This window comes from Drosophila elegans, unplaced genomic scaffold (genome assembly GCF_018152505.1).
Source record: "Drosophila elegans isolate 14027-0461.03 unplaced genomic scaffold, ASM1815250v1 contig_814, whole genome shotgun sequence".
Classification (NCBI taxonomy): Eukaryota; Metazoa; Arthropoda; class Insecta; order Diptera; family Drosophilidae; genus Drosophila; species Drosophila elegans.
Window position 1 is genome coordinate 10990106 of NW_024546167.1, and position 143477 is coordinate 11133582.

At 38.5% G+C, this 143477-nt stretch overlaps 14 protein-coding genes across 20 annotated transcripts; 10 read left to right on the forward strand and 4 right to left on the reverse strand.

Moving 5' to 3' along the window:
• Positions 1 to 3888: 3888 nt before the first annotated feature.
• Positions 3889 to 10408, reverse strand: LOC108138607. The gene is made up of 5 exons (XM_041710582.1): positions 8241 to 10408; positions 8040 to 8185; positions 7768 to 7981; positions 6016 to 7337; positions 3889 to 5664 (listed from the first exon to the last, which is right to left on the reverse strand). The coding sequence occupies exons 1-5, from the start codon at positions 9466 to 9468 to the stop codon at positions 3889 to 3891; spliced, it is 4686 nt and encodes a 1561-aa protein (XP_041566516.1). The 5' UTR covers positions 9469 to 10408.
• Positions 10409 to 15759: 5351 nt separating this feature from the next.
• On the forward strand, positions 15760 to 17120 carry LOC108138689 (E3 ubiquitin-protein ligase KCMF1). The gene has a single exon (XM_017261036.2). It carries the CDS (start codon positions 15893 to 15895, stop codon positions 16943 to 16945), a length of 1053 nt encoding a protein of 350 aa, XP_017116525.1. The 5' UTR covers positions 15760 to 15892; the 3' UTR covers positions 16946 to 17120.
• Positions 17121 to 17533: 413 nt separating this feature from the next.
• Positions 17534 to 18311, forward strand: LOC121467854. The gene is made up of 2 exons (XM_041710347.1): positions 17534 to 17550; positions 17621 to 18311. The coding sequence occupies exons 1-2, from the start codon at positions 17539 to 17541 to the stop codon at positions 18218 to 18220; spliced, it is 612 nt and encodes a 203-aa protein (XP_041566281.1). The 5' UTR covers positions 17534 to 17538; the 3' UTR covers positions 18221 to 18311.
• Positions 18312 to 19078: 767 nt separating this feature from the next.
• On the forward strand, positions 19079 to 19875 carry LOC121467849. Its single transcript, XM_041710318.1, has 2 exons — positions 19079 to 19176; positions 19240 to 19875. Exons 1-2 carry the CDS (start codon positions 19165 to 19167, stop codon positions 19798 to 19800), a joined length of 573 nt encoding a protein of 190 aa, XP_041566252.1. The 5' UTR covers positions 19079 to 19164; the 3' UTR covers positions 19801 to 19875.
• Positions 19876 to 38125: 18250 nt separating this feature from the next.
• On the forward strand, positions 38126 to 39364 carry LOC108138688. The gene has a single exon (XM_017261035.2). It carries the CDS (start codon positions 38327 to 38329, stop codon positions 39116 to 39118), a length of 792 nt encoding a protein of 263 aa, XP_017116524.1. The 5' UTR covers positions 38126 to 38326; the 3' UTR covers positions 39119 to 39364.
• A 1174-nt stretch (positions 39365 to 40538) lies between these two features.
• On the forward strand, positions 40539 to 41893 carry LOC108138647 (COP9 signalosome complex subunit 1b). The gene has a single exon (XM_017260987.2). It carries the CDS (start codon positions 40641 to 40643, stop codon positions 41790 to 41792), a length of 1152 nt encoding a protein of 383 aa, XP_017116476.1. The 5' UTR covers positions 40539 to 40640; the 3' UTR covers positions 41793 to 41893.
• A 1725-nt stretch (positions 41894 to 43618) lies between these two features.
• LOC108138649 (outer mitochondrial transmembrane helix translocase) lies at positions 43619 to 45091 on the forward strand. Its single transcript, XM_017260988.2, has one exon. The coding sequence runs from the start codon at positions 43760 to 43762 to the stop codon at positions 44900 to 44902; it is 1143 nt and encodes a 380-aa protein (XP_017116477.1). The 5' UTR covers positions 43619 to 43759; the 3' UTR covers positions 44903 to 45091.
• A 1690-nt stretch (positions 45092 to 46781) lies between these two features.
• LOC108138608 (transmembrane protease serine 12-like) lies at positions 46782 to 48070 on the forward strand. Its single transcript, XM_017260897.2, has 5 exons — positions 46782 to 46800; positions 46880 to 47077; positions 47139 to 47184; positions 47244 to 47404; positions 47529 to 48070. Exons 1-5 carry the CDS (start codon positions 46782 to 46784, stop codon positions 47963 to 47965), a joined length of 861 nt encoding a protein of 286 aa, XP_017116386.1. The 3' UTR covers positions 47966 to 48070.
• A 6097-nt stretch (positions 48071 to 54167) lies between these two features.
• On the reverse strand, positions 54168 to 55662 carry LOC108138715 (chymotrypsin-like protease CTRL-1). The gene is given in 5 exon segments (XM_017261068.2): positions 54168 to 54713; positions 54715 to 54829; positions 55094 to 55254; positions 55312 to 55357; positions 55476 to 55662. Coding segments are annotated over 5 exon segments (879 nt in total). The 3' UTR covers positions 54168 to 54343.
• An 8233-nt stretch (positions 55663 to 63895) lies between these two features.
• LOC108138666 (chymotrypsin-like protease CTRL-1) lies at positions 63896 to 65385 on the reverse strand. 2 transcript variants are annotated; one of them, XM_017261008.2, is made up of 4 exons: positions 65158 to 65385; positions 64986 to 65031; positions 64767 to 64921; positions 63896 to 64664 (listed from the first exon to the last, which is right to left on the reverse strand). In XM_017261008.2, the coding sequence occupies exons 1-4, from the start codon at positions 65375 to 65377 to the stop codon at positions 63991 to 63993; spliced, it is 1095 nt and encodes a 364-aa protein (XP_017116497.1). In that variant the 5' UTR covers positions 65378 to 65385; the 3' UTR covers positions 63896 to 63990. The 2 variants fall into 2 exon arrangements, with proteins under 2 accessions (XP_017116497.1, XP_017116496.1); XM_017261007.2 differs by having other exon boundaries at positions 63897 to 64664; positions 65155 to 65385.
• Positions 65386 to 82897: 17512 nt separating this feature from the next.
• Positions 82898 to 83768, forward strand: LOC108138704. Of its 2 annotated transcripts, none has more exons than XM_017261051.2 (2): positions 82898 to 83556; positions 83618 to 83768. In XM_017261051.2, exons 1-2 carry the CDS (start codon positions 83008 to 83010, stop codon positions 83651 to 83653), a joined length of 585 nt encoding a protein of 194 aa, XP_017116540.1. In that variant the 5' UTR covers positions 82898 to 83007; the 3' UTR covers positions 83654 to 83768. The 2 variants fall into 2 exon arrangements, with proteins under 2 accessions (XP_017116540.1, XP_017116541.1); XM_017261052.2 differs by having other exon boundaries at positions 83609 to 83724.
• Positions 83769 to 86505: 2737 nt separating this feature from the next.
• Positions 86506 to 88224, forward strand: LOC108138609. Its single transcript, XM_017260899.2, has 2 exons — positions 86506 to 86580; positions 86637 to 88224. The coding sequence occupies exons 1-2, from the start codon at positions 86575 to 86577 to the stop codon at positions 88194 to 88196; spliced, it is 1566 nt and encodes a 521-aa protein (XP_017116388.2). The 5' UTR covers positions 86506 to 86574; the 3' UTR covers positions 88197 to 88224.
• Positions 88225 to 106409: 18185 nt separating this feature from the next.
• On the forward strand, positions 106410 to 108438 carry LOC108138705 (platelet-derived growth factor receptor alpha-like). 4 transcript variants are annotated; one of them, XM_017261054.2, is made up of 5 exons: positions 106410 to 106479; positions 106571 to 106704; positions 107147 to 107673; positions 107773 to 107932; positions 108099 to 108438. In XM_017261054.2, the coding sequence occupies exons 2-5, from the start codon at positions 106641 to 106643 to the stop codon at positions 108422 to 108424; spliced, it is 1077 nt and encodes a 358-aa protein (XP_017116543.1). In that variant the 5' UTR covers positions 106410 to 106479; positions 106571 to 106640; the 3' UTR covers positions 108425 to 108438. The 4 variants fall into 4 exon arrangements, with proteins under 4 accessions (XP_017116543.1, XP_041566291.1, XP_017116544.1 ...); XM_041710357.1 differs by having other exon boundaries at positions 107150 to 107673; XM_017261055.2 differs by lacking the exon at positions 108099 to 108438 and having other exon boundaries at positions 107768 to 107932.
• Positions 108439 to 129638: 21200 nt separating this feature from the next.
• On the reverse strand, positions 129639 to 136693 carry LOC108138955 (sodium-dependent nutrient amino acid transporter 1). 2 transcript variants are annotated; one of them, XM_017261534.1, is made up of 7 exons: positions 136228 to 136693; positions 133976 to 134078; positions 133599 to 133902; positions 131524 to 131791; positions 130428 to 131169; positions 130070 to 130346; positions 129639 to 130014 (listed from the first exon to the last, which is right to left on the reverse strand). In XM_017261534.1, exons 2-7 carry the CDS (start codon positions 134057 to 134059, stop codon positions 129770 to 129772), a joined length of 1920 nt encoding a protein of 639 aa, XP_017117023.1. In that variant the 5' UTR covers positions 134060 to 134078; positions 136228 to 136693; the 3' UTR covers positions 129639 to 129769. The 2 variants fall into 2 exon arrangements, with proteins under 2 accessions (XP_017117023.1, XP_017117024.1); XM_017261535.1 differs by lacking the exon at positions 131524 to 131791 and adding an exon at positions 132738 to 132987.
• Positions 136694 to 143477: the final 6784 nt, after the last annotated feature.

The following is a 143477-nucleotide window of genomic DNA, read 5'->3' on the forward strand; positions in this document are numbered from 1 at the left end:
TACTATGAAAACATTTAATTATAATTTTAAAAGAAGCCAAAGGCCTTTGGGGTTACATTTTTTTTATTATGAATGCAAACAAGTACTTTTTTGAATGTATTAAATACAAATAAAATATATGAGAAACAGGTATATTCTTTGAAAAGAGCTAACTTTTTGGCAGCTGTCATATACAAAGCTTCTGCATGGTCCTTCGTGGCGGATTCTCTGGCCACTCAGAATGATCTGCAAGCAAGCACAGATACATAAAAGCACGAAACATCCATCGTAACACATACTCGCACATGATTGTGAGCGTAGTCAGATAATATCAAAAAGTTTTCCCTTCTTCGGATTTATTTTTATGCCTTCTGCCTTAGCATATGCTTGTTTATGGCCGCTGCTGCTATTGCTTCTGCTTCTGCTTCTGCCACAGAGTTTCCTCGCTCCTTCTGCTCGTGTTGCTGCTTTTCTTGAGCGTGTAAAGTTTATTTTTGTTACTTATTATTATTATTCTGGCGCTATTCCTTGTTGGTCCTTCTCCTTATTATGCGTCAGTCTCCGTCCGCGATGTGTGTGTGTGTGTGAGTTTTTGTGTGTTTTTGTGTATCTGTGTACTTATTTTTCGTAATTAATTTCGTGCTTCGAAACATCTGCAGCTGGATTTTTACTGCATCCGAAATTACGCATACGCCTCATGTAATGCAGACTTGATGGTTTGCTTTCAGCTACAGCCACAATTTCGCGAAAATGTAGCTGCAAACGACTTCTCGTGTTTGGCTTAAAGCGTTCCTCTCCGCCACAAATAAAAATGCCAATTTGTTGAGCAAAATTTAAGGCTGTAAAGAATTATTTGCCAACTAGACATGCCAGCCGGCACAGACAGGCGGCAAAAGGGCGGGGAAGAGATTGCACACAATTGACACAACGAATTCTTGCAAATTTTATAGGCAAAATACCGTGAACGAAACTCAACTGCACCACACGGCGTATGTGCAATGCGCCGTAGCGGCGACAGTAGATTGGGAATAGGAAGTTGGCAAACTGGGAATACCACAGACGTTGGCTCCAACGACGTTCCACATGAGCAGTTGAATTTGAGTTGGGCAATATGTACGACTTCAATTCTCTTCCTTTGTGACAGTATTGAAAGGAAGCTTCTTAAACTACCTTTTAGTTACATATTTAATACCAAACATTTTTTTTACATATTAATGTATTATTCTTTGTAATGTGGATTAAGTTTATCAACTTTGTATATGTAAAGTTTATTTAAAATAAATTTAATTGTGAATTTTAAATCTAAATCGAATATTATCTTCAGAAAAAACCTAAAAAAAATGTAAATTAAATAGTAAGGTTTATTTTTTTGTAAATAGAAAAACAAAAATGTAAATTTATACATTAAACACTGAAAAATAAGGTCTTTGCCTTAATAATTTTACTTATCAATTCTTTCCTAATTTACACCTTCAAAATGTGGTCTCGCAATTTAAAATTTAATTGTTTTATTCCTAAAAAATACTTTTAAGTTAATTTAACATTAATTCAAAGAGTACTTAAAGGACTTCCCATCTTGGTTGGTAATCCCGCTCTTCAAAAGCTCATCTGACAGTCACTCAATCTGAACATTTACCTCCGTCGACTTAAGTTTCATCTGCAACTGCATTTGCCTATGTGCCACCGCAGTGTCGCGTCGCTGCAGTGTAAACAAGCCACTGGGAAATGGGGGGAAAAAGCGAGCTTAAGGCTGAAGGAGAACTGCCACCGATACATGTACGTATATTTACAGGTAGCTATCCTCTGGAGATAACCAGAGCTGCTTATGCTCCACAGCAAACTTCTCCTTGAATTTCATTCATTTTTGGTGTTTGCCCCGAGGGCAAATCTTTTTTTTTGTTGAGCCTGACTCCCAAACTGTAAGCATAAGCTGACGGTGTCGGGCAAAAAAGCGAGTGAGTGTCGCAAATCAGAAGGAAATTTGCCAAACGGCAACAATTCTCAGGATAACTAATCCACTCACACACTTCACACTTCAATTTCCGCCTGGTTTTCTTACCTGTCTCATGTCCGGGTGAAAATTCGAAGTTGTTTGTTATTGCAGCTCGTTATTGTTGCCATGTTCCATGTCGTTTTCCATTTCGATTGTGTCACTAACATGTTGCGCTCCCACAGCCTTTGGATTCGATGGTGGGCGGGGCAGCGGCCAATGATTTGAGGAGTGCGCCCAGGCAATTTCACAACGGGCACGTATGCAAACAGTGGCCAAAAAGTGGGCGTTGTTATGCCAGGGCCTCGAAATGGGAATGTGCCAAACTGTCGACTGCAATTTTGTCGACTGGTGGCTCCAGAAAAACGCATAAACAAAAAATAAAACACGTAAGAATTTTGACAGATTTCCCCGACTCTTAGATACTCACTATTTATTTACACTTTTCATTTAATAATATATCTTGTTGTTTAATTCAAAGTGACTTAAATACGGAAACCATCATACATATGTTCCTTTTTCGATGTTTGTACTAAGTTGACTTTTTCCGAAGAAATCAATGTATCTCAATTTCCAATAGCCGATATGCCCCGTTTTGAATAGCGGATACGCAGGCAGACGATGTTGCCCAAAGAACTACAATATGACAAATTCAGCTGCGTATGTCGCCTCCTTGGGCTTCTGGCAGAGTGAGGGGAATAATGGCCGTGCCCTCAGTACAATTTCCGTTGCATCCTCTGTGCGACATTCGAACAAAAATCACTCCGGGGGATGGGATGGCAAATCTGCAAATCTATGCCTAACTACAAAGTAACCGAAAATCGGAACTGGTTGCAGATTGAGCTGTTGCCCGAATTTTCATGGATCCACGACTGCGTCACAGCCTCAAGGATGAATACTGAAGTGGTTTGATGAAACGGCATCGAAATGCTGACTAACAGCTGTTTTCAATCTGATTGTATGTCCCTTTTATTTCATTGTCATCATCACTTTGATTGCTTATTATTGATAATAAATTAACGAGTTCTTTTCTTATAATTTAAACATTTAAACTCAAGATCAAAACTTTTGCCTTGGTCACTACTCGACCATTTTGAAAATACTCCTAAAACGCAACCCATTTACAACCCCAACTTAACACATTTATAATGGCTAGTAACGTTATGAAAATGCATTTTTCGACTGTCCCCCCGACAATGAGAAACGAGAACAACAGCGGCGAAGAAAAAAAGAGCCCGACTTCTGGCATAAAATATCACACGTTGAAAACGTTTTTCGCAGCATTTGTGTGGCATTTAATTAAATGCATTTTTATTTTTTTCAAATTTCACCCAGCGTCACATAAAATATGCGAACAAAAAAAAGTGGCAGGGACCACAAGAAACAGGTGTGAAGGAGAGACAGTGCAAAAAGGTGTTAATGGTGACTATGAAATTCCATTTGCATACACACTCAAGTAACAAAAAATAATATACCAAAAGCATAGTTTCTAGAAAAAAAAAGCGATAATTTTTAATGCAATTTTACCTTTTTTTCCGTTGGTGTCTGTGTTTTTTTCGCCCCCTTTCGGCTAAGTAATGGTAATTAGGCGTGGAAAAATCCATTAGCCCAGGCCCGGTCGGATATAGTCGCCAGTATGGAAGTATGGAAGGCAAAGCCCTTCGCATGCCATTCCGCACTATTTAAATTTTAAAAAATTCTTATTGAAATTTCTTTCTATATTGAACATATTTCTGACCCTGTTAATTATGCATTAGGGCAGCTATCACCAATGGTTACGAGATATATCGTATACTATCAGTTAATTCTTAAATGACAAGTTTTCTGAAAAACTTAATAGCAATTTATAGTTAGAAATATATTTTATTTTTGTATTTTTTGGAAATAAGCCAACATTTTATTATTAGTTATTTTATTTGTTACGGAAAAAGCCAACGTAAAATAAGCCCTTCAAATAGGAAATGTATAAACAATCCGATGACAAAAGCGTAAAACGCCAGGGCAGCCACTGCGCTTATTCTAATGTGATCTTGAATGTTTAGCCTTTTATCCTCCTGAATGGTCTCCACGGTGCTCTTTCCGAAATACACACAGATAACCGTCACGGTTATGGCCAACTTGCAGATCCACACGGAGGTGCGTTGGAATCGATTCAAGGTGAAACCGCCCACACTACTTTGCCAGGGTCCTGTGATTGGGTTGATAATGAACCAGCTGACAAATAGCTGCTCGGCACGGTTCCTCAAACGCTTGCACCAACTGTACTTGGGCGTCTTACGGTAGGAGCCCTTCGTAAAGTATTTGGACCGCATGAATGGCGTGTGACCCCGCTCAATCCAACTCTTCACGAGGAACAGCTGCTGGAAATTGGAATCGAGATCCACCACTGTGACGGAGCGACAGTACCACGATGGATAGCGACCATTCCGCTCGATTCCCAAGGCCAGCCGGGTGGGTATATAGATGGTGCCCCTGGGAACCATCAGCATATTAGTGCTGTTCCTCAACAACTTCGGATGTCCCGGATCCTGAGCGATCTGGTACGTCATCTGCTGGCGTTGCGGCGACTTGAAGTAGAACTTTATGTTCGACGTGGTGCCCGCAAACTCCTGACCACCGGTTATAATCACCAGAAGTATCTCCGATCCATGGGTGATCCATTGATCTACTTTCTCCACTTTTTTGGCCGATTGGCACTGCAAAATGCTCTGCTCCCTCCGATAAGCCGTGACAAAGCCTATGTTGAAGAGCATCATGATGATGAGCAACAGAAATAGGAGAACAAATAGAATCAGCACGAGTGCATTAAATAACAGTATGGGCACGGGTATGTGCTCCACAAACAGTTCCGCTGAGATGGGTAAAATACGAGAGGACAGGGTGCCCAAAGTGTGGCAAGTGCACTGAACGGACGTGCCATAACTGTGCTCGAAGGTGGTGGTGCAATAATCCTCGCTCCAGCCGGGATCCAAACTTCGGTTCTTCCAGAAGTTGCACGCGAATATCTCCAGCAGTATCGAGTAGTTCATTTGTTTTGCCCTAATTGATGGCTCCCTATGCCTGGCATTTCTCAAGTACTTATTTTTCTTCCTCTTTTTTTTAGATGGCCTGTGAATGGACACAAATGCCCGGCTGCGACCACACGAGTTGGCCATCCAAATGCGCTTTCCCTTCATCTCGGGGTGTATATGACAGCAGCCGTGTCTGAGATCCCTAAACGTGGGCCACCTGTGCATCTGCATCTTGATGTGCATCGGCTCCGAACAGCCCACAATTCGCACCGCCAGCATGGCCTTGTTGTCCAGCATCATGCTGTATATGTGAATTTCCGTGACATTTTCAATGCTGCCATTGACCATCCTTTGGGTGAAGGATAGCTCCTCGTTAAACTGGGTGATGTTCGTCTTGTAGACCAGCGGATTCGACAGCTCGGACTCCTCTGCGGTTCTGAAATACTTGACGGGACTGTAGGCGTGGACGATTAGTACACTGGTCTTCGTGGGCAGTGGATCCGGATACCACCAGAAGATATTGTGGTGGTTCTGCTGCGAGATGGTCTGGAACAGAATGGAGCTGTGCTTCAGGCTGCTTTTCAGCTCGTGGAGAAGCTTTGCCGAGAATTCGATGACGTGGATTTTGTCGATTGTGGCCAGGGTGAAGCCTTTGGCGTGATTCGTAACCTCAGTTACATTCACCTAAAATGAGAAAAATTAGGAGAGAAAACTACATTTCGAGGTGGTACAGAATTCTCGGCAAATCAAATTCCAAATGAATGTGTATGGAAAATAGAAATATCGAATTTAAAAGAATAGGATGTTTGTGTGCTGTCCATAAGCAAAATGTTTGGCGATATATAAAATTGCATATCAAAATCACACCAATGTCGCTAAGCAAATTTTGATTTATCATAAAAATGTATCCAAAAATATACATTTGAGATAGATTCAGAAAACCAAATGTGTGAGCGATATTTTATCGAAATAAAAACATTTAACGATAACTTAAATTTCAATATCACAAGGAAATAGATTTCAATATATTCCTACCTGATAGGCAATGCCGCCTTGGTGGACTGTCAAGGCGTCGTCATAAGGATAGTGTCTATGGGTGGCCAGGACGCCCAGGAAAAAGACGCACTTGTACAGGAACCAGGTGTTCGCCATCCAGCTATTGATGCGTAGGAGAATCAGGGGATCAAACACGATCGTAAAGTGCTTCTCCAGATCGAATTTTTTCACATTTAAGCACTCCGAAATATGGGGCTTGCACATGGCAACCGAATGTTGCTCCGATTTTTTGCCCAGTATGGACATGAAAAACATATGCATGGCCGTCAACGAGAAGTAAGCATCCCGATGCAGCCATTCGTTCTCGTTAATGATGTCCTCAAAGATTTCGCAAAGCTTGTTGAAAATTACCCCCATTAGCGTGGCTCCATGGTAATCGACTGGCGTCAGGCGGGTCAAAATGCGCGTGGCCAGGTTGGTGATCTGCTCCAGCTGGGATCCCGTTCTTGCCTTTTCATTCTGGAAATACGAGTACACCTGCTGGCCATTTTTGGTCGTCCGGATCCATCGGGTGGCCACGAGACCCTTGACATAGGCCCTATGCCAATGGCCACGCAGCAGCATATTCGGTACTTCCCCCAATATCGTGTCAATCAAACTTGTAGAGTGTGTGCCAAAGTCGTTCCTAGTCGCCAGAACCTTCACTTTCAGCACGCGGTCCACACACATATCGATGTTATCGCAAATCGAAACCATGATTTTGTTGGTGGCGGGCAAAGTAAGTTTAAATCTCGTATACGGCACATTCGAGGCGAGCACGCCCAATTTAACCTTGTAGCGAAAGGTCACCGGAGAGTAGGGCGACTCAAAGCCCAGGCAAGCGATCTCAAAAATGCTTTTTGCTTCGACGCCAAAAGATGGAGAGATGTGGCAAGTGCCTTTGTCAGGACCGTAGTTTCGGCGCAGAGTGTAAAAAGCATCGGCCGTCAATCTTTTATCCATCACCACCCTCAGCCGGATGGAAACGATGGGCTCCACAATGCGTAGGATCAGATATTTATACCGCGATTCCAGATAGGGCATTTCTCCTTCCACCAACACCCACCACTCGTATCGCCTTATCTTCGACGGGCAATCTTCGCATACTGGCACCAGGTGAACACTTTCCAACGGAGCATATACCCCGAGATCACAGTTTCGCCGGCATTCGATTTGAAGCGTGACTGTTTGTTCGGAGATGCCCCTCACCCTTTGAGTGACTGTCTTCCGGTTCCGAAAGTCAATTTTCGAAATGACGGTCAAACTGAAGTTGTATTCGCCACCTGCCTTCAGGGCATTGGCTGGCAGTTTCACGACGGGGTCTGCGTAAAAATAACAAATTTATCTCGATTATCCTGAAATATTTGCTAACTTATATATTTATTTTATTTTTTGTGTCATTCCGTAGTAAAGAAATATATGCAGATATAGTTGAACATTAACATTTAAATAAAAGTATACATTCCAGTTAAAATTCCATAACATGCAAGACTGCGGTCAGAGAAAAAAAAAACACAGAAAAAGTAATATGACGTGAAGACTAACTGTACTTTGCAGACGATGTATTAGAAAACATAGTTTTCTTTAGTGACTTTAACTAAAGGCAATAAAAATATTTGGGGAAAAGCAAAATGTCGATATATTTGATATCGTACAGAAAAATATATTTTTATCGATACTTCTCTTAATCACAACTTATACTAAACACAATGCTACGCACATTAATTACTACGACTAGTAAATAGTACTCACTCTCGGACATATCTCGATAACAATATTTGTTGTCAGGATCGTTCCGACTGCGACAACTCCAAAAAAAATGCTTTGTGGCAAGAGATTCCTTATTTTTAATTCGGTCCTTGGAGAGGGACCCATCGATAATAACTGGCTTGCGAACGTCGACCTTGCGCTGCTCATTGCCTCTGATTTGGGGCTCAACTTGGGGTGTTTTGTATATCGCATAGCACTGGAATCAAGATGAAAGACTGTGGGGTTATACATTTCTCATGACTTTGTCAACTCACACGAGCTACAGTAAGGACATCGTTTAATTTGACTTTCCCTTGTAATAGAAACACTTTTGTTGTATCCGGTTCGTAAAGAAATTCAACCTTGTAAGGCAGTAATTTTACGACTAGATCTGTGGTTCCTTGTATTCTAGCTATAAGGTCTGTGGAAATAAATCAAATGTAATGATTATACAAAATTTTAATTTATATGCTTACTTTTCTCAGTAATATCATAGAAATTCCAGCTAATAAATTTATATTCTACTGTGGGACAGCTCTCGCTAATAGTTGCGAAAAATTCCCGATGACCCCAGGGCGAAATCTCAACTGGCTCGTCGGGATTTTTGCAGAATTCTAACTTCAAAGCGGGTAGACAAGCCACTTTCGGTGGCCTGTGCACTTTTATTTTTCTACGCACCGCTCTTGAAAGTTGCTTTTTGCTGTCCTCCATTGAACTTATTTTGGCGATAACGTATCTGTGATTAATATTGAAAAAACTAGCTGTACTGCGGTAATAATAGCAACGATTATAGAGAAGATGTTTGATTACTATGCCGTTTTTTTTCAATAAACCGCGCAAATTTGTTGTTTTATTCCATCCCGAAAATGCAATATCAACTGCAGTATCCACTTCGTCGATTAAGTAATCTTTCGTATCCACTGTAATTTTAAGCACAAAATTTTCCTTGCCCAAGCTGGGTATAGTCGTGAATATTGAATATATTTGTCCGTAATTTAATTTCGGAATGATGTATATTCTTGCTTTCAGTGGGTATCTTCGTCTTCGGCTTCTCTCCGCTAACGATTCGTTTTTCACAGAATTTCCTTCTTCTAAAGTATTAGCACTTGGTGTTATGCAAGGTAATGACATATTAGATGTGGAATCATCGCAGTTAAAGCTTTTTTTTTTTGCATCTACCATTTTAATTTTGTCGTTCTCGCTTTCATTATCATCATTTCCTACGATCGAAGAGACGTAGGTTTCATTTAAAGCGGGATTCCACAGGTTTTGTATCCTCTGTTCTTCTTCGTCTTCAATTTTTTGTATATTTTCCTGATCTTTTCGGGTAAACTTTTTACTTATTCTAATAGAAGTGTTTTCATGACCCTCAAATCTAGAAAAGTCGTAGCTTTGATTGAGAACGGGGTCCCATAGACTCTCAATTCTTTTACGTTCTTCTCTGTCGGCGATTTCTCTATTAACCTTATTGTCATTTTTTTGGCTTAACATTTTACTCAATCTATTTGGTATTATAGTTGAGGTACTTCGTACCTTTGCATTTCCCAATGGATAAGAACTCAGCCTGCCTTCAGGGCTTTCTGTCGAATAATTGTGGCTCTCCAGGAAAGTGCCATCCAATAATGACATTAATGGCGTACCGTCGTTTTCCACGATTAACACTAATGATATCGATGTGGTCATGAGATACAGGAACAATTGCATAGTTCACAGAAATAGTTCAAAAAATAGTTAAATATTTGCTTAATTCTCTCCATTTTGGAATTAAGTTTGACTCAAGAAGCAAGGTGTAAGCGTTGTCTGATGTGGTCGGTAATTTAAGCAGACCTGTTCTTTCATTTTTATAATTGCATAGTACTCGAACTGGAAATGTGTGGTTGACAGGCGACATGACATTTCACCGCAGAAAAATTTCGTGTTTCTTGTCGAAGGTCTTTTTTTTTGTTTTGGTCTGCCCTCTTGTTTGCCTTTTTCCTGTTCCTGTTGTTGTTGTTGTTGTGATGTTGTGTCGTTGCCTACATAATTGTTTTAATTAATTGCGAATTGCGCATGCAAAAAGCATAAAGTGCACTTCAAATGTGTGAAAAGGAACAAAAGCGTGAAAGGCTTTTCTGCACAGCTGGTAATTTATTGACCACAATAGCATCCAGAATCAGCGTCATCAACAAGAGCGATTACAGAACATGGCTTAACCCCAACTTCAAAGCCAAGCTCATCATCCCCATCCCGATTTCCACTCCCACTTACACTCCCACTTCCATTTCCATTTGCACAATCCATATAAATCAAATGAAATTAACTGAGAGGGAGCAAGCGAACGACGAGCGGCAAATAGAGTGTTGAATTTTTATAAACCACAAAAACAACGGGCTTTGACAATAGACAATCATACTTTATTTACTATAAACTTCACACATGCATAGTGTTTCTTATGCGCAATGGCCAGGGTGCTGAGACAGGACAGGGCGACAATTTCTTAAATTGTTCGAACAAATGAGAATGGAATAGGAGTAAAGGAAGCCAAGGAGAAACCCATTTACAGGCGGGCGCACGTCGCATAAAAAATAAGGCAACCAAAAGAAGTAGAAACTGATTTTTGGTCCTTTAACACGCTTAGGATACACTCTTACCTATATGAGGGCCTCGAAAATATTATAAATATAAAATATCGATTTATTTGTAGTCTCTTTAAAGGTTTTAAAAACACTTCGGTTGCAATTCAATTGCAGCTAAAAACAAACATTGATCTCCAGCCAGTAAAACTAACATTTTAATTTCAATTTTTGGTTTAATTTAAAAAATAAGAAAATGTTTAATTAAATTATACAATTTTCTGTATGAAATATCTGAAACCATTATAAAATACATAGGTTTTTTACTGCCTTACCGCATCTTGCATACCCCACAGATAGAGTATAAAAACTTTAACAGTAAAGAAAAAACTTGGGTGGGTGGGGTAAAAAAACGAAAGAATGGAACATTTTACGATTTAGCATGTGTGGACCAACTGTGAGTCGGGTGGTTTGGGGCCTGATGAACCGGCGGACGGACAGACGGAGCTCCAGTGGAGGACCGCCAAGTTCAGCACTTTGGCGCGTCAAGTGCTTTTCATTTTCCGAGCACGTCGCCGCGTCATAAAACAAAAACGCATGAAGCGCAACGGGAGTGGGAACGGGAAAGGCAAGAGCAACGGCAACGGCAATGGCAAAGACGAGGAGGGGCACTCGGGCACGTTTAGCATATATATTTTCACACTTGCAATCATACTTTAAGCAGAAAAGTACACTCTCACATACGCAAAAGTTTTCACGGTAGAGATGGAAAAGCTCAAAAAATCAGAGGTCTTAAAAATCATATGCATGAATTGAATTTGAGTTTGAGTAGCTATGCTTGTGAAAAAGGGCAAATTCATCAAAAAATCTCAGTCAAATCATTGGAAAAGAAGAGTAGAAGGCGTTGTTCTATTCTTAAAAACACCGATTTAATGTCACGGTGATTTTATTCTCCACAGATTTCATTTTATTTAACGAAACTTTAATAAACTTTTTTCAGTGATACTATCTAGCAATAGCAGTCTTAAGCATTAACTTTAATATAAATTTTGCAATATTTTTATAGTTTTCTCCATACCATCTCTAAGTCGCTCCCACTTATGAGACTGATACCAAGTTTTGGGGTTGGGTCGGGACTTTCTCGTATCTTCATTTTCACTCGCAGCCAAAAGCCGTGCCATAAAAGTGCGTCGGGATTGTCGCCAAACTTTTGCTTTCTTTACTTGCTCTTTTTTACCCATGTTTGCCTTTGTGTGGGTGTGATGATAATAATTTCAAGAGGCATTCGACTGGGGCGTTTATCCTCCTTTTTTTTGTGCTCTTCTTGGCTCTCGGTTTGGCTTTAATTAAAATGTCATAGACACCGTGAGCGCAGCTTAATGGCCGAAAATGATAAAATTTCATAAATAATGTATTTTAACGTATTCTGCACTGATAAATTAATATTAATGTGACCGGTCCCTGGCAGACAGGCAGGCTGAAAAGTGTCTAGCAGTAGTCTAATAGATGTCATCCCCTGTTGTCTGCTCATTTGACGTTGTGACATTATTAACTGAATCGACTTATCACTTGTCGCCGCGAAGGGTTTGGGTTCGGCAAGATGAAGGGACATTAAAAGGATTTCACTGGATGTGCTATAATTTTTGACATTAATGACAGATAATGTTTTCCAAATTTCGTACATTAAATATTCCCAATGCGAAATAGTTGCGACGCATGTCATTATAGTCCCCAGTCCAAAGTTCAAGCGCTCTACTGCTCGCTATCATCATCGTTGGATTGGCATTGAATGCTTAATGGATCTGAAAGTGGCGTGAAACCAGTCTGCAATCCTTTTTATACCCATTATGCCATGGCAAACCCACCCACTCCATCCACATCCATCCATCACTTGGGGCTGAAAACTCTTTATGCTCACAAACTTTCAGCTGACGCTTTTCGGTTGGCCCGAGGGGATGGATGGGTTTGGTGGCTTGGCTTTAGCTTCAGCTTCAGCTCGGTTTGTTTGGGCCCAGACTGTTTCTGGTTCCGGCGGTGACGTCTGTTTCGGCCACGTTGGCAACTTTGCGTGCGGTTTGTCTCCGGTCCAAAGTTCTCGACCCCTGCGCCCTTTAATGATCCATGCCGCAAATGAATTGCAGTCCAGTTGCAATTGCTGCACTTGATTTGCGGTGCGACTTAATGGTTAACAATTATCTGGTGGCTTTCTGGGCAAAAGCAGGAGGTCCCCACTGTTCCTGAAGTTAACACTAAGTGGGCGACAGGTGGCACATTGACCAGATTCAAGAATCTATGCTGAAAATACACCAAATTTCAATAAACTTGGGTCAAAAGCAAAGGTGAAAATTCTTTAATTCCGGATTAATGCGTTGGGAGTATTATAAATGGAGTCTAGCAGAACCGTTTATATACAAACACGAAAGTTGCTTATTGGCTGCAAAATTATTTTGCGGTCACTCAGAAAAGTAAATTAAATTATGCTGTGAAAAATATAACATCGTTTCATTTTAATTTATGCACTTATTATTTGTTTCATACTTTAAGACACTTTTATAAATTACTTAAAAATTCATTTTGTTTATTATGGCTACCCCAATATTTTTTTGTGATTATTATATATCGAAAATTCTTTTATTTATTTTTGTTTGGTTACATGATTTCCTGATCCCAAGAATAGTAACATTTTATTCTGGAAATTATATATAGATTTTATATTTAGAGCCCACATTCCGTGTGGACTTAACCAGTGATTGACGGCCATTCCCCTGAGATTTATCAGTGACTGCCATCCGGAACTAAACCACGAAAATGTGTCAGCGACAATTACAAGAATCCGTGACTGGCGCACACCGGCACTTGGCCACGCCCACTACATCCGCCGCCCCACATATCGGGTAAGCCCGTCCTCAGTCTGCACAATATCAATTATCGGGCTTCAAGTGTCGCTCAAGTGTCACGTCAAACACCAACACAAAATACGAGCAAAGAGCATCGAGCATCGAGCTTCGAGTGTCGAGTATCGAGCATCTAGCATCGAGAGACTCGCGAGCACACATGACAATCCAGTTTCCGCCCCGGGCATCCTGGCTGCACTTTCCAGCCCGTCACCGCCCCCCAACCCATCAGGATATGCTCCTTTACCGCCCACCAATACGTGTGTGTAAGTTACATTTTGCGCTTTTGACTTTGATTGATTACAAAAGCAATTGAGCATATCGTCACGGTGGCAAAAAAAAAAAAAAAATTAAGGGCAAACGAATTAACATAAATAAAAGAGGCCAAAGAAAGAATTTTCATTGACAGCTTCTGACAAAAGGAAAAAAAGCGTAGCGCAATTAGAAGAATCCAGTCGCCATATCCGCACCTACCAATTTGAATGGGCAACGCCTTCTCAGTTTCATCAAGGCCTGATTTTCCAAATCGCTTATGGCTGTGAGATTTCTCCGACAGGCTTGCCATTAATTAGCCCAATTGAGGCGGGTCCAACGACACCCTTTGAAAGGCTAATGAAAATAAAATTTCAATTACATTTAATTGATAAACTAATCAACAAAGGTCGACAGGCGTTGATTGATGGGTTTTCTCTCGTTTTTAAATTGCCAAATATTTCGGCCGATCTAATTAAGCTTTCAAACGTTTTGCGGCTGTTAGAAAGTTTAAAAATTTTGTAAGAAAGAAGCCATTGGTATTTTAGTTAATTAAGATACAAAATTTACTTTTACAAATTCTAAGGTTGGTTGAGTGTATGTTTAATTAAATAAATAAAATTAAAATACAAATAAAATATTTTATAAGCTATTTGTGAAAGTATGTAAAACGAATCATCATACGGAACTATACAATTTTTTTTAAATTTGATAAGATTAAATGAGGTTCCTTTAGTTGAACACTCCATAACAAGTACCCGACCTAAAAAGAACACCTTTAAAAGCAGCATTTTCGCATTAAAAGCAATGTGGTGCACTTAGACGACTGCTTTGTCATTAGAAAGCGTACGGACATACATGCAGAGCGGTAACTTGATGTGCGGCAGTTGCTGCAGTTTGCCTTTTGCTTTACTTTTAATTACCAACTCGAATTACACGCGCAGACAGACAAAGGCGGAACAGCTGTTTGGCTTGTTCTTGGCAACGGATGGCCATGGCCGCAGGGAAGTTGGTGGAGAGCCGACGGGATCGCAATCGCAATCGCAATCGCAGAACTTGGCGTTGGGAGTCCGAAGGCAACCGCAGAACTCGACTTGCTACAGACCGTCTGCAGACCATCGTTTGCTGCACATTTCATTACAATGCCATTGTATTCAAATCCTATTATAAAGCGTAAAACACTGGGAGAGTGGGCGGAAAAAGAGGGGGTGGCGGCAGGACTTCATGTTTGCAGCACGTTTCCACTTTCGCACTTGGTAAACATAAGTTGCCCACGCACACACCCATACACCCACACAAACACCAGCGAAGAGATTGCGTCCCGTTCGCCACACTCTATAAAATAATTACCAGCACCAGCGCAGAAACAGGAGCTGTGGTCATACACTCAAAAAAACCATGTTTCACTTAACCGATCATTTTGTATTAAATAACAAAGTTATCCCATAAACTCTATGGAAACTACTATTCTCAAAAATAGAAATACTTTGGAAAATAATCTTTGCAGCACAGGTAGGCTAAGGTTATCAACCAGCCAAAATAATATTTTTGAAGTAGACAGTTTAACAAGGCACAGTTAAAAATTAACATTATTTAAGAATCTTTTATATATTTAAATACCTAAATTTAAAACTTCCTCAGCCATATTTATTTTTATTTAAAACTAATAAAACTTTTATAGATAAGAAACTCTTACTTCAAAAATGTTATTTGTATGAAAACATAAAAATACATTTGTTATTTTCCCAATTGTAATTCCATTACAAATAGAATATTATTGAATTCTTAATTTTTAGAGTGTACTCTGAAGGCCCCCAAAAAGAGGGAGGTACAAGGACGGAGGTGCATGAAGCCGGCTTCACCAGCACCAGGCTTGGAAATTTGAAAAGAACAGAGCGAGACAAAGAGTGCGAGTAAAAGAGAGAGAGAGAGAAAGAGAGAGAGAGAGAGAGAGACATAGCCACGAAAGGAACAACAGCTACAGTTAGAACCATAGTGTTTAACCCATTACTGACTGGGTATCCAATTAAATAAGTATAAGCGGGATTTTTGGAAATGTGTTCCATGGGGATTAAATTTGATTTCATCTTACAGTGGCAGACAAATTAATATCACAAAACAATATGTAATATAAAATATAATTATTACCTTATTATTTCTTTGCTTTTGGAAAAATCGTGTTTAAAGTTTAGTCAATATAAATACTCAGCCAACAAAAAAAATAAATTTATATTTAAATACGACATAATAAATACTCTAAAGAGAAATGGCAAGTCGAAAGTAGAATCACTTTTCTGAGGCATTGCCTTTGCCTGCCGTCGATATGTGTCATTATTTCGATTCGAATTGTAGAAATTCAAAACCTAATTGATCAGCTTTTCGACCAGTATTTCAGTGCATGCGCTCGGAGGATCGAGGATAACCGGAGCGATGGCTGGACGCCACATTTGCTGCGATGGCTGTCAGAGGCAGGACTTCCGGGGTCGCCGCTTCCGCTGCATGCGCTGCGTGAACTATGACCTTTGCGGCGACTGCTACGACCAGCGGATCGAGACGCAGCAACACCGCTGCGACCATCCCATGCAGCTGATCCTTGAGTCGCAGGACGGTCGACCGCTGCTGGGCGGCGATGTGCCGGATCTGGTGCACCTGTCCAATTGCTATAGCTGTCCGTACTGCAACCAATTGGGGCACTCGGCCAAGCGGCTCATAGAGCATGTTTGTGGACAGCACCGACTCGCCGATACCTATGTGGTCTGTCCCATGTGCGCCGGCCTTCCCGCCATCCACCTGGTGGCCATTCGCAACCTGGCGCGCCACCTCCTGCTCAACCACATCGAGCACGCCAATCTCCTGGAGCCGGACACACCGCCTCTGCGCCGCATTTTGGTCCGGAGTCGCATCCGCCGGCGCCGTCAGTTGCAACAGCAGCAGGGGTATCCACAGCCCCAGACAAGGGGCTTCGATATGATCCTGCAGCTGGGCCGAGTTCCGGGTCACTCCGATCTCCAGATGCCCACCATCGACCTCACTGGAGAGACCAACAAGCAGGAGGTTCGCCAAGTTCGCAGCCCGGCCATTGTGGCACCACCAAAACGGCAATCTGAGCGGCATCTGCTGCTGCAGTGGATCGCCCAGCAGGAGCTGAGGTGCCAGGAAACGGAAGCAACCGGAAGTCTGAGGCGGAGGCACGGCCTTTTCGTGGATCACTTGCTGGCTTCCATGCTGTGCTGCGAGGAGCTTCAGCTGCCGGAGAAGGATGCGATCACCGGAAGTGGGCGGGATAGGGATCAGCACGGCCTGTCCAAGGTCATGTCGCTGATGTCCTTGCCCTGGACCAGAGCCTGGCAGGCCACCCAGCAGGGCGGTTCGCAGGGGGAGGGCAAGTCCCAGGACGCCAGCAGGGATCAGACCGATTTGGGCGACGGGAGGGAGCCTCAAACGGAGCAGGAAAAGGCCGACACGGAGGAGGCTATTGACTAGCTGCATCCTCACAATTTTGTCTTTGTTTTATTCTCACATTTTTTGAACCCGGTGTTTGGTTGTGTTTATAATTCAATGCAAAGACATCAAAATTGTTGTGTAATCCATCCGAATCCACCACTTTGTTGCTGTTGTCAAATATCAAATATCAAATGCCACGAGTGCCGCAGAAAAAGATTTTTTTTTGCTCCCCAATGTTCTTTGGTTTATTGCTTATCCCAACTATATGAGTTTTTTTTTAATCATTAGACAGGAAAATCTGCAAGCTCGGTAGCGTTTCCTAATTAAAACATTTATTAAGCATGAAGGTGTAAAAAATAAGCTATGCCGTTAAATAGGTTTTTAAATGTTGTAAAAAAAATGACAGTATGTAAAAAATATTTTCTGAGCCTAAAAGAGTACTAGTGCAAATAAAATAAGCACTTGGAAAAGATTTCGCCAATTAATATGCTATAGAAAATAATATTTATATTTAGACTTTGTTTTTTTTTATTGTCATTAACCTTAATATATTTTTATGACTCGTAATTTTCAGACAGCTCTTATCAAATTTCTTCGTATGAATGCCTTGTTTTTCAAGTCAAAGCTTTAGAATGAGATTGCCGGTGAGTACTCTGCACTCTCTAAGATTGTACAGATATACAAGTAAAATTTAATTGGTATTCCGAAATGCAGATCTTTATAGTTATTATTTTAACGTTCGCTGCTGGGATCAAAGGCCAATTGATCAGACACAGAGGTGGAGCGGCAAGTGGATTTTTCTCTCGAGCAGCGGCTTATTCTCTACCAACTTCCATCCCCGTAAAAGGCCAACAACTGCCCATTTCCTCAATCGGAAAAGCTCTACCCATTGTTTACTCAGGAAAGGTTTTACCCAATCCCACCCCAGAAGAAAATCAACAACTTTCTGTCAGCAAAAAAATATTGACTCTTTCTGACACTGGTACAGTCTTGCCAATTACCTTCTCCGAGAAGGTTCTTAGCTCCGAGAACATCGTACCAATTTCCGCTTCCAAAAGGGAATGTGCCGAGCTGATTTCTGTCCCCGGAGGCACCATACTGATTCCCGGACTCGGAGGCGTACTACCAATTCCCGGCAGTAAAGGTGCCCATATGATTCCCGGCTGTATAAATATGGCACATCTTCCTGGACAGGACGGACTCTTGGAAACTGCAGGACATGTTGCCTTAGATAGCAGCCAATCCAGTAATGGGCTCTCTGGTGGCCGAACGCCCGGCGAAAGTAAATACGAAATCATTGACTTGAGGAGTTGAAGTGGTCATGCTTTAATCAATCGTGAACCGTTGAAATTATAAGAGAACAAATGTTTTCATAAAATCTCGTAGAATATAGAAGATCAATTAATCTTGCTGACTTTTAATTGGATCCAAGCTAGATAAAATGTATCCATAATATTATATTTTCGCTTATACATATATAAGAAATCTTTTTTGATATTATGAACGCTTTTACAGCTGGTGCAGAAAGCTAATGCTGATTTTGTCTTTGTATTGAGTAGAGAACTTAAATTATACAATACCATTGACAGATATATAAATTTAATGTACACTGATTACAAAAGGGAGTAGTAAAAATAAATATCTATATATTTAATTAAAAATTTTTTATTTATTATTTAAAGTAAATATTCAATCACGTAATCAATGTAAGTTTTTTTATTTTAAAATAATTAAAAACCGCAATGGATGAAAATTAAATGGGAAAATATTTAGATTGAGTACAATATATTTGAATTTACTACGTTTTTTAGCCAGTGTACTTATAATTATGTTTGTATTTATTTTCAAATGAGGTTTAAAAAAAGTCTTAAGCTCATCGAGCAATATATATTTTAAGGAATGATTGAATAAAAACTTTACATTTCAAAGTTATCAAAGTGGAACTGAGAAGCCCCTTATCACAAAATTAATAAAGTAATAAGTCATTTCCAAGTACATCAGCCGATAAGAAAATTTATACCCTCTTTAGGAAAGTATTAAGATTTGAACAAGAAGTCAATTAAGATATTCATATGAAGACAATATATAAACTAAATATTGTTAATATTATTATTATTTCATCAAATTGTAAGTTAACAAATTTTTGTTTATGGCCATTATAATATCTTTTGTAAGGGTATTTGCAGTAAGCTGCGAAATCGCACCAATGCATTCTTATATAAAGCAATTTGCGAAAGCAATTTCATATTATTAACATAATGAAATTACTGGTGAGTACACAACAAAAGATGTAAGTTGTACAAATAAAGTGTTAAAAACTTCTTCTTAAGCAGATTGTTTTAATCACCTTGTTGATTATTGATTTTGGTGTGGCCCAATGGCATTACCAATGGCAATGGATGGGCCAAGCAAAATCTTCCCGTACCTCGTGTGATTGGAATACAGGAAGATACAAATGCAGCAAGGAAAGTTGCACACATTCATTCGACGGCAAAAAAGAATGTAGTATAACAGAAGTTCCAGCAGCTGGATTCCCTGCAGCAAATAATGGATATATCCCAAACTCAGGGATCGGAGGTGCCATTTATGAAAGCCATGGCTCAACCAATTACGAATACGGAAACACAGGAAATCGTGGTCATTCATCTCGGAGACATTGCAGAACGCACAACGGAATACAAACTTGCATCTATCAACGATGCACTTTTATCAACGGGAAGCAAGAGTGTTTCTCAAGCGAAAGCAACCCAAGTGCCGGATCGACAGGAAGAAACGAACAAGTCCCCAGTGAATATAATGTGTATTACCAAAATTTTGGAAACAGCGGCCCAAATGGTACACCTTCAAAAAAAAGTGAAATTTCACATGCAGAATTTCCTGGAAGATTTAACTGATTATATTACTTGCAAGTTGTTGAATTAAATTGAGATGTACAATTTAGCAATAAAAAGCAATTGTCTTAAGCCTCATTTTGCTGGTATCATTTTTCAAAAGTAAAAACAGTGACAAAAGTAGATTTGCAATTAAATAAAATGTCATTAACTTGAAGCAATTAAAGATTATTAAGATAATAAATTAGTTACTTTTCGGGAAAAGCCGTATTCCGACTTTACAACATGTCGGTTTAAAAATCTCATTTATATAAGCTCAATAATTACATTTTAAATTCCGGGGTGACATCAGTAAATTCTCTTTGAAATAATATTTCTAGGAAAATGACAATAAACTGCTTCCAAGAAGAATTTATGGACAGCAATTGCGAATACTCGTAAATCGAACGAGCATTATCTTTTTGACAATCGACTCAGAAACATTAAATTTGAGTAATTTATTAGTTTAAAAAATCAAAGTTATTAAATTTATTTATATAAAGTTATTAAAATTATAATATTATTTAAACGAAAAATATGGTTAAAACTGTCTTTTAATATTTTTTGGGCGAGTAACAAAATTTTGAAAAGTTTTGTAACAAGCGGAATAAGAGGATGAATCAGTTTAGGTAACCAGGCGGCGGACGAGGCTGTCCGGCGCACCACGGCGTGCAGGGCGTTAGCGTAGTGGGCGTGGCTGGTTCTTGATGGGCCGCAACGCCGGCAAACAGAAGCGATAGGAAAATCAGCTGTATTATTAATCACAAGTAGGGTCAGTCTTGGGCCACGACTATCAAATCAGCTTAATATAGGTCTGAGCGAACTTACACAGCTCTTGAAATCCATTCTTAGCAAGTCAGATGTTGTACTGAAGCTGCAGGGTGACTTCTCTGGCTTATATAGCGATTCGCCGGCTAACCAAAAGATTTACCAATTGCGAAACATGAAATAATAGCAGGTGTATCAAATTTAAAAATATCAATATGCACAGTCAGCATTTTTCCAAACTATTTCATTTCAGTATAAATCAAATTGAGTGTAGATCAAAATTGATTAAAAATTGTATGTACAGTTCGTAAGAAGCGATTTTCTTGAAAGACTTCTAAATAAAAATGTGTAAAAACAAACCGGAAATTTATTTGAGTGGGGCGAATGTTGGGTGCAGAGTGCAAGGGAGCTGGAAATGCTTAAGTGGCATTTTCAGGTGTCTTCGAATTTTGCTCCTGCAGGAGGTTAAAGATGCAGTCAAGTGCAAAAGACCAACCGGCCAGGTCTATTTCGGCCACCCAAGGCCCACTGGGTCAGCAGTTGTTGTATCTGGAAACTTCCGGTTCGTCTCTCCTATTTAACACTGTGGTTGGGGGAAAGACGTAGAAACAATGTGCAGTCATTGAGCGCAAATGTGCCAAATAATGACTTGCAGGCGAGCGAGTGCAATTTATATGATAAGCAACAAAAATAAATGGCAAGCAATTCATTTTACTTAAATGCAGTGCAGTGCAACAACAACTGGCGAGTTGGCAGCTTTACTCTACCCCTTTTTCAGGTGAATGTGGATGCGTATGTGGAAGAAAAATACTTGGCAGTTGTGCATACAAAGTACATATAAATCATTTTAATTTTGCAACGTTTGCAGCCTGACTTGATATACTTGGGTGCCGACTAATGAAGCCAGCAGCCGGCACTAGTAAATGGCAATCTGCAGCAAAAACATCGAATATTTAGGTTTATAAAATTCTAAGCCCATTGCATACTTTCGGAGAGTTATTTAAACTCAAAACGGTTTTCTTTTAACTCTGTACATCGTAGAAACACATGTCTATGTAGATTACGTGTAGGTACTTTAAGTTGGCACTGTTTTAAAAATGTTCTTTTAACATTAATTGAAATAAATTTGTTAATGATAAACTTTAAATAACCATTATATTAGGACTAATTAAATAAAATGTATACTTTTCTATTGCACTTTTTCATAAAGTTATAGTATTAAATCTATAAGAACTTACAAAATTAATTAATTTTAATGGCTTACTTTCTTAATTCACAGATCTATAGATATATATTATTATATATATATTTATAATATTTTCTATCAATATTCATTAATAAATTAAACCTACTTAAAAACTATTTATTTATTCTACATCGGCATGGAAATGGTAGCTAAAAGAAAACATTTTGTTTTTTCACTTGTTTCCTGGGATTCAGGTACAACAGCTGCCAAATTTTCTCAAACCGCTTTCACTCTCGTGTTGCTAATGAGCCGAGTGCGACAGCTAATTGGCCGAGGCTAAGGCTTCAAATGAAATTGATGGCAAACCTGAGCTTTGCCCCCAATCGGCACCATTTCAGCAGCTTAAAGAGCTTGTAACACTTCTGAGCTGTCACAAAAGCGGGGGTGTGATGGGCTTAGATATATTTTTTATAATTTATTGCTTGTAATAAACATGACGCGAGTGCGTAGTAAAGTAGCTACATGAATGGCAATGCTGGGAAAGCAGCGGCAATGGGCCATTCTGACAGCAAGGACACATCCAGTGGTCCATGGTGCTCGTATTCATATGCAAAATTAATACTGGCTAGGGACTCCAGATGGGGACTTTGGCTATGGAAAGTTCAAGCCTTGGCCAGGCCAGGTGCGATGTCATTCAGCGACGTTGCAGCGGACACACAAAGGACACCAAGAAGTGCAGGATGTTGGTTCAAATCGAGGGGGGAAGGACATGCAATTCATACACAAATGAAATACCCTAGCAATAAGATTCAATGATTTAGTAATATGTTATACAATTTGTATTATTTTCTTAACAGTCCCAGAAATGTTGTAAAAATATATATCAAAGTTTTTAGGGACAAAAAAATTGTAACTTGTTAACAGTTTTCATAAGTACGTTTATTTAAATATGACAATCGCAATGAATATTTAAATCAGGATCATTAAACAAGATTTTTCCAAATTTCCAGAAAGTTTTGTTCAGTTACTAGGTTAATGTTGAAATTTAAAACATAATTATAATTATTATAACAAAAAACGAATTTAAAAACTCTTTATTGTTTTATTTAAAGCACAAGCACCAAATTTGTATTTTGTGTTATGAACAGTGTTGATCATATAGAACTAGTGTTAATGAGATAAAAGAGCGGATGGACTTACGCTTTTGGAAATGTATGGCCTGCAACAGCGAAGTGCAGCATATCCGTTGACCCGACAGCTATAGCTGAGGTAACCTGTTCCGTCATCACTCTACTCCTCGCTGCCCCATCTTTCACTTCGGTGCATGCCCCCCATTTTCGTTCGGTGTATGTATGTGCTGCGTCCTTCATTGTTGAAAGCTGAACCTTGGGAGCAATCAGTGGATTATACGCTGCTTTACAAAAGCGGGTGACGCGTCGCCATCCCAGGAGACCTATGACCCGACCCAGCATTCAACACTTTTTTCCAGACCCCCACCACCCCCAGCCAACTCATTGTTCGTTAAGAGTTGCGCCTGTGCGGGCTGAAACATAAATTTAACTGCGAGCTCATGGAGCCGTGTGACAAGGCCGCAGGAATTCAAAACAAAAGTTGCAACAAATACCGAGCACGCCATAAAGACAACAACAACGGCAAATACATAGACATAAATTGCAGGCTTGGCCACTACCCCTCCCTTTCCCTCCTACCCATCCCATTGCCACGCCCACACCCGCTCCGACGCCCAGTTATGCTGGCCCTTTCTGTCAGTGGCAAGCAAAAAGCAAAAAGAATGACAGGAAACCGGATGTGAGTGCATGCCTTTTGTGCATGCAACGAATTATTCAGTTGACACACAGGATGTGTGCTTTGCTGTTCATGTTGTTGCCACTGCCACAGTTGCTGGTTGTTGGGTTGTTGGCTGCTGGTTTGTTTGCCCGCTTTCCTCAGAGGATCTGCTCCCGGATCCTAGCCCAGTTTTCTCTGCATTTTTGGTTAATTTCGTAACCATGACAATTGGTGAAAAATTAACACACCCACTCCACGCCCAGCGGTTGTTTTTGAGTCAAAAGCACGGATTGGACGAAAGGGGTTTAAATACATGTACATAGTGTTTTCGGTACCTGAAAGAAATTGGGCGACTATTTCTTAAACTGGTCTAAATACTTATTTGTCCCACCCCAGAAACTCCGATCTCAGCAGTAGAAAAAAAATATATAATATAATTGTGTTATATTATTTTTAAAATAATTTTAAAATGTGATATTTAAAGTAGCGTAGCTTGGCCTTTTCGTTTGATTTAAATATAGGAATGTACGCTATGTTATGTGCCATGTTTTTATATAACCATCGGAAGACGCTTTTCGATCGCATTACATTATACCCATATAAGAATTATTCTTGTAAAGTGCATGTCTCCGTACTCAAACACCGCAAAAATGCGGAAGCATTTAATTTTGCCAGACTCATGATATATGTATATGAGCTCAGCTTTTTAAGCAATTTTTCCATTTTATGTGGACAAAACTCATAAATAATAAAAAAAGAAACCCAAAGCAATGAGAAGGTCGATGCCGGAAAAAGTGGGATGGCTGAATGCGATGAAAAAGATGAGTAATCAAAAAGTGCGTGCTAACTAAATTGTTATTGCTTTCAAATGTCACGTATCATTATCATAATTTTTTCGCTTGACATTTTTAAGTAGCTGCCATAAATGTTTATAACTTCTGCACACAGAAAGTGTTTCTATTAACTTGGCCCAAGGAACCACCCCCTGCGGGTCGTAGGACTCTTAACTTTATTGGACCCGAGGGACGAGTGGGCCCGACAGGAACGGAAAGAACGAAGTCTTCGGGCCACACACGTACATAGGCACCTTGACATTCATAATTCATAATTTATGACTGCATCTAAGCGAGGGCCCTTTTCCTATATATATTATAATTCAACTGCTGAAAGGTGGCAGATGGAAGGCAAAAGATTTTCATGTACTGGAAGCGAATGATTACAACATTTTCAATTACAACCAGCTGAGAGCTAAATATTTTCCATTCCAGAAAACAATTTTCTTTTCGCCATTCGATTTTAAACATTTTCAGCTTACCAAATCAAATAAAAGTTTACAGGCACAAAACTAATCAAGAAATTAGCATGCAGTGTATTGAATTATATTTCTTTGTGTTTCAATAACATTAAATTAGAAGGCCCACATTAATTTTGGTAGTATTTTAAAACGCCAAAAAAATTTGCATAATTTTATTCATTCAATTTAAAATGGGCAACCAACAATGTGTCTAGACAAATGTTTCAATTTATGAAATTGTTATTTTATGCAATATGCTTATGATTAGTTCGCATATGGATGAATAGGCAGTATTTACGCACACAGATAGATGCAAATACAAAAAGAACCAGCCGCAAATCGAATCAACTTTGAATTACAGAAAATACCAAAGCGATGATGATGAAAAACGTGCCCTACAAACATTAAAAACTAATCAAACTTTTAAATACACTTCAACCGCAGCAGACTTAAGATTGAGATATTGCAGCAGAGAAAGGCGCCCTGACGTCTAGAACTATTCGACAGGCGTCTTAAGGGGCATCGGCATTTCCATCGGCATCGGCATCGGCATCGACTTTGATTTGTTGCCTCGGTCGCGTCTCATCTCATCTTCCTTGCCCCGCGGACCATCTCTCTTTTTTGGCCCTAACTTTGGCCGGACTTTTGCCTTGTTGTCAACGTCAACAGAAATTGATTGCTCACCAAGAACACCAGCAGAAATCTCCAGTCTAAGAGCCACCAGCTCCCCGGCTTTTTATACCCTGTTGGACTGCCTCTGTGGCATTTTCATTTCATTCAGAGTTGAGTTTACTTTGCGCTAAAACTTTTACCCAGAGAGCTTCCGAGTCCCCGTCCCTCATTCACCAGTGAATTATCCTGAGCCAGCGGACCAAGGAAGCCTACTCCCCGGCCAAAACTTTGACACAGTTTAGGAGCCAAAAGTTTAATGGAATTTGTCTATGGCATCGTCTTGCCCCCAGCCTTCCGTTCCATTCCGCCCCAGTCCCCACGCACTCCATTCGCCGTGCCCCGCCAAAATAAATAAAACAGCATTCAACTTGTTTTTAAAGCAATTAAAAATTCTTTAAGACTGTGGAACACTTCTACCACTTCGTCCTGAACCCCTACAACACTGTTGCCCGCCAAGGAAAACGCGATCGCGCCGCGGGTTAAAAGGACGCCGGAGTGGGGAAAGTGCTGGAAAGTGTAAACAAATTCCGAATAACTGAAGTTTTTAATTATTAATTATTTATTTAAATATTTTTAATTTATTTTGAGGTCTGAATTCCAATAGTTTTAACGTTCAACGTTCCTATCTTGCCATTACAAATGGAGGCTAACCGGTTAGAAAGGATTTACAAATTAACGGCTTACCGTCACAATTCCTAAGAGTTTTTAAAGATAAAGATACAGAAATTTACTAATATTTTAAGTAAATAGAACGTCACGTTCAAAAAAAAAAATATATAAATAAACCTGTTAACAATGTTCTGTTACGTAATGCTTTTTACTCTCGCAAATCAATCAATGTTGTTTTAAAAGCTTAGTGGGAACTGTACTAATAGTTTTATCCTTTTCTTAAGAACTGCTTAAACATAATATTTAGGCAGCAATTAAATAGACTTCCAAAACAATTTGCAAACCTAATTTAATTAACCAGAGTTTGCTCGCATTTCCTTGTTGGTTTTCCATTTTTTTATTGCAAGGCTCCACGCGGCGTATGAACAATGCGGCTGGTTTATTGCTTACGCTCCCACAGAGAAAGCATAAAACACACACGGACACAAAAATACCCGGCATCATTATCAACACTAACGCGCAGCCTCACAGCCACACACACACACGCAGAATTGAAGAGGGAGAAAGAAGGTTCGGAGAAAACTGGTCTTAACTACTTTCTGCACGTCTGCAGATAAAATCGATAAATTCCTTTTCGTAAAACGAATTAGGAAACTAATTGACTTGGATTTCGCTTAAAGAATCTCACATAAATCGTTAGCTTAAGCGTGATTCTGGCAGTTCCATGGTCGGGGTTTTGCGGGGCGTTCTTGCGGAGCCTTTAATTTTTGCAATAGTCCAATGCCAAACTGAAATTGGAACAGCAATTTCTCGCATTTTATTTTGTTTTTCTATGGCGATGTTATCCCTCCATAATTACACTTGCTTACAAAACAATATAATTAAAGCCTTTGATATCCAAAATAAACTTTTATTAAAGTTAAATTCACATAGCTTTGGTATTTGTTTTAAAGTGAGGTTTTTAAATACAGCTTTCTAGTACTTTCCAAATTCTAGAGATAACTTTAAAAAATAGATACCATATTTTTTAACTAGTTTAAGCAATTTACATGGATTTGATATATATGTTTCTAAGTTAAGATTTTAATGTCATTTTTTAAGCTTGTGTTATTTACCATTTTAATTATGTGCTGTAGTTGTCGGCCGTTAAATGTCATTAAATGTGAAACATTTTCGCCCATCGCCCCCATCCATTCGACTCCTTCGGGTAACCACTTAACGTCATCCCCCCAGTCATCATCATCATTCAGCTCCAGCGAAGCGTTGACAAACTAACAAGGCGCAAATATTATGCTCACATTTCCTGGCTCCATGCATTTGCCTTTCAATTTAATTTAACCCACGGACTCGAACACTTGCACCTGCCAGGTTAACATGAGTCCCCCATCCAGAGTTCCTATCTGTGCAGGCATTTTATGCTCGGCTTATTTGTGCAGACATCTATGCCTCTTGAAGGCGTGCACAAAAATTCAAGGGGCAGGCATTTTTGCACAGTGTTACGGGAAGCTCCCACTTAGCTCATTTGAATGGCGGAGAATTCGGGATCACCTCCTGCTTAACAGCCTAAAAGCTGATAAAATAAAAATAAAAATAACAAGTAATTAAAAACCTTTTTTAGTTTGACTAAAGCGTCATTTTATTTCGCTTTTATAATGAATTAATTAATAAATTCATTAAATTATAATCCTGTATATATTTGTGTGGAAATCATAATGTTTGTTAAAATTAAAAATTTAATTTTTAAACACGGACGGACAACATTGAAAAAATGTCCATAACATTTTTAATTCATTCCAACAATTTTAAACTTTAGTTTTTTAATTTTTTTTGTTTACTTTTCATTTAAGGACTCAAGAAAATGAACAAGTCAAGAAAAACTTATTTGAAAGTTAACAGAAATGGCTTTTCATATTTATAAATTCATATGCAACTGCCACTTCTTTTGCATTCGTGCCTGCGCTGAAATTGCAACGAGCATGCAAATATATAATTTTAATAATGTCCTGGAAAACAGGACTCTGTTAGACATTCCGTGTGCCACAGCCCAAGCACAGCTCATCAAAAATACCATCCGAATAGGGGAACCTGCCGTGGCAAGTCATTTGACAAGGTAAAAGTTGTCGTTGCTTTTACTTGTATTCTTGTTGTTGATTTTTGTTGTTCATTTGCTGACAGGTGTAGCCAAAGCTGGGGGCGTGGCAGCCCTTGATATGCTCCGGAGTGTAGAAGAAAAGTGCGAAATTCGAAATTTATGTTTTCACAAAATATTTTTATGTAGATTTCCTATTTTTTGCCACACCGTTCCCCACCCACAAATAAATGAGCGCAATTTGTATGCAATTTATTTACGAAAAGCACAAATTCCAGCAAAGGGAACCCTATTTTACTAATTGTGTCATCATTTTCAGAAACGGGAACAGTGCAAGCTTATGGAATTGTGCAACGTAAATTATTTTGTGCCATTATTAGAAAATCGCAAGAACAGCACATTGCTGTCTAAAAACGAGAAAGCTTATTATTTCTGATTAAAATGATTTTATTTACAAACTCAGTGTGCAAAAACCATTTATTTGCTTGATAATATTGGAAAATTCCATAAGTACAAAATATGGTATCAATTTAAAGATTTGATAATAATAATAATATTAAGTATTGTATAAGGCTTAACATTTCAAGACAAACTTCATTAAATTACCTTTTTCGATAAAAAACTGCGCGGAATTTCATTATTAATTTCTCGACTTAATAAATTTAGAAACTTCGAACACCCATTATAGAGTGCAAACTTAGTTCTTCTCTTTGTACCTTATGCTTGGACACTTTTATCCATTTTATACGTTTTATTGGGCTGGGGTCAAAGCTCTCGACCGGGTTAGACATACAAGTATACCCTTCTCAAGTTCAAAAATTTATTGTTTCAATAGAGCCCAGCGACACATGCAGTTCGACGAGAACAAAATAAAATAAAACCGATATAACTGAAATTGAATTTCTATAAAAGTTTCGACAGCATGCAAAAGACAAACTTTGTCCACTGCCCCGAGGATGAAGTTCGGTTGATGGGGGGGCAAAGTTGAGGGGCACTGGTTGGATCACATACGCTGCCACGCCCACTATTCAGTAGCATCTGAGTCAGGAGTTGGCAAAGGAGTTAAGTAGCCAATCACCATGTCCTCCTTTGTCCTTCACTCGGCCATCCTTCCATCCTTCCATCCTTCGTTCTCTTTCCAGCAGTTCCGTGTGCAGTTCCTTCGGCGGTCCGCAGAGAACGCTGTCAACACTTGGACTTCCGGTGGCCGCTGCTACTACCACTGCTGCTACTGCTGCTGCTGCTGCTGCTGTCAGCAAAATGTCACCAGCATGCACATGGAATCGCTTTTTCCACTCTCCTGTATTTGATTGGGTCTGGGTTGGCTATTGGCCTCCACAACGCCTCCATCCTTGGGATCCCTCCATTTTGGCATCCTGGCTGAATGCCTGGTCAGGAGCATTATTTGCTTTTATTTTTGCAAGTCAATAGTTTTGGCTTTTAAATTTATCGACTGACGTTTGATGCGCTTCATTTAACTTGGAAACATTTTTCAACTCAGATTCCTCAGGCCATGTCGTTTGCCCTTCTATTTTAGTTTTTAGGAAAAACGTTAGTGCTGTCAGTTTGTCCATATTCCAGACATAAATTTATTTGGAGATTTTTTATAGATCTTGGCATTAATATGAACTCGTTGTTTTGGTTTTATTAATCTACATAATGGGAAACAAGTTCGCAGAAAATTTCAATTGGTTTTGTAAATTTAACTAAGACTGTAATAAAATTTTAATAGTATTGAGCTTAAGGGTAAATTTTCTTTTTTCAAATTTTCATTTTCACAGTATGATGATTTAAAATGTATAACAATAGACACAAAAACCCAAAAATAATACACTTACTTTAGAGCCGAATAAAACCTTAGTGTTATTTAAAAAAATATCTTTTAATAAACGAGAAGCTAATAAAAAAAGGTTCTTAGGAGCTGTTTGGTTTTGTCTTATGAAATATATTTTAAATTCACTTCGTCTTTTCCTTTAAATTTTTTGTACGACAGCACTGAACAAAATGGTAAGTTTTTCCTTTTTCTCATTACATAAGTTTTGTTGGCTGCATGGCAGATGTTAAGTGTCATTAAATACCATCGCACAATGGATGCAGCTGCATGTACGTACAGTGGTGCCTTGAAAAGTTTTATTAAATTAAAAATATACAACACACGCAATACAAAAACAAAAAAATTGGGTTGGAAGGCAGTTTGTAAATCATTTATTAGGAAGGTGTTTTAATTAACTGGCCTGAAAGATACACATATGTTAGTCGTCAAGTCAGATTTAAAAAGTTGGTTCTAAAAGTATGTACTGTTAAAATACTCGTTTTAAGAATTTTCTGTTTAACGGCTGATTAAGTATTAATGCAGTCAGATTAGACAGGATCCGGAAACGGCTAATGCCTCTGTTTAAACAAGGTCCAGTCCGAGTGGCCAAACTCTGGTAAAGGCAGCTCATATATAAATCGATTTCCACCGGCAGCAAACAAATTCCATTTCCGAGGGCCAACTAATACTGGAGTCTAGCCTGTCTTAGCCATAAAGCAGCAAACATTTTCTGAAAAACAAAAAAATAAATAGGAAAGTTGATAGTGGACGAGAAAGAGGAGATCAGAACAGGAATTCTCCTAACTGGGTTCAGCTGCTGGCATCCAATCCATTTGGTTATCTGGCAATGCACTTCACAAAAAATAGTGGGTTAAGCTTTGAAAGGGGCAGCCATGGCTGCTACAATAAGCGGAATGCAGTGAACTGCAAAACATACAACTTCATGGTTATTTTGCTCTTTAGTTAGCTGCCATATTTTTCTATTTTCCCTTTCCTCTGAACCCCTCTTGTCCTGGTCTTCCGAATACCGAACTAGGGGCGGTTCCGACGCCCACCTAACAAATATCAACTAAAATAGCTCTATATATTGTTGAGATAATAAAAAACCAGCAAGGTTCGCTTGAAGAGCCCAGACAACAGTTGTAAGCGCTGGAACCTGGGGTCCTGCGGAAGCTAAACAGCTTATATCCTGCATTGTGTTCAAGTCTCCACACTTTGCTAGTTCCAGTTTAATGAACTCCAAATTTAGTTTAAATAAACAGATTGTTAGGGGGAAATAACAATACTTAAGAATATATTTAAGAGTGTGCGACAATATGTTTTGTATTCCGAAATTCCGTGGAAATCATTCCCAAACTCGATGTTTTTTTCATTGCATACTTTTGGGAACAATTTTAAGTATTTTTACTTGTTAATTGGCTGTCGAGAAATCAATGAACTGACTAGTCGCTCAACGAGCTTATGCGAAAATAATATGAAAGCTTAGAAAATCAAAATGTAAATAAGCTTGCAAAATTCCTGTACAAAATGGCGTTTATTAAAGACTTTGGTCGACACTGGACTTTCAGTCTGCACTTAATTTCAACTACCAATGAAGCAGATTCGATTGTTTAATGACCCTTGATTGCAATAAGCCAATTTGCAATAGGAAGGTGAAGCTAAAATGCTCTGCATTTAAATTCAAAATGCGGAATAAGTTCATTAGCATTAAAGTGAAAGAGCGGTGGAGTTGGGTGACTGCAATTTTCCGCATTGAGCTGCAAATACTGGACTGAACCTTTTTTACTCTAATTGGAGTTAATGTAACATTTATGCTTATGCAACCATATTTTAATTTCCTTTGCAATAGGCTTTGTCACGTTCAGCATGGCTATTTCCAATCGAGTTTGTACTAAAATCACCGTGATTATTAAGACGATTTTTGTTGGTACAAGTAGTCATTTTGAGCAACTGCCCTTTATTGAATAACCCTTGCATAATTGACTTCAACGACGTAGATAGCAAGTCTGGTTGTTTTAGCCCCGAACGGAAAGTAGATCAAAGTGACTTGATTAGGCCGTGGACACAAAAGCCGTTGACAAGAGATAAACCTTTGACTTGGCCCTGGATTTCAGCCCCGTTTTCCAGCTACAATGCAGTCTGCAGCTAAGTGGGCGTGCCCGGCTTGTAATAACTCACGCCTTTTGACACAGATTAAACCGGCATAAAGACAATGCCGGGATAAGGAAACTGCAACGATGACGAGGACAGAAACAAACTTGGCCAAAGGATTGGCACTGCTATAGCCGGACCCCTCTCGCATGTGCCCATGTGCGTATGTGCGTGTGTGGGTGGGTGGCTTGTATAAATGTTAGCCCTTATTGTTTGCCGGGCTGGCCATGCAGGCAGCACATATCACGAGGCGACCAGACAATCAGCCACCCTCCTTTGCGTATGTGTGTGCTCCATAGCCAGCTCATTCAAGCCAGTCTGCTGCTCATCTTCATTGTAGATGACAGCTCCCATTGTCCTGGGCCGACTCCTGCAGCGTCAGCAGCTGCACTTTTAGCCGCCCGAGAAGAGAGCGCTCAGATCAGGCAGTACAGTACCCATTTTCCACTGCGCCGGGCGAGTAATCCTTACATATTTCCCCATTAACTTGTTCTTTTTGTTTTTTAAGCCCTTGCCTTTGTCCCTCGCATGACTTATACATTTGCAAATATTCATAATCTATTACGAAAAGAAACAAAAATTTTCAATGAATAATTAAGAAATTTAATAAATATACAGATAGCTTGGCAGAGTACGGTATTAAAATATTGGGTTTCAAAATTCCAATTAGCTTGGGGCAGATATTCTCGAACTGTTGAAAAATCACTTGGAAGTGAATTTTCCTGCTGTTTGTGCTTGTTGTTTTATTGCAGTTGGTTTTGTTCAGACAGCGCTATGCATAATATACATTTTACTCAAAACGCATCGACTGAAGGGAAAATTCTATGCATTTTATATCGTGCCAGAGGGCATTCGTACGATGAGTGTAAGTACAGTACAAGCAGCATACAAATTATATGTATGCAGATGGAAGTTTCATTTTGCCATACACACGCGAAAAGTCAGCTCTTGTGTGGACCCATCGTCACTCACCTTGGTTCCTCAATTGGTGCGTGGCAAAGAATTCATCATGTAAATAGGGTTAGCGAATGAAGTCACTCCGACAAGACTTCCCTAATGCATAATATATTCGATGTCTGCTTTGGAAAAGACAAATTTTATGCATCAATTGCAAATTCTGGGCGCGGCACGAATCTATCGAGAAAAAAAATTTTAGGTATTCTTAAATAAACATCAAAGTATTCTTGTAAGTCTGCACTGATAAAAAATAGGGACACGGTCTTTGAAATGAAGTTTAAGAAATTCCTTTTTATAATTATTAATTATAGATAAATAATAATAATTCATAAATTGGGTATTTACACTGAAAGTGGGAAGTCTTAACACAAACTTTTTATGCTTAACTATAGACCACTAGTGAATAATTTAAATTTTTAACTAGAACATAATTTCCAAGAAAGAGCCCCGATAACATTGAAATCCTTTTTCTTCTATAATTTAGTAGGTATTTTTAAGTTCAATTCTATTTGAAGCCCTATTAGCAGAGCTCAATTAAATTTGACTATTAAAAGGGTGTAGGATTTCTGCTTCTTTACTTACAAAGATTATTGTACGTATTTTTTAATTTAATATCACAGCGTTTGGATAAATGAAATATGAGCCTTAGTAGGTTGTTGATTTCGGTTTTCATAATTTACCCCTCATCCAACCGAGGGGACATTGAAAATATTCAGAACCACATGCAGCTTTCGGAGGAGGACGGCCGAGTTGCTGTTGCAATTTCTGTTTTGAAATTGGCTTATTTAGGTATTTTTTATGCGCTCGACATTCAACGTCGACCGTGCTCCGCTGCAGGCGCTTGTAGTCCCTGGCCTTTGTTTTGTAATTGTTTCGAAAGTGGGCGGTAACGAGGGAGCGGCGGGATACAGTAGGCGGCGAAAGTTAACGTCATTGTCGTTTCCGAACTCGGCGACGTTGGGTCGTTGTCGTTGGGCCAAAAGAAGAAGGACGACATTAGCGGCAACTGTTTTGAGTGCTGCTTCCTGCCGGTCTGTTCTTTATCGTTCCTATATAGCTCTATGGCCAACCATCCACAGCCACTCACTACCACCCACTGGCCGCTTTCAAGTGGCATTCGAGTGGCAGCCATTGTGCAGCATTATGATGAAAGTTTGTGTCGCAAAATGCAAATATTTGAAAGGTAATTGAATTTGAACTTTGCTGCTCATCGTCCTCGCCTCCCAGTTAGCTACTCGGGCTGCCTGTTTTGGTGTATGTCAGGTGTACAGTGCCAAAATAAATTCGGTCTTTAACATTAGTTTATTTAATATTTTCTATTCATTTCAAAATTATTTATTTTTTTACTCAAACTTTATTAACTTTTATCCCTATCATGCATTAATATTCCCTTTTAAATTGACTTTATCTTAATATCAGCAGATGATCCTGTTGTTTTAAAAAATGCATAATTTTAAAATTGATTAATTAATTAATAATACTTTTTTATTAATTTATGATACAATACATTTTTTATAATAAATGTTTATTTTTTCACCTTATGTATTTCAAATTTGTAAATTAATTCTAATGATTATTTTATTAACTTTCAATAAATCGAAGAAAGCAAGGGGACACTCTAATTTTATTTTAAGTGAAGAAAAGGAGGCTTTAAGTGTCTGAAATCGCGCATGCAATGGCATTAAAGCTCCGATGGTAAATATTTGACAAACAGCTTACATGTTTTATTTACTCAAGCTGAATGGTCAACACAGCACAAAGCCTAAAGAGCACTCTCTCTATCGCACCTTCTCGGTACTGGTTGGCTGTCTCTGTCTGGCACTCATTTGTTTGTTGTACAAATTATATATAAAATTTGCACACTCATGAGGGCATTCAATTTCCATGTTTTCGAGTGCAAATGAAACTCTATACCAGGCTGGGAAGTACATCTGACCCCTTGCTCTTCCCTTGCCTATGTGCCCACTTTTGGGGCATGCCGCAGGTGCAGTGAACGATAAATTTTGTTGAAAATAAACAATTATTTGGACATGATTGGCTTGTTGCCGGCCATTTTTTGAGTTGTCTGTTCAACTTGTATCTGAATTTAGCCTTTGTTTATAACTAATTGCCTTGATTGGACCAACAAATATAGGTATTAACAAGAAAAGAAGCAAACTTTGGCAAGTCGAAGTTCATATACATTTGCAGATATTGCCATGGGAGCTTTAATGTTATAGTCGACCGTTTTTGATGAAATTATATACTTATACCTATTTTTTCATTTATTTTTCCGATTGTTCCTATGCTATAGTCGACCGATCTGGCTCGTTCCGACTTATGTACTACCTGCAATAGAAAGACAACTTTTGGGAAAGTTTCATGCAGATATATTTAAAGCTGAAAGACAAGCTTGCGTAGAAACGGACGGACGGACAGAAAGACGGTCTTTGCAGAAAAGTGGCCTAAAACCTTCAGTTCTAAATCCATAACTTTTATTTCACGCATCCGATTTCAAAGTTGTATATCTTCATAGTCTTGCGGCTTAATCCTCTAAAAATTTGCATTTAAATTTTGGTTTGAAAGTTTGGGATGATATTTTTACGACATAGCTCCTTAATTAAATTCCGAAAAAAATAATTTTAAAAAAGGTACCAAAACCTTCAGTTTTAATTCCATAACTTTTCTAACAATCATCCGATTTCAAAATGGCATATCTTTAAAGTATTGGGGCTTCAGTCTCTAAAACTCTGCGTTTAAAATTTGGTTTGTAATTTCGGGTCGTTTTTTTTGTCATTTTTATGATGTAACCCCTTTCTAAATATCCGAAAAAATGGTCTTTGCAGAAAAGTGATCAAAAACCTTCAGTTCTAAATCCATAACTTTTATTTTACGCATCCGATTTTAAAGTGATATATCTTGAAAGTCTTGTGGCTTAATCCTCTAAGAATTTGCATTTAAATTTTGGTCTGAAAGTTTGGGTTGATATTTTTACGACATAACTCCTAAGTTAAATTCCGAAAAAAAATTTAATTCCATAACTTTTCTTGCAAACATCCGATTTTAAAATGGCATATCTTTAACGTATTGGGGCTTCAGTCTCTAAAACTCTGCGTTAAAAAATTGGTTTGTAATTTCGGATCGATTTTTTGTCATTTTTATGATGTAACCCCTTTCTAAATATCCGAAAAAAAATCCATAACTTTTATTTCACGCTTTTTCTTTCAAACGGACGGACAGACGGACGGACTGACAGACATGGCTAGATCGACTCTCCTCCTCTCAAGAAATGTCTCCTTCACTGCGTTGCTTACCTGTGACTGAAATTATATACCATCTGCAAGGGTATAAAAACCTTTTTACAACATTTAATTGAAAACATATATCATTTGTATGAAATGTGTATACTAGCACAAGCACTGGGATCTTAAAATCCTTAACCTTTTATTTTTACATTTTTTTTATTTGAAGAATCAAATTGTTTTCTGTAGTTATTGTTATTAAAGGCAGACCCAAACTTAATTAGCCCAACAAGAAATCTCTTTCTTTCCCACTCATTCTCTATGTTGTGGTCTACTCCTCTGAAGATGATTCTGGAGGCGTGGCAGCCACTGTCTGGTTGGTTTCTTGAACCGCGTCAAAGACAATAAATTGGAGTGCAAAAAGTGGAAGCTTTCTTTTACTCTTCGCTCCGCTCCTGAGTCATCTTTTGTTTGTGTTAATTTCCTGTGGTGGGAAAAAACGGAACAAGAAAGAAATTGAAATATAATTAAATTTTCTCACAACGACAGGCTTTTAACTAAAATAGATGCACTTCTTAAGAGAATAATAAAGGCAGTGGTCTCACTTGGGGAAATATAAATATCTATAGTCTTTTAGCAAAACTTTTAAAGTTATAAAATTTTTTTATTTGAATTTTTAGCTATCGCGACCTGTCCGTTGCACAATGACTTTTGATTAAAAGTGGCCCGGATTGATGGCTGAAAGACGCGAAATTCGTTGCCTCCAGTCTATGACAATCAAAGTCGAGCATGCCTCACAATTGACAAGAAATCGAGAGGACGCCGGCCAGTGGACTGGAGTGGAGTGTGTGCCCCAGAAAACGCTGGCATCGTTTTCAGTTTTTGTCGGCGCGTACAAATTTCTAATTTCATTAAAATTTGTTCAAAGGGCTGATGGCGAAAGGCGGGTGTTGGATGGTTGGATGGTTGGATGTTGCAGCCCAGACGTTGACAGACACAAATCGACACAATAGACGTCAAACGCAGGCGTGTGGAGGTGGGTGTGGCGGTGGGCGGGCGTTTGTGGGTGGGGCAGCTTTTGGCAATCAAAGAGCTCCGATCAAAGTGGAAAATCGATTTTAATTGCAATCTAGGCGCAAAGCCTCGGCGCTCGATTAGCGGTCGAAGTGGGTGAGTGTGTGAGTGTTTGACAACCAATGGGCATTAAATGGCCGTGGCAGGTCAGCCCTTGGTCCAGAGAATGAGTTTTTCCCCGTTTTCTCGTATGGATATATGGACTCCGATTTTTGATGCTGTCTGTGATTTTTTGACATGATTTGGCAGACATGTTAAACTTTGAGATTTGAGATCCAGGCCAATATAGCAACATTGTGTCAATGGTTTTACAAAATTACAAAAATTATTAGCATTCCTTCTTTTTGACGGTTTTGCAAAATTATAAAATATTAGTTTTTCCGCTTAATAATGACTAATGTTGGGAACGAAGATTTCGTCTTAAAATGTGGACGTTGGACTCATATAGATAAAGTTTAGAAAATTAAGAACGAAATTCAGTTTTATATCAAACATAAACAATAGAACCTTAAGTTGGCAAGGTATAAAGTTCAGTAATAGTTGTTACAGAAATAAATCAATAAATTGTACATACATATTTCAAATAATAGTACAACCTTGTTTTATCTTACAAAATTGAACTTAATCCACAATTCTCAAAACTTTTGCCCATAGTGCACTGGGAATGAGTTCGAAACACCCATGAGATTTGTTTCAGTCGAGGTGTCAGTGCTTTTGCCACCACAACGACTGCCTCCAAATCAGTCTTCCTAACAGCTTCAAAGCGAGCACATCAAAAACCAAAAATGAAGCGAGAGTAATAGTGTTTAAGCGAAAGTTTTCTCAATTCGCTTTACCATTTTGACCTCAAAATTGACTCGTTCTAATCAACTGACCACACCGTTCTTTCCCCTCGGAATAGTACCAATCACAATCGATCAAAATTACGATGCTTTCGAAGAGCAAGACGCTGTGTTCAATGTCGCATGTGCTGCAAAAGCAGGTGTCCAGCATATTATTGTCCTGTCGCCAGTTCAACAAGGAGTCTGAGGGCAGTCTGTACTCGCCGGATGGCTGGGAGCATGGACTCCCGAAGATACCGACCGAGCCGCGCAAGGACCTCAAGCCAAGGGAGCCGAAGGACAAGACCAAGGTGTACGATGCCTGCTGGCAGTCGATGCGCCGCACCGAGTACAAGTGCAGGTCGGACCCCGAGTTCAATGTGCACGCCTTCATAGATGCCCGCAAGCACTGCCTGGCAGATCCCTGCGCCACCGATGTCCTGTCCCTGGACCTCACCCACTACAAGCCCTCGGACATGGGCAATCGCTGCTATCCGCGCACCTGGTCCGAGTGCGTGGTCAAGCGGCGCAAGCGCAAGGCCCACTGCGTTCCAATTCCACCGCCGATGCCGCGACGCCAGCGCAAGGACACCAAGGCCTGCTGCCCCGACATGTGCGTTTTGGGCCGGCTGGACCTCAAGCTCACCAAGCCCTGCCAACTGATGAAGTCCACCGCCTGTCCGCGCTTCAAGATGCCCAACTGCTGCGTGGCCGCCCGCAATCCGCCCAAGTGCCGTCGTCCTTTCAGACGATGTGGCAGCCGGCGAAAGACCAAGTATCCCAGTTTCTCCGAGTGCTGTAAGGATCCCTTCCCGGATGACCGGCCCATCGAGTGCAACTGCCTGCTCCGGCCGGCCATCTGTGACATGTGGCGGTACTATCGCCGAAGGAACAGCTAGCCAAACCTTCTGCTTACCACTTCCTTTATACCGAATTGGACATTTTTCCATTGCCTTTCCGCTTTTATTTAGTTCTGACTATGAAAATTGTTTCGTTCAGATGCCTACCGCTGACTTGAAGATCTGAGCCTTAAATATAAAAGCGTGTTATCCTTCAATCCACCAAGGGAAAATTTTCTAAAATTTTCACGTTCTGCAGCTATTTTGATTTCTATAAAATAAACTGTCAAATTGATTTAAGATCAAGTAGATTATTTGCGTTGTTTAAGCCTTATTTGTGCCAAAAAATAGTTTAATAGTTGTATCGGAGCCAGTAAAAATAAACATTCTTAATATTCATTAATTAAAATACATTTTCAAGCAAGTAACGATGAAACATTTTCATTTAGGCATTTCCCAAAACATTCAATCACAAAAATCTATTTCAGACTACCGATGCATTTTTTTTCAGATAAGTAATATAACCATTCATTTGACTTTTACGTGTAGGTGTAAATTGATGTGATTCTGCTAAAGACATTTGGTAGCCGCCTGGTCTGACATGCTCGCAACATGCAATATGCAACAGCCCGTACGCGAATCTGTATCTGCAGATTGTCCGAAATGGTTACAATGCCCGGGAAATAACCAAATTCCATTACACAGATACAAATCAAATTGGCAAAAGGCATTGAAAGGGATCTTACGAGGGTTGGCTAGAAGTGGGGAGAATATGCAAAAATCAAATTACCAGAACTTGAGAAATCGCAGACATCAGAGACCCATAAATCAGTGAGCGAAAGGAGGGAAATCGAAACGAACATTTATAAGAAATTGTTACCGCTAGTTAACGGTTTATTGATGCGTCGCTTTTGGCTGAATTTATTGGCCTGGTCGTTGGTCTTTCGCTTCCTCACGCAAATGCAAAATGGCCAAATCCGAACAGGAGGAAAATCGTGCAAAAGTTCTGAATTGATTTGGCTCTTAGGCGCCTCATTCAAATGGCCAACTGATTTGCCAACTCTTTCCATACAGCTTTTGATTTTAAAGCCAAGAAAAACTGAAATTCAAAAAAATATTTGTAAGGATTGGTGCGGAAGCATTTAAAAGCTCAATTTATTAGAAATTAAATTTGGTAATTTTACCAGCGGAGATTAAAATAGTTGGAATTGTTTGTTGAAAAACACATTTTTGATAAGCCTTTAAGCTCTTAACATTACCTTAGATTTTCTATAAATTTTTGATTTACCTTAATTGATTTACTTTTAACGATTATTAAATTAAAATTCAAAATATCCAATGATTCTCTTCTGTTTTTTTTTGTACAAGAAAGTTTCTCTAAGCAGAAGCAAATAAAATACCTTTCAATTGATTTGTTTGCAGTTATATGGCTATATATGGATATTGATTAGTGATATATACCCTAGATTGTAAACATCTCAGAGCACTCTTCTCACACAATCACAAAGTTTTGGACACTGCCAAGATAAAATTTCCAAGTTCGTAAACAACTTGCCAACTTATTTCCCCTCAGAAACCGCCGATGTCCGACAGTCCTGGTATTTTCTTTGATACATTGACGATTTCGGGCTCGGTGGACGATGATGTGACCAAGGGGACCAAGTTGCATCTGCCCAGCTACGCCGATCGATACACCGACATCCCTCGTCTCATCCGCTTGAAGTTCATAGCCCAGGTGTGTCCGCAACTGAGGGTTCCTGCCCTCGAACTGGCCATCGATCATGTGAAGACCACCTACAATGTCAAGCTATACGACGAGCTCTACAAGACGCTCTGTGTTGCGGTGGACAGGACATCTCTGAAACGGCTGGAGGCGAACGGAGAAGAGTGTTCTGCCCCAAATGGCAACGAGGCCAGCACTTCGAGTGGCAGGGGGCGAATCGCTGTGCCCTATGACTCCTATTGGGTGGAGGACAACACCATGGAGGCCACTCTGATGCTGCAGGAACTGGATGCCGAGCTGAATTTCAAGAAATCGAATTCGGGCAGCGCCTATGTGCGACGCATTCTGGAGGAGATCGGGGATCATTACGAGAAAAGTGGCAACCTGCAGATGGCAGTCAAGTTCTACGCTCGAGCCAGGCCCTACTGTACCAGCAGCGACAATGTGATCATCATGTTCCGCAATCTGATCAGGGTGTCCATTTACATGGAGAACTGGTGGCACGTACTGACCTACGTCGACGAGGCCAAACAGTATGCCTTTGGCTTCGAGAACCTGGCCCGGGAAGTTCCGGCTCGCTTAAGCTGCGCCGCCGGCTTGGCCAATATGGGCCTTAAGATCTACAAGTCCGCCGCCCAGTACTTCCTGAACACTCCATTCGGGCGCTATGAGTACGACAAAATCGTGGCCCCCGAGGATGTTGGCTACTATGCCGGACTCTGCGCCCTAGCCACTTTCGATAGGGAGAAATTACAGCTGCGCGCCATCAACTCCGAGCCGTTTAAGCCCTTTTTCCAACTCTCGCCAAATATGTGGACCATTTTGGCCAAGTTCTGCGAGGGGCAGTTTGACATTTGTGCGCAACTGCTGCGCGAAATCGAGGCTTATGTCCGGCTGGATGTCTATCTGTCGCCCCATTTGGACACGCTATACGATATGATCATGGGCAGACTGCTGAAGAAGATGGACAGGAAATTAATGACAGACTCTGTGAAAAGGTATAAATCGTGAAATAGGCTTTATTTATTAGAAAGTACTCATAAAACCAACGTTCTATTTACTCCATTTGAGACCGATTCCATTGCAATAAAAAGTCTTACTTCAATAAAATAGCTTTAGTCATGTATTGCATACTGGTAGAAATTTACTAAAAATTTAAGTGATTTAAGAGTTATTTGTTTTTTTTTTAGTTTTTATATCGGCATTGGCAATGCTCTATGCATACCAAACAATCTCCAGATGAAAACTTTATGCCAAGATAGCTCCTTTCTAAGCCCTCCAAAAGTTTACGAGTGAAAGCGGCTTCAGTTTCAGCAACAATATAGGCACGGCAATAACAACAAAAAATATAATTAAATTTTTCGTGTGTTCAGTAGAACGAACGAACGAACTTGGAATCTCACAAAGGAAAGGACGAAGGACGAACGATGACGAAGCCAGGGGTGGTATGCAGTGAAAGGTACTGAGACGGTTGAATCATGAAATATTGCACAGTTGAAGTGATTTTTATGAACTCTTCAAAAGTAGCTCGGAGAAAGGCGCATAGACAGTGGAAGAAGTTGGGCCGTTTGTACAACATAAAGGTTGCCGGCACGCTAACGAGCTTAAAGATGTAGCACAAAGTGCGCACTGAAATTGCATCCATAATGGCGCCCCAGGGAGGTGGCATCATATAATGCCCTTAAGCTCTCCACCTGCATCTCGGCATAGTCATTCACGGATGCCGGTGATTTTCATTGAAAAGCCACGTCCAAGTCTGCGAAATTCAGCTAAGTGGCCAAAGGTCAAGAGCAGATCAGTTTCTAGGGCTCAGAAATGATTGCCCATCTCAATGATTGAGATGAAAATACCTTCTCAACAAGTATTTCAAATAATTTAAGGCAGTTATAATTTGTGGTATGAACAAATACAATGTAAGCCTTAAAGTGCTTTGAAACTGCTCAACTTTAACTGGCTGTATTGTAATTTACCTGTTCATGTGGCAAATAGTCTTAATTTTTGGCCAGGACACTCAAAAGGGAAAATGCTGGATTAAAAAGTAAACAAGAGCTCCCCAATTTTGGGGACGGCCAGAGCCACCTGAGCTGGGAATATGAAAACTATTGGAGGCAAACGTTGCAGCAATGGATGGCGCAGATCCACTTGGTAGTCGTGGAAAACTTCGGCCAGACATTGTGTTGAGTAATTCTTTTGTAATGCGGAAGGAAGCTCAAAACAACACAGTGCACAGCGATTTCCGTGAGAAGGGAACGGGAAAGGGTTTGGATGGAGAAAAAACTTTAAAACAAAGCCAAGAACTGACCTGGGTAAAGGGTGGTAAAGAGTGCTAAAGGGGCTAGCAGATAAATTGCTGCAGTGTTTAGTTAATACTTCTGACCGTCTTACGCCTTGGCCTTTCGTCCTCGGCTGCTGCGTTCAATTCAGCAGGATGCCGAAGGAACTGCGAAGCAGCTAGATACAAGGCACAACGAACAGCAGCTGGCTCGACAAGTTTATCTTTTGTTACATTGACTTCCGCTAAAAGATACTAAACTAGAAAACATTCTTCTCCGCCTTCCATTCACTCTTTTCTGTTTTATTTGCTGGCGTTTCTTACAGGTTAGCGTCAAAATTCTGGAGAAGAAGCAGGGGCGAGCAGGAAAAGTTAAGCAGAAATTAAAACGCTGGCTGCTCAGTTATCCACATTGTTAGAAATAGCCGATATTGCATCAATCAATTTAGTTAATTCTATAGTTTACTAATCAAAAAAATGTTTAATTTATGAGTTACGGAGTTCAATCAAGTTAGCTTATCTATTGACAAGGCCAGCTTTAAATAATAGTTATGATTATTTTTCTTTGTTAAATTACAATTTGGCGAAATCATATAAAAGCTTATTACAAATTTAGTTAAGTCCCAGGAGCCATTCTGTCGTTTGCACTTTGATTTGACATTTTAGAATTGACATTCTCGTCCGACAAAAATTGGAGTGTTTAAAAATGGACTCGCCGGACGGATCGCGTGGCCACATCCTGGGCATAGTGGCGCGGATGTGCGCGGTGACGGCCATTACCTACTACAGTGCCAAGTGGTTGATCGGCGCACTGGATCCCAACAGCAAGGTGCGCAAAAAGGCCAAACAGTTGGCGGAGCAGCAGCTGCGCAAGCTGAACTCGGCGGCCTGTGGTGCGGCCCAAAATTTGCGGAGCCGTGACTTTAACGAGCACGAGATGGTGATCGCCTCCCATCTGGTGGCCCCCGAGGACATCGATGTCAGTTGGTCGGATATAGCCGGCCTGGATGTGGTCATTCAGGAGCTGAGGGAGACGGTGGTGCTGCCGATACGCCACCGCGAGCTCTTCCGCCGCTCCCAATTGTGGCGGGCGCCCAAGGGCGTCCTGCTGCACGGACCGCCAGGATGTGGCAAGACTCTGATTGCCAAGGCCATGGCCAAGGATGCTGGCATGCGGTTCATCAATCTGGACGTGGCCGTGCTGACGGACAAGTGGTACGGCGAAAGCCAAAAGCTAGCCACTGCCGTCTTTACGCTGGCCCAAAAGCTTCAGCCCTGCATCATTTTCATAGACGAGATCGACTCCTTTCTGCGCATTCGCGGCACCGGGGATCATGAGGCCACCGCCATGATGAAGACCCAGTTTATGCTGCAGTGGGACGGCCTGATGAGCAGCACCAACGGTTGTGTCCTCGTCCTGGGGGCCACCAATCGGCCGCAGGACCTCGACAAGGCCATCCTGCGCCGCATGCCGGCACAATTCCACATCGGAGTGCCGCGCGACAGCCAGCGACAGGCCATTCTTCAGCTGATCCTGCAGAGCGAGCAGCAGCATCCTTCGGTCAATCTGATGGAGCTGGCACGGCTCACGCCTGGCTTCTCGGGATCCGATCTCCGAGAGCTGTGTCGCCACGCCTCCATGCACCGCATGCGGCAGTTCATGCGCGAAAAGCTGAACACTGGCGATGACGCGTTTGAGGAGGACTTCGAGGCGAAGGACCAAAGCTGCCTCGACTGCGAGCAGTTGCAGCTGCACATGGAAGACCTGCTCAAGTCGCTGACCGCCATGAAGATATCAAAGTTTCAGGCGCACAACGCCTTCATCGAAAAGGATCTGGACTTGGACTGAGCTGGCTGAATACAAATTAAAAATTGCTGACAATAAAAGCTGCATGTTCTTGAATCAATCTATTGAGGATAAATTTGCAGTTTCCCTGTTCGAAGTGTTAACAAATCAAACAATAGTTTTATCGAATGTGCGAAAATAAAGCAAATATGTGAATTTTAACAGTAATTAAGCTGTTAAACTTAAACAAAATATATATTTTATTTATCTCACTGCCAAAGCTGCATTTTTTTGCATTGCTTATGTATTAGCATCTGGCTAGTTCTGGTTTACGGAATCACCAACTCTATACCTCCTTGGCCCATCCAATCCAGCTACTTACTATACCCCACACTGTCAGCCAGACCAATATTTTTCACATTTCATGGCATGCATGAAGAGTTTTTGCATCCATGAAGGGCAGCGAGAAATCTGAAAAAAAAAGACTGGAAACAGGAGCGACTATGAAAGAACAGCAGCAGGACAGTGGCAACAAAAACTCAAAATAACAACGGCTACGGCAGCAACAACAAAAAATCTTTTATGTAAAATTGAATATTCATAAGTTGTTTCACAGAAGCGGCAGTGGCAGAAGCCTAACTATGGGCCTCAGCCTCCGCCTCGTTTCCTTCTGCAATACCCTCGCCAATGGTGTTTTTATTTTTATGCACCAGGCATTCTGAAAGGAAGAACTTAATTAAAAAATCCTGTAAATGTAAAAAAATACGTTGGTAATGAAGTAGTAAAGTTTATTATTCATTATTTTCTTTTATTTGAAGTTACTGATGCCATTTCATTGTGCCCGTATAAAATAATACTTGTTATTATTAAAATATGCAATATTGTTTGATTAAATACTTAGTAATAGAGAGACTTTCAAATAGCCTAGTTCCTTTCTTACCCAATTTTAAAATTACATTTATTACATACATTTATTTTTTCAAATTATATTTTTTACTTTATTTCTTACGAATTGTCTTGAGTACTCAAATGTTAATGGGTTTCTTCTTGGTAGGTTCTACAAATTGAGTCTCAAAACCTAAGCAGTTTATACGATAATAAATAATTAATAACAATATATGTTATTAAACATTATAAGTAGCATAAATATATATTTTATTTTTAACGTTCTTAAGGGTATTTTCAGCTTCGGTTTTTAAAGTGAAGTCTCCGATTCTTTTTGTTGCTATTGTTTCTACGTTGTACGGGGCAGTTGATTGTTTTTGTGTGTAGTTTTGTTTGGCTGAGTGAACCTGCAGACGCTTCCGTGCCACGCCCCCACCTCTCCCGCCCACGCATACACTTACCAACACGGGAACACTCATGCACATGCAAAAGCTGCCGTTGTTTGCTATTTTGTCATGCAAATTGTATTTATTGCGGCCAAAAACCAACAACAAGAGCTGGGCGCTCAGTTGGGCAGATAGGGGCGGAGACAAGGACGCCCCGCCCCTTGTAATTGTTTGCTATTTGTCACTGTGTGCGTGTGTGGGTAGGAGTGGGGATGGTGGGTGGTAGTTGCGTATGTGTGCTCCATTGTAAACAAGAAAATTGACTGCCGTCGGCGGCCTGTATACTTGGGAACACATTTCCCGGATTCTTTGAGTTTCCCGAAACGCTACGCAGCCCCCGAAACTCAAAACATATTATGTCCCAAAACAAACTATATAATTTTGTGATTAGAAAAATGGAATACGTATCTATAAAAACTACTGATCTTGTGAATTGTGTATTTTGTAAAATAAATTTTGTTGTAAATATTCCAAAGTATTTCTTATACTAATTTTCTTAAAAAATATAGATTCAAGACTGAAAAAATATATATTATGAATATATATAGCTCATATTAATATTCAGATTGTAACTTTGGATTGATAGTCTCGTGTTCCAGCTTTTCGAGATAATGATTTTGCTGGCGGAATGTAAAGCGTGATAAGCGCTATTGTTGATAATATTAAACAGAGTGTTGCGATCGATGGGCAAGCAGTAGCTCAACATAAGCACCAGTAATTGGAATGTCAGCATTAACCAGCCTTTTATTAGTACTTCTCCCCTTTTCGGGATTCTCCCAATTTCTTGACGGGGAGTGTGGAATTCTATCACAACATCAGATAGGAAATAGTTCTTCGAGCCCCTGGATTGCTTTTCTGCACACCACAGATTTGGTATTTGTGTGCGGCGGAACTCTGATTACTAACAGTACGTATATTTTTATACCAGAGGGCAAAATTGTTCTTTAGTGATGTATTCATTTTTACAGAACTGATACTAACTGCAGCTCATTGCGTATCATCCAACGCCCAGCTGTGAGTGACTCCCAGAATCATGAAAAAAATCGCTTTAAATTATTTGTTTCCCTCTGCAGAATAGCTCGCCTGGGGGAGTTTTCGGGAGTCCGTAAAGAAAACTATCCTACATCAGCGGAATATCAAGTAAAAAAATTGTTCAGGCACTCTTTCTACGACATGGATACATATGCCAATGATATTGCCATCCTCGGACTGGCCACATATGTAGTGTACACAGGTGAGTTTTGTTTTACTTGCTCTATGCACAATATCACTATAATTAAGTTTCTCTGGTTTTCTGACTAACAATGTTCAACTGAAAAATAAATATAGAATTCATTGTAGTGAACTCTTGTTCCTAGATAACATCAGACCCATCTGCATTTTATGGGATCCTCTGTGGAAACAGTATATCGACGGCATCCCGGTGCTTAGTGGTCCTGTTTGGGGAAAGCCCGAGAACGATGATGAAGGCAATGGACTCAGGATACTGGACATCTGGCGCCAGCCACCAGAAATGTGTACCAGCGTGTTCGGTACCATATTCACCAACCAATTCTGCGCGGGAAACTCGGAAAGTCATCTGTGCAATGTCGAGTGCAGTAATCCGCTAGGAGCAGTGATTCCTTATAAGAACACCTATCGCTATGTACAGATCGGCATAGCGACCACCAACCAAAAATGCAATACGCCGAGTGTTTACACTGATGTACTGTTCCACATCGACTTTATCATCCGAGTGTGGCGACATTATGACAACGTTCAAGGAGTACCAAACCCAAGCCCAACTCGAGTTTAGACCAATTGGGATCGATAGTTCCAGCTATCGGTACATAGCCAATAACATAGCCAAACAATGATTATATTATAACTGCTAAGCAAATAAACTTAGTCTTAACTCTTATTGACTTAAAAATGCCCATGTGGCAATTATGTATATAATTGTATTAGGTAAAAAATCACACACTTAATTATATACATTTTGTCAACAATATAGCCAATCATAATATTGCCAATTATAATAGAATGCTTTCGGCGTAAACTGATCTAACCGGCTAATTTGATTGTCGCTAAAATTTACGATTATAATGCAGCCAATTTCTTTGACGGCTTTATGTAAATCGCTGTAATAAAAACCGCGCCAGCTGTGTCTGCACGATTGTCTGCTAGAAGCCATAATTGAGCCAAAATAACTTCATGAGAAAGGGTTACCGCAGATGTTTACGTAAATATATTATTTTATTAACTTGTATGCTGGGGCACACTAATATGAGAAATATTATTAAGTCGTTTTGTTAATACCAAAAAAGGAGAGTTAATATTTACATAAATATTTAAGGAATTCCTGTTTTGATTCAACTCAGAACAAATTGAACAAAAAAAAATGGGTTTTTTGTTTCTTTAATTAAATTTATATATTTTCTGTGGTTTATCAGTTGATTTAAATCTCATAAGTCCTCCCGTAAGCTATTTCAATTAAAAATATGCAATTACACAAGCCCTTGCACAATTAACACACTCTTTAAATGACATTTTCTTTGCCTCTTCGCTGTTGATAAACTGAATAATTTATGTAATTTGCTTCACCAACAGACACACTCATGAGCACTTATTGATGACAATTATTTGAAATACTTTTAAGTGAGTGGGCAAAAGTTTATTGAATTAATAATTAACTGCAATTGCGTAATACAAAATTTATTTTATTGCTGTCATCAAGTGACTGGGACGAGCCAACCCATATCTGGCCCCCTGTGAATCATTAAATTATTTTAGTTGCATTCATAATTTAATTGATTTAAATGGAAACGGCGATTTCTCTGTCAATTATCGCACCCCCGTTTAGCACAATATCCCCACAAAATGTGCTGGCTTAGAATAATTGATGACATTTGATATTAATTACACTTTACAATCCAACTTGAAACCCTTGATTGTAAATTGCACATCCTTTTTTTTGACTTTGCATGCCGGCAGCTCTCGAGGCTTTAACTAATTTCATTATTATGCATTAATCATGCACCGCATGTTAATAAATATTAATGTCGCTCGGCCAGCCAGCCAACGGCCAACTGCCAATTTTAGCCCATAAAATTTCCGGAAAATTTTGCATAAAAGTGTACTGATTTATGGCATTGGCCAACAATAAAAAAATCAACAGCTTCATTCAACGAGTAAAGTTGTAAAAAATCGTGCACAAATAGCAATTAATTATTTAGTAATGAAACGCAACTGTTTCGTTTAGCATTGAATCGGCATTTTCATTCCCTAAACAAAATTCAATGTGATGTGTGAAATATAACTTAAAATTTATATTCGAATGTATATTGTTTTTCTACAAAGTAACTCACAAAATGCCCTTTAAACTTATCAAGAAGCGACTTCTAACACTTTTACAAGTATAAAACAAACTATACAAACTATCTTTAAACAAATCTATTGAGATATCTATTGTACCTTTTATTGCGATTGAGAAGAGTATTATTTCGGTGGTTCTTGTGGCCATTTGTTGCATTCGGTACAATACTGGTTGTATCAGTCTCTTGGTCATTAAACGCATCTGTGTCACTGAAAAAAAATGGTTGTAAAACTATAAAACTCCTTTGTAAAGACACAAAAAATGAGAGACAACGTGAAAGGAGGAAAGGGGTCGAGAGGAATTCGGGAACTTCACTCTTTTAGGGGAAATGGTAGAAACTGTGCTTTTGCCCATGACCATTTCTATTTCCTTTGGCCATTTCTAAAATTTGCATTTTTCATGCCACAATGTATAAAATTCATATTTATAAATCTTTTAACTGCACACACCACACCAAACACAAAATGGGACACATCAAAAAGCCAAAGCACAGACAGAAGTAAAAATGTGAAAATAGGAATGGAAATGAAAAAATATAAATAAATGGCGAATGCTGGCAGTTGAAGCATGACGACTTTGGGAGCACACTTTTTCCATCTTACTGCTAAATAAAAAGAATGACAGCCATAATTAATTTCCATTTAATTAACATAGCGGTATACACAAATTGAATATTTAAAAATTTATTCAACCTTAATTCTTATTATTTTCAGCCATATTTCACCTTGTTGGTTTTACAACGAAATCACTGTGGACAATATATTATAAAAATATATTTTTCGTAAATAATAACCCATGTAATTTAAGCAATGTGGATTTACTAGTTAGACAACTTAAAAGCCTTTGTTCTGTGAATATCTGAGATCCGGATATTTCGGAAGTTTTTTGAACGATACTCTTGAGTTGACAAATTTCTGAGTTCTACAAAAGCTTTCCTGCTAAATCTAAAGCTAACAGTAAAGGGTATGATAGAAACTGAAATAAAAATGATACAAAACCATTCACACTCTGGGCGCAAAAAAAGGGCAACACAAAAGGAGGAGATATAAAAATGTGTTGCAAGTCAGAAGTGAATGAATGAATGAATGTGAATGAATATGACTTTGCCACACCGAGCAGAACACAATAAAAATGTTAGGACCTCGCTGGCCAGTGGGTGTGCGGAACCCAAAGGCCAGGAAGCGGAAGGGAAAACTGTGAATGCTGGGAAAGCGGGGAAAACGGGGAAGGGGCGGAAGTAGGGCGCACGGAATGAGACACCGCTGCACGGCGCTGTGATTTTTCATTTGGAGCGATTTTCCTTGGACTTCCTCGGGCAACAGTTGCGGCCAAACGAGGGGAAACTGAACGCGTGCGGCATGCAACTGCAAAGTGACCAAGGGACCACGTCTGTTGCATGTATTAAAAAAAAATTGCTTAGCCTTTTAGCCTCTCGCTTCTGCATATATAAGCGATTCCCTTATTTTTGGCCTTTGAATAATAAATGAGACTTGGTCCTCCTGGGCTTTCCATTTTTGGTAATCCTGTAGGAGCTTTCATTTTTCCCCAGAGTTTGTTGATGAAATTTTAATTAAATTTTACTTAAAATGTGTTTTTATTTATATTGATTTTTAGCCAACCGAATGAAATAAATAAGATTACTTACTTAAAACAAATATTTTATAAAAATTCATTGATGCTTATTGGGCATTTAATTACAAATATAGTAGAAATAGCGATTATAACTACTTTTTCTTGCTTTACACATAAACATTATTTTTCGCTAATAATTGCTTAAACAAGAAATAATAAGAACGGATACTATCGTAATTTCTAGTTACTTTACACCACACACAAATGAAACTCTTTTAAAATTCATAAATTGAGGTGGAAAAGCTTGCATACATTTTGTAGCACACTTTGCGGCGCACGCCACCTTTTATTTGCTTCTGATTCCGAGGGTAAGCATCTCTGGCGTTGCTATTTTAATTTTAGCCTGCCATGCGTTTGCAGAAATTAGCGTGATGCACTTCCCATTTCCACTCTTCCTGGCACTCGGATACATTTAACTTTGGGTCTTCGTTCGAGGCGTTGACGTTGCATTTTTCACTGCACGCTTAAGAACTTTTCTGCGCCAAAGTTGCTCAAATAAAATGGTGGAAAAGAAGTTTGGCACGGAGGCGGGAAGTCAAGAAGGAGCCTCTCATCAACTTCGCCTGGCTGGCAAATTTTTCCGACACGGAAAAAACGAATTCGGGCTTTTATTTTTAAGCCATTAAACACAATTTGCTATTTTTATATTAAAGACTTGTAAACGATAGCAATGGTTCTACAACAAATTAATCTTGAATCTAAAACATTACATATGTTTTGGATTTTGCATTCTTTTATCTTAGGTATTCGTTTTTGTTGTTTGTTTTTTGTTACATATAGTCGTGCTAAATTTAAAAGCCAATTGAAATGAATTTATTTTATATTATGTTTTAAAATCACATTTTATGGTGCTGTAGCTCATAGCATCACTTTCGAGTAGAGTAGTATTTAATATATTAACCTAATTTAGCAACCTTATATTACAAAATATTCTACATTTTGTACTGTCAGATTTCTTGCCGTGCAGGATGTGGGATGCTGTTCTGCTGATGACTATCTATGCTCCTCGGTCCCGTCTACCTGTCGCTGGCATTCTAATTAGCGCTGACTCGGCGCACCTGCCATCCGCCATCCGCCGGCTCCCTGTAAACTGTGACTTCTTGGGCCGATCATGGAGCGCTTCGTTAGTCGCGTGCGTGTGACATTGTGTACATGAAACAATTATGCAACATTAACGCGCAACTCATAAAAATTTCCGTGTGTGCTCCAGTGCAGTAGCAATGCTTTCAGCATTTTCTTGGGCGGATTCTGTGTAAAGACGTCCGAAATGTGAAAGCAAATATGTATCAAAGGAAACTAATTTTAGTCAACGTAAGTTGCCTTTACAAATGGAAGAAGTAAAGTGAAGGGTGGGCCTTATTGATATTTTGCTTTGTATACAAAAAATGTGTTCAAAGTGTACAAAGAATACAAAATTTGTAAAATGAATCAAATATTGAAATAGCGTGTGGGACAAATTCCGCAAATGCACATATATATCAAAATTATGATATATATAGTCTATTTGTTTTTTTCAATCTCTTTCTTTAGCTTTTATATTAATTTAAACATATATTTGTTAAGATAAATAAATGATATGAAATGACTTGAAATTAAAACAAGTTATATGACTGACACCAATCTTAAAGTTTTCTTCCGAATTATCAGAGAAAACTTCAAACAAACCTGAATTAAGCATGAATTGCATAAATGTTCAATCGCAAAACTCCCAATCTGGCGCCACCACCAATAATTGCTAGCCCAGCGGAAAATTTTGCGCTGACTTCATTAAAATTATTACACAAAAAAATCTCTAACGAAAAAATAGAAATAAAATTGCGCGCAAAATGAATGAGTCTGGGCCACAGAGTGTAGAGAAAGAATGGCATCGATTGAGTGCAATTGGGGGCCATCGGATGGAGAGGAGGCAATTGTAAAATGGCCAGACCATGAGCTAAGCCAATAATCAAGGGCCCGATGTCTGGCAGGTGGGCGGGGGGCGCTGCTAAGAGGGCGGGGCCGGACTTTGCGGTTCGGGAGGCGGCGGCTAATTTATTACGAGCATTTAACAAGCATACTCCTGGGGTCTCTCACGAGTCCGCTTTGATTTATTAGGTGTTTGGTTTAAAAAAAGCAAGGCAACGAAATGAAAAGCACAGAAGGACGAGGACGAGCACGAGCAGGCCAAACTTAGGACCAAGGACCAAGGACCAAGGACTAAGGAACAAGGTCCGAGGAACGGTCCGGATGGGGCAGGCTGCGAAATTCCGAAACACTAATGTGAATGTAATTTGTAGTTAATGTGCTGTCGGTTGGCATGTGGGCGGCCACTTCGGCTATTCAGGCATTTTAATTGTTCAAACAAAATCGGGATTTGCCGGAAGTTTCTGGAGCCTTCCTTTTGTTCGCGGCGCCACGCCCATTAAAATGAACGATTTCCATTTATGCGGACTCAAGCCCTCCCGTTTCTGAATTTTTATACCCTTCCAAAGGTTATTATAATTTCAGTCAGAAGTTTGCAACGCAGTGAAAGAGACATTTCCGACCCTATAAAGTATATATATTTTTGATCAGCATCACTAGAAGAGTCGATCTTTCATAGCTTCAATGTTTTTAAACATATACGAAAATATATAATAATTTAAATGTTTTCATGAATATAGCATGTTTGGCTTGCCGAAATGCAAATTTGTAGAGGCTTAAGCCACGAGAGTTTAAAGATGTACAACTTTGAAATCGGATGCGCGAAAGAAAAGTTATGGATTTATAACTGCAGGTTTTTGGTCACTTTTCTGCAAAGACGATTTTTTCGGAGATTTAGAAATGGGTTACATCATAAAAATGACAAAAAATCGACCCGAAATTACAAACCAACTTTTAAACGCAGAGTTTTAGAGACTGAAGCTCCAATACTTTAAAGATATGCCATTTTGAAATCGGATGTTTGCAAGAAAAGTTATGGAATTAAAACAGCAGATTTTTGGTACCTGTTTTAAGATGATGTTTTCGTAATTTAATTAAGGAGTTATGTCGTAAAAATATCAACCCAAAGTTTCAAAACAAAATTTAAATGCAAATTTGTAGAGGTTTAAGCCATGAGAGTTTAAAGATATAAAACTTTGAAATCGGATGCGCGAAAGAAAAGTTATGGATTTATAACTGCAGGTTCTTGGTAACATTTTTACAATGATGTTTTTCGAAAATACATTAAGAAGTTACTGGAACGGACGAATTAAACAATCCCGATTCCGAATGCAAACCCGTATCATCAATTAGTTTCGGTGCCCGTGTCGTTGAACTTTGGATCCATTCTCCTTGACCTTTGCCATAATACCGCCACACTGTGAGGATAAAGTCGATGTGGCTCAGAACATCAGTGTAAATGCTCGGCATGTTGCATCTTTGATTCGTTGTCGCTATGCCGACCAGGACAAATCGACTGAAGTTTTTATAAGGAACCATTGCTCCCAGGATACTGCTGTAGTCCGCGTTGCATAGATTACTTTCCGAGTTTCCCGCGCAGAATTGTGATCTGGCAATACTACTGCCATTGGAGGTAGTACACATTTCTGCTGGCATCACTTTCGTTTCTTAGCAAGGAAAGACCCCATCTGGTACCTATGAGCACCTGGATTTTGTCGATATACTGTCTCCACGAAGTCCACCACGGGATGCAAATGGGTCTGATGTGTTCTGTGCAGAGAAACAAAATTAGTCAAAGATCCAAACAAAAGATAGTAGACTTGAAATAAATATGTGAAGCATTTTCTTTTTACACAGATGACTTATAGTATATTTAAAGTCATTCAATTTATTTGTTTCACATTGTACAATTGTCAGTTATTGAACAGATAATACCTCTTGTGCATACGAGTTTTAACAACTAATAAATATAACAATTCTATATCTTTCATATTTACGTTTTTAAATTTTAAAATAGAATTTAACTAAACTCACCTGTGTACACCACCTTCGGGGCCAAACCGAGAATGGCTATGTCATTTGCATGTGTTACCACATTGTAGAAAGGGTGCTTGAAGATTTGGTTTACATTATGTTCCGATCGAATAGTGTCCTGTTTTTCACGAATTCCAATAAACTCCCCTAGACGAGCTACTCTGCAAGCAATATTTGGTTTTTATTTTGTTTTCTTCTTTATTTTTTGGGTTACTTACAGATGCTCATTGGCCTTTGTGCAATGCGCTGCTGTTAGAACCAGTTCTGGAAAAAAACGTATTGACTACTTAGTCTTTTAAATGCACTTCGTAAGAATATTTGTCAAAAAGGCCAGTAAACATACAACATATATTGGTGGATGGACGTCCACAGTGATACGAACTTTGAGTAATTAGACTTCCGCCGCACACAAATATCAATTCGGTCGTGTGAAGATAAGTCATCCAGGGACTTGAGGTTTGATTCGCGGCCTTCGATTGAATTCCGCACTCCCCGTCCAGATATTGGGTCAATCCCGGGATGGGTAGAAGAAACAGTAACGCTGAGATTCCGATTACTGCCGCCTTCATTGCGCTACTGTTGATTGATCGGTCGGTGCTCTCTGTTTAATAAGGTCGACAATGTGGCTTATCAAGCTTTGCATACCGAGAATTTGAGTGGATCAGACGTTGTTTCCGAGAGAAGTACTTAGAATACCCTCGATTTTGTAATTGATTTAATATTACAAGTAATACAAATATTTATCCTAAGGAAAATAAGCCTCTGCAAATTCTATAACTATGTACAATAATGTTTTATTTTATATAAAACAAAAATGAACATTTATTCAACTGCAAAAAAAGGCAAAATATAATAAGGAATCAACCTGCATAAATAATACAAAAAAAAAAAAATAAAATAAACCATAAAATTCTTTGAATATTATTCCTTTGAAAATATTATGTTTATTAGATTTAAAGACCCCTGATTAATCTCAAGGGAAGACATTCGCCTCAATTTTCGTTTTCTGTTGCCATTCTTCCGTATTGTGATTTTTATTTTTCCTTTTTTGCAGCTGCCCCATGTTAAATGTTGAATCACATTGTTGAATTTCATCTCCTTTTGTCCTTGCTGTGCGATGGCGTTCGCATCGCTCGCTTTGGCATCGGCGGCCATTAAAGGTCATAAATCACAACGTAGAATAGAAATAAATCAACCCTTTATTATCAACACATCGCAATGTTTGTTATCGAAAGGGTTATTTATAGTTCTCCTGGGAGTGAAGAGCAGAAAGAATCGGGCCGAGCCCGCCGGAATTTGTGAATATATTTACCGGAATTAACTACGGCCCGCAGATTGAGTTCAAGGTTGAAATCGCTGACCGAATTGCCTACTTATCGGTGAGACTGTGTTTTTGTGTGTGTGAGTTTTGTGTGTGTGTGAGTTTTTGTGCGTCCTAGCAAGCTCATTAAGCAAATCGCATTATTTGCTCATACGAATTCAAGTATCTTTCCAGTGCACTAAGCTCACAGAACGCTCTGACAGTCCCACAAGGAGCTTCATTTGCTGGCAATTGAAAGCCTGAAAAGACACACTGGGGAAGAGCGAGAGCTGCACATGGAAAATGAATACATCATTAGCTGCATGAAATGTCCTTGTCGACTCAAACATACCCATGCACTGAAAAATGTTTCTTTTCCAATGCCAATTTTAAAATAAAATGATACCAAATAAAATAGTTTCGTTAAGTACCTGAAGGCTCAACCTTAAAAGTTCACATTTTTTTGTATGAATTTTAAAAACTTTGTTAAAATTGATCTTTAAATTTGGCTTGGAAGCTCGAAGACAGACTTCAAACAAAAAATTAATTTCCGTTAAAATTAGACCAATTAAAATAACAAGAGAATGGAAATTTGCACAGTCAATTTTGAAGGGCATGTGGTAATCTGCGGAAAGAATTAAAGATAAATTTATAATCTATATGAAAATCAATTATTTTTGGCTAATTTACCCTCAGCTTATGTTCTTCTTTTTTTATAAAACACTATACACAGCTATTGTTTTTTACCCTGTATATACTCGTTTACATGAACGTGTACGGCAGCTACAAGTGGACAAAGCCGACTTTAAGTGGCTGAAGAACGAAAATCCGAAAGGAGGACGAAAACATCAACGCTCCATGGCTACTTAAACAGCTTAGGTTTGAGGACTTATGCGACTTGTTAACTAATTACGTGCACAGCAGCATAAAGTGGCTTAAGGCACACGCACCTGAGCCACTTAAACAACGAGCAAAGAGGGAATTTTTTCATAATGCTCAGAACATAATATAAAATTGAGTTGGTCTTATCAATTAATAATTAATAATATTAATCTTAATAATATGATCTTGTAGGCTCAAGCATTCTTCAAGCGGTAAATCAAATAATATATATAAATATAATTTATTGAGCAAAGTTGACCAATACGTCTTTTATATCCTGAATACGCAACTGTATCAAAAATATTTATAATACATTTTATTATTTTGGGGTTCAAGACCATTAAAACTATTTGTTGGTAATTTCTTGAAAACAAGTAATTAAATGTGGAATTGATATGAAAATTGACAAGAAGACATAACCTTCCACTTATGTACCTACTTATGCACTCTATATACATTTGTTAACATGTCCAGGAAGCCAGAATCCTGAGCTTAATTATTTCCAGATTTATTCTACAAGAGTATTCGAGGGAGAATCAATTGAATCAATTACATGTTCTGTTCAAGACTTATGCACATGTAAAGTATAATTTCAATTTATGGTGAAAATCAACATTTGCAGTATGCTGACACTCAAATTATGTAACGAACTGCAAGAACTAATAGCATTAAATTTAAATATCATTTTATCTACATATTAAGTAGCAACTGACCGAAGCTGCTCATCGTTAATATTAGGAAAATAAGTATTAGGGAAAGTTACCTTACCGTCTATATTTTCTGACACTCAAAGAAAACTTCCATCAATATAATTGTTGTGTATATACATCAAAAAACCTTATTTAAAATTTAATTTCCGCTTTTATTATTTTTACATTCTAATTTGCATTGATAATTATATTTTTCTGCCAAATCCAGGAAATGTATATACTTTTTTTTGAAGAATATCGCAATATGTATTATACATCTTTTCTATACGAAATTTCATCTTTACTTCTCCCTCTTTTCTACTAACCATTTATAGCGTTCCTCTCTGAGCTGTTTTTTCTGTAAATATTAATTAAATTTTAAAGATTATCTTATTTATGTTGTGGATGTTCGATGCTCCTTGGTGTTCGATAAGTTAATTTCCTGTGTGCTTCCTGGTTAACCGCTGTTGTAGCAATCAAATGAATGTTTTTGTTGACAGCTATTCATAATTATAATTTATTTTGATATCTGTTTACCAAAATTATATTTTAAACTGAATAGTTAACTAAATGTGAAAGTCCCTTTAATTAACAAACTTTAATAGCATAGACTAGCAAATTTAAATTCAAATAGCCCGAAAGCTGGATTCAAATAAAAATAATTAAAAAAAAACTTGGCTGACAATTAAAGACAAAAGCAGAGGAAAATGAAGAGCAAAAAATTAACCAAAGGAGGTGAGAATGAAAAGAAAAAGAGTGATGAACCAAACAGCCATTCAATATAATAAATCACACCTTTGTCACTCAATGCGAAAACGTATTTTTCCAATTAAAAGCCAAAGAACGTTTCCCTGCAAATTACTTTAACCTTTCGTCGGCCATCGGGTCGCAGACATGTAATTAGTTGACAAAGGCGTTCGTGTTTGTTGTTGTTAGCTGGGTTTGGGCCGGGCTTAATTGAATTTTTATCTTGGCCGATGTGGCTTCTATCCACGTGTACTTCACAAAAAGTGAAGGTAGAAGGAATGACAAATAAAAGATTTAATTTGGAAAAGGGTTGGAACTCAATGGCTGTGCAAATCTATGTAAATTAAAGAAGCTCTTTACTACAGCTAAGGAAACAAAAGTGCTCACAGCAAAGCTAACCGATGTTAAATTAAATAAATATCAGTTGATTACACTATTTTATGTTTTGTTGTTGATAATTAAAATAACATGTTTTGGTTAGTTAAAATAAACAATCAACTTTAATTTAATTTCTTCAATTAAACCGCAATGCAGACACTAATGCTTTGACTTGGGAGAAAAGAAAAACAAACATAAATATCTATTTTTATTGGGAAAGCAAGAAGCCAATATCTAATTGCCATGAACTTGGCACCTCTTGGCCTCGCCTAAATATATTCGCTTGTCAGCATTGTTGATTTTGCGCGGGGCGCTTCTTTGTTTCGCATTTGAAAGCCATTGTCGGTGATTGTTGTTGGTTTTCGCGTTGTCCTGCCACAGAATCGGGCAGGTGGCCAAAGGGGAAGGTCCTGGGAGTGGCATCAAACCGCAGCAGTGTCAACATCATAAGCCGATTGCGTGGAATTTCGCCATTGTCCCCTTCGATCTCTCCCAGGGGATTGGCTGCTCCGCACAAAGTCAAATGATAAGTCAATTGTTTGGCTTGAAATTCCAGTTGCCCCAGCAACCCTGCTTTCAGCACTTATAAAAATTTCAGCGCGCTCTATTATATTTAAAAAATATACAAGCAATATAAACAAGAATTAAGGATTGATATGTTTGCTCGGGAAGCATTCAAATATTCGAGGCTATTATTGAAGCAGTTCAATTAATGATAAAGTAAAATAATTTTTGCATTTTATATTTATTTATTTTTAGCGTGTAGCCATCCTCATAAAAGGGAGCGGATAATGGAGCTCACATGAAAAATTGGAAACCATTGAAAAATGCAACTAACTGCAGCTCCATGTTTGCCTATTGTTAGCCACATTTAGTTTCAATTTGCGGTCAGAGCGATCTAATTATTTATTATCCTTGGTCCTGCCCTGGCTTGTTGACCATCCGCACATAGTCCCGTCCCTTCAAGTCGAGCGCGGTGGCTTTTATGGCCACCAATTGCGCTTAAGTGGGACAGCAGCAACTTTACGAGCTTTCCTTCTGTTGCTCCCACTCAAGCCACCTCCGATACGATTCAAATTGGCACGCAAGCCAAATGAAGTTATGAGTTTGGCTAAGAGCGAGGGACTAGATGGCTGCTTCAGATTTGCTCGGGGGAGGTCTTAAGGAATCGAAACAACAAGTGTGCACTCTGGATAGAACACATTACAGAGCTGTGTGGATACCCTAGTTTTCATAATAATATTTACTAATATATTATCTTAAAACAAATTAAAGAAAGTCTAAGAAATATCTTAGTATCAATACTCACAGTAAAGGCTTAATACAGTTTAGTTTATATATTATCTGAAAACATATTATTAAATTAATTTTAATCCATACATTTACATTTTCCATACTCTGTTAGCTTAAAGATATTATATCAAAATTAAAGAAAAGATTTATTTAATCTATACCTATATAATGTTGAAATATTGAAATTAATTTTCCCAGAATGATTTCGAAGTTTGCCAAAACATTATACAACAAATAAACAATAATTTTCGTACCAAATAACTAAGCTTCCTGAACCTCTGCTGAAATCGTGTGTACTCCGTTTACTTCAATATCCTGCTCAGCATTTGCAGATCAAACAGTCGCCGTGGGAAATTATTAGAGACAAATAAATTAAATTTTATAGCTTGGGTGCGCTAACACGGAAGGCAGGCAGTCATGACAGACGAGTGCAGAAGTCGATGGAAGGGTCTCCCGGTCCCAGTTTGATTGGCGATTGTTTGGGGGCAATTATAGATTTGGCGCGCTCGTTTTCCGGCAGCTTCGAGTACTGGAGCTGGCCGATAGAGCTGTTATGTATATAGCATGTGCAGTGGTGATGGCTGGTTATCCCATTCTTGCCAGGACAATGGTCACTTCAATTTCCTTCAGCTCCATTTATGGCTGAAACATGCAAACTAAAAGTTAAGTTTTGTGCGAACTGCGAACCCAGCTGAATAACAACAAAAGCCGCTCGACTCGATGGCGTTTAACAAAGTTATTGGCTTCCCCTCCACTCGCTTCCGCATCCCAGCGTTCTTGGCCATCATCAACACTCTGTCTGTCCGATGCGCCAGCCCTCCCACTCGATTTCTTGCCACCTTTTGTTTTTTACAAGCACTTTGCAAATATTTATGGCTGAAAGCAGCGTAAACAATAAACTCATAAACTGCAGCGACGACGTCTGCGTCACAGGACACTGGACGCAGGACCCAGCGGGTAAATCGATTTTTAAAATGAATTATGTTTGCAGTTATGCAATACTTATATATATTTATGGATACAAGTATGTATGCGTCATGACGCGATATGCCCAACTCAGTAAAGCACAATGGCCGGGAAACCGGATATTGCATATACCATTTTAATGTGTAAATAGAGTGACGATTAAAGAATATCCTACAAAGTTCAGATGGTGGTGAAAACTTTTTCACGGGATAAGCATTACATGTATGTTTTGAAAAGAATTAAAAGTATACTTAGAAGTCATTATTATTTTGTATAGAAATGTAATAAAGAGTAACATTTCTTCGGTCATTTTCGATTGCACAATGCTGGCATATATTAACAAGTAAATTTCGTGCTGTTTGTGCAGCACTTTTGTGACATATTCCTTTGTTGGTTGAAAGCCTCAAAAAAGATCGGCAATATGTAGATGCGGCGATGGCAAAGGACAGGCTGTGCAATTTATAAATTAGCTAAATATTTTGGCACTGACTCCGACAGACACATCCTACTCCTTCTGACCAAACAAAACGCATGCATATGCATTCCGAAACTCTATTTACTCAAAATGGTGAGTGCAGAAATTGCGCAAGTGCTAGTACTGTCTGTCTGTATTTATGCAAACATTTACCAGAGTAGGGGAACTCAGCTATGGAAATTAGAGTCTACATTGAAATTAGCAGGCGTAGCAGCGTAAAGTGTGTTCTTTAACTCTGAGGTAAACATAAAGCGGAAATCGGCGTATCAGTGCGATAATCATAAAAACAATAATTAAGTTTTGTAGTGAACTATAATATAATAATTCTCAATATTCGATTGTGAAATAATAAATAAACATATAATATATTGTGAAAAGCGCTATTTTGAAAATTTAAAAAGTTTTGGAATTAATTTTGTTACTTTTTAGATGTAAAGTTGCTTTGTTTTTAGAAGTTAAATTGATTAAATGTCAGAAAGTGTAATTTTTGTTTCAGTTTTCTGTTAATAAGGGAGGTATCAGCTAGTAATGGGTATAAAACTGTCTATCGCTTTCAGAATTTAAGTGTAAATTCAAATAGGTTAGCCAAAACTTTTTTCGTTTTGAACTTCTGCAGGCACCGAATAACATTTTCAACATTTTTTGACATCGACAATTCGATTGTTGCTAAGGGCGTTTTAACACATGGCCGGAATCGTCAATTAAAAAATTCGTTATCTGATTTTATATTTCTACACTTCTACATAGGATGTGTCCGCTTTTTCCGACAAATGTCGACTGCAAACTCTTGTAATCCTAATGAATCCAGCACCTATTTATTTTTCATTGTGGGAAATTGTGCAAATGCCATGACAACAGTTCGTTTTTGGGGGGGTCGAATGCCACGCATACACCAAGCCACATAGCCTGACCATCATACGAATGCGAATGTGTTCAATTGTTTAAATGTGCCGTAACAACAGTGCAAAAAAAGGACATACAAACGAAAAGAAAAATCTAGGCTTAGGGCATTACGAATTTGGGACACTCTATTGAACAATAAACTCAAAGTGTTTTAAAAAAGATGTGCGGCATAAATGTTATTTATATTTTATATTTTAGTCCTAAAAGTATACTTTTGGTTTTATTTTCACCGATATATATTTTTGTCCCCAAGTTATATATGTAGATATTCGGCATTTATGTTATTTATATTTTATATTTTCTGTCACTCCTTTGGTTCTATTTTCTCCGGTATATAGTTTTGTCCCCAAGTTACAATGTAACAAGTATGCCTGCAGATTGGTAAGGGTATTAAAAACAAGACAGATACTGATGTAGATTCACTCCTGGTTGTTGTTTGCATACATCAGTCTGAGCTCGGGGAATAGGCGGCCAGGGGCAGAAGTGGGCTGGGCGGATTGCTGACAGATAGACAGTATTTGCTGCTATTTTGTTAGTGCTTGTTACTGTTTCACATGAGGCTTTGTCTCTCATCAGTTTAATTAGTTGGCAATGCTTTTGCTTTGCTTTTTTCCTGCCCCTCCCAGACGGCACTTTTATACCACCCTGAAAAACAAAAGCCTAGCCGGAACAATAATAATAATTGCTGTGCATTTTGTCTTTGGAACAACACATGAAACTGATGTTCGTGGCGATGACATATGTATGTATTTATTTTTGTTGATTTAAATGTTTTATTGCGAATATAGAATGTATTGTTTTGGTGAATGCTATTTTTCTGTGTAAAATTTTTATATGTCATCGAAGTATTTCTAAAAAACCTTTCCTTTTTTGTTTGGGAAGAAAAGAGTTAAGTGGTTTTGGGTTTAAAAAAAATTAAACAAAATAATGATATATTTTTTATTCATATTTCAATAGTTCCTGGTTGATATTGATATTTGATATTGTTTTTTGACTATTTTTACACACGTCACTTGTAGAGTAAAAGTTGAATTAAGACTTAGGCCATTTTAAACTTTAATAAAAATGTATTTAATTTAAATATATTAACTTTTTTTAATCTGATATTTTTCAGATTAATTAAAATAATTTAGTTATAAATCATGCAATTTAAAATGTTTCGTATTTTATAATTTGAGTTTATATGTAATTTAAATATGAAATATAAAATTTTGAATCGATTGTCAGGTATTTATTTTTAATATTTCATTTTGAATCAGTGTTTTTAACCGGTCCAAAAATATTGAAATTGATATTGACCTGGATATTGAACTTGAAATTGAACAGGATATTCAACTGGATATTGAACTGGAATGACAAATTCAGTCATCGTCGAATCATCTCTCTGAGGATCCGTCATATCGAACGTGTCATAATCATAATCAACCTCAATCGGTGGCCTTGTAGGTTCCCTATTGGGTGGCCTTGTAGGTAGCCTAATTGGTGGTCTTGTCGTCGTAGTTGTCTTTCTTGTTGGCAAAGTCACTTTTTGACCATTGCCGTATAGTCGCCAAACCCGGAGGATAAAGTCGATGTGTCCTAACACGTCCGTGTAAACAGAAGCCCATTGGCACCTTTGGTTCGTGTAGCTGGCGATACCGATCTGGATGAAGCGCTGCTTGTTTTGATATGTGATCATTGCCCCCAGAGGACCTCCGGAATCGCCGTTGCACAGATTACTATTTAAGTTTCCCGCACAAAATTGATTGCTCACAATGTTGTTGTTGGTGTATTTGTTGCACACCTGTGGTGAACGACGCTGAATGTCCAGTGTCATGAGCTCATCGCTATCCATTCCCGTCTCGGTATTACCCCATCCAGTACCGGTTAGCAGCTGAATACTGTCAATATAGTTCCTCCAGCTAGGATCCCACACAATGCAGATCGGCCTGATGTTTTCTGCGCAGAAAAAAATTACGTAGTCAAAAAATACATGGTTAATATGAAAAAGCTGGTATATTGACTTGTTTGGTTTTATTTGTGAAAAGAAATATATCCTACCTCTGTAAGTTACAGCATATGCCAGCCGAAGGATGGCTATGTCGTTGACATGCGTATTTGGATTGTAAAGGCGATGTCTAAAAGCTGCGTCCACCCTAACCTCCGGTTTATATCCACCCTTAAAGCTTCGCTTATACTCTCCCAGGCGAGCGAATCTGTGAAGCAGAAATCAAACATTAAGAGTTTAAATAATTTTTTTAATTTTCTAAAGTCACTTACAATGTCTTTTGTGGACTGAAGCAATGCGCTGCAGTTAGTACTAGTCCTGTGAACAATAATGTAACAATACAATTATAAGGATTATTTCAGTTATCCTTTCTCTAAGAAGATTGAAAAAACCGTTCTAAATTTATGAGACACTCCTTATTAACGATATTAAAATACTAACTACTTGTGATTAAAGTTCCGCCGCACACGAATGTATCGTCAGTTGCCTTCAGAAAAACCATCCAGGGACTCGAATTGTTTTGTGCTATCTGGCCGTTAATGACCCGCATTCCAGTATTTGATTGAGCTCGAGTTCCACATAATGGATCGAGGAATTGACTGAATCCGGGAAAAGGTAGGAACAGAACAACCAGAAGATGGATGGCGATCGCAAGCTTTCCCATTACGGCGGTCTTTGTTTCACGAATGGCGGGCGTTCGGTGTGTGATCTCAGCTTTATAACTTTCCCCATTAAGCTTATCAATCTTTGAATTCCAGGGAATTTTGTTCCTCGTTTTTTCTTAGTCAGATCTAGAGTTCGTCATAATTTTTGTAATTGATTACAGCTTTACTGATAAGTTCGTCGTATTTTTACACTCTCTCGTTTAATTATAAATAAAACTTAAGATTTTATAGAGTTTTACTAGCATTTTATTAATTTTAATTTTTTTTTTTTTTGTTCTGTGTACAATTAAATAGAAAAGTGTGAAACACAAAAACCAAAATAAAAATTGCAAATGGCTGACTCGAAATGGAAAGCAGCGAATGCGTTTACAGACAAAAATGTGCATTTAATGGGATGCAATTTCTAGCTTCAGCTCGGAGCAATTCAGAAATTGGTGTAGATTCATTTTAACTGCCTCGTTAGTGAAGGCAGCGAAATATCTCCGAAGGAATGCCGAAAACGAAACCGCTTCCTCTGCAAACAGTGCCGCCGCACCACTCGTAGTCATCATCATCATCAGCATCTTCGGACTACCCACAGATTTATCGTTTTTATTCGCTGGAAATCACATTAGCCGAGCGTAAAACCAAAGGAACGCATAAAAATTGTTCGGCAGCTGAGAAAACGAGTGCAACCCCACTACAAGATACCTCAGAGTACTGCTCCATACTGGGTGTTCTTTAAAGGTGTTATATTTTGGCTAAGTAGAAGCGAAAACATAAGTTTTGACTGTTATCATTTATTTGTGTTGGACCGTTTTAATTTAAGTTCAATGTTTTACAAAACCCTTTCACAGGCATATTTAAATTCTGTGTTCTTGATACCCTGTTTTTCAGTTAGATGCACTTCGCGTCTGACTTAGAATCATTTAGAGAGAGTAAGGTAAAACGTGATGCAGGGGTGCCAAGTTGGGGAAAAAGGTGCTTTATTCGAATGAAGGAGTGAGGTTTAGCGCAGACAACGTCTAAAATAAAAAGTGTTTGAAATTATAGCTTTCAGGCGGCTCACCCGCTCCTCTTCAGCCGGCGTTCAATTCCTTCCAAACGCCGCGAAGAAAGTGCAGACCTTTGTTGACTAAGTGGGGCGAGTGGGTGGATTGGTGGCTTGGTGGGTGGGTTGCACATGAAATATGAGTTAAGAAAATTGATGACAAACATTTCAACGTTTATTGCATAAAATTACCATAAAATATTGCATGCAAGTAGCTTTTTGTCTCTCTCTGTCTTCTTAACGAGCACGAGCTCGTTATACAAATTTTCCATTGATTTGAGGAAAAAAGGGCGGTATAATTGCAATATGAGATGGCGTAGCAGTAAGGAACAAAGGTTAAGATTAAAGTGTTTAAAGGAATGAATCTTAAGGTCAGATGGAAAACTTAAAAATACTTTGTATACATTCACTAAAGGAAATAATCTGGAAAATGTCCATTAGAGTACCGAATATAATTATCTCCAAAACTACAACAAATTTTATATAGCGCACGCAACAGAAATCACTAGGTTTTTGAATTCACTTATAAAGTTAAGTATAAAGTTCCTATTTTTCCTTGCATACTTTTAGACACCTTTATTAATCATTTCAAAACCCTAAATACTTCCCTAGTACCCCTTACACTTTATATATGTTATGTGTTATACGATATTTTTCGTATTTTATCATTGTCGTTATAGTTAATTGCTAGTACTCAAATTTGTAACCATCACAATTTTAATTTAGCAAGCCTTGTCTTAAACTATTGTTCCGTCTTGGGCATAATTAAAATTGATAAAGAGAAGTTTGGGTTGGAATGCAGAAGCCACAACTGCATTCCTCGCAGTTGCCTTTTGGGGCTGTACGCTGGCCATGTCAAATTTATCACTATACCTCCTTCGGTGGCCACTATAAATTGTTGCCTTTTGCCGGTGCATCTTTGCAGGCACTGGCATCCTTTTGCCCCATCCTCCCCTGCAGCCCCGCCCCGATATTCTTCGCCGTCGCTTTATGTTTTGAGTCCTGGACAGCACCGCAGGCAACATTATTTGACGTAACCAAAGTAATTTTAATTTTCACCGCAGCACTCGCAGAACACCAGCGATGGGCTGCCGCAGGAGGCAAAGGAAATGTGAACCAGCCAAGTGGCACTACAATGCACTCCATGGAGTTGTGGGTGGTGGCCGGGAAACTGGGAAACTGGGAAACTGTGAAACTGGGAGTCTGGTTACTTAAGCATATTGCAAATATACTGCATAATGAGCTACGCTTTGCTTTGCAAGACACTCAGGTGGAAATCGAGTGAACGAAGGCTGACGAGAAATGGCTGAAAGCGCATTGAACCAAAAGAAGGCTGGGGCTTAGTTATAAAAATGAGTGAAAGCAAGGTGGGATGAAACGATAATTATAGCCTCTCCTCTTTAATTTGCTTGGCTGCCAATGAAATTGAGTCCTTATTTTTATTTTGGTTATAATTATTGCCAGCAACACTTAAATGGATTAAAATCGAGTTTTTAGTCGGCTCTTTCCCAAAAAAAAACAAACATTTTTTCTTTTGTATTTTTTTTAATTTTAATTAATTTGTTTTATCACAAAAACAATTCAGATAAATGATAAAAACGTACTAAGTCCCAAAATAAACCTTATTTAACTCTAAATCTTTTTAAATTATTTTACTTTTTAGTTTCTCTGAGAAAAAATTCTATATGTCATAAAACAATTGAAATAAATAATAAAATCGCACTTTAAATAGTATCTCCACTGACTGACTATCCCCCAAATAAACCTAATTCATTTCTAGAGATTTCTAACATTTCTGTATATACACATTTCCATTGACATAAACTTGCAACGGAATTTGCATAAATTTAAAATGTATTTTGTATTCAGTAACGCCATAATTTAATTTAGTACCGCAATCAAGTGGTTCAAGCTGAAATCGTTTATTTTTTGCGAGAAATGTTTGGAAATTCGGAATGACAAGCGACGAGACCAACAAACACACACACGTCCGGTGGATTGGGACGGATAGTCCTTCAATTTGGGTGATCTGCTCGTAAATTGGTAGCCAAGGCAAACTCTTTCCCTATATTCAGTCGTAAAGCCAACGTATGCAAATTTCGTATTCACTTTGTCACACATGCACACAAATAGACAAACACACACGCACACTCACACACACACACACACACACACACACACACACACACACATTCTCTCGCACGGAGGGATGTCCTTTTATTCGCACTCACACTGGCACAGGCACATCCTTGTGCATTCATCATCAGCCACATCATCATTTATACATTGTATTTGTCTGCCGTAGTCGTTTTTGTTGTTGTTGTTGTTGTTGCTGGCGGTGGTCTGCAGTACATAAAACTGCTGACATTTGTTGTTTCCAATTTAGGGCAGTGCATACCCCCCCAACCCCCGCAATCAACCACTTGCGATCAAAAAATTCGAAATTTTCGGTTAGGGCTTAACATTAATTGACTTAGAATTTGTGAAATTGAAATTATGTTGAGTTGACAGTTTGGGGATAAAGTCGCACACAAGCAGACTGATGAATGTGTATCATCTAAATCGATAAAGGTTTCGCCGGCGGCTTAGAGAATTAATAAAAAAAATATAGGCAAAGGTATGATGTGTGGATCCATTGTAAGGACCCATTTAATTTTAAAACTTGTTCAAGCCATAAATTGGATTTTTTTCGATCTAAATCAATCCATATATCCTTGCTATAAAAACACTTCATCGCGATTACTTTGCGCCAAATGTGGCGTTAGTTTTCCCGAACAAAATATAAGTTTATATATAACAAAATTTACATAAAAAGTTAAATTTATTATTTTATGTGATTTAAGTTGCTTAATGCATGGGCAAGCAAACATTATTTTCGCCTAGTACCTTTTATAAATTGTTATTTAATGCACCTAAGATATTATTTAATAATTTATGGTTTTAAGATAACAAAAATTTTAAAATAAAATATAATTTACAGATTTTAAAAAAAAGTTTACGGAGTACATGAAGACGCTATACGGTCATACTACACATAACTTTCTTAGAATAGGAAAACTAACTTTCTTTGATAACAGTTTGATAAAAGATCTGAAGCTTGATATACTCGGTACATTGGAAATTAGAATGCATTCGTACCCGTACTTTGTTACAGAGCTGCTATGGCAATGCCTCAGTCAAAAGGCCACAAGCTGTGCTAATTAGCGGACACAAAAGACTCGAAAAAGTGAAACAAGCGCTGAAACAGAGGCGATACAAGGAGTTGCCAAGGACCTAGACTGGAAAGCCCAGAACAAGCTCGGGCCGAAAAGAAAGGACAGAAATATGTGGGTTTTTATTTGTGCGGGAGTACAAGCGGCGGCGGCGGTAGCAGTAGCAATAATTACAACCGTCGGCACACAAAAGACTTCAACACAAATACACACTGGCAGGCATATGTATGGACAAAAAGTGGAAACATTACGCATACGCCCCGTTGAACGTCTGAACCTTTCGCCGCTGCTGCTGCTGCTTCTGCTTTTGCTTCTGCTCCTGTTCGCTGTTGTTGTTGCCCAAACAAAGGCCCCAGCGCACAGAGATAAAGAGAAAGCAAACCCCTTTCGACTCAGTTTGGACAATACGTCTGCGAGGAACAGAGAAAGCGCACGGAGAAAGCGAGTTGGGTGGCACAAAAAATGGTTGGAGAGATGATGCTGCGCGGCGCGGATAAAAGCTTATTTACAAAGATTGTGTTAATGCAGCTCGCGGCTATGCAGCACGGACTTTAGTGGCGTCATTTCGGAGTCTTCATGGCGCAGTTTTTCTTTTTTTTTGTGTCCCTCAGACACCGACGCAGATGGGGAGCAAAATATTCAGATAACAAAGCAATTGGTTAAAATATATAGACAAAAAGCGAGGACTGAATTATTAAGCTTTAACTAACGATTTTGAAAAGATAACAAATGAAGACCATCAAAATCGATTTATTTAAAACTGTTAGAATGTTCCAAACCTTAAAAACTCTTACCAGTATTCGAAAATTAAATCATTTTTGAAACATAAATTACCTTTTTAACAATTGATAAATGATTTGATGATGATATTACCAAAACCACCACTTGTTACCACTTTTCAATTTCTTGTTGGTACTTTCAATTTGCCCAGATTGTAATGGCTAACTCACAGCACTTCCTGCTGCCACGAGGGAAAAGTATAAATATAGCATATATATGGAATATCTGTGTTACATCCTCCATTACACCATTTCCGTTTCTTGTGCAATCCCTCACCAACTGTTGGTTGCTTGCATTGTGCGTATAAATTATGCAATAGTAGCAAGGAATCCATAGACGAAATCTGATTTTCCTGAAATTTGCATTTGCACCTAGGCAAAAATGCGAAATGCGAAATGCGGAACCAAACCAAACTCGTAGAGCGTCAACGAATCACGTTCCAGCAGAGCCATCCGTGATATACTACAGTGGGCCCGGGCCCACGAAAAGGCAGTACAAGCCTCTGGGTGTCCCTTCCACCTCCGCCCGTGGAGTTGCCTAAGCTTAAGTGCCATTAGGCACTAGCACCGAAGGCTTTCCCCGTCTTCACCACGACCCCCTTTGGTCGGTTCCAAACCTCTGCCTCGGGGCGTGCTACAAATGTACATAATGCATATTTAAAGAGTTGGCTGGCAAGTGCCAGAAATCGAATATTTTAGCCAGGGAGCTCGGGTTCTCGGTAGGCAGCAGCAATTGCTTGCAGCAAGGGAATCTCGCATTGGGATGCGAAAACCTGGCACTTACGGGCAAATGGCGACGCTTCTCTCATTCGCTCATCGCTCTCAGTTCGTTGGGTTTTTAGCATTAAGCTTCAAAGTGGGAAATACTCCAAAGGATTTAAGATAGTCTTTCAGTTATGTGGTGCAGTTGCAACCAGCACTGGCTAAACGGTTATTAAGCTATTAATTTGGTACTGCTGCTCACCTATTTGTAACAAAACATCTAGTTCAGAATAAACCAGCAGCTTAGTGCTGAACTATTTCTATGAAATTAAATGAGTTGGCATATAATTTTTTAGTTTAAATGGTTATGGCATTCCGCAGCAATTCCTTTATTTTACAGGTTCATAAACATTCCTCCGACTATTTAAAACTTATATTATTAATTTTCAATAATTCTACTAATTCAAAATAATTTTTGGTCCCTCATTTTACTTGTAGGAAAATAAACCGCTAATTTATATACAATATACAATCAATACGTTTTCGCTTAACATCATTTAACTCATTTGTTGTTGCGCAATCAACAGTTAAAGAAGACGCACTGCAAGTGGGGAAATAAAATCAGAAAGATAATTTTACATTGTTCGTTCAGATTGTTTCCTGACCAAGCCAACCTTGGCTGATGTTCGTGCTCTTGTTCGACATGAAAGACTCATGGAAGAAAAAATTAATATCCAACGGCTATAAGTTGACCATAAATTCACGGACATGTGTATATGTAAACGGCTGCGAGTACTAACTTCTTTCCGGCTATTTTTTTTATGTGACTGCCACTTGAGTAATTAAATTCAGCATCGACGAAAAAGGAGGCTGCTGCGGCCAATGGGCGTGGCATTAACTCTTTTGTGGCTTGACATTTTTGCGGTTAAATGAATTTAAAACGCGCTGCCCTGCGCTCAACTTCACAGGTGCCAAATGACAACAACAAATTGCCCGATTGCCTTCGCTCCTGGCCGAAAGTGTTGTCCTTTCCGCTCCTGTCGATGACGATGTCGACATATGGAAATGCTGATGGATGCATTTTGGGCGCGGCCAGGAATGCGAGACGAATCCGCTGCCCATTGATATGCAAATCGAAAAGACAACTGAAACAACAGAAGCGGAAATGTATTTGTGGATATTTTTGAACGAATATTACGAGGCCCTCAGGATATATAGGTTTCGAAAGATCTGAAATGTTATATGCAGAAAATTTTTTTGGATTGGCCAAAATAAATAAATGAATATTATAAGTAAGCAATAATATTTAAGGAGGGGCAATAAAGTTATTGGAACTCGATAAGCACTCAGGATGTATAATATGAAAATCGTACGTATTGGGGATATCCATTTTCTTACCAAGCGTTGAGTTTTTTGGTATTTTCTTGGTCATTTTTTTTAAAATATTTTCAGTTCACGTAACCGCCATTCGGCTCTGCCTGATGAACTTAAAATGACACGACTGGCATTTAATTTTCGCTGTCTACAGCATCGTGCACGTTTTCCTGCCTATTTTAATGTAATTTATTTGCAGTTGTAATTGTTGTCGCGGAAAAAGTTAAAATGAAAATCGTTTAAAATTGTATGCAAATTGTTTCTTTAATTGAATCATTTAAGGGCAGCGACAGTTTGAAACGACAACATTTGACATTTAACATTTATTTTCAATAATTTGCGCTTATCGCAAGATTTTTATAATTAAAATAGGTCCATAAAAAATCTCAATAAAAATAAGGTATAATTATATGAATTATTTAGTACGAGATTACGAATAAAAGCCTTAAATTCCAAATTTTATGGTTTAAATTATACAAATTCACTAAAAGCTTTAATTTAGTCAAATTTATCAGTAAATAATGAAAATCCTTCTAGCCTGCGCGCAAAAAAAGAAGGATTAACCAACCATCTTTTGCTCAGTTAAGGCTTAAACTCACACAACAACACCATCCTTTCTACCTTGGCAGTCCTTTTAATTTTGTACAAGCTGAGTGACAAAGCAAAAAAGACAAACTCTTTTTACCACTCCAGCAGCCTGCACAAACTAAAAACATAGAAAAAAAAAAACTAAAAAGCTTTCCGTCGTCAACTTCCTAGGCAAGTTGCATCTCTGCAAGATAAATGCGGTTTTTGATGTGTCCATGTGAGATGTAAAGGATTTGCTGACGATGTGGGGTCCTTATTCGTGTATGTGAGTTTGCACGTTGTTTGGGCTTTTAGGGAGTTAGAAAACATAACGCGAAATGCTTCATTTGTTAGAAAAACAGGAAAAGGAATTTCTTGACTTCAAAACCAACAACCTAAATAGAAGGTTTGTTCAACTCCTGCGCTTGTCAGTCTAATCTCAGTCAGTAAATATGCAAAACTTTTACCTGTAAAAAATGGCATAACTAATTGTTACATTAGTAATTACTAATGTAAAGTCATAAAATTAATTTTTGGTTGAGTATGAAAAAAAATGTCACATACAATTTTGTATTTTTCAATCTATTTTGATGTTTCTTTAAATACCTTCATATACTTTTTTCTTTGACTCCTGGCAAGCTTAGTCAACACCTCTGTATCTGGCACTTGGCCCAAGTTTTCAACCCGAAAATTAACTCTTAGTGTCTTACAGATTAGAGACAAACTGGGATTGTTGCCAATTGTGTTGCCAAGTGTGTAAACACGATTAACTTCAAAATTATTTTCAGTTGTGATCTGTACATTATCTCCGTTACAAGTGTTTGCATTACTAATTTTTAATTTTATTCAAATTTGTATTTTCTAAGGACAGACAATTAATAGAAACATGCAATAAAATTAATTTTAAAGTTGAAAATTAAATTTTTTTTATTTTTAGTGATAAGCTCTCAATAAACTCTACTTAAAGCTTCCACATATACGTTGTTTGTTATCTACCCATTGATCTAAATATTTAAAACTATTTAAATCTTCTTCCGAAACACTGATATTTTGTAATCTTAGATTTGTCAATTTTTTCCACGTTTTGATTATCGCTGTTGGCGTGTCTCATATTGCGTATACGAACATGTGAAGAGAAACTCATTCGCGTAGTACCAATTATCGTGATACTAGGGCAGTTGTTAATGGTGGATTCGTTTCGCTGTTTGTTTCAGTTGCCGCTGGGGGTCCTTGTCCTTGTTGTGATTGGGATTGGGATTGTCACGGCAACTGCGATGGACACACCAGCTCCGTCACACACTCACAGATACGGCGATATCGCTTCTCGGAAAAATCACAAGCCACGCCACCAAAACGTTCGCATACGTGGCTCTGGCTCTTACCAATGCTCCTACTTCCTGTTTTTTCTTTGTTTTCGCTGCTTGTACATCGTACGTGATGTTAGAATTTCACTTTTGTTTCAGCGCGCTGGTAGACAATTGCAACATATTGTTGCGCTTCCTTCGACATCTCCCCCTTCATTTATGGAAGTGTTTTTCACGTTGTTTTTCTACGCTATTTTTCCGATTTTCCGGTCTTGTTTTGTTCTATATTTTGATGTCCTTGTTGACAGTGGTCGAAAAGAATGGAAGTGAAAATGTGGGTGAACAGGATATGAAATAAGCTGCTATGCTTTTAATTGGAAACCTAATGCAGGCTTTTTGTGTTTACTTGTTTATGCAGAATCAAAAAATACAAACAAACAGTTGGAAGATAATTCACCACCTTAAAATTTTTCTCATTTTTACGTTCATTTTTGAAACTGTAAATGTTTTTAAGTCAACTGTTCCACAGAACAGCAAGATAAAAATAAAATTTTAGTACTTATATTATTTTTTGCAGTATTTTTACAAATAAAAACTAATATCCATTTCATAACATTTTGTCTTACTGTTGATCATAATTTCCTAACAGTTCAAGGGGCAATTTAAGCCATATTGAAATCAACAAACAAAATCATATCAGACTTTATAGTCGCTTCTGCTGCACAAGCTCAGCAACAGGGCTCAAAACTCCCAGAGAGAAGCTTTGAAATTCATTTGAAATTTATTAAAAATAAATTCCTCGTCTATCATTTTCTGCTTCCTGGTTCTCTATCTATCACTCACTAATCTGTCACGTAAATTTGTAACGTTTTCTTGATGAAAATGAGAATGATGAACCAGCATTTATATTTATTTATTCTACCCACAATATATATGCTGTTTTCCATTATGCGATGTAAAGCAAAAACCAAAAAATAAAGTCTACAAAAACCAAACAAAGAGGAGGCAGGCAAAAGAGAATCAATTTAATTTTACAATATCCGCTTTATACCTGAGACCGACGACGTGACCAATTTACTCAAGTAACAAATATTCCTTTGTTATTTATATTGCAGCGAAATCAACATTCTCTCGGTGGCTATCTTCGGTGGGGCAGACATAATAATTCTGAACATCTGTGTCCTTGTGGTAATAGGCGTTTAGGAATAATTAAGTCATAATTTGATTTCTCTTTTTATGTCCCTTTCGGTTTTGTTGGTGCTTCGTTTAATGGGCTTGTCCGCTCGAGTTTTCCGAAAAAAAGTCGGCAGGCATTTAAAAAATATTTGCTTGCTTGGCAGAAAACGTAAAGCTTTATAAGGCAAAATAATTGATTTTATTGCACTAGATTAATATAAGCAACTGTTTCTATAAATAGCTCTACACAAATTCAAATGTCACATAATACAAAAAAAAAAACTCAAATAGATTTCTTGTTTAAGAAATCAAAACAAAAATCAATACAGAGGGGTACGTATAAATTAAACATATTTGGGTTCATTGTTACCCACTTAGAGAAGTCTAGACAGTCTCACTTTTTGTGGGTCGAATTAAACCAAAGTAAATGAAAAACCTAACAAAAATCCATTATATTCTTGTGTTTTTTGCAGAGAGTGGAAAAAATATGTCCATAAACACTTTTAACTGTATTGTTTAACAATTTCTTTGTGATAAACAGTAAATTCCGAATTGTGAAAAGGGAATTTCAGAAAGAGTTTTCAGAGTTTGAAACAACAACACTGAGTTCACACAAGTGCCTTTTCTCTGGTTCAATTAAGATGCATCCAGAATGACACTTTCCTCCTTTTGTCTTTTCCATCGTCTAATCAGCGCCTTTGTTGGCACTTTCACTGGCATTGCATTGCCCTTTTCTGTTTTGGGGGATCATTCAGAGGCACTCTGTCAAAGGCTTTTTCAATGACTCTTCACAACACATACCCCACAAAGGTGAAATTGCAGACCCATTTTGGGGTTGTTAGCCCTCTTTCACGTGCACAGACCGTTTTTTGCCTGTTTTGCACCTTGTGCCCTCGACTCGAATTCGCTGCTGGCAGGGAGACATTGTCTAAAATTCATAATTGAACACTTTCAACCATCAACGGAGATGATAGAACGGGAATATGCATGAGGATGCGTACATGGTGTGGATGTGGCTGTGGCCGTGGATGTCGGCCAACTGCTTTTGTAGAAGAGCATTTGGCCAACTGAATATCTTCGTCGTTAATAATTCAAGAGCTTTTAATGCCATGAATATTCATCAAATTTTGAGCATGATTTGATTTTATTGCGTATTTTCAATGACGCAGCAAAAAAGAAGCGCCCTTTCTGATAAAGGGTTAACCAGCACATTTGCCGCAGGGAACAAAGCCGAAATTTATAGGGCTCAATATGAAAATGCACAGGAAATAGGAACAAAAACTCTAATATGTTATTTTAATTTACTAATAGTTTGATTAGTTTGAAATAGTTTATTTTGTATAGGCTTTATAGATTATTGACTCCGATATTCTATGTTTAAGAATATTGAATACCGCTGTCCTGTCCAAAAATGACTTCAAAAAGTGTATAAACCAAAGTAGAACTTAACTTTGGTCAGAAAAATCCAAAAATACAGCAAGGTACGACTGCTGGTGTTAAAAAGGACAACCCTTTTACCTGCTTTTATGACCACACGTGGCTTTCTATTTTGTCGTCAACCTGGCCAACAATGTAAGCTCCACCCAAGGCATTTTTATTTCAAAAGTTTCCATTTTTGGCGCATCGTAAATTTGGTCGAAAATGCACCATAAAATATATTGCCAGATGCGTTTATCGATAGGGGGTGTTTTGCCTGCTTTGGTGTCTTTATCGATTTTCTGAATACCCAAATCGTGATAAACAAAAATCAAACTAGCTCCCTTAACCTAATTCGCGGCTAATCACTTTGATTACTTTGAGTATTCAGTTCAGGCCCATTAAATGGCTATTTGCTTATCAATGCCGTGTCAACCTATTGCTGTCCGTCGACCACCCACCCCCCGACCCTTGACACTCACTCATCAATTGCTGACTGCCGTCCGACAAACGAATCTCGAATCATTTTAGTCCGGCCTTTGAGCCCATCCATGCGAGGACTACGTGAGAAATGTCAAAAATGTCACCAACTTGAATGCAAAGCAGGGAGGTTCGTCAAATGAAATCAAATGATTTGCCGTGCAGCTGATTTATGTTTAATTTATAGAGCATACTCCAAGGGACAGGGCCTGACCGGCATGCAAATAAATATCCAGCAGACCCAATCCGATGAAGACATAAACTCAAACTGACACAGAACGACGTGGAGCACGAGGCCCCAACGTCATGGAGAAAATCTGGGAAAATTAGGGAAAATGAGAGAAAACGGGACGAAAGAGCGCCGATTCAGCGTGACGAGAGAAAGAGCTGAATGCGGAGAGCCGGAAAAATGTTGACCAAGCTTTCGCTTGCGGTAGGCCAAGAAAAACTCGGCTAACACCGAAGCCAGAAACTGGAGCAACAGACGGGCCAAAATGGAGTAAAAGCCGGTTTGAGGACTCTTTTGGACGCGCGGTATAAGAGAACACATTAAAAAATCGAAGAGAGGCCATGGTTGGCATAAAGGTATACATTTATAATACTTTCATTTGAATTTTCTACTTGACTTGATTGCAACCGCAGGAATTTCGTGAATTTCTCCATTTAACCTACATTTATTTTTAAAATGGAATTGGGACATTGTTACACCAATTGAAAATTAAATCATTTTTACTTTTAAAATATTTGAAGAATGTAAATAAAAAGTTGTTCAGCTTGGGTCAATTGATATTCTACTTGATGCTTTTCAAACCGAATTTATGTGTCGTGAAAAAAGTACTAACAATTTATTGGAAATATTTGTTTAAAAATTAAGTTCTAACTTGTAAATCAAGCTATATTTAATCATGTACTAACTGCTTTGCAATTCCCAATGCTATACAAAAATGGAAAAAATGGAAAACTTAATGGATCTAGTTCGAATACCAATGTTTCCCTCCCAACGCGACACACAGCATCCATTTCAAATAAAATACAAGAGTCGATTGCTTCGATGATTGGGAGGGGAATGAGGGGTGCAGCGAATCAACAGTGCCAAATTCAATTGCAAATAGTGAAACACATTGTTCTCGTGTCTCCCTGTTTCGTTGACAATTTTTTAGTTTTTTATTATTTTTCGCTTCGTTTCGGTGGAAGACAGCAGAAACTGGGTGTGAGGGTAAGAGTTAGAGGAGCGTCGTCGACACTGTGGGAATTTATTGAAAATGCTTCGATTTATGTTTAGTGCGATATTTGCATTTTGGCTGACGAACGGAACGGCGACAAATGCAGCAGAAATATGTTTTCAGCTATAAATGTGTTAGCGAAGGGAGGGGAAAGTGTGGGGATTCGACAAGTGGTGGATGCCGGTAAACAAATAGATGGGTGGTAGGATGGGATGTCACTGGGGGAATACGATTGGTTGAGATGCCAGAACAGATAAAACCTTGAGCTTCCCATTTGAAAATAATAGTTAGGTTATCGAACGAGCTTTATCAGGTTTACAAAAAGGTTTGAAGTGGGGAAGCTTTAAGCAATGTTTTAAATTGTCTTTAGTTCTATGTTAGAGAATTGAAAATTCGATGCTTTTAACATTTAAATACTTAAAAATTTAAGCATAAAGTCGTCAGACATATTCGAACTTTGAAGCCTCATTTTTAGTATACCATAACAGAATGGGTTTTAAAGTTCAAAGAAAAGGGTATCTATTGTCTAGTTTACGGGCTAGAAACTCAAATCGAAAAGAAGCATCCATAAAAAGCAATTCGACTTTGCGGCTTTTAGGTCTGATTGTAAGAGATGTCGCAAACAAATGAAGTTGTCACCAGTGGTTTCATACATATAGGCAGACCGCGAAAAGCCGCAAATGGAAAATTGAGCTGGTGTGTGGAAAAAAATGGGAAGGCCATGCAGGCGCAGACCAACTAACGAATAGTCCTTAATCTTCTTAAGTGAGACTGCCTTCGCATCGGGCCCAGCTGGTGGGCCAGTGGACGACTGTCATCAGAAGCGAATGTGAGTTGGTAATAAACCAGGCCAAGAAGCCAACAAGTCAATGGGCTTTCAAATGCTCCTATTCTGGCGCTCCTTATGCGCTCCTTTTCTATAGCCCCAAAACATACCTGCTTTGAATAGTAGCACCAGCTTATTTCAGGGCTTGAGATTGGGCAAAGCGAATTTAACGTATTTGATTGATTACCACGCATTTGACCAACTCTACCGTTTCGGGAAAATTCACGGTAAATCCATTTGGGAATAATCAGACCTTCGTTCTCAGTCATCTACTGTTTCATTGGGTTTCTGGCAGCAAATTAGCGTGCAACTATGCTTAGCCAAATTTTGTTATGCTCTTTTAATACGAAGCTTATGGATTATGGGCTTAGTATTTGTTAAAGCTACAAAAGTTATGTTACATATTAGTGTTATAATATTAGTGTTTTTTAGAGGCAATTCTAATAATCACAATTAATCTATAGAATTCATTAAAGATATATTTCCTTAGAAAAAAAATTAAGGGAGTTACAACAAAAAATGGAAGTAAAGTAAATTTCTTATTCTCCTAAGAATTGCACCATTTTTTGAGGTCGGATTTCTGTAATTAAGGTAAGCGATACCGATTTTGAAATAAAGAATTGTGCAAAGAAAATACAGTGTATCCGAAACAACGAGTACCAAGTAGTTCTTACCTATCCGACTTTCCTTTTCCGTGATTTTGGTCTCGTCTCAAGTAGCATCGGCTTTGCATGAGGAGGGAGCAGTGAATGTAATTACTTTAATGCGACCATTTGCCGCTTTAGTTGCTGCTGCTGCGAGTTGCTGCTTTGGCCGAGATAAAGATAAACTTTTGCAATTACAAAAGGCGAGAGTGAACGAAGCAGAAACAAGAAGCAATTGGCTGGGGGATTGAAGAAGGCGCAACCCGATAGCATCGAATCGAGTTTACTTTCAGTGCGTTTCCCATTGGCATTGGCTAATTAGCCGAAACACCTCCTTCGCATTTCCTTCAACATAACGCTGCACCGGCCAACTTAAAGGTCTAAGCCAACTTAAATGATGTCTAATAAAAGAACTCTAAAGTGAGAGGACTTTAAAAAGTTTAGCCTAACTTATAAGCGTTGAAAATTTCGCTGTTAGCATATGCAGAGCAAAAAAAAAAAACAGTAAAGCGGACAAAAACTGTGCGTTAGGTGGCTCCGCCTGAAAACAACTTTTGATGACTTTTTGAAAGTTTTACGCTTCATCAGAAGTAAAACGAAAATTACACGGGACAGTATTACTTATGGCCAAAAATAACAAGAGCAAGAGCCTCAACATCCGGACGGAGCTAAGGAAATATATAAAGTTGAGCCCCTCGGTTTACTTCTTGCGGGAATTTGATGGTCGAGACTTCAAGACTTTTGACCGCCAACAAGTGAGTGCAACAAATTAACCGAAATTCCCACTAATTGGGCACCAACTTGGGGAAGGTCTGAAAGAAGTGGGTCAACAAGGTGGGCTTTACAGGCTTAAACAAAACTTGCTGAAGAAAACATTACATAGTTATTTTTAGAAGTGTGCATGTCTAAATTAATCAGGTAAATATGCTCAAAATCTTACATTTTATTTTTAAACATATGCTTTAAAATTGTTTTAATGGTGATTAATGATTTTTTTACTAGCAATTTATTGTTTTTTATAATTAGTTTCTTTATCAGTAGATTAAACAGTACATTTGTTGTGGACCAGTTTGAAGGTTGTTTATCGTTTCAAGGGACGAAAAAGTAGTGAACACTATATCGTTAATGAATACAAATCCCGATTTACGTTCTTTTATTCAATATTCCACCATAGGTCTGAGCCGCAGTTCGAAAACCAACCGGTATTCAGAAGATAAACCCTCACCGCAGAGTCACATGCAAAAATTCGTGGGCATTTCGCAGTTTTTTCTAGCTGCTTCTGCTGCCGCAGCCGCTGACCAACCAAACATTTTGTTTGTGCAAAAATTTTGTGTGATTTCCCCACGGAAATTGATGATGGTGTTTGCTGAGTCGCAAACGTGTTGGCGGAGTTAAGCGGGATGAGTTCGTGGGCCAGGGCAGCGACAGCACTGGGCCCACCTACAGTGAATTTGTCATTTCCAGTTCTAAACGTGCAGACAAACACTGAATCAGTCGTGCCCGAGGGCCTGGGATAGGGACTGGGGATACGGAATAAGGGGGTTCAGGGAATCGGGAGTCGGGAAAGGCAGAATTCCGAACAGAGCAACCAGGAGATGGAACACGGAAACCCGAGCCAAGCTGTGCCTGCTCAATGACGATTCAGTTTGCGTTGCTCCTAGAGATGATTGCGTGATGTGTGTCGCATGCGTTTCTTGGTTTAGTCTCAATTAATTTTGTTTTATTAAAAACATTAGACTTTGTTAAAGAGGGAAATGTAACGCAAACAAAAAAAATTACAACAAACATTATTTGAAGGAATAAAACTTTTAATAAAATTAAGCAAACCAAAATTGTTATATTTGTTTTAATTTTTATACTTGTTTATACAAAAGTTTAATATTTTATTTTAATACTTTTATTCTGCCTCTTAATATTAACTATGTTGAAAATTCATCAATGATCGCTGATAAACTGATGCTTGTGAACAATTTAAATGCAATACCTTTTTCTGAATATTTAAAATTCTAAACATTACAAAGCTCACGGTTGCTGTTCAATCACGCGGGTGTTTTACTCGTATTCAGCACTTTGGCACTGTTGTCCGCCGCAATTCCACAGGACTGAAGCCAGGACTCTGCTCGAGGACGAGGACGAGGACAAGAGCACAGTGCGTGTCGCTTTAACAAACCGGAAGCTACATGCGATGTAATGAAAAAGGACAGGGCGGAAGTCACAGTGGGGCTACCCAGGCCGGTTCGCCAGGGGAGGCTCGAAATCAGGAGTGCGGACTGGCCCTATCCGAATGAGTTTGCTTTAACGCTGCTGGTATTTATAGACAATTGGTTCGTGATTGTTGACAGCGCTCAGCGTCCCGCTGAACTCTCCACGGAAGCAGCCATCCACCGACGACCATTGACCATCCACCATCGCCACTCGAATCGAATCGAATTGACTCGGCTCGACTCGACTCGACTCTGCAATGGCAATTTTTTGCATGCGCCATAAAAATGGTACGAAATATGGTTGGTTGTGGGCCGAAACGAGTTGGAACCAGATGAGTGGGCTTAAGTGAATGGTTGTGCAGTGCATGCAGGAAATAGCGGGCAGTTTCCCATTTAGGCAATTGAGTTAGGCCCCACAGCCCGGGGATAAATCAGAGAAATCTGCCAAGGATTTTAGTACAAAACTGTACACTTAACACGAAAAATATACCTATTTTAAATGGAGTTTGAGTAAATAGCAAAAAACGTTTGAATAATTTTGCAAATCTATTCAGCCAAGAAAAATTGTGTCAACTTATGAAGCAAGTTGTGTTTTACTTTCAGTCTCAAAACATTACAGCCCAACAAAATTGTCGTGTGGAAAACTTATCGCAGTTTTTGGTAATTTTTCTTTCCACGCTTTAACAATAAATATGACGGATGATAGTGAGAAAAACTCGAATAGTTCGGCAGCTAATAACCTGCTAAACAATGAATCGTTTTGCGAAATAAGCAGCAGCTCTTTGGACGCTGGTAACGAATCAGGCATCTTAGAACTGGAGCAAATGGTGGCAAAGATCTTGGAAAAGATTAAGGCAATTTCCCACCAAGGCGACCTTAATGTAAACGACTTGATGGATGTGATAATGCCAAAAATTAGGAACGAAATGTTTGATCTTGAAAAAGTGTACAAGGAGGTTCGGAATATACAAGAATCCCTGGATAGATATCTGCAGCAGGCGCAAACAGTGGATCAGGATATAGCTGATATGTTCTTAGATTTGCACAACATATATGGGAAACTAGAAAAATTAGATGACAGTGGCAGGAAGCTAAGCAGCCAAAAAAGAGCCAAGCTGTTAAGACATGCCAAAGAAGCTGAGGAGATGCAGAATCGTTCGCGGCATTATCTTACAAACGATCCCAAAGAGATGAGTGCCGAGCTTGTTGGTCCGCCAAGGGAAGCCCCATCAAACCCAAAGGTATGTGGCCGTTTGCCAAAACCAAAAACTCCAGCTAACGATCGATTTCAAGGGGAACTAGGCCCATTTGGAGAACCCTATGAAAGTAGTGGTGTGAACCCTTCCAAGGAACTTACCGAGAAGAGAATGTTTCTCACCAACATGATAGCATTCAAGAAATCGGACTGTACGCTTCAACTCAACCGCCACAAAACATACTTCAGTGAAGCCAAGGAGGCAATAAATAGTAATAGTAACAAATAAATTTGGACTTTACTTTAAACAAATAATTCAGAACAAATTTATATATAAAATAAATGTCACTCTTATAGCATTCTTCCCAAAGAAACACTTAATCATTATCCCGATTACCTCACTTAACTCAAAATAACCTGCAGACCTTTCCATTCCATTTTTTCAATTGCTCGTAACACTTGGTCCCCAGTTGCTTTGTTATTTTTCTGTTTGTTCTTTCGATGGCTTTGTAAACAAAGCAAAGTGCAAATTTATGTGGTAAACCACTTGAAATCGAAACATTTTTGCCATCAGAGGAGATGCCCTGAATGCAGAGCTTTGATTGTTACTTAAAATGTATCTTGAACTGTATATCTGTATCTCAATTTGCCCCCACCGAATCCGAATCCGAATTCGAATCCGAACCCGCAACTGTTGTGCAAATGTAAATGTTGGCAAAGTGGCAAGTCAGGTGGTTGGATGTTACTCTCTTTTCCATTCCATTAGCCTCAAGTTAAAGCTTTGGCTCAGCTGATGATTGTTAAAGTCGAAATTTGCATTTGATTTGGGGGCTAAGAGATATGTCTTGGCTGGATGTGAAATTGTGTGAAAGTTGGGTTTAATTTGTAGTTCGTTTGCCTACTTTAATTCAAAACCCCTTCACATTTTGATATATAGCTGAGCTATTTCCATGTTATTGTGGCGCCAAAAACGGGGTTAATTCGATCAATTCGTCAATCGGTGTGTGGTAGTTCCTAATTGATTTGAGCAAATGCTGCAAACGAGATTAATTAATGAGAGGAAAACCAAAGCCCAAATGGCCAATGCCAAAGCACCCGAACTAAACGGACAATTCAAATTGTGTCTATGCCGATTCAGAGCAGAGCTTCATCCTAAATTGGGTTGTCTTTTTTTTTTTTACTGCAGCATGTTGTGTGCACTGAAAATAATAGAGCGAAAGAGGGCGCAAATACGACAAAGGGACAATACGCAAACGGAAAATTGTAAACTGAAAACTGAATGCTTGGAAGGAGGATCCAAGGATCTCTGACTGCTGCAGCCAGTGTTATGGCAGCGTTTACTCAATTTTAGTACGTAGTAAACGTATTTCTTTTATGGCCCCGTAGGTTATTTGTGCATCGCTCTGACTCGCTGGCATGGTCTACATTCCGGGATGCGAGCGTACTCAGACAAACAATTCAGAAAAGATATATATCCCTGACACAATAAACGAAGTTCGTTTCCTGAGTGGCCATTTTACTGCGAGGCCTTTCAGTTGGAGTGCCCGTGCCCCATCCCTACCATCCAGACCATCCAGACCATCCTTACCAGCCACTCAACCCCTATCTTGGGGCCAGAACTAAGCAAATATTCGCACACAAATATGATGAAGTATCGGGGGACGGGAGACTGGGTGGGTGGTTGTGGATATGGATGTGGTTGTGAATGTGGATATGTTTGTATTCCTGCTTCTGGTTTGCTTTTAATTGCTTTCAAGTAAACAGAATGCCCCTTGGTAAATGGGAACATAAATATAATTGACAGGTTCGCATGGCTCGCATTGCTTTAAAATTTCCACTCTCGAGGCCATATGTGCCAGAGTCAAACATTTGCCTGTCCAGCTTTCCTTCCACTTGCTAGTTTGCTAGTGGCTTCGTTGGGCCTGCCACTGCCGAAGGTGTTATTTAATTTAATGCCATGATTTGACAGATTACATATTTACCACCCTGATTGTTGTGGTCGCTGCTGCTGGGGCCTTTGATTTGATCACTAAACTCGTTAACACAATTAACCGAAAATCAAATGAGAAACACACAAGCCCTAAGACCAACACGGAGTCATGCATTATAACTTGTTGTTTCTAAATTGGGTGGGTCTTTTTAATCGAAATGTTGTAGTTACTTCTCTGGCTCATTTCAGCATTTACTATCTATGCATTTCACAAATATAAAGATAAAATTAGTTTATAATGAGTAAAAACAGTGTAACTTTTTCGATCATTTTTTTAAAGAATTTAAATCAATTTATGGTATTTTAATGTGCATATAATGCAAATCATTTTTGTTGCATTGTGTTATTTACATAGCTGGCAACCCGCAGTGTGAATGACTTTTTTTTAAATGCTTACTCCCTTTTTTGTAGTGGAATCGACTTTAGGAGAGGGTTGGTCAAGTGCCAGCTGCATTAGGCCATAAATTTGCCAAAAAGTAAACAGTAAACATTTTATTGTTGTTCTTCAGCGCACCCAACACACCCTCGTTCGACTGTTTTAAATAATTATTTAACATTTTACATTGTTTAGCTCGCGATTTTCGTGTCGCCATGCGGGTGCGCTCGATGCAGAGGGGCGGCTTTTGTTTGTTGTAAAGATTTGCACGATTTGCATTTGTGCCAAAACGATTCATGAATGATTCATGTGCGCCAGACCAGAAGCAGATGTCGACAATACTCATCCCACTTCGATTTATGCATCGGGCACGTGCCAATGGTTTGGCGGCGATGACGGTGGGGTTTTTAAAGGATTTCCACTGTGTGGAAAGAGGTGGAGAAATGCGTACTTCTTTACCGAGTTTAAAGGGATTCCATTTTCCCCCGGGACTCATTTATAAGATTGCCATTTTGTGAATCTCAGACTAAGCTTTTCAATGAACCCGCATTTCCCTTGCTGACCAAGGAAATATATATATATATATTATTTTAATTTATCTCTTTTCAAATCTGAAATTTTTGCTAAGCAGTAAGGTCAGATTTGTTTTGCTTTTTATTTCAACACTTAATCCAACAACTCCAAATCACAGCCAGAAAATGCCGGTAAGTTTTCTTAAATCACTACTTTTTTCCCACTTTAATTAATCTCTTTACACCAGACCACAGCCAAAAAGTCTTTGGAGTACAGTGAAAAGATCAAAACTAGAAAATTTCAGCAGCAAGCGACTTGCAAAGTCAGCCATGGCCTATCTCGTAAGACATCGCTCATAGTTGTTGGTCAAAGGATAAAGAGTCGAAAATTCAAGCAGAGAGCTGCTAAAAAAACTGTCTGGTTGAACGCCAAAGGCAAAATCATTGCAGTTGAAATCAAACACATTGATACTTTGGGAATTGACATGAACAATTTCTTTACTCCAAAGGCATCAAAGGCTCTGACCGAAGCCAATACATCTAATGCTGGCGTGGATAAATTAATACCTCTGCAGTCGGAACCCACGCTTAATAAGTGCCATCTCAACAGAAAATCCAGAACGGAGCTTATGATGAACACTTGCATCGTTCAGCCCATTGAAAAGAGCGATATAACCAAGCTTAAAAACTCTCCTAAAAGACCTAAAGCGTCTGCCAAATACAGAGTTCAAAAACCAAATTTTGGAAAACTGGCATTAAAAGCTTCCCGTGGCAAAACCAATAGAAAATCATACGAAAGACGGCACATTGAGTATCCAGAATGTGATGATCTGACACTGATCGATTTTGATGCTATAGTTCCTAAGCCTAGTTATGATTCAGGCCATTGTGGTAGTAACGAGACATCATATGAAAATGTAGGGGAAAGAACAATGTTTGAATCTAAACAAAATGAAGAGCAGGCTTGCTGCTCAAAAAACATAAATACTAAGAGAATTCACTCGGAAGATGGGCTTGGCCCAGATAAGGATATCCCGATTATTTTGGAAAAATACGCTTATTTAGAAGAAAATGATTCAGTCCACATAGATCATTTTCTTAGGGAAGGTCGCTTTGATAAAGAGAATGCAAAAGCGATTCGTTTGGAAGATTCAACTAGCTTAGAGAATGCAAAGAGGAGATTTAAGCTAAGTCCAAGCCGTCCTTCACCCGGAAAAAAGTTGAAAAGGTCAAAACATTTTCCAGTTGAGAAAAATGTCCAACAGCTCAAAAATATTTATAAGGGAAAAGCATCAGTTATTGGTTATCAATTGGAGCCGCCCCACTCTAGAGTGGCTATTGTTGGTCCGCGTCCCTCAACTTCAAATCGTTCTAGGTGCCGATGTAAACATTTTAATCAGGTTGACTATGTTCTTGCTGATTATCCGATGCCCAACAGAGTGATTTATATTCAAAGACCCGAACAAGGACCAGCTTTTGGGAGCACCGGGGCTGATCATATTTTTCCATCGCAGGCATACTTGGCCAGCCTGAATCTGCGTACAGTGGCCGCTTCAAGGGACGAGAATATAGGTCGGGTTATGGCAGAGCGCACTAGGATTTCGAGGGATCATGCTCCCCGGTTGGTCGAGAATTCGATACCAGCGAGAGATTGGACCCAAATTGCTTTTTCTTTTTTTTTCTTTTTAATGTTAATAACGGGATTTTGCCTAATTTTGTATTCATATTATTATGAGCAAACAAGACCTCTAACGCTTTGGGAGAAATTTGTTCTACTTATTAATATATTTTCCACTAAAAAAATCTAAAAGCGAGCTCTTTAATGTAAGAATTTTTATTTCCCAGATTTTTTAAGTTAAACATATAAAAAGAAGTGAAAATAATACAATTGGCATTGTGTTGTCTCTTCGGTTGTTGATTTTTTTTGTGTTTTTTTAAGATATTGATAAGAAATGAACTACTAGTTTCAGTGATATTTTTTCTCATTCGATAACGCACGCTGTAAAAATAATGGATATTCACATCGTCATCCAATGCTAGTGTCCTAAAAACAAGCTATTTAAATATTTAGTACCAAGTCGATTACCCCCGCCCACTTCTTTCCCAAAAATCCCCAAGTCGAGATGAAGATGGAGTTGGCAGCAACAACAGCCTGGCTGACAGAAAATCACGCCAGTCAGCGCCAGCAAATGCAAATTTAATGGTCTATGAAAAAGGTAGCCGGGCAAATGCTTTTAACCACATCCGCTGCTATTAGTTCACCAACGGAACCGTTGCTAAACAACGAGAGCGACGGATAACAATGGAAAATGACGCCAGTGGAAATACGAAAATCAATGCGCATTAGTGGATGGTGTTATTTCATCTTATTCTGTTGGAGAATTGGCAATATTCCTCCGCCACCATCGCTTAAATATTACATTAGCCGAAGCGGATGTGAAAATCAAGCTCCACCGCAGGAGCTAGCAGTCGATTGAACATCAAAATGTCTGAGTATCTGATGTCACGAACCTTTGAATTTAAGCTGGAATAGAAGTAATAAAGTATTTTGATATTAAGGCCTTAGTAGGGTTTTCAATAGTTATAGTTTGGAAATATGCATTGGACAATTGCTACCTGGTAAGTATAAACAATACCTAAAAGGTAAATTATGTCCACTGGTATAGAATAAAAAATTAGATCAAGGAGTATTCCAAAAAATCTAAATAAAATGGAATAAAAAAAGCTCTCGAAATTGATTTTTAATGTGCAAATAAAATAAATATAAATGCCTACAGTTTAAAATGGCAAAACATAGAAATGTCTGTGTAAGCGATCCATCTCTTTTATTTGTTGTTCAAAGTACTGAAAGAAGAATCATATTTGTTATTTTGAAAAAGAATTTTGAAAAAACAAGCGTGGAGTGAAGTGCAACCAACCATTTTGAGAGTGAAACCGACAAAGTTAAGCCCTCGTCATGGGTTTGTTTTGGGCGCAGCAATCAAAGAAGATAGATGTGTGTCTAACCGACATTTACGGTAATTGTACTGCTTATTTTCGCCCAGATCGCCAAACTGGCAGTAACCGCAGTCAAATATGAGCAATGGCCCGGATCACACGCGCCCAAACAAATGCTGACTGGTCTCGTCAGCTGCAATCTGCAGAGGGGATTTGTTTGTGTCGCTTTTTCTTTTGGCATTTCCTGCCGTGTCCTGCCATTCGTGCATGCAATCCAAAACACATAGATACAAGCACTCACTCACACATTTACACACTAACAGCCAGGACAACCACACGCACACACACAAGCACATACTAGCACTCATTGAGGGGCAATGCATTCAAGCGCAAATTAAGCTTGACAAGCAAAAATTAAACTGTGTTTCTGTGTGGCAGGCAGGGTGTATCTGTATCTGTAGGTGTATCTGTATCTGCTAGATACATTCGGCTCTCAGTGTGTTGTGCGCCTCGCCATGCTTGTTGGGCAAAATATAATTTCTTCATGTTCAGTTCATTAAACAGAGCAAACCAACTTGGAAAAGCACTTACCATGAATGGATTTTAAGGGGCCCGAACAGCAATACAGTTGACGGAAAGCCAACGAAGGCGAGAGAAATGGTCCACCGTTCAAATAAATATGCAAATCGCAAAGTGGAACGATACAAATGAATTCGAAACATCTCTGCAGCTCTAAATGAACTATTTGTGTTTGTCTGTTTTGCATTTATTTGTTTCATTCAAAGACGTAGATTTTCTTGCTGCAAGAGAAGATAACCAATTTATTCCTTTCCAATTTAAATAAATCTTTTATACTTTCTACTATTAAAAAAATAAAAAGTACCAATAAAAATAATAAAAGCATAAACAAAATCATTCTTACATTTTGGATTATATACACTTTATCATAATATTAAGAGTATTGACAAACCTAAATGATTTATTTTATAACTTGCAACATTTTTTATTTAAGGGTAGACGTAAAAAAATGTTTTATAATCTTCAATCTCAAGTCAACGCTCTTCTTGAATATTATTTCCCAATTTTCAACAAGATTATAAAATATGACAATGGCAATAAATCATAAATAAGAATACTTGTAGCGCTAGGATAATAATAATAAAATAAGGAATATAATGAAAAGAGTGAGTTATAGTGCCGCTGATTATGCTCAATCTCTCTGAGTCTGAGCATAGATAAATTGTTGTCCAAATAATCTTGAAACAAAGGATACATAAATTCATGATACCAAAAAAAAATGCTCTGCAGTGGGATATAATCTTGGATATTACTTTTTGGTTGGCCGAGGGAATGACAAAGCATTAGCCATTGTACCGAGTTAGTGGCGTCAAATCACTTAAACGAAACCGAGACAAAGGCCAAGTCCCCGGCGCAAAAAATCTGAAAAACCGATTGGCATGGTCAAAAGCAATTCCCCACGATGACAGCCACAAAATGATGAACTCTGTTTTTGAGGTCGGTTGCCAAATCAGGGACTTCTTCTACATAATGTGCGTTGCTATATATATATATATATGTTTATGTTTCTTATTTTAGCAATTTGATACTGCGTCGCATTAGCTTTGACATTCGCATGATTATGACTCTTGAGAGGTTTCCCCGCCTTCTCTACTGCTCTTCATGACTTTTGCACTTTGGGGAAGTTGATGAAATTAATATTAGGCAGTGCTGAAGACGCTCCTCAGCAGAAATGGCCAACTCATGCACTGCTTTCTTATCAGTGGCGAGCTATTGATAGGCAAAACTCAATACTGAGTGCATGACTCTGAGCCCGTATAAATAGCCAATGACGTGGGATGGTTATTTATGGTTTTTCTTCGATGAAGCATAAGCATGAGTTGGGGTCTTAGGGTTATATTGAAGGCATATCAAATAAATATATTTTAGCCCTCTTGGTCTGCATTAAGTTTCAGGTATTTCAATTGATTCTCTTCACCTCAATTCCAAATTATAAGCAACGCATTGAAGATGTCTGAATCGCATTGGCCTGATTACACCAAGTCAAACGAAAAATTTCCCATCTGGCATAAGCCTGTGTAAATACTCACTACTCAAATGCTATCTATATGCAATCAGCAAATATGTGCTCAAGGAACACGAGCCCAGCATTACAAAGCCCATAACGAGAGCATCTCTATATCATCTCCATCGCCCCATCGCCCCATCGGCCCATCTTGTCAATGCATTATGCAGGCACTTTTGCAGGCAAGTGGAAATTATGTCAAAACAAAACGTGCAAGTCAAGTCACTCGTTAGTCTGAGAGGCATTTCAATTAAGGCTCGCAATGTGGAAGACGGCGAAGGAACACATCCAGAAAAATACACAGAAATGAGTATTGCGAGCACAACAGTTCAACTAATACGATATGCAACGACGGAGGAGTGAAATGCTCAGTTGCACGAGGTGAAGAGATGAAAAGGGTGGATGGGTACTCACTCAAAGACCTCTGGGCTGCTATTTATCAGGATCCAGCAATCTGCGAGTTTCAACGCTGAACGATCACTCTAATTAACAGATTAGATTAGCTAAGGTAGGCACTTGGTACACAGACAGTTGTTTAAAGGCTCAAATTGTTCATTTTAAATATTTAAGTTGTACCAGTAATTGAAGCTATTATAGAAAGTAAAAGGAAATCAATCAAATTACAACAGAGGCATATATTTTCTACACAGTTTTTTTTTAAATTAAATATATTTCCTATATTTTAATGCTTATATATGGGAATTAGAAAATAATTAACTAATTCATAGAATTCTTTTTACCAAGAGGTCTTTCTTTTGACATAAGTAAGGTTTTACAGGCATAAGCCCAGAACTTTGAAAATTATTAACCAAAATTTTCTAATGAAGGGTATTTGCGTTCGCTTGTGATATTTTATTTGATTCATCTCGCTCTGCATTCGAATTTCTTTCTTTCAGTTTTTCTGTGCATATGTCTGCACAGCATTTGTAAGGATTTTCCATGTCTCCCCTCCTTTGGCAATGTGACTGTGGGGATGAGCTTTGCGAGACGACTTCATTCATTCATTCAAAAAAAGTTAATTCATAAATCGCACAAAGCGCGCTGATACGAAAGACGCCCACATGGCAGCCCTTATTGCAATGTAAAATGCATTTAGTCGGTAAGATAGAGGGAAGGTTGGATGCGCCAGTTAGACCGCTCTCGCTTTGGCTCCTGTTCAAATAAAAGATTTCTATCAGGTGGCTCTTATGGCGCATAAAAGTACTTAAATTTGTTTGACTTTTGGCCAGATGCGGGCGAATGGAAGGGGGCGTGGCCGTTTGTTTTGCCTCGCTATGCGAAATTGCTAAGGCAACCCTCGCAATTTGTTTAATACTTCACCCATCGCCGAACACGGCGACAGAATCGTTTTGTTTGCGAATGCGTTTAGCGAGATTGTTGCGCTCCGATATGGGATATGCTTACTAAATCAGAAATGTATATATGTTCAGATCTGCACGACATTATCGAGGGTTGCCGCAGGGAAATTAAGATAATAGCGGTTTTCAAATGAACTTAGACTGGAGTTGTGGTAGATAGGCAATTTTTATTTTAAAACACCAAAATTTTAGGTTTCTTATAAAACATATAAAATTGGTGGAAAATTTGTATTATTTATAAAATTTATAAAATTTTTTCTGTTTTTTTTTTGATGCAGTAGGAAGAGTTAAAATATATGTCTGAAAAAATCTTCCTTGCACCAATTATTAAAAAGTCGTTCATTTTACTTATTTATTTTACCGGAATATGGATTTTAAACACACAATAAAATGTAATACAACTTTTATTCAATGACAAAAAAACGTAAAAGGCTATCGAATTAAAAGAAAGAAATATGAATCGCAAAATCTTTCGTAGTTCTTGCAAAACTTTGAGCTTGGCTCGAGCATTAAGTGCACCTGGCGTCAAACATTACGAGTAACCCACGTTGACCCCACCTGCCGGCAGTCAGCCATGAAATTGAACGTTTTCTTGGCGGCATTTTCAATCAGTGGGCGCGGCTAAAGGGCCGTGGCTAAACACCCGTGAAATGGTGACAAAACCCGCCTCAACTTCATCGAATGCACTCGGCGCACATGTGACTTTATCAAGTTCTATAAACTGCTTATTTCTCACCACTTCAGAGCCATCTCAAGTGCTACCAGTGGGGGCGGCTTAAAAGGGCTTTAAGGGAGCTGATGGAGCGGTGGGCTGTGTGGGCGTGGTGAAGTGACGCATCGACAAAAACAAGAACAACCACAGCAACAGCAACGACACTTGAGGCAGACAACAAAATGGCGCAAACGCTTCCTTTTGTTGGGCGCAAAACTTAAGGCTTAAGCCTTTCTGGAGAGCCAGCGCCTGAGGAGGCAGTACGTGATTTTATCAAAGGGAAAGCGAAATGGGGCTCTGAGCCACCCATTAAGCCACCCACCGCGACCACCAAGCCGACCCCAACACCCTCCCCTGCGCTAAGCCCCTTTGACACCCTTGGGCTGCGTCAAAATATGCCGCAATCAGGCTGCAAAACATTTTCATTTATATTTAAATACAAAAATCGCTGAAGAAAAGGCTCCAGCAGCAGCAGCAGTGAATTCGGGAATATAGAATCCGGTGTGGTAGAGTGGGAGAAAGTGGGTGAAAGTGGGGGAGAGGAAACGGAAACGCGTTTTCGATTATGTTTAGCCGCTTTTCGGGCAGCTTATCGACGCCCACGCATATGGGCCGTCCTCCCCGCATTCCATATTTATTGCGGACCATGATTTATTATAATTTTATGCATGAATCTCGTTTCGACATTGCTGTGCGTGTGTGGGCGGCGAATGCATAGTGGGCGTGGATCCACTCCAGGTGAAATAAGTCTGCTCGCTGACGTACCGCAGTGTCTATCAAAGTGTTGACTCACTTGACCTCATTTCCACTGAAATACACAACCGCAGAGCAGCAACTCAATCAATTAATAATGTTATGGTTTTAAAAAACCAATCTAATATAGCTTATGCTTCCAATAGTCTGCTTATAATTTTAACAGATGCTCAATACTTAAATTTCGTTTTGTATTCTATATTATTTTTGTGCTACGTATTTAAAAATAACCCACTTCTCTTAATTTTTTTGCTTATTTATTTCTTCTGCAAACAAAAATATAACTATGATACTAAAAATCATTCAGAATAAAGATACCATACATTTTATGACCTTAAGCGATGAATTTGAATATAAGTTAGATATAAAGAGAGCTTTAAAGACCTAGACCTAAAAATGGAATGCTTATTAAATGCCAGCTCGAAAGCTTATGTAGGAATGGAAATTGTTCAATGGCCTTCACTCAAAGAGGGAAAATTGATGCATTTTTTACTGCCCATATGCAGTGCATGAATATTTTAGTTGAACACAACCATTTTGGCCAAAGTGAAAGGAGAAAAGCGAAAGCAAAACGGCCGACGGATTATCACACTCGATGGTGCCATTCCGTTTGATCCCACCCTCCTTTCCCTCGATTTTCCCCCCCTGAGTCACCGGCTCAGTTTAATGCTCTTATTGTTGTTGCTGGACCGTTTGCTCATTAATTCATACGATGGCACTTTGCTTCATTGGCAATTCAATTGCAAACTCACAGGAGACGACGCAAGGAAGTCCGGGGTTCGAGGTTAAGTGCCAACTTGCTCACGTATTTCCCCAGGCCACCCATCGACCTCAATTGACCCCCACCCGCCGTCCGCCGAAATGACCATTTTGTTTATGCATGCATAATTGCTTGCTTCTGACCGCCATCTGTACGCACTTACTTTGTGATACAAAATTCAGCAACCTAGGTGATTCAAAATATAGGTAAACGAAAAAAAATGCATGTGCAATGTATTTTCATTGAATTCAAATAGCCTCCAACAAAATTATCACCTGGTAAGTTCTCTTACCGTATGTTGTTTGTACTTTTAAGATAAACCAAATATTAATAAGACCTTTTCTTTTTTTTCTTTGCCATACCATTACGTTTTTCCGTAAATTCTTGTATGAAAATTTGAAAAACATCCAGTAAATTATATTGTTTTTAACTGGAATGTCTTTAAAATATTTAATGCATTCTAATTCTTTATAAATCCGTTTATGATCCTGATATAAAAAATATACATATATTTATTTCCTATTATGTGCTTAAATTCATTCAGATTTTTGGCCACGAAAGGTTCATTGCCTTTGCCTTTTCATTATTTAATTCCTTATCCAAAATAAACTTCCCTTAACATTTCCGACCACAAAAAACACTTAATCAATTTCCATTACAATCAGTCCTGGCACTCAATCTATTCTTTCTTGTATACATAATATTTAGCGACCTCTCACTCGGCACCTCCCACGATTGGCACATTTCCCATAAATAACCAAAAATAAATATAAATTATCCAACATTAGTGGAAACTACAATGGGAAACTGGAAATAAACCAAGCAAACAGCAGCAGGCGGGGTGGAAAAAACAACAGCCCAGTTGACTAATTAGGGGGCATTAGTCAAACACTGGCAGACCGGCAGTTCATTGCCAAATCGAATGTAAAGCCTGCCGATAAGAAACTGGATGGCACGACTGTAATTCAATGGGGGAGAGACACTGTTCATGGGGGCAGGGGCTCACGATTATGAGTGATAAGCAAAGAAAATGCACACAATTACGACAATTGCTCATACGACCGGCCACGCCCACAATTCGGACCGCCCAAATCCGCCGGAGCCGCAGTAACTAACGGTTGCAATTTAGGAAATTCAATTATGTCCCCACGACCAGTCCAAATCGGGTAACTTTGTCAATTCCTCCGTCGGCAGTGAAGCGAGCTGGAAGCGGATGAGCTGAAGGATATGCTGGGTGGCCGGGTGGTGGGTGGTGGCTGGCTCGAGGTGGTGCGGTGGGTCAATTGTGCCGGCTGAGGTCCTTCTGCCCACATTGCATGTAATCAAACAGTTTGCGTAGCAATTTTCGATTATCGTTTGACTGATTTCGTGTTAAATCAATTAAGACGTTGCCATCACCGTTCCCACATTGTATAGTTCGTCCCTCGGTCCGCTTGTCCATCGTGTTCCGTATTCCGTATAGCGTATTCCGTGCCGTGTGCCTATTTATCTAATGTCCTGTCCGCCGACATCCGCACATCCACACAACCGAACGGAGGACGCACAATTTAGTTGTCTTGAACCGCTTGGGCCCTATTGATTTCTGGCAGAAAGCAGAAACTTCCCAAAATAGATATTTCTTTTTGGGGGGCTCTTCACTATCCCCTTTGATTTGGGGACCAGAATTTGCAATTTTAAATTTATGAAAAATGTTTTGCTTTACTTTTTCGCCCGTCTTGCCAGCTGCCAACTGCAGAAGTTTCTGTGACCAAAAGTAAAGTTTGTCAAAACAAAAAAAAAACAGAAAAAAATAAAACGAAAACTTTGCTCTGCTTCATTTTGTAGCCGCATAAACACTTTGAAATAGACCAACCTCCGAGGGTCTAGGAAGGGGATAGAGACTGGAAAACTTTGCTTTCAGTAAATGGTCGTTAACAAGCCGAAAAGATTGCAACTGGAAATTTAAATTGAAAAACATTCCCTTTTGGAAGTGCTTGTTTTCTTAAACATTTTCTTTGGTACATATTCATATAAAAAAAACCTATTGACATTAAGGTGTTTATTAAGGCATTGTAACAATTTAAACATAATTTTAAAGGCCTTTTGCAGGTATTTTGTTTAAACATTATTAATTTATTTTTAATATTATAAATGTACGCGATTAAAAACAATCGAAAACTAGTCGGCTAATTAAGACTTTCACCTCGAAAATTAATGGCCATCCACTTGTGGCATGTCAATAAGCTATTTGGTGCAAGCTTCGCTTAGTTTCGGAAACATCGCCCCAATGATTTCGTGTTAAATTAATTAAACCCAATGCGTGTTCACGAAACATTTGACCAGTCAGTCCGATAGTGAAGTTCGGCGAATTAAATCAGTCATAAATCGGAAAGTCCTTGTAATTGGCCACGACAATATTACGCGGCTATTTGTTAACCATTCCCACCTTATGCCAAAGTTGGGTTATTAAATGAAAAGGCTTTCAAACAAAATTACACATTTTTTTTTAAAGAAAATTCTCTTTTTTTCATTAGCGCATGTGCATTAATATTGACTTGCATTAACAAATACATTAATTAGAAGAAAAAAATGTAAAGCATTCATTAAATTAGACTTAAAAATGCCTGCAGGATAATCCATACAATAAATAATGAATTGAACTCAATACTCGAAGTAAAAAAAATTCAAGCTATTTTAAGTTCGCGATGTAATTAAAATTAATTAAGGTTGTCTTTCACATTGAATAATTTTTTTTTTTGCAAATAGTAAAAAAGGGTATTCTATTTAATTAATTGTGGTCTTATTGGAAAAAAAGTTGTTGCTACAGCTAAAATTATTCGGTTTTGGAAATATAAATATGTTTAATTGATATTTGCAATATTTATTTTTGGTTTTGGTTAATACCAAAACGGTTTTTAGAATGCATGCGGTCAACTATCTTTCATATATTTTTGAGAGCCCCTCTTGATTGTTTGCTTATTTGCAGCAGCTGCAAAAATTTCTATATCGCACTGAATGCGTTTTCCATTCCACTCACACCGTTGCCACCCGACACTATCAATTTTTATAGTTTTGCCAGCCATTGGCGAGTAATTAAATTTAACGCTTAAAACAACAGCGGGTGAAAAAGCGAGCACACAAAAAGGAGAGGAATTGACCACGCAAACAGAAAACAGAACTGCAAATGCAATTGTTAACGGCAGCCGACAGTTGGTTTTGCAAATCGTTTGACAAGCCAGAGGGAAAAAATTGAAAAAATGTATAAATATAGCGCGTATATAGAATAAATATTCTGCGGTCGTGTTCGCATTGCAAACAAATGATCCGTAGAGGAAAAGTATAAGCCGGATGGCTCCTGGGTTGGCAAAGGAGGCTCAATGATTTTGGATTTAAATTGCTTGTGAATTGCGTGCTAAATGCATTCAGGGCAGAGTCTACAAAGCTTTTCAAAGTTGCGGTCACTGTGAAATGATTATTAATACTATTTGCCCTTTTTTGTGCCATATTTCTGTAGGTTGATTACTATTAATATTTATCGCAGCTGTCGCCTTTTTGGAGCTTTCCTATCCTTCGGTTATAATGGGCGTTGCGGTTAATTGGAATTAGCCGCATTAGCGGATTTTTAATTTCGGTTGTTGAAAATTTATATATATTAAAACTAGGTTTTCACAGTATATTTATTTATTAATACTTTTTGAAAGCTCCTTGTTTTTCGTAGTTTGTATCTATAAGTAATATAATAATAACGTTAAAATTGTTTAGAAAAATATTATAAATATTATTAAATGTCATTAACAATGCAAATTTCAATTTGCTTTAATCTGTTCCAAAAATTGATGGGGATTGTCCAGATTGGTAAGGACAGTTCTTTCACCATGCCACCTTCCTCAGCTCTGCACTGTCTGCTCGTATTGGACAAACAATTGCCGCTTTTATTGCACTGCATAAAAATCATTAATTACAACAAGTCTGAATGAAATTTAAATGTCGAAAAAGGAAAAAGCCAAGTAAGCACAAGGAAGGAAAGCGGATGACACAAACGACAGAGGCGGAGAAGGAAAAGCGCTGGAGATGGGTACGGAACACAAATATTGAAGAGCAAATTGAATTTTCATATGCGGAGCGCAAAAGGTAAAAATGCGTGTGGCTATGGCCGCAAGGGGCGTGGCACCGCCCTCACAGGGTCCGAAGTTGTGTTGTTTTTTATTTGATTTTTGTTTTCGTGCAGCACAGCACTTTGTGATGGCCCTCACACAGATACTCCCATACTTGCACCTCCAACAGTTTTATTTTATGGTGGTCGGGATGGTGGCCCACAGCATTTTTGCTTTTTATGTTCGACAGATTTTCGTGTTGGTATGTGAAACATGCTGATTCTCAGTGATTACAATTGTTGTATTCCTGGACCTAGACCGGCATTCCCTGTCCCCCAATCCTCGATTCCCCCCTCACAGGATGGCGAAAAGCACAGCACATACGGATAAATAAGAAGAACAACAAACACAGAGTTTTCCCTGTGGGTGTTGCAGGCAATGCGAAATTTTCGCACACGAAACACTGAGTAAATAGGACAAAAAATATTATATTAGAAAAATTGACTTGGAAGATATGATATCCTGTAGATAAATAAAAACTATTGTACTTAATAAGAAAAACAATGTTTGGGCAAATTTTACTTAATTTATTTCCACTTTTTATCAGGACAAATTTTTTTGTGTTCTATTAATTTAACGAAAATTATATATTTAACCCATTACATTACTGCTAAGTTTACTTGCTCTTGCTAAACTATAATCGGTACAACGGTGGTATGTATTCCTTACTCATAATTAAAAATAAATCTTTTCAAGTGCAGCTCGTATTTAATAAATCTTTTAATACATAATTATTTGTATTAATTCGATTTAGTTAAAGGCGAAATGAGTTTATGTATATTTATTTTCTTTAAATAAGGCTATTGTTTTTTTTTATATAAAAGGAAATTGAGTAAGTGAGTGAAATTAATAATTAAGCCTTTGTAAAGTAAACTGATCTACCTCACTTTTCCGCCCAATAGGTACCTGTACAAAAAGAGAAAGTTTTTTACGCTGCTCGTTACAATTTTCGTGATGTTCTGCTGACAACTCAACAGAGATCAAGTTATTATATCCGTATGTGTGTGGGCTGTTGGGAGATATAGCTATATATAGATATGCGTAGGGTCGAAGTGACAGAGGGATAAATAGAGGGGGATTTTGACGCGGTTGTGGTGTTCAGGGTTCAGGTCGAGATCGAGCCCTAGCCAGAGACAGAGACAGAAACCATGGATGGCCCAGCACCGTTGACAATTAAGGTGAATGAATATTTTAATATTGGCAAACAGATTACACATGTGGGCAATGTGCCCGGGCAGTCGTGACTTGTATGTCCTCCAACGGATGGAAATGTGGAAATGCGGATACAACCGAAACGGGGAGTGCGGGGAAAAATGACCAAAGGGCACTCGCTCTTCGAGTAATGGCGAAAAATTAAATTCAATTGAATTGTTGGCACAATGCATCAAAAGCACGTGAAACGACCCATTCGATCAGGGCTTAAAAAATATTTTTTTTTTTACTATTCACTTTCCCACCACCAACAGAAATAAAATGCAAAAAATAATGCGCGAAATGAAATGCGATTTCTGCCCTTAATTATGGTGTTACTTTATTTATTCTTTTCTCCAATATGTCCATAATTAAACGAAGCACTGCTGACTGAGCGGCTTTTGGTTTTAAAGAAATAATGACAGGTAAAGATTCAGTAAGATGATGCTTGAAATTAAACCAGAGCCTACAGAATTAAATTGAGTTTTTTAATGAACTCAAAAATAAACGAAGTTAAATTCCTGAAATGCCACTGCTGCTTGTGAGGGTTGTTATCCTTAATAATTCCAGCAAGAGCTTTAAGATCCTACTCCAATATTTGCTCGTGCTCGAACAGTTTTTGGCTCTGGTAGAATTATGAAAATATCCTTGTCAAAAGCAGGACTGCATAGCGGGAGGCCCTGCACTGCTGTTCCTTTTGAGCCATCAACAGTTGTGGAAGGAACCCATCGACGACGATGATGTCGATGCTGATAATGGGACGAAAGTTCCCTTTTTTTGGGTGGGGGGTGTGTGAAGTGGGCAGTGTTCAACTGGCAGATTAATTTGCACAGAGAAAGAGTGAAGGGGAACGTGCCGAATTTCTAATCAAAATTGCCGCAAAACAGCAGTTGCAGCAGGCAAAAACGGATTGTTTCGTAGCTGCACTTTTCGATGGTGATGGTGTGGGTGTGGGGGTGTGCCTGTGCATGACCGCGTGTGTGTGCGTTTAAGGGAAAATCAAAAGCGCTTTGGTTGGCAGTAAAACTTGATGAAAATCGATTTTAATTACAAAGTCAATGCGCGTAATTGCTTTTGCACCTAACTCAAGTGGGCAGCACTTTGATATGATTTTTCCTGCCACTTTGCACTGGACATCGGATTGAGTTGGAATCCGATGACATTCAAATTAAAAACTACAAAAAAAAAAGTTTTAAATTCCAATTCTTCCCATTTTCAAGCTATGTGAATGATGTAAGGGCACTAAACTAATTTTGTACGTCAATTATTGCTCCATAAGCGAATTGTTTGTTTTGCATCCGGAAGCGAACCAGTTACCATAAATGAATTCCAACGGCATACTGGGCGGATACGCGATACACCCAGCTAGAAAATTCAGGGAGTGGGAAGTACAGCGATGGGAGGCAGCGAACTGCAAAGGAATTTTAAGCGGTTGTGGTTGAAAATTGTGGCAAACAGTACGCACTGAAATTTGGGCTCACTGTTTGTTGTTTGCCTACAGAAATTGGCTAGCCAAATGTACTGCAAATTAATTGCACTTTTGCACATACTTTCGAAATGAAGACAAATTAAAAAGCTAGTGATACGAATTTCGTTTTCTGTTAGTTTCATTAACACATGATAACGATGCCTACCAGGGTAGTAGAATAGTTTCAGTAAAACATGATAAATAAAGACGATTACGTTTAGTTGTGACTGCAATCAAGCCCTTAACCTTAACTATATTTTTTTTATAAAATGTTCAATTTGGAAATGCGTCAAAAAAAAAAAACCTCAAAGCCTTCAGTATCAGCTCGAATAACAGACAGAACATTGCATCAGGCGTCTGCAGCAGTCTTGATTTAAATGAAATTTAACTTTCTGCATATTAAAAAAGTTTTGCATTTTTCATCCGAAATAAGAAAAGTTTTTCCCTTTTTTTCGTTCATTGCCTTGCTGATAGAACATTTTGTAGTGTTTTTTATTCTTATAGAAACGTCATGTCCTTTGTTCACTTTGAATTAGAAACGCATTGGGTGGCTATTTATATATTTACAAAAGCATTTACTCCGATGTATGTAATTCTTGTTTATACTTTAAAAATATACCCCTTGTTTCAAACAAAGAAAGTAAATGGAATAAACACATATTGCCAATTACATAAAGAATTTTAAGTTGAGCAAATAAACAATTACAAGGCAAATGTAATGTATGATAAATACAATTAGTCAATTGGTTTTAAAAGTAATTATAACTTAAATTTAAAATTTCAATTAGGAACTTAGGCCTAGCTTTTTAATCGCCTCAAATTAAGCTCATTTTCTCATTTGTAAAGATTTTATTTTTGGTTTCATAATTGTACGCTTTAGTTTTTTGAACCCAAATATCGTTGCACTTGGTTTTGTATCTTTGGTTTTCAGCTAAGTTCCCGAAGCTTTCCAAATGTGAGCCAAACTAAAAGAACATTTCCCAGCCACTTGCCAAACTGCAGAGCAGTTGGCTTCCCCTTCTGCAGAATCTCAGGTCTGTGCGTTATATTTTATGTTGAATTATGGCGCCTATTGTGTTTGGTTGTGGATGGGATATCTTCTTTGAGGGTGTGCCATTTGCAAACTGTTTTATTTACAGACGAGGGCGTGCAAAAAATTAGCACTAACACTGGAAGGCTGTGGGTGGGTTAAAGGGGGAGGCCAAAACCAAATGGCTGTGCTCAGGTAAAGGTAAAGGTAAACTAGGTAAACTAACCAAGCCAGCCGAAAGACTGTGGTTCTCTCGCTCTGCTCAAACTTGCTTATGAAGATTTATGTGATGTTGTTCTTGCATCGCTGCCTGCGCCAGACAACAACAAAAATAAGCAAAGTAAACAAAAAAAGAATCAAATACAAAATTGGTCGGCAAAAAGAGCAAAAACTATGGCAAAGCAACCGTGAAGACGTGAGTGTTGAGCAAATTTCTTGTGGCAGACTTTTTGCTCGATATTTCTTCTTCGTATTTATTTTCGGTTTTTGGATGAGCATGCAAAATAGGAAAACGAAGTCGTCTTATTGGCAAACGCTCTTGCTACAGTGCTTGCCACAAGGGTGGAAAAATGAATATTAACATATATTAAAATTTATAATTATTAGTTTGAATATGCTTAACTCAATGAAACGTTTTATTGATATAAGATTTCAGAATAAAGTCTTAATTATACAATATTGTTAAGTTGTAGTTCAACTTTAAAAATGATTTAATTATATTACTAGCCTTAAATAAAAAATACAAAAATTTGATAAGCTTATTTATATTATTACATTATTTATTTTTATTTTATCAATGTTCAGTCATTAGAATGTTCAAAGATTTTTATGGTAATACTTTACTTAAATGATTTTAGATTTTGTCTACCCCAAAAGCAAATGCCTACGCCATTGAAATTACCTGATCAAAGGAACAACCACTTCCCACTGCACGCAGCGATATCAATTGCAATAAATTCCGAGTCATAAACATGCCCTCAGCGTTGCCTCAGTGTCTGCTGGTTAGGTTTAGGTGGCCCTCGAACGGAAACCTGATCGCACTCACACTTTTTGTTGGCCCTTTCACACGGAAGTGATTTGCGCTTTTGCCGTTGCCACTTTCGCCAGCTTTCCGCTTTATTCTTTTCTTAGCTTTTGATAAATCAAATGCGCCGTTGATGTCAACGATGCGTCGCCGTCATTGAGCTCCGCTTCGAGCACAACTCATTGTCGGCGAAAAAGGAGCCGTAGGATCCCGGGGATCCGAAGGAGAAGGACCCAATGGCTGCTGGGCCAGAGGAAGCGGCACGAAATTGAAGCTCTCATTGGAGCCGGCTGTTGTATTGGCACTTGAAAGCGTGCGATAAGGAAGTCAAATTGTATGGCAGCCCTCAACAATGGGCCGCACACTCCGGCGTTTAGTGTAGTCAAGGAAGAAGGCATTAGCTCAAGTGCATTTCGCTTCCTGCCACTCCGCCCAGTTCAAGTCCAGTTTCACGCCATTTTCTATATACTTAAACAGGGAATTTCAAGAGTTTTAACTCTTAGCTTTTCTTCTATAGTTATAGAGTCAAAAGGAACCCTTGAAATCCGTTTTTAAAATGGCTCTTGTTCAATACTCTTAGCTTAACCCTTTTAAACAGGGAAATGCAATTTTATCACGTATTTGGAATCTTATTATTTTAATAGTTTTATATTGGTAAAGACATATTGTTTCTGAACCGAGCTTAAACTACATCAGACACTTTTCTGCAAAGACGCTTTTTTTTCGGATATTGAGAAAGGGGTTACATCATAAAAATGACAAAAAATCGACCCGAAATTACAAACCAACTTTTAAACGCAGAGTTTTAGAGACTGAAGCCCCATTTTGAAATCGGATGTTGGCAAGAAAAGTTATGGAATTAAAACTGGTACATTTGCAGAGGATATTACAATTTCAGTCGAAGTATTTAACGCCGTGAAGGAGTCATTACTTTATAAAGTATATATATTCTTGATCAGCATCTCTAGGAGAGTCGATCTAGCCATGTCCGTCTGTCCGACTGTCCGTCCGCCTTTAATTTTTGTTTAAACTCTTTAGCAAGAATTCAGCTTGTTTTCGATGAAGAAAAATACAAAAGGTTTAATAGAGTCCAGAGGGAAACACTAAATCATTGACAAAAATGTTCGCACTCAAAACAGTTTGTCTCGATTTCCGATGTTTGCGTCATAAATCTTCCACTGACTGGCACTTTATTAATTCACGATTCGGGTGGAGAAGGAGGAAGTTTTGCACCGATTGTAATTAACTGCCGAACTAGAATCGTTGTCCGCCTTACCGCCTAAGTCCCGCTTTATACAGCCACCACAGAGATGCACACGACTCGATACGTAAATCATTTTAAATGGCTTTTTGAGCATTCGTAAATGGTTCGACGTTCTCCCCAGACATATCTGCCCTTCCATCTGACCCCGTCCTTCCTGTCCCGTGCCGTCCACTATCAGATATGGATTTCCATCTATCTCTGATTTGTTTCACTGTTTGTTTACTTTGTCGGTACGGTTACATTTTCGGACTTAGGTGTTACTGAAACCTCAAGTTACCATTAGGAATTAATTTTTATTTATTTGATAAAACATAATGCGCAGTTTAAAATCTTTTTTTCTTATACCCTTGACCGTAACATAAAATATTAAAATAAAGTATACATTTTTAATAGATGTTAAAGTTCCTGATACATTTTACCCCAAAAAGAAATTATGACGGGTGCCTTTCTTAATTGATATTTTGAAAGGATGGCACTTTGATCTAAAAACGTATAAATAATCAACTTATTTATGGCGCATCACGAGCGGTTCGTCGTGCTTGTTCGTAGGCGTATACGTGATATAACATGCATATAATTATAAAATTAAAATGTGTGCAAAACCGCGCCAAGTACACACGTTAATACCAATATCTCACACTCTGGAAAAAAGACATACAAAAACTCATGGTGTCCCATAAGCTAAGTAAAACAGCACCCATATAAAGAGCAAAGCTTTTGTAAGGCGGCGTGGACGTGTAGGTGACATAAATTTATTTCCGCCACGCACGCGAGCAAACAAATTAAATTGCAAATCATGATTAGCTTCTACACGAAGAAAGCAAGAACAAATCATAGAGAACTTTACAAGCGCAAGAGGGAAAGCAAGTGCTGGCACGATTTTTACACAATGTATATAAATATCTTATAGCCGTAATAGGATATTTTATTGGTTACAGCGGCTTTTGCCTTATACTTGGCTTTTTAAAAGTTGATGCCTATGAAACCCTTCTAACAACTAAACAATTGTATAAATAAATAAGTAAAAAAAAGTTTGAGGACAAGTAACTTAAATTAATGTTAAAACACTATATACGATTATTTAACATTTTGTATCCATTTTGTTTTCATTTTGTAATGTTTTTTTTCAGTTTAGCAAGACTAAATAGTGAGCTAAGCACAGTAAACATTAACAATAAATATTCAATTAAAATTAAGAGATTTCAAATACAACTCAATTTTCGCGCGTTATTTTAATCAGAAAGCAACTCTAACTAAAAACATCTGAGATAGACCGACTGTCAAGTTCGAACATCCGTACCATAATCAGTTCAACTCGGAACGAGACGGGAGCCGAACTCTTGATTCCAAGCAGCAGTTCTTAAACGTTCTAGGTCTAGTAAGTGTAATCGCACTTAACTATCTCGAAGTTCTAAAAACTGTATTTAAACCCATTCCAACCGAAATTAACAATTTCTTTTGTCTTAAAGCGTAATCGGAGGGTATTCAGTTTTACAATTTTTATCTACAAAAATTAGAAAAAAGGAGAGCAACTTTGCAATGCTTTTAACGAAGTCTCTGCTCCCACTTCTTTTTTACATTGGGATCGTTTTAAGTAGTGAAGGTAAGTAACCCAGACATTGCCGAACATAAATTGAGCTGATAGAAGCCACACTAAAGATTAAAAAACAAAGCAAACAAATGGAACGCCCAAAATCATTTAAAATATTACTTCTCTGACACACTGATACTAGATTATTATATTTTGGCAACCCATTGTCTGTTGACAACCAAAAATTCGTCGTTATCAGTTCTCAAATTTGATCGTTTCCTGTTTAGATTAAAGAGAATCAACTAATACATTGTTTCATTTGCAAAGAAATAAACCAAAATAATAACAAAAATATGAAATATTTTCATCAGTCAAAATTAATTTCGAAAAAATCAAAGAAAAAAAAGAGAAACAAAAGTTCTTCTTATGGTTAACTATTTTTTAACCAAGAATTATTTTTACTATTTTATAAGAACATTGCGTTGTTACTAACAATATTTTCTCTTCACATTAGAAGTTTTCCGATCCCGGTTCGAGCCAGAGTCCGATAACACTCCCGCAAATTGCGACGGCCAAAACGGAGCACCCCGGATCACGCCCTGCAATAGCTCTATAATTCTTGAAATCAAGACGAATTTCACGCTGGAATGCGAGTCCGATGAGCCGGTGATTTGGTGGACTGAATACGATTTAGGACAATTGACTACGTCAAACACGTACAACAAAACACAGGATAGAAATACAATTTACGGCAACAGTCTTCAACTGATCGATATCAGTACTGATCATGTAGCAGCCTACTATTGCATCAAAGATTCGAAACTGAGAAATCTCACTGAAGAGTCGAAAGACTCAGAACAGTCGATGGTTGAGCTAGTGGACCAGGCGCAGACCTCATCCATTTACGTTTACGTAAACGATCCGGATAGCAAGGTGGTCGGCTCCGATACTATTTTAATAGCTAAACCGTACACCGACCTAGTCATTCCTTGCAAGCCTTCAACGCCAGACACAGAGTTGGTGCTGAAGTCACTGGACTCTGTAAGTAGTTGTTATCTTAATATTTTACATTTTTTTTTTTCAAATATGCATTCTTTTGGCCAAACATTGAATCTAACAATTGTTTTTTATTAAGGGCAGACCTGGAATATCAGTTCAAAGGGTCAAATAGAAGGCAACCCCAAGTTTTTCGAGAACATGAGGTACCACCCGAGGCGAGGATTCACCTTTCGTGTCATTAAATTCGTATCCGGTGGTATAGCCTGCAATGATCATATCTTTGACATTTCCTACAAGAAGGGTAAGTCATAATTACCACAACTATGAACTATACAAAAAAACTTCCCAATCGTAACTAATAACGCCAAACTTTCATGTCTTTCTTGTCTTAAATGATAGGAAATAACATAAGATTTAATAGGCTAACACATAGCACACTAATATTTACTATTTTCCTTACCGTACAGATAAAAAAAGCTACCTCAACGTGAGCGTCCCTACGAACACCTATTTTGTACGGGAGTCTGTGAACGGCACGATCAAGATATTGGTCAACTTTGTGGGCTATCCGGTGCCCGAATTTAAGTGGTTTGCGCCGAGTGGAAAGATTAAACAGAAGACCAACAAATTCGAGGTCCTGGTCACTGAGTCGAGCATAACGCTGAAGGTGTTCAATGCCCAGCCGGAAGACAGTGGTCACTACATACTCGAGGGCAACAATTTCTTCAATACAGTCATACGGGTGTTTATTGTTAATGTGACCAAAGACTTATGCAAAAATTATTATCAATAAAACACCTTTTTCAAATTGTACCCTAAATATGTTTTAATAATCATTATTTAAGTCTTGTAATATTAAATACATTTTTTTTTAGCTTAAGATTAAATTTGTATAACGTGAGCTTAAATAAATTTTAAAATAAAAATTTATTCAGACCAATTTATTTATAATTTTCGTATAAAGTATAAAGTATAAATGTTCAACTTGACCATTTAAACAAGCCACAATAAAGTGTGTTTTCTTTAATTTAGATTGCAACTTTTCCGCAGTCTGCTAATCAAAAACTTATACAAATAAAGCAAATATATATTTTGAATGAATGTCGGTAAAGAAAATTAACATGAAAAAAGCAGCTCGAATGCTTTCCAAAAACTTTTCCCAAATTGAATTAGCGGGCAGACACAAAATTGGGCTTAGCCCAGTTCGCAATGAGTTGGCCAGATCTTCAGAAGTTGCTACGTTCAAGTGGCCGCTGCTCTTAACCTCGGGTCAATATTTACCGAGAACCCACTTTTACCCATCCGGCTCCACTCGTTTGCACACGTCTCAGGTAGGAAGAACATTCTAATTCTATTCAAATCAGGCCCCAACATGGCTCATCTCCTGTTCGGGGAACCTTTCCGAGCACTTTAACACGGGCTGAGCTGCTTTTTGGATATTTTGTTTGCACTCTGTGTCCAGTTATTGAATTCCACTTGTTTAGCTTTATTTTGTTTTGCTCCATGTTGCTGTTGTGGGGCATTGTTGTTCTTGGGGCTGAGTAAACGTTGCAAAAAACTTTTGCGTGTTAACAACATTTTTCAATATAAGTTGGCAAACTTTTTGTGCCTCAGACGCCCGCACACGCCCTCATGGAACCTCCACATGTTTGCCGAAGCCAAAAGTAAAAGTCTATGGAAGGCAGCAAGTCAAGGATGTCAGGAGGTCGACTTCCTTCGTCCTTCGCCCGTCGTCCTTCGTCCTGCTGCCGAGTGTTTGTCTGTCTGTGCTCGCTGCAAGTGGCAGCTAAGATGATCAAATAAAGAAAAACTCTCAAGGGGGTTTTAGTTAAAGAAAATAGAGAAAGGAAAGTAACGAAACGATTCTCTATCTGCGCTCCCTTGTATGTGAATACCTCTCCCCTTTCAGGTGAAACTTTCGCTTGATGAATTGAATTGTTGACATACGAACGGAGCGGCAAAACAGGAGGAAATTGTGTTTATTCAGTCATTTTACAGGTAACATGGGGTTCCACCACCACCTAGTCCTATTGTGACCTGATTTTGGCCAGGGAATACATATGTATGTGCTACTTAGTGACAAAAAGGTGCTGCAATTTTCCTGTGATCAAGAGAACTACGATTTTACCTATGAATAGATAATCAAAAGAGTAAAGCTATCTTAAAGGAATATTTATATATATTTATAGTTATTTAGTTACCGTTGGTCAAAAAATATAACAAAGGAAAATATACAATTTTTTACATAGGACATGCTTCCAAAACAATTGTGTTTAAAGTGTGTACAGAATTCGAGCACTATGTCTACGATAAAAAAATAAGGTAAGAACCCTTCAACTTGATTTTCCATTTTTTTCAATCATTTCCGACTTGTTAATCATATTTTGTACTGTTCACTTAGCTACGTTTTAGATTAAAACATTGTTAAAAATGTTTTTCATTTCACTGCCATTCCTCTGGCAAATAGTGCCTCCACAGCTGCTCCCCACAGCTCATAATATTTACCTGCAGTCACTCGAAGCTGTCACAACTTTGCCAGCACATAATCTAGCCACTTACAAGCCATACAAATTCCAAAAAAAGCCAGCAAAAAGGGCACCCAGACCAACCGCCCAACAAATTGTCTGATGAAGTGCACTTTACGCCAGGAGTCGGAGTGCTGGGACGAGCGATGTTTGCCAACTGCCCGTAAAAGTAGACTACAAAATATGCTTAAATATGCATTATGCTCTTATGGACCAAACGCCAAATACCCGAAACGCTTTTCGTGGGCAGTGTTGCCAGTAAATCTAGCCTTTTTCGAGGGTCAAGTTCGGGATTTATTCAGTTTGTCAGCTTGACTTTTTGGGTAGTCATTTTTTTAACATTAATACTTTAGATTATTTCTCACATAAGGTTGGTTAAAACTTTAAAAAAAGACAACTCTTGCCATTAAGCGATTATTGAACTAGTATAGCCTACAGCTTCACAAACTTTTCAAATAACTTAAAGTTAGCCAAAGCTACAGTTGGTATCCCTGATTGGAGCAGAGCAGAAGGAAACCGATTGAAAGAGTGAGCAAAAACGGAGTGGGGCGGAGAAAACTCAACTCAAACTCGACTCGATTGCATGTAATGGCACTTAAGCTTACAAGCCGGCTGGCTGTGTGTGTTTCTGGCACAGGTGCAAATGTAAATGCATCAAATCTGAATTGTGCGGGGGTCACGGGGTTACGGGCGGGGCTATGATATTGGACCCAGAGCAGAAACTAGTTCTGGACCCTGGGTCTCCGGGCTTACAAGCAGACGAAGCCGTTCGTTCCGATTTCGTTCTGTTAAAAAGCATTTTCAATTTTCCAACACACACTGGCACGCAGTTTTTGCCAACTCGGTTCTTTTACTAATATGCCGTGCCATACCAATTCCATTTCCCGTACCATCCTCGACTTTGAAAGCATTTTGCATCGGAAAAAATGCAAAACAAAAATCATGAAAGAAAATTGCAAAGGAAAAAACCGTTGCCAATTGAAGTCCAGCCTGAAGTTCGCTCCGCTGTCTTCGTGCTTATTGCACTTGAAAATATTTGTCTTGTTTAAGCCATCCTACTGCTGAAGTCGAACTCATGGATTTGAATTCACAGTTGAATTTTAATAAATACATTGTCAAGGACAAGTTAAGTTACTATTGTTTTAAAGGTATATCGCCCAAATCTTTAGGTTTTATATATTATTATTATGGACGGCAGTACATATAGCTATACTAATTATTAAATTATTAAACTTTTCCTTGTTCATCCCAGTGTATTCGAACTCTGAACTTTCCGTTTTTCCACACATTTGAGTTTAAATGATATTGATATTGCTACAAAGAACCGATTACGACTGCTGTATCCCCAGTTATTGCTTTACCCTGCGCCTCTGGACATGACCACGCTATGTGATTAGTAAGGACGTCATGTGGCCAAATGAAAATCCGACAATGAAACAGGAATACGTTCCGACCAGGTTAGCAAAAAATGTATCGAAAATTGTGTTGTTCCACTACTTTCTATCTCGTACGGAAGCCGATCAATTTTACAATCAAAGAAGTTCAAGTTTAAGAATATTATTTGACACGAATAACAATTGTATTTAAATGTAAACTTTAAATTGGAAATTGAAGTAATAGATTGCTCTCAAAAATACCAAAAGCGGTAAGGTCAATTGCTGTTAATACAAATTTTAAGCCCACAGAGCAACCTGTGGTGCTCAGCACCTCTCAACACCCACTTCCCATCCTTGTTACCTCGCGTCCTTCGCTCTATTGGCGTAGGTGCTTTGTTATTTTAAGGCATCGTTTTGTTGCATGCAATATTTACACTAACAGTTGTGAAAGTTTGCCAACATGTTGAGCATATTGCGTTCTGTACACATCGGCGCACACATCCACAAATACACCTGCCACAGGAGGAAGGGCCGGAACTTTGGGCGTTCTCCCCCTAAATGTTTACCCGGGCGCGGGCGTGGGCGTGGGCGTGTTTGTTATTGAAAGCGGTCGTCGCTGTTGCTCAGCGCAATGCAAATTGCTAGATTTTTCAGTTGCCATTGGGCGGGCAAATATTATATTGCGGTAGATATTGGATTGAGAACTAATCAAATGCTATTGGTCAGGTTTAATGGAGTTAATATTTACAAAAGATATAATTTTTAAAATACAAAATAAATTAAATGACTCATTACCTAAATTATAAAATTAAACAATTGATATGGCTTGGTCATCCAATTTAAAACATCTTCTTGGTCCACTTTTGTTTTACGGGCTTGTGGTAACATTCTCTTTTAAGTTTAGTTAAGCATAATTAACAAAAATAGCTTTTGATAATAGAGTAGCTAGTTTGTGAAATTTAATCAACCAGTTTACTGGACTAAAATGTGCTACATTGTATATCCAATCACTTTGCTGACCTTTTCGGCGACACTTTCACCCTGAAACAAGAGCAATCGCTGGCAGAGACACTTCATTATTCCCTGTGAGTACTTCACGCAGGAAACACATAACCTCAGAAGCAGAGAGCATCCACTAAATCGTTTTGGACACTTTAACCATCCGTTGGGATGGCCACCTAAAAAAACCGGCGAAAGATGGGAGGTGCAGTCGTGCGCTCATTTTGGTAAGGGGATGTTTAGGTGCGGGCGCTGGTCGCAATTCCACGTATCCGATTCTCCAATTCCATTCCATATGTTTGCACAGACAATTCGGACGAGTGAGCCTGGCTGATGTCCTGCGAATTCGATACCCCCGAAACTGAAACTGGGCAGTCCACTTGGAACTTTTTTCCCCACCCAGCCATCTCACGCTCTCTTCCACATAAACTACTTGTATAGAAAACAAGTGAATGTAATACAAAAGGTTTTTGGATTCGACTGTTAAATACTATGGCAACAAGAAAAATCACTTCCAAAAATGATATTAAATGATGATATATAAAACATAATTGCATTTCGGCCCATACTATATTAACATATTATAAGAGACTAATAAGACTATTACTATTGGCATATATTAAATAATACACCCTTGCAGTCTGCTTTTTCTAGGGCATAAAATAAGCGACAAGAACAAGCACAGAGATGGCTGCTATTTTCATTTGACCAAAACGTGTTTGGAAAATTAAAACTTTCTCGTAGGGGGAGAGATAGTCGGGGTGTTTTGAAAATGAAAGTAGAGCAACTTTTTCGGTGTCACGGGTTACGTTGCAGAAATAAATATTTCGGTTTGACTGCCTTTGAATGCAATTCTCATTGTTTGTTTATCATAAACAATAAAACTTATTTTGACAAGTTTGAAAAATGAAACCAGCAAAAGAACAAGACAGTGGGCAAGTGAGACCGCAACTTGAACTTGTTACACTTTATTAGTAGGTCTGTTTCCCGGCCAATTTCAATAATATCACGCACACGAGCATCCGAACGTGAGTGTGTTTGGGTTGGGGTTGGGGTTGGGGCCGAGTATAAAACTTTCATAATTTGCATGACATGCATGCTGGCGCCATCTGCCGCCGCCGTTTGTCATAATGCTGCTGTCCAAACAACTCCAAAGTGCCGGCCGTGATTAATTTTGCATCGTGAAGCAGCGAAACAGCTGGTCCACCGCCAGCAAGACCAGAATCATCCAAAGGCAAAACAAAAACTAATATTTAACTAACTGCCATCGTACGAGCCCACACAGATCGCAACTTTTTATTAAAAAATCTATTATTTGTTTGGACTCCGTTTGCCGCATTGGCCTATTAAACAAGAAACTTAAGCTTTAGCTTGGAAACAAATTAACCTTTTATTGGTTAACTTAAATATTTGGAATACTGGTTCATTTTACAATGATTTGAGTTTTGGCAAACTTTAAAGTCTCGCTTGATAATACTTTTTTTTTTAATATATAACCATAGATTAACTTATTAAATAGGCTAGATAGAAAAAGTTACTGACAAAAATATATATTAATTTAGTACAATAATGGAATCTCGAAAACCGTCACTTATAAATGCGATTAAGTAAACGCGATTCAGAATCAAATATTTCTCACCTCACCTTTCAATGGAAAAAAACACAAGCACACAGAGAATGCGGAATAATATTTTCATTACCAGTTTTCATTATTTTTGCATACAGTTACCCCTTCCACGTTTAAGCCAGGCCGGCTGCCTTTGAAGGCAATTTGTAGAGTTCCCTCGGTATTTTTTCGCCTCCATATTTGCGAACCGGAAAAAAGTACTGGCATGAGTACGTTGGCGACTCAACGGCCACTCAGTGAGAGAATTATTCACGCAATGCGCGGCATTTGCACGCGGAACCTCCGCCTCGTAAATTTTTTAGGCAAATATTGAATGGTTGACGGCCTAAAAAATGAATGAAGCACGAAGGGGATTTTTTGTGGATGTGTAAGAAAAAGTTACAGAAAAAAAAACTATAACTATTTATAAAAAGCTGTATACCCTTATGGCTAGTACATTTGATATGATAATAGTGCAACAACTATTGAAACTATTTAGCTCAAAAGTAACTCCCTTTAAATTTAATTCAATTAATATTTGAAATAAACAGTTTTACCCAATATGAAACCCTGACAGTTTCCGAAATCTTTGCATTCTTTTGTAGGGCATTTCGTAGGCATAAATCTCCCGAAGCTTGAACTTCTTTTATTAATATAGATTCGGCATGTAAAAAATTGCTGTTGGGTGAAATTTTTTTGAAAATTTTTTCTTATCGAATTCACAAATATAATTAATAACGCCAGCTGGCAACGAAACGAGCATGTAGTAAATAAAATTGTTCTGCTCTTTAAAGGTCCAACAATATTGATCCTCCTGCCCTCAACTTTCGTTGTTCGAACCGTTCATTCATAGCATCTTTTCACGCTCGATAAATGCATTTGTGCATATAAATTGCTTATTTATTGTTTGGTGACAGCAAATTTTCCCAATACCCTCCGCCGATCCGAAGGGGCAGCAATTTTTTTTAATTGCCATAGAAAATGGAGCCGAATAGAGCGTCGAACGAGACCAGGGACGGCTTAGGCTCAGAGTCACGCAGTCACAGGAAATTGTATCTAAATTCAATTTGTGACTACCCCACGCACATGTGTATGCTTTTGGTCCTGAATCCTGGGTCGTCGCTCCTGCGTCCTCCAAACCCATGTCCTGGCATTACCCGGCGAGTGCCGAGGGCATAGAGCCCTACATTAAAAGTACGTGTCAAATTAAATTCTCCTGCTGCAAAAACAATTGAATATCGTGCCGTGTTCCGTCATCAGAGGTTTTCCCGCCCTCAAAAGCAGAATCCGTAACGTTTAGACGGTTAGTGGGTTTGTGTGCTGCCTGATTTTATTTTAGCCCGAGCTAAATGCCAGAGATTTATGTTTATGGTTGCGGCACGTCAGTTTCTGCTCTGCTCATGTGCGTGGGTGTTTTTACTTCACATGTTGTAGTCTGTGCGAGACTCTTGGCTCTGCCATATTCCATTCTCGTTTAGTTTTCATTCTGATTTGGAAGTGTGGTGTAGAGCTTAGTAATGCTGATATTTTTATAGATATTTTTCCTTTTATTAAAGGAATTTTATTATTTTAAATTAAATTGCAAGTGATATTCTTTTTCATCTTTTAAATCATTTAAATATAGATACGTTTAACGTGTATGTAGTGGAACTAGAGCTAAAATTTTTATGTATTTTGCTTTAAATATATATTTTTTCGTATTTTAATTGAAATCCCCGTAAATATAAAAATGTATGAAAAACTCTTTCAAATAAATTCGAATGGGGCTTAAGGCCCGATTCCAATATAATTATTAATTCAATAATATTTCTTTAAATTGTTTTTATCTAACATGTCTTATTCTGCACCTCTATTATTTCCCTACATCTTGAAAGCTTTTCTAAGAACCTTCCTCAAAACGTATTTAATATGTATTTCCAATTTAAAGTGCAACTCTTCAAGATGTCGCAGCCCTTGAATGTCCCAACATTTTCGAGTCTCAGCCGAAGTCTCTCTTTAAGCGGTTTGAAGTGGGCACAAGTGAATGTATTTTTGACAAGTCCTGGCTGGAAAATGCGCTTGCCGATTCCCGATGACAGAGCAGAGGTTTTTCCGGCCCCCACTTCTCGCAGCCTGTCACTTCGTCTGTGGCGAACGTGCCCAACTTTTGTTCGAGAAGTTGTTGATAGATAGTAAACGGGGCCAAGGGTCAGCAGTCAGCAGTTGGGAGTTGGGAGTTGGGAGTGGAGAGCCGTCGAGGCCACACCAGGGGACATGGGTAATTATCGAGACAATGGTCGCGCCCCTTCTCCTCCCCAGCTCCTTCGGGCTCTGGCTCTGGTGGCTCTGGATCTGGTGTATGGTGTACGTTGTTTTTTGCTGTTTGCCCGGGCCAGGAAGTGCAGTAAATTGTGCGACACAAAAATAGTACCTCCAGCAGGACAATGGCGTCGGAAAATGCGCCATGCAGTGCAGCCCGGGGGTGGTAAATAGGGTAAATAGGGGGCGGAGGTGGTGGCAAGGAGCTGTCCTGGAAAGGAGACCAGAGACCAGGGACCAGGGACCGGAGGACATTCAATATGGGGTGTACTGTGCACAACAGACGCTTGTCAACAGCAGACGTGACTAGACGACAACAACATCGGCGACAAGAACAACGGCGGCAGCAAGACAAAACCCATATGTAAGGATGGGGATACAGGGGGAAGGATGGCCAGTGGGGGCATCGTGGGTTAAGCCCGAGCAATTGCGCATTAAAGTGCCCTAAGCCAGCTGATTGGACTGAACGAGAGTCCTACATGAGAAAAATGATAGCTCGAGATTGATGGGCGGGAGTGCTCAAAAAGAACATTTTAAAAAGTTTACATAAAGTTGAAAGATCTAAGATTTTATCTAAAATTTACAAGACCCTAGACTTCCACAATTGTCAGACTTATAACTGGTTTATAGTAAAATAAGCAAAAAATTATATATCATCTGCATAAGAAAATACAATTTCTGCAATATTAATTAAAAATTATAAACTTATTTTGACAGTTTTTTGCTTAAATCAAAATAGGATTATTATAATTTATTTTTATGAATGAAATTTGAAATATTAACAATATTCTTTTAATTTTAAGTGTTTTCTTAGCCTAAACCTGATGGCCAACTTAATTTAAGAGATTTATTATTACGTCTGTAATTATTTCACATCAGCATATTATTTCGTATCCAATAAAATCTGATGTGTATTACTGTGCGTCGTAGGTAGGTCAAACTCATCTCTCTCCAAAGATCCAATTTACCCAGCAAAAGGGCAGCTCAATGTGTTGATGTCCGTTAAGAAACTAAATAGACAAAAGAACGTAAATGACATAACAATGTAACTGAAGACAAATGCTGAAAATGACTGAAAATATTTAATTAGTTTCAATGGGGGATTATACAAATGAAGTAGGGGTTTGACAAAGGGATTAAGCCTAGGCGTTCAATTACAAGAAACCTTAAATTATTTTCCGGTCAAAGGGGGCTCACGAACATTAATACATCCTTCATACGTTACTCTAACGTCAAATTAGAATCAAATATCTTAAAGAGTAGTTAATTTCAAATTACCAGCAAAGCAATGCAATTGAAACCATTTAAGATTCTTAAAGAAGCAATAACAAAGCATTGTATGTGAAATGGTTATCAATAAATTTCTTACAATCAAATAAGTGAAGCGTGAATAACGCGTTCAGAGCATTTAAGGCGTTCGGGATATTGAAAGTTGCTGAAACTTTGTTATTCCAAAGGAAGCAGAAAGGGCGATTTTGGCTTTTATATTAGCGCGTTGAAGCAGAAAATTTATAAAGACAAATAGAACGGGCTTTGTTAAAGTTTTTTCGCGACTTTTGATTCCAAAGCAATATACATAATATATATAATATATTTATATATATTTACTATCTACAATATTTGTTATTAACATCGGCAATTTAACTTTTTTCCCTTCAGCTGTAAAACATAGAAACATAATTTGTATTTTTCTCTAAAGCTACAATTATAATTTACAATGAAAAGCATTTAAAATTCGTTGAAGCCAATTATAAGTGCTTATTAGTACTGTGGAAATTCTATCGGCTAATTGAATAGTTTGCAAAATATTTAAGTCACAATCTAAGCATATGAGTTCGAATGTTAAGATGAAATTAAACGAAGTCCCGTAAAAGAAGCTTAAAAAATAGCTGAAAAGGCACCGTCCCCTTAAGGAGGTCTATACTGTATGTACTTTGTACATATATGTTTAATGTTGTTTGCGTAGGAAAGTCAATTTAAGCTTGTTTGTGTGCTGGCATTTCCCTGTTGTTCCCATATCAAAATCATAAGCCGATTATAAAGACAATTTCTATATCATATTCAAGCCCCTTTAGAGCATGTGTGTATATTGTGTGTTTATGTTGTGTGTTGGCTTTCACATATGAACTCTGGCTTCTGTCAATTTTTATTTTTATTATTTCTGAATTTCGCCCTGCAACCAATATTGAAGTCATGCTCTTGAGTTGCCTTGTTAACATGCTAAATACTTTTTAATGCCAATTTATGAACCGTTCGGTAGAGTAGTTGAAGTAACTTCATCTGATGGGTAAAATATTCAAAGTAAATGAAAGCACACACACTTGACTAATAAAACAGCTCAAGTCCGGGGTAAAAGAAATTGCATTTATAAATTATAGTTCACAAGAAGTACATCCTTGAAAATATATGAGACTATTTGGGACATTAATTTCTCTTTTACCTGGCTATACGTATTTGTGACTATTAAGAATTTGAATGTAACAGAAAACTTCGAGATCTTCAAGATGTAGTGTTGCGTTCTCAACAATGTACGCTCTGCACAATGTATTCATAATTACAAAGATCCCGAAATAAGACAAATGGCTTTCCCTCAAAGGGAAACTGCTCTAGAAATTTGGCCGTTAGCCATGTCAATGGCGCCACAAAATATGCAACTTGGACTGATAAGCGGCGAACATTCCGAAAAGACGACTTCTCATGGAGACCAAGTGTAGGACTAGCATCAAAGCGGCAGCCACGACGAGGACGAGGACCATTTATAACAAAGCGAGCTGACAGAAAGTGTGCTGAGCAGAGGAGCCTTCTACTCCTCCACATCCTCCTGCTGCTATTGTGATGCAAGAATTAATGCACCAGACGTGTCGCAGCAGGGGAAGAAGGGTCTGAATTGGAGCTCCTGTCACACACAAAGGACCCTGGCTGCCGCTGCCACTGCCGCTGCCGGCGGAGTGGGGCGGCTCACACAAAACAAACGATGTGGTTGCAAATTAGTAGTAAACCACCAACTACATCAAGCGTGAGAGATCCGGGGCTGCAGTGGCTCGGCTCCCACGAGGGCAGTGGAATAAGTCAGCCAGCCAGTGGGGCGGGTAGAGCTGTGCAACTGGGATCGGTGCAGCACTATGCAGCGCGCACCCACGCCCGATGAAAGCACGCACACTCAGGAGCCAAGGATGCCGGGATGCAGGATGCCTGGATGCCAGGATGCCAGGACATCCATCGGGGGCGAGGGCCGCACACACAAATGGAATTATTCCGTGCGTCCTGCAAACGGATGCATGACAGACAAGGAGACGAGAAGCGGCTCCAGCAGCTAACTTCAAGAAGTAAGCCGTACATATCAAATCACGCTTGCCAGGCAGCACTTTATACACTCTTTGTGCAGCCAAGAACAATGGAAGCAAATCAGGCACCCCTCTGATACACTGGTTGCTATTGGAGTTAAATAACTACTTCGTTCATATTACAAATTGCTGCGGAAACCAAACATGTTCGATTAATTAACATTAATATTACCGATGCCATGGCGTTACTGCAAGCTACATTGTCGTGAGACCTATAAGTTAATGTTCTGCACTTTTCCATTCACTGAACTTACTTAAAGAAAATATACAATTTCAGTTTTCAAATTAAAATTGTCATGATCTATGTAATTTCATTGGGAAGTTTGTAGGTCCATTATTATACATATTTATTTGTTATATTATAAGGACTTGATAAGGTAAATAAATAAATAAATAAAAAAGCTTCCTTATTAAAAAAAATCAGAGGGTATCCTGCTCTGCATCTGCCAACTAAACATCTCTGTTTCTCATAAAGTGAGATGGTTGCTGCTCGAATGCTTGGTGTTGCTGCTTTCACTAGGCGGCTGTTGGTGGCCAGGATAACGTGCGACAAGGCCGCAGGACCGCTGCGTCCTCATATTGTTGGCGAGTTAGTGCGATAGAGATGGGAGGAGTGTGACGAGCAGGAAGTACAGGTTGTCACCGGATGTGGACATAGTCGTGTGTGTGGATGTGTGTGTGAAAGTTCCATGTCGTGTGACTTTGGTCATGGTTATGACTTCTGACTCCGTCTCAGGTGTGTGCCCCGGACGCCTGCCCTTCACCTCTCCCTCGAGTGCCTCCATTAGAAGCCGTTCCCTTTCTATTTGCACAACGGACACCGATTGTCCCTTTGTTCAGCCGCGGTGTCAGTAAAATGTCACCAGGATGTGTGGAACTATAATAATTTGCAAACTCTGTGATCAGTTGAACTTTGTAACAGCTAAAAATTACTAAAGCTGAAAATTATCGGCACAAAGTAGGTCATTCTTATTTTCAATATTAAAATGATATATATGCTAACCTAGGAATAAATTATAAACCAAGCCAATTGTTATTTTTCCAATTTTAGATTTAAATTATTATTTATCTATAATAATGTTATAATTGTAATTGAAATTCTTTGTGTGTTGTTTATTTCCTAGGTCCTTGCGATCATGTATGTATATATGTACTTGTTTGTAATATAAATTATCGTATTAGTGATCCCCATTACTGTGTTTCCAATATCTGTAGTTTGTTGAACAGTTTAAAAGCTATCAGCACGACTCAAAGTAATAATTAATTAATTATAGGAAATGAAATGCCGCAAAGTTTCTCACCTAGCGAGCGAATTTCCAAATTTCCAAAATTCCAATTTCCCACGCCCCTCAAAAATGTCGGGCAAACTGCCAAGTGCCACCTGTATGGGGTACACACTCTCTCCGTTCCACAGCTTTCTCTATTATTTTGTCAAATGTATATTTATTACCGGAAATGTAAAGCAACATTGTTTGGGCCGGTTCTAGGGAGGATTGGTGGCGGGGCGGGATTTGCGGAGACACGTGAATTGCGACCGAAATGACAACGGTGGCAACAGATGCCAAATGAGGTTGGTGTGGGTAGGTGGTGTATCCATCGGAAAGTGAATCACCTACCACCACCCACCCACTGATAGATGACGCTTCTGCTCCGCAATGGACAATTTTAATGGGAAATGAATTTAATTGATTTTCACGTGGCATTTTGTTATTACAACCTAAATGAGATTTCCGTCCCTGAACAAATAATTTTCCCTGTGCTCAATGGATTTCAAATATTAAAAAATGCATGGGCTTAAATTGATTGGGTGAGAAAAAAATATAACACCTTTGTTATGATAGAAATGAGTATTAAGAACAAAACTTAAAAAAACATTGAACAGTTTTATGTATTTATTTATTTTTTAGATTATGTGGGATTTTTAATATATATTTAATATTGTTTATTGTTTTTGAATGTGTTATTGCATAATATTCAAAAGTTAAAAGAAACTTTAATGCCGCTTGTTATATGATGTTATTTAATAAACGGATTAATTAAAAAATGTAAATGAGGATTTTAAATTTAATTTAATATCTGAAGTGATTTTTTTATTCATTTGTAGTGAAAGTGGGCTTTAAGGTAAAACCTTCAAAAACGGACTATCAACAACAATTTATGAGGGGCGTGGAATCCTCAATTTCGTGTTTTGCTTATTTGTTCAAACAGATGTTGCAGTTATAGCCAGTTGCCGTTATAGCCAGTTGCCGTTGTTGTTGCCGCCGTTATTTGTTTCAATGTGGTCGCCATTGGTTGGGTTTAGTTTTGTTTATTTCGGAGAAGTTTCTCGTGGTGTAGGATTGCAGTCGAATTCGGTCCAAGACTGGGGCACAAAAAATTGACGGGGCGTGGACCTAAACCAGATACAAAACCGCAGAGGACATTTGAAAATTTAACAAATACATTAGTTTGCACAAATTAAAGACATTTAATTTTATTTTTGTATTTTTTTGGAACTTTTTTATCAAAAGAGTTATTTGCTAGTCTAATTTATAAAGAAATTGCAAAGTTAAGTTAGAAAAGAATGTTAAAGACCTTATTGCTGGTCAGTATTGATATCAGAAATATAAAATTTATATCGCTTAAAATTATGAGCCATTTTTAAATTCCTTTTGTTAATAAATAGGAATCAAACCAATACAAGGACTACCATTTTAATGGTATGCAAATAAGTGAACATATGCAGTATCTATATGTAATTAAAATCTAACAATTTAGATTAAATGAACACCAAACCACGAGAGCCTCGCCACTGCCAGAAGTGGTTTATGCACCGTCCAATAGAGCCGGGCTCGGTGTTAAATTTCGACGGCCGGGCCACCACAGCCTATTTATAAACATTTACCCCAATTTAACGCACATCCTGCGAGGCGTGGGATATATAGATATGTGTGCGGGATTTGGTTTCGGGGCTCGGGACTCGGGATGACTATTGGCATTTTGGCATTTTGGCCAGGGGCCGCACATCCGCTTGTGGTGCACCACAAACGCTGCGGCTACTTGGTAGGCTCGCGATTTTGGGCACGCCCATTGATTTACCACTGGATTGTCTTTGTTGTCGGTTCGGGTCGTCTAAAAAGAAAAAAAACGGAAATGTCAATGACCACGGGCAATCATATTTATCAGACCATCAAAACCATGATTTTAACAGGAACTCTGGGCCGCCTGTTGTTTGTTTCGTAATTATCAGTGGGGTAATCCGGTAGAAAAGAAGGATTTATGTGTCACTTAAATCAGTTCAGTGTGCTTAAAAAGTTAATGAAAAGAAATATTCACGTTGCATACCACCCACCAGAGCTCTAGGTCTTTTAATCTCTTTATGCAATCTCTTTTCTCTGGCAAATTGTAACCGGCGTGACATATGCGTATTTTTGGACCACGAAAATTGCAACACAAAAATTATGAAGAACAACATATTTTAAGAACGAAAGTTCATAATCTTTTTGTAAATTCGAAGTCATCAAGTAAGCTAAATATGAATGGCTGGCTAAATATAAATCTGTACGAAAATCTAGTTTTGTTTAAGGTTCCATTTACAATTACAATTACATTAAATGCTGACTATCATTTCTTGTATATTATATGGATTTTTCTTAATTTTTGTATAGTTTACAAAAGCTTTCTAAAGGAAATTTATTTGGCATTTAGAGAGCCTCTGGTGGATATAAAAAGACAATCAGCGCATTAAAAGCAACCCAATGCAGTGAACAATGCAAACAACAACAGAGCACGAAGTTTTGTCTGCTCCGAGCACTATGAAAATTCAATTACTTTATTTTGCAGTACCCTCATCCGATTTTCGCCCCACGCCCATATGTTTGTTCGCCATGTGCCGGCCACAGAGCAAACAAACCAAACCGCCCACCCACTTCCCAGCCCAGCCCAAGCACACATACTCGTACAGACGGGATGCACCTGTCAGTTGCTCTAAACACCAAACATTTCCAACCTTTTTTTGCACGCCCGCGAAATTACATAGAAATTTTCACCCGTTGCCGAAAGAAATGGCAGAGAGGGCATTTGAAAAAGGCAAAAAACGGAAAACCTTCTCTGGCCCATTTCGCAACTTGTGCCCATTGCACACATTTGCGGGTCTTCGCATGAGCGCGCAACTTTACTTGCCAACAACTCCCAAGAACACACCGAATTCTTTTTTCAGTCTCCTTTTTTCGGTTTGCTTTTAGCTGAAAATCTTTTTTGTCCCAGGTTATCTGCGAGCCGGAGTGCGAATGAGTTGGGCAAACCAGCGGTTGGAGATGGGTACGTGAGAAGAAATGTATTAGTTGAAAATAACTTCAGCATTTAAAAGAAAGCAGTTCCCAAAACAGTTTTGTAAACATTTTAAAACTCTTGATACGGAAAATGTTTATCTGTCTTAACAATTACAAGAGTTTGAATCAATTTCGTTGACAACGTATTCATCTGAACTGTAAGCACCGAAGTTGGACGTTCAAGAAATATTAAATCTTAAAGATCCTCTGACCTTAATAAATCGGTTCCAAGCACTCATTTCATATATTGATTTTAATTAATTAAAACAAAAAAATTGATAAAATGATAAACTACAGTTACTTTATTGCCATCCCCAATTGGGGATTAGTTTCGGGTCCTGTTTATCCTTTTTTGCTGCACAGCATGGCTGCGGGTTTTTCGGCAAGACAAATGCATTTGTGAGTATAGGCAAGAAACACGATTTCAGCGCTGACTGGCTTCTGTCTGTGCTTTTTAGCTTTTAGCTAAATAGAACTGTGTTTGGAGTCTGCGATGCTACCGCTTTATATACAAGACTGCGAGTTTACTTTGGCGCACAGTTTGCAGAAGTTTTTGGCACTTGGACTGATTGGCAACATGTCAGCTTTCGAAACGCACCGAAACGAGCTAGGTCTACTGAGGCAATGAAAGATATTTGAAAATCGGTTCGACTTGGTGCAGTATTGGCTTGTCTAATTGCATTTGGATGGGCCAAATTTTAACACATTTCGATTTCAGTTAAGAACTGGCACATCTTAATGAAGCATTTATCGTAGATGTCATGCTCCTAGTCTACGGCGTTTTCTCTATATTAATGTTGATGAAAGGAAAATGTGATTGCGCAAGTGAGTTAACTGAATTATAAAAAATATAGCCTTGTTCCTTTAAGATGAAATTTTTACAATTTACATTGTACATACAAAAAAGAAAATTCCGACCTTTACCATAATTAGTTTAAATTCGACCTCAGTTAAACAAAGAGGCAGAAATACTTAATAAAACCATGAAATGAATTACCGTTTACAATTTGAACTTTGAAAACAAGACTGACAGATTTTTGTTTATTTATTTATTAAAAATCGTTTATTTTCAGACGTATGCGTGAAACGATTCAACAGTGATTGCCCAATACGAAAAATAAAATGGTTTTATAATCCAAAGAACTTCATATGCACCCGGAGACTCACTTGTCGGAATGGCTTTGATTACCGAACGGATTGCGAACGCATGTGCCATGACCCTAAGAAAAAGAGAAGCAACGACTCCTTAAAGCTACTTGAGGACATTTTTGATATTGTGGATTCGTATCAGAATAATCGTAGAACTAAAAAGCATAGAACAACGAAGACTGATAAGAAAAGCCGGAAACGAACAACTACTACTACTACTACTACTACTACTACTACTACTACTACTACTACTACTACTACTACTACTACTACTACTACTACTACTACTACTACTACTACTACTACTACTACTCCTACTACTACTACTACTACTACTACTACTACTACTACTACTACAAAAGTCCAAGATACTACTAAGCCAACTACATCGTCGACTGCAAAACTACCAGATACTACTAAGCCAACTACTTCGTTGACTACAAAAGTCCAAGATACTACTAGGCCCACTACATCGTTGACTCCAAAAGTCGAAGATACTACTAAGCCAACTTTGAAACCCTCATCTACAACGGTTATCATTGCGATCGTTACACAAAATGCAAATACTGCTGTGGATAAGACACTGGAACCATTACCATTAACACCGGGCACGACAAGTACACCGCAACTAAATTCACCAGCACCTATAACTACCACGACTAGTACACAAAACTCGGAGGAAGATCCGGAATATAATAGTGGCTTTGAGCCCCCAAGAAGAAAAGGAATCGGACGTATACTTGACATTCTTGGAAAACGTTAATTAAAATGAATATTTAAAAAAAAAAATAAATACGAAACGATCAATAATTTATTTTCTTTATTTTTTTAAATTATATACAAGCTTTGTTAACATACGGTATTTTATTTTATCATTTTCTCTTATTTTTGCGTGTCACAATGTTTTGTAGTTAATCAGTTGTTTTTTCTAAGTTCATATAAGTTTGAAAGACTCTCTGACCTTATCTCAGCAAATCGATTTCAAGAAGTTGTATTACACAATTATTTGGCCAATTCGAACATTGATATAGTTGATTTTTTTTCAAAAAACCTTCTAATAGCTATGTAATATACAAGTTTTTTGCCTAATTGGGAATAAGTTTCGGCTCGGGATTTAGGAGTATACAGTTTGTATACAGTTTCCCGAAGCTTTTGGCACAACTGATTGATAACATGTTAGCTTTCCAAACGCAAGAATGCAAGCTAGTGCTAGTGTTGCGAAGAAAAATATTCGAAATCGTTTCGACTTGGTGGAGAATTGGCTTCGCTAATTGCATTTGGACGAGCCAAAGCTTTACACTTTTCGATTTCATTTGAAGCCTGACACATAATGCTTTTGGTCTTGAGCCTTTTCTCTTTATTAATTTTGGTGGAAGGACACAATGTAGGTCCAAGTGAGTCAAATAAATTATAAAAATAACGCTTTGTTTTTAACTTATTTTAAGCTAAAAATCATTTTAAAACTTGCTTTATTACCTGAAACCTAGAGGAGTCTTACCTTTATTATATGTATTGGCTATGATAACCTCTGAGATATAAAAAAAACGTTTCTGCCGTCCATAATTAGTTTAAATAAATTAAACAAAGCTCTGTTTTGGCCAAAAATACAGTGGGCAAATGAATTGAATCAGTTCCCATTTGAAATTTGTAATTTAAGAACAAGGCTGACAAATGAAAAAAAAAAAACAGCGTTGTTAACTGCCTGTTTTTTAGACATGTGCATAAAACGCTTCAACAGTGATTGCCAAACGCGAAAACTAAAATGGTTTTTCAATCCTAAGAGATCCGTGTGCTCCCAGAAAATAACTTGTTGGTATGGCTTTGATTACCGAACGGATTGCGAGCGGAGCTGCTACGGCCACTCGAAAAATAACAGCAACAATGCTATCAAGCTTTTTGAGGATATATATAATATTGTGCAATCGCTTGAAAGAAATCGAAGAACTAAAAAGTATAGAAAAAAGAAAACTGATAAGACAAGCTGGAAACGAACAACTCCAGTAGTTACTACTTCGTTCAACACAAAAGTCCAAGATACTACTATACCAACTTTGAAACCCATATCTTTACCTGTTTCCATTTCTATCGTTATACAACTGAAGATGAAAGCGAAGAAAAATTAATAGGTTAAAGGTAAAGAATTACCTCTAAAATTTTAAAGAAAAATAAAGTGTAAGGTTTTCCAGTTGTCAGCTAATGATACTTCAATCTAAATCGAATCCTTTATCTTTTTTATTCATTTTTTATGTCACAGCTTTTTAGTAATCAGTTGTGTTTCTCGAAAAAGTGCTTTGCATACAAAGCAAAAGAGCAACAAAATGAGTTCTTTTTTTGTTTTGAAGAACCACAAAACTTAATTATGAAGCATTTATAGCGTGAAATAAACCTCCTGTTGCCTCTCAGGATAATTACGGAACACGAAACAAAAACAGCAACAACATTAAGGAGAAGAGGGAACAGAAAAATGTCACCCAACAACAACAACAAATAACCGCAACTACTTAGCAACATTATACACTTCCGTGCCAGCATCAGGATCTGAAAAACCCACCCAAAACGTAATTATTGTTGCGGTAAATGCCACACCCCCTCTGCCGCTCCCCGCCCGCGCCCTCGACCTGCTCGACCACAGACCAGGCTTTTTAATTTCTTTACACAAAAAAAAAACAAGTAAGAGCGAAATAGGTATATTTTTCGACTAAATAATACCTTATATAATTTATAATTTTAAAATATATGTTATATATAAGGAAAATAACGTTTTTAAATCTTTTTGGCCTTAACACTTCTGAAAAATATTTATAAATGATTATATATATATATTCGTTCCAACAAAATTGTATGTTTCAAATAAATATAGAAACGTCAAGGCTTTGACTTATAAATATATAATGTTTCCCAGAGCATATAATAACAAAACAAATTATATATAATAAAATTTTACAATAAATATTATATTCTTTAAAACGTAAATAGCCTTGACCAAGTGTTACATAATATTACATCAAGCTGATGCTAAATGTATTTAATTTATATGAAATTCTAAAAAAAAAAGAAAATTGATTTGATTGCGATATTTTGTATAATGGAAAGCTTCTAAATATACTCTAAATATAATAATTCTATATAACCCTAACATTAAGAGGTACCAAAAGAGAGTCGGAAAGACAAACGGACTGAGTGGGTGCTTTACCATAGAGTGAGCGCGAAAGAGAGGTGTATATGTCAGCGTGCCGCGAAAATTAATCCATTTGCTGTGACAATGACTTTTATGCGGTTTCCAGCAACGCGACGGTGGCCACCGTCATCCGGAATCGCCGGCCAGGAAGCCACTTCGCCCACTTCGGCCAGTTGGCAAAGTCAAGCCGCAGGCCAAATGCGGACCGAGCTGAAACTTGGGGGAAATAGGCGAAAGGAAAAGCCTGGGCGAAAAAAATCTGCTGGGCCGCTTCACAATGCTGCGCGACATGTAAATATTTGGCGACATTTATAAAAAATGTTTTCGGACAGCCCCGAGCTCTTCTTTTCGACCGAACGCGAAGCCTTATCAAAGCAATTATCTCTAAGATGACTCGTCGTCGACCTGCCCACCCACTCTTTTTTTTACCAATAGCCATATTGCACTGTGGAGAAGATTTCTGAAGATTATAGTTATTAAATCCAATTATTATTATTTAATAACAACTAGACAATGTTTTCAAAGTATTATAATAATAATAAAAGAAGATAATAAAACACACATTAATGGTTGTAATGGGCTGTCATTATTAAAAAAAAAAAATACTCAAAAAAAATAATCAATCACAAAAATGTAATTTTTTTAATTTGGCTTGTATGCAAAATATAAACTATTTGATTTAAGTATGTAAATTCTAAGCCAGTTGCTTTTAAATCACGAATAAGGCTTGCTGTACTTTTAAATTTTTTTTTTTTTTTTTTGTGAATTTTTGCCCACTGTAAAATGCCGACAATGACACTGACCGTCGTCTGCTTTTGTGAAAGCGACCCTCCAGTGTTTGGCTTGCCGCTGCCTTTGTTTGATTTGGAACAGTAACGGAGACAAAGTACATAACATTTCTCTTGATTTGCCCTATCTCTTTCTGGGCCACCATTTTTACGGCGGATTTGGCCAATGCCGAAAATTGTCAAATGTTGCGGTCAATTTGTGGGGTCAAGGAGAGAAGTGGAGCGAAGCGAGGTTATTTAATGGTGGTTGCCGGAGACCGGTAAACCCTAATCCTTCCCTTTCGTGATATCTCGAAGCACGCTTGATTTGTGCTCTGAGTTAATCAAGGTGTTGAGCGAGGTGAATTAAGTTTAATTTATAAGATTAGATGAAAAAGAAAATCACTAACACTTACTAGAGACTTTTTCAATTCAATTTATAAGTGAACGTGAGATTTTGACACATACTTATCAAGTTTATTGGCAGACTTAATGATTATACAAGATCTTTTAAATTCATTTGACTTAAGCTATAACTGATTATTTACAAGGGCGTTTGTTGTAAATGTTACCCATTTAAAATGGATCAACCAAATATGTTTTGCTTGATGGCAGCCCAAATACCCTGGCCACGTTTAGGGGTCAATTCGTTTTCGATTTCCTTGTTGTACTGCTCTCGAAGCAGTGGGTCAATGGGTCCCCAATTCTTCTTGGGCGTGAAAGCGCCTCGGATTTTCTCACCCACACTTTGGCCTGGATCTCGAATAATGGCCACAATCATCCAAATGGGCAGTTGAAGTATGCCAAAGGCGGTGATACACCATCCGATGCCTAAAAGTAGAACGTGGTTAGTCATTGGGCCTTTTAAATCAATAATCAAACCTACTGTAAGCCCAATTTGGGTAGATGATGTTGTTGTAGGTCAGGGGTTCGTAGGTCGCGTAGAAATAGATTAAAATAACAGTCATGATCAGTGGGGTGAAGACGCTCCAGCAGAGCCTCCAGTAGAGACCCACTTTGCGACCCAACATGAACTCTATGTCTTTGCACAAGCGGTCGGTTCCATAGATCCATCCAATGGTGTAGAGTTCGGCGATTCCCAACACAAGAGCAATCATCGAGGCGCCAAAGAAGTCCACTAGAGTCAACATGTATTGGCCGCCCTGGGCAAGTAACAAATACAGGGAAGTTATGGAAAAGGGAGTAGTTGTGTTGGATGTATATATATAAGTTCTGCAACTTACCGGCGTTATGTACATCAGCCCGATCAAAAAGCTGACGACTGCTATGAGCAGCGAGCACTGCCATTGCTTGAAGTTGGGGAATCGATCCCGGATGGCGGTCACCGAGCAGGAGGTCATGGCAATATTCGATCCTATGCCCAAAACGAAGAGCATGAGGAAGAACAGCACCGAGAAGATCTGTGGCAGCTGCTTAAACTTGGCAATGGCATCGGGATACGAGATGAAGGCCAGTCCGGCGCCACCTTTCACCACCGAACCAATGTCGTCGGTGCCGATTTCGTGGGCCAGATGTCCGAGGATACCGAAAATCGTGAATCCCGCCAGCAGTGAGGTCATGGTATCCAAACCCGTCACTATAGCTGCATCCCTATGTACATTGTGACCGAACTTGTTGAACGAGGAGTACATGATGATGTTGCCAAAACACACAGACAGCGAGTAAAAGCACTGAGTTACAGCTGCATACCAGACCTTTGGGTCCAGGATCTTGCCCCATTGCGGCTTGATAAAGTAGTAAATGCCATCTAGAGATCCCGGCAGTGTCACAGCTCTCACCAAAAGGACACCCATGATGACGTACGGAAAGAGGGCCAAAAAGTAGGATGCCTTTCCCGAACTCTTCACTCCGCGTCGAATAATTAAAAATACACACGCCCAGGCGACAAAAAGTCCAATGACCAGCTCCCAATTAGGCAGGCCAATTCCATCCTCGATATTCGGAGTCTCGTGCAGCACTTCCTTACTGGAGAGAAAAGATAATATTTAATTAGCGAAACGATCAGAGAGAATAAGCCAACACCATTTAATAACAGTTAGCCAAACACCATCACCAATTTCATTCGCTTACGGCTATGACAATTTCTTTTAAGTTCACCAATTGACTGTTTTTATGAAACTATTTCAGAAATATTAAGATTGAAGATTTGTTTAAAAAATCAAAACAAAAGATATAAACATTTAGATGTACAATTGTGCTTTAACTGTTCTTAAAATAGTAAGAAATTTTGAAATTCAAAACTAGTAGCTGACATAAGTCAATAATACAGTCATTTAGTGAATTCCCACAACCACATTGTCCCAGACACTTAGCACTTACACAAAGTACCATTCCGAACTGGTGATGACCCGATCGTTTTGTGATTTCACTGTGTAATTTTTCGGGCCCAGATCATCGCTTTCCACTTGAGACCAATTGTCAGCATCGGGGGCTGAGTTAATGCAGTGGATTCCCCATACCGCTTGGCATGTGGCCCAGGGCAATGGGTTGCGGAATGATTCAATGAAATATCGGCCAATTATCGCTACCAGGGCGGCATAGTAAGTGCTGAGCATAAACACCTGGAACGCCTGGCCGGCTCCAACACCTTTTTCGAATCGATTACAAGTGAATTACGGAAAGAAAGAGTTTAAACACAATTCAAATGAGATAGATAAGAATTATGAGAGCATTCCGATTAATTGGGGTATGATTATTAATGATTTGGAAGGGAAAGCTTAAAACATAGTTTACTTATAGCCATAATATGGTTTGTGTAAGGAATAATTTTTTGTAGGAGTTGCAGGCAGTTACAAAGTTGTATGTGTTTACAATTCTTAAAGAAAACATTTCATTTAAAAATAAATTGTTCAAAAAACTGATATATATATTATGTAGTTATTATACACAAATGACATTTTAATAAGGGAATTTTTAAGGAAATTAAATATTAATTAAAAATGTTAAATTGCTAGGTGTTTTTTTTTGTTAATATCACATTTTATTTGCCTTAAATTATGGTGTGAATGTGTGAGTTCAAATTCAAGAATCTTTGATGCATATCTTATCACATGTGATATCACATAATTCAAGTTTAGGTCAAGGCAACACAATGTTGTGATTGAGTGATTCAATCTCGGAAATTGGATGCAGATATTGACGTTCCTGATGGCAGTCAATTGAACTGTCAGCGGATGGAATCACTTTCTATTTGGCTGTTGCAATCGCATCGCTCTATTGCAGTGTCCAGGCCAGTGCTCCAGAATTGATGGCAATAGCCGCCATAATTGCCGGCAGAGGGATGCGGGTACTCATTCAATTAGTCGCGTAATAAAGCGGACATTCTGCGCCTTTGTCGGCCGGGTCATAAACTTGAGTCCGCCGCTGTGGTTTCGAGTTCCGAACGGCGATAAGATTACCCACAGTGCACAATCACCCACACATAACACCGAAAAACATGCCGCTGCAATACCACCAACCAACCAACCAGCCAAATAACCCACAATCACGGAGGTTTCGGCGCAACGACCACAGAACGAGAACAAGCCACTTACAGAAAGTACAGCTCGGCGGATGCCACGGGCTGCTGCTGAGCCATGTCCACCCGTACTGGACTGGTGCTGCCCAGCTGGGAGGTGTTGCCCAGACTGGATGCCACGCAGAAGGACTGCCACGCCGGGCGGCACTCGGACCAGGGCAGCGGATTGCGGAATGAATCGTACAGATAGCGCAGGGTTATGCCCATTATGGCCACATAGTAGGTGGTCACCATGGATATGGATATCACCTGGCCGACTCCAACACCTATGGATGCGGTCGCGTATTCGGGACAGGCAGGCGGGTTGATGAACAAAATGACGATGTACTTTCGGCAGTTCGCTATTGTCAATACTCTTGATGGCAAGGGGTAGTTGCCTTTTTTAGCCGAGCTCAGGGGTTTTTAATTGAATATAAATTTTAAAAGGAAAAATAAGCGATAGTCAACATCATTAAATTTAAGAGAAAATAACTAAAAGTAGTAATTTTCCACTTTCCTGTAAGCATTTAAAGTTTAAAGTTATACAGCTAAAGTATTTTTTTATATTTTATCATTAAGTTTAAAGCGACTAAGACTTACTCCTCAAATTTTAATTTTGTTTAACCAAGATATATACCACATTTAAGCATTAAAAATAAAGTTCTTAAACTATCTTGATCGAATTTTTAAAAATTCATATTGAGATTGAATTGTAAAATAATTATTTTGACCGGATTTTGAATAGTCAGGATTGGGACTTCTCAAAGGAATTCTTTGAAAATTGTATTAATTGTATTTAGGGCGTATTTTTAAAGTTTAGCAGATAATTTTTAACAACTTGATCCCCACAAGAGTATGACAACTTCGAGCTGACTTTAATGAAATCATGGACGCTTACCTTTCATGGCCGGGCACAAATCGAACACCTTCACCGAGCCGCGACTGGAAAACTGGCCAATTACCATTTCCAGATAGTAAATCGGTTTGCCAATCAGGAACAGGACAATGAGATATGGGATGAGGAAGGCGCCGCCGCCATTGTCCAGGGCGGTGAAGGGAAACCGCCACACGTTGCCCAGGCCAACGGACATGGCGATGCAGGACATCAGGAACTCGACGCCCTTGCCCCAGGTGGCCCGCTCCTCGGGCAATTTGGCCGCCTCCTGGTCATCGGTATTATCGCGCAGGGCAGGATTGTTGGCCTGTGGAACGGTGATTAGTTGGCTCATGGATAATGTGGGAACCGTTTCAGGTGGTCCACGACCATTAACGTACCGAAATCTCCACTGTGCTGGCCGTACTGCGTCCATCGTCGCCCACGAAGCCCGGATTTTGGTGGTTTCTAAGCGACGTTTCCATTTTGTCAGAGAAAATCCAGCTGGAATTATTCGCTCTGTTAGCATCGAGTTGTGGATTAGTACTAGTAAACTTGGGATGTTCTCTGTTGAAGCTGTATAACTGACAATCAGAGTAACCCAACTGATCTTGGAGATAAGAAATGATGTCACTGTCACGAGCCAGATAAACTTAGATGATTAGACTGATATAGATACAGAAAGAGAGAGGTTGGCTGCATTGCCCTTTAGATACTGAAATTATGGCACTTGTCTGGCCTTGATAAGGGAATTTTTGGAAAGCTAATTCCCTGGAAAGTTTACAAATCGTTTATGAATTTTCAAATAAGAAAGCAGTTTAACCATTCCTCAAATAAAAGTGCATTAAATTATGTTATCTATGTATTAGCAGCTATAACCCAGTCCGTGAGTTTGCGTAATAAATTACTTTCATTGAATAAATAAATATTTGATAAGTCTTCGAAATCTGCTCAAGTTATTTGAGTGAACTAAAGATAAAGACTTTTATTTGTTGAATCATTTAAACAGTTTACACCTTGTTGGATTTACGGTGCCAAGCTGTTAATTGGTGTGGGTAATAAAACTGCTTAGCTGCTTAGTAATATATAAATTTATATTTGATATTTGTTTGTCTACTTTCGTATGCACACAGAGAATATGTTCGGTTAACTTTGCGAACCGGTTGACAGAAGGGTGAAATATTGACACGCCTTGTTTGCATTCATTCAAATTATTAATTTGTCTGAGGGGCACGTTTTCATGATCGCAATTTGGCTGGTCAATTCAATTCCAATTGATTCTCTATGAAATGTTATATTTGCTGCGAAAAACATTTGATTATTTTAGTTTCAATATAGCTCTTCAATACAAATTACATGATAAACTGTGTAACTATAAAAATTGTATAAAAATATAAGACTTACAATATTATTTAAGATAACGATGTACAGGGTAAAGATTACAGCATTTTTATAACTCATAGGAATGTTGTAGCTGGCAACAGTGAAAAAGTTGTGAAAACATATAAACAGTGAATTTAAGCAGAAGAAATTTATCTATAAATTAAAGGACCATTAGCAGCCATCAGCTTCTTAACAAAAACAATATCCCTTTAAAGAATTCTCTAAAACGACCCGAAATAATTATTTTTGATTGACGTCCAAATCCGCCATTAAACATTTGCATTTAATTTATTATTGCTCATTATCAAACTGGTTTTGAATTCTGCCTAAAAATATTCTAAAAATATTCTGTTCTCGCAGTCAAGTGATTTCCACGCCTGATGAGTCACATCATAACAACTCTTTTCTGTTGCTTTTATTTGACTTCTTTGAATGAAAAATAGCGAATGGCTTCAGTGACGTCATTAATTTCAGGGAGCCGCGGTGAGTTATAAGCAGATATTTCTGGTTTAAAAGATTTTGAGATAACTAAAAAAGCTAAAAAATCACTGAAAAAGGTAGTCAAATGTTTTTGTAACTATCCGCTATTCAAGTCAATATTTAATTTTATTAGTTTGTTATTATTTGTCTGCAAAGCAAACAGTTTTACACGCATACTCGAATGAATGGTGGTATAAAACAAATTTATATACCCAGTTTGGATTCCAAACACTTCAATTGACTACCGTCAGAGCATTAGCATGCAAAAACGTGTTTTTATATGGTCACTTGTTTCGCTCACTGCCAAAATAAACGGACGGTAACGATCGATAGACGGAATCACTATTAACTATGTATGCATTCAGTGTTATGATTTTGGTACCCACGTTGCGTATACGTCATTATTGACATAGTGGTAACGATGGAAAAGGTCAAACAAAGTTGTAAAAACCGAAATGTAAAAAATTAATATGCTCAAGCGATGGAACACACATATTTGTTAACATAAAGAGGAACGGAAAATTTAAGTTGTTTTAATTTCTAACATCGTATGTTTATAAAAAGATTTTCAGAATTAATTATGGTACGCGTTCATAGCTTTATTAAACAATAATATAGTTGAAACTTTGGGCTGCATATATTGTAATTTAATCATTTAAAATGTTAAGGCAAAAAGTTATTTTATTTGCTTTTTTTTTATTTATAGCTTGTTCCCAAGCTTTATAGACACGACACGCACAGCATAATTTGCATGATCTCCGCTTCCTTGAACTGATTAATGGTGTCTTACCCGGTTTTGTTTTTAGCGGCTTTTTATTGTAGGTATTCTTCGTACACTCTGAGTTTAAACACCTTCACTTTGGTTCAATCCACTAGGCGACAATTGAGATTATGCTGATTTCCAGGTGTTGTTGTCGTTGGTAGTTAGTGTAATGGTTGTTGTTGTTGATGTTGGTAAGGTACCAGGCGGCTAAAACTGCTTTGAACCAGCTGGAGTTGTGCAGTTGTTCGATCAAAACTCTTTGCCCAATCCAAGGCTGTATGGTTTACAAATGCTAAAAGTGTTTTTTGTTTTAATGCTATTGTTTTGGTGACTATACGGTTACAACTGTTGGTCATCTGCACACACACGATTTTTGGTAAAGCTTCCGAGCCGAGAGGGTCGCATCCGAGAAACCCGTTATTATAATTTTTGCAAGAGCCTTTTACCGCGTGTCCCGATCACGTGAGCCAAAAAGCCAAGTCGAGTGCCAGCAGCCAACTGAACGAGCCAGGGCAAGGTTTGGATGGTTTTATTGTGAACTTGAATCTAGAGCCGTCGTTAGAGCCAGCAATATAGGTGAAAGCTTAACCTACAGTTTAATGGGTATTGGGTTCGTGTCTCTGCTAAGCGATCTTCGGCACGATTGTGGTGGTTAACCTTGCTAAGTGCTCGTTTGTGTCATGGGTTCTTGTCTGAGATATACATTAACAATGTAAAAAGAAAATTCAATCTGGCAGGTATTTATTAGATTTTTTTAAATTAAAATAATTACAATGTATTGTCTCTCCAATGACAATACGAAAACTGGCTCAATTAATTTTTAGTTAGTAATAAGTGCAAAAGTATAAAAAAGCGTTGTACCTTTCACCACATTGCTTTCCTTTTTAAAGTGTTTCGATGTCTGATCCGAAATTGCGAGCTTAAAGTGCCGGGCTCTGACTTTCTTCCAGCCCCGAGCTATGCACTTACACTTTTCTCATTACGCACACCAAATACACACATAGAACCATTGTTCCTATTTGGGCAGTAGGAGCACGAGGAGCAGCAGCTAAGCAAAACAACACAAATTGTTATGATAAAAGTTTTTATCAAGTTTCGCTTAGTTTTTGTGTGTCGTCATCGTCTTGGTCTTGGTCTTGGTCTGGCTCTGCCGTTGATTTCCCCCATAAGATAGGAAAAGCGCCGGCGAGCGAGCGAGATGGAAGGGCAAGTTGTTCGTTGGCTAGCTGGAAAATGCATAAAACAAAGCCCGCAGGGCATTCGGTCCGAGAAGGTGGTGTGTGGGGCGGTTTGTCTCATAAAATGTTAACTACTTGCAAAAATACTGCTAACTGGTAAAACTTTAAGCCAAAAATCATTAAGTCTGCACAGAGCATTTTGCCGATGCAAGGGACTGAGTGGCGAAGAAGTTGGCTTGTTTTATGCTAGAAAATTGGTTGCATGGCCATTTTGCGGTTCACTCAGAGCCACTAAGGGATTTTCCACACGCCCATCTCGGCTGCAACATCCAGTGTTCTTCTTTTCCTTTGGTTGTCGTCTCAATGGGTCTTGGTTGGTTCTTGTCATTATGGCTGGGACCTTGGGGATTTAAGCCAAACTGTCCAGCCTGTAGAACACAACCAAATGGTCGTCGCTATGTGTGATCTCCCTCCATTTCTCACTGGCACATAACTTTTTAATTGCAATTAAAAACTAAGCAAAAGTCTTGGCCAAGAAATGGCTAACTCCCTGGCTTAGTTGTTGATCCGCTTGCTGTTGTTGTTTCCAAATTAAATGACGGTAGCCGAGTCCGAAAACTTTCACATTCCAATTTTCACTTTGACTATATCTTAAATATTGTAAGACAGGAGAAAGGTGTTGACAAAATCACAAGCTTGAATATCTCAGGTGGACGTAGTCAGGAGATTAAGAACAGGCTGAGAAAACAAAATGCACTTTTGGTGCACATTAAGTTTGATGTGGTTCCCAATGCATAAAATGAAATAAATATTTAAATTGCAAAAATCACAAAATGGAAAAGAGAGGTGTGGATTCTTAGTTAACAACTTTGTTCTTTCAGGCATTAACAAAATGATTATATTATATATATTTTCCTCAAGCTTAGCTTTTAGCTAGACAATCACTGCTTAAACATAATATGATAATTTCATTATAGCGTATTAAAGTATAACCTTTTTGATACGCCATTCTGCTAAACGTTTAGATCCAAAAAAAATTCCAAAGTTTCATTTGCAATTTCTCTGCAGCCGCCGCTTCAACTGCTCAACTTTCTTTTGCGGGCAGAAGACCATGTCCGACCGCCTCAAAGGCTTCTTTGGCTTTTGTGGCAGAGCCAGAAATCATATGAGTCCTTGCCCAATCTCTTTCTGTGTCTGCTCGACTCCGGCTACTCACATGTTATGTGCAAGGTAATCTCCTTTATTACTGCGGCAACTTTGGCGAGGGGCTGTGGCCGAGGGGGCGTCGGGCATAAAACAGGATTTCCAGAAACTGCGCCGGACGTTTCTCCACCGTCGTTTTCGTTTACAACTTTTGCATAACAGGCAATGGGAGAAACTGTGAGCATTACGCAAATGTTTATTTGCGGGGCGCTCAAAAAGCCACGGAGTCATAAAACAAAGTTTGCCCCAAATTATATATTGGACAAATCCCATAATGTTCCAAGCTGGGCGCTAATTGAAAATGATTCTGGGCCACTTATTTGTGAGGTTAATTTACTGTGTCCCGTAAAATGTAAATAGGCTAAAAGATCTAGGGTTTTAGCTTTTTTACTATCTCTACAACTGTATCCATCTCTTGAAATATTCCCATACAATTGAATTATATTCGTCAAGATAGAAATATTGTCATAATTTAGACAGCCACAAGTAGCAGGCCAGAAAAAGAATTATTAGAGGATAATAACCACTGCATCACAATTGCCGGCGGCTTTCGGAGGAGCAGTTCAAGTGGCAGGATGAGTTGCAGCAGAAAGCCGCCATTTTTCTGGCTTGTTTGACAATTGTTGCGGTTGCAGCATGGAGCATGGACCATGGAGCATGGAACTCGGAACATGGCCGCCATTCATCGTCCGTTCGTGCGGAGCGCCAGCCGGAAGCTGCACCAGATGCTGAACGTGACCATGACAACGATTCCAGTCAGGCACTGTTAGAAACGGGGGGTTAGATAACCATCCAAATTGTCAAAGCTTCAAGAAGTGTTAAAAATTGAAAATTAAGTTAAATTCACTATTTTATTACATTTTTATGTTGTAATTCTTTTCATATTTATTTGACCTAAAAGAAAAAAAAACTTATGAAACAACTACAGGCCATACAAGCAATATTCTATAAGCAATTATAACTCATACGTAGTGTGGACTTGGAAAATGTCATTTTTTCTGGTAGAGGTCCCCTAAATAAAATTAAACGTGCTTTAATTTATAAAAATTTGTATCAAATTTGTAATTGGGCTATAATATTTAAGGAGAGCAAAACCTTAGTGAACTCGACATAAATGGAAAGAATATTTTTCTCTGTGCAAGGCTGAATGGGAACCATAGTCGCCCAGCCACTAATGCTGTGCTAGTTGTTATAGCTGTTGTTCGACTCAAAGAGGCATGCAATGCAAGTTGTTATAGTTAGCTGACTCTTGTGGTGCGTGCAGTTCGCAAGTTTGCCGCTTCGAAATGGGCGTGTTTAAAATTCTCGGACAGCGACTCTGTCAAATTAGAGTTGGCTCCAGAAAGTGTTCGCTGGTATTGCGAACCTTTTTGGTGGATACACACCCATAAATTGGTGCGTCGCCATGTCTCACCTTCCCTAACGACCCATGCTGCCAAAAGTTAAAAGGATTCCCTAAGACAAAGCAATCGTTTTTCGCTCCTTTTTCTTTTTTTTTTTAATTGTTTTCGGCACGTTGAGTGTGAAAATGGAAATGTGTCTGAAAGGCGTTCAAGTTGTCAAGGGTTAAGGCGCTGGACGAAATCCGAGCTCGCTTCGATGCACCGCCAGACGACGACTTTTGTCTTCTGCTGCCTTTGATGGGGCGCGCCTAATTAGCAACGGGCCGAAACAAATTGCTTGTTAATTAAATATCGTTAAAACATGAAAAGGATTTTGCCTTTTTGTCGTTTCTTTCTCGCAAAATGATTCAAGTGGCATCGAACCCATTGACAACCACTCAAGGCTCAAATGGAGGGGGAGTGAAATCAGTTTGAAGCTGTCTAAACGATGGGAATCCTACTTGAAAATCATTTATTGACAGGCAATGGGAAAATCGAAAAAAGGCAAGGTCCTCTTATATATTATTTTTAAGTCTTCTTTGATTGATTGAAGAGAAACCAAAATAAGCGTGTAGTCTGCAATGGGAGCTGAACTAACGCTTTTCCCACCTTAAAATTTTAGAAAAATACCTTTTGAAATTACGCATAAGCAGTGTGGTCTATTGTACAGCTTTTTATGTGCCTGATATCTATTGATATTAAATTGTAGTGAGCATACCTTACCCTTCTGAACTTTAAGTTGGGAATTAAATACCAAATAGAGTAGCAAAGGAAATAAGCTTAAACGTTTGTAATTACACTTTCTCCAAATCAAACTGAAAACTTCAGCCACTTGACTGGAAAAGACACCAACGTCTGCGTTTGAGTGACCAACTTGCGCTGCCCCTTTGCGAATTAGAACTGCGAACCAATAAACTGCAATACCCGACTGTAAAATGGCTTTCGAATGCGCCAGCAAGTGGCTTGCTGTTTTGTCCGTACTGCGATGGCAATTTTATGTTAGCTGCAGTGCAATATGCAAAAGGAGGCGGTGTCCCAAAATTTCGTAAGCGTCCATTGTCGCGGGTCATTAGAGACACGCGATGCCTGCAACTAGTGCGAGGAAATAGTGGAAGCGAAACCCAAAAGTCTGGCTGTCGGGGCAAATGAGCCGAAGGGAGAATCGCAAATACCGCAATCGATGGTCAGGAAAATGCGTAGGAAAGCGGAAGTAAATATAGTAAAACCAATTGTTACCGAACACCGCACATGATTCGTAGTTTCGAACTGCTTTATTCTTAAAGCAAATATGATAAGCATTAATGCATTTGTCTGTTAATTTACTTATTCCCATATTTATGCTGACAAATAATAATTTTTTATATCCTAAAACGAATTGATTGTAATTTATAGGCAAAAAAAAGTAGTCTTATTGTAAAGTAACACAGTGAGGAGAAAAAGAATTAAAAGTTATCCTAATGCAACCCAGTCTAATTCTTTAAGGGTGAACAACATTGGGTCTTAATAGTTTTCTTTTACTATAAAGATTCGGTCTAGGTAGTTTTTTTGGCCTAGAGAAGGAATCTATATCTTGAGCCATACAATAAGATGCCCCTTTATATTTCTCAGCCCATGTTGTGCCCACATCTGTCGTTGTCGTTGCCATGGGGGTTTTGCTGTTATTGCCGTTTGCGCTGTTGTAGCTGTGAAGCAGCAGGTGCATGGATCTAAACGGTTTCCTATTCACTTTGGTCTAATGCGTGAATGAATGTTTGGGCGAGTGTGCATGAAACTCAATTCAAAAATACTTAACAAACATTTATTTGAATTTTTTCCTCTACGTCTTCTTTTATTATTTGCAGCTCCAACTGCTTTCGCAGTTGTTGTAATAAAAATGCAAATAACTCGAACTCGAATGGGTTTGGCTAGTCGTATGCAAAGTGCCAAAAGCTACGAAAATATCTCCCTCTTCTCTGTATTTTCTGTTTGGTTCACCAGCATGCACATAATTTTAATGCCAATTCAATTTAATGGTTCATTTCATATGAAAATTGTAAAAAGTCATTGCTGCTGCGGCCGAAAAAAGGGGAGAAACCCGTTCAAAATTTCTTCGAATATTTGGTTGCTGCTACTGCTGCTGCTGCTGTAAATATGGTTGTTGTTGGCACTTTGGCATTTTGTCATGCGTGATTTTTAGGTTGGTGGCTCAGGAGAAAAATAAGGGCTTTTGCGGGGCGGGCGTAGTTTTCTCTATTGTGTTCATGCAACTTGGGGCAACAACGGCTTTAGTATATTTTTTCCTATTTATTTGTATTTTAGTTGTATTTTTGTGCGTTTGCTAGGGTCTATTTGTGAATGTATATATGAAGAAATTTCGGGAGTTGGTAATAATTTCATTTTATTTTGACTAAGAATGTACACAAAAAATATATAATTAATATTGTTTTACAAATACATCGTAAATGCTTAAAGGGCATTTCAAAAGCCTCGTTTTTAGGGTATCCAAAATATCGGATCGAAAAATCATTGCAAACGTTTTTTTTCTCGGTCACGTAATAAATATGCGAGCTTGCATTTGCATTTTGGTTTTCCCACAGCATTCATAGCTGTATACTTATTTTTGTATTTTGTATAGGTATATGTGGCCCTTTCATATAGATCTAAATTCACTCATACATGTATTTCTATTCTAGAGAAAAATAATTGAATGAAAACTTCCCACACGACTACATCATTCCTCTTCAATTTGACATATATGATTTATTTTTTGCATTTGTTTGATTTCTCTGCCAAATTATATTCAATTATTGTTGCTATGTCAACGCTGCTGTTGGGTCTGACATGTCAAACAGTTCTAGCTGCGAGTAAGGAGTAACATGATCAGCTGAGAGAATATTTATTTTTCTTTTATGATAATTAGAAGTGGACTTATTCCATATTAATATTTATAAGTTTTAATTAAGAAATATAAATGCAAGACACAGAGCACAAATTCTTAAAGATAATTTTTCCTATCTGACAGTAAGAATTTACATTTTGAAGAAACAACTTAACAAAAATCGTGTTTTTTTTAGTTTAGACCGAAAATATATTTCTTTGAGGGGAAATTAAATTGCCTAGACTGGACATAATTTATGAAGTGTTCTTTGCAGGGAACTTTGTCGGGTTGTAATTTCCAATTTGGTGCAGCCAAACAAACGTTGCCCACATACACTCTCCATCCACCATACGCATGTTTTCAGAAACTTTTCCCTTTTTTTTTTTGCAAAAAAACCAGGAATGGTCCTGTTTCTGGTAGTCAGAAGCGTAACTGCCGTTGCTGGGGTTTCTCAGCAATTTGTATGGTGCATTCTTCTTGCTTTTCGCCTTTGGGGTCACTGAGGAAGGGATCCAGATCAAAGCAGTTGAAATGTACATTGAGCTAGTTGTGATTGGAACAGCAGTTCTCTGTTTTTCCGATATGTCATATTGATCCAATCGACCTGAAAATCGATTGACAAGAATGTTTGTGACACCTTCGCTTCGAGAACCAATT

Coding starts and splice junctions, on each gene's coding strand:
- LOC108138607 (XM_041710582.1), bottom strand. CDS start 9,468: ATGCAATTGTTCCTGTATCTCATGACCACATCGATATCATTAGTGTTA. Junction 7,338..7,767: donor TTATCGAGATATGTCCGAGA/GTGAGTACTATT, acceptor ATTTTTACGCAG/ACCCCGTCGTGAAACTGCCA. Junction 5,665..6,015: donor AAGGCGGCATTGCCTATCAG/GTAGGAATATAT, acceptor TTCTCATTTTAG/GTGAATGTAACTGAGGTTAC.
- LOC108138689 (XM_017261036.2), top strand. CDS start 15,893: ATGGCTGGACGCCACATTTGCTGCGATGGCTGTCAGAGGCAGGACTTC.
- LOC108138688 (XM_017261035.2), top strand. CDS start 38,327: ATGCTTTCGAAGAGCAAGACGCTGTGTTCAATGTCGCATGTGCTGCAA.
- LOC108138647 (XM_017260987.2), top strand. CDS start 40,641: ATGTCCGACAGTCCTGGTATTTTCTTTGATACATTGACGATTTCGGGC.
- LOC108138649 (XM_017260988.2), top strand. CDS start 43,760: ATGGACTCGCCGGACGGATCGCGTGGCCACATCCTGGGCATAGTGGCG.
- LOC108138608 (XM_017260897.2), top strand. Junction 47,078..47,138: donor CGGAACTCTGATTACTAACA/GTACGTATATTT, acceptor TCATTTTTACAG/AACTGATACTAACTGCAGCT. Junction 47,185..47,243: donor GTATCATCCAACGCCCAGCT/GTGAGTGACTCC, acceptor TTCCCTCTGCAG/AATAGCTCGCCTGGGGGAGT.
- LOC108138666 (XM_017261007.2), bottom strand. CDS start 65,377: ATGGGAAAGCTTGCGATCGCCATCCATCTTCTGGTTGTTCTGTTCCTA. Junction 65,032..65,154: donor CGGAACTTTAATCACAAGTA/GTTAGTATTTTA, acceptor TATTGTTCACAG/GACTAGTACTAACTGCAGCG. Junction 64,922..64,985: donor TTCAGTCCACAAAAGACATT/GTAAGTGACTTT, acceptor TCTGCTTCACAG/ATTCGCTCGCCTGGGAGAGT.
- LOC108138704 (XM_017261051.2), top strand. CDS start 83,008: ATGACGGATGATAGTGAGAAAAACTCGAATAGTTCGGCAGCTAATAAC. Junction 83,557..83,617: donor AAGCCCCATCAAACCCAAAG/GTATGTGGCCGT, acceptor AAGGGGAACTAG/GCCCATTTGGAGAACCCTAT.
- LOC108138705 (XM_017261054.2), top strand. CDS start 106,641: ATGCTTTTAACGAAGTCTCTGCTCCCACTTCTTTTTTACATTGGGATC. Junction 106,705..107,146: donor GATCGTTTTAAGTAGTGAAG/GTAAGTAACCCA, acceptor TCTTCACATTAG/AAGTTTTCCGATCCCGGTTC. Junction 107,933..108,098: donor TGACATTTCCTACAAGAAGG/GTAAGTCATAAT, acceptor CTTACCGTACAG/ATAAAAAAAGCTACCTCAAC.
- LOC108138955 (XM_017261534.1), bottom strand. CDS start 134,059: ATGGAAACGTCGCTTAGAAACCACCAAAATCCGGGCTTCGTGGGCGAC. Junction 133,903..133,975: donor CCAGCACAGTGGAGATTTCG/GTACGTTAATGG, acceptor ACCGTTCCACAG/GCCAACAATCCTGCCCTGCG. Junction 131,792..133,598: donor TTTGTGCCCGGCCATGAAAG/GTAAGCGTCCAT, acceptor GATTCGAAAAAG/GTGTTGGAGCCGGCCAGGCG.